Source organism: Camelus bactrianus, chromosome 19, assembly GCF_048773025.1.
Source record: "Camelus bactrianus isolate YW-2024 breed Bactrian camel chromosome 19, ASM4877302v1, whole genome shotgun sequence".
Lineage (NCBI taxonomy): Eukaryota > Metazoa > Chordata > Mammalia > Artiodactyla > Camelidae > Camelus > Camelus bactrianus.
Genome location: NC_133557.1, coordinates 47,042,479 through 47,176,870, shown reverse-complemented (window position 1 = coordinate 47,176,870; position 134,392 = coordinate 47,042,479). Strand labels below are relative to the sequence as shown.

General features: G+C 42.3%; 1 protein-coding gene across 4 annotated transcripts; it reads left to right on the top strand.

The window, feature by feature from the left end:
• The first annotated feature begins 31,559 nt into the window (after positions 1-31,559).
• LOC141574110 (trafficking protein particle complex subunit 9-like) lies at positions 31,560-99,538 on the top strand. 4 transcript variants are annotated; one of them, XR_012500810.1, is made up of 8 exons: positions 31,629-38,775; positions 46,951-47,145; positions 61,889-62,074; positions 64,536-64,656; positions 70,960-71,068; positions 71,463-71,589; positions 82,490-82,544; positions 95,324-99,538. XR_012500810.1 is itself a non-coding variant. In XM_074347884.1 (7 exons), the coding sequence occupies exons 1-2, from the start codon at positions 38,579-38,581 to the stop codon at positions 61,929-61,931; spliced, it is 240 nt and encodes a 79-aa protein (XP_074203985.1). In that variant the 5' UTR covers positions 31,560-38,578; the 3' UTR covers positions 61,932-62,074; positions 64,536-64,656; positions 70,960-71,068; positions 71,463-71,589; positions 82,490-82,544; positions 90,640-99,538. The 4 variants fall into 4 exon arrangements, 1 of the variants encoding a protein (XP_074203985.1); XR_012500809.1 differs by having other exon boundaries at positions 95,294-99,538; XR_012500808.1 differs by having other exon boundaries at positions 90,640-99,538.
• Positions 99,539-134,392: the final 34,854 nt, after the last annotated feature.

The window sequence follows — 134,392 nt, the reverse complement described above, 5'->3', positions numbered from 1 at the left end:
CTTGTCTCATTTTAAGAAACAGAGAACTCAAATCTCTGCTCCAACCCTAATTCTTCAGATTTTGATACATCGTCCAAGGGGGTGACACAGCTCTTTGTGGAAAGTTAATGTGACTTTGGTTCTTTCCAGGTAGCACAGAAAAGACTTAAGAGATTTATTGCAGGAAGGGGGCAGGAGGGTGGCAGTATGTCACACTTTCTAGTGTGAGAACTGGAGCAGGGGCTTGGATTTAAATACAACCTCTGACGTGGCCTCTCTATAATCTTGCACAATTTGATAAACCTCTCTTTTCCTCCGTTTCTTCATGTGTCAATTTCGAGTGATATTATTTTAGGTTTTTGTGAAACAATATACACATAAGCCAATTGTGTCTCAGTAGAAACCTGACCTGTTAGAGAATCAGGGGTTTCTTAAAAAAAAAAAAAAATCTTGTCCATAGCACTCTATGTGTATGTGTAATTTGAATTTCCTGGAGTGTGTGGGTTGAGACTAAGTTCTATCATGGGACAGGTGGCCCCTGGGTGTGGGGGCCCCAGTTTCCTCCTCCTCCCCAGGTCTCTTCCTCTCAGTCCAGGATGAAGTTCCTACCATTAGAATTACACAGAGTTCTTGTGGATATGGCTTTTAATTTTATTGTTTCACTGGGGAGGGCTGCTGTCATATTTTCCGTGGTCAGGATTTGGTGACCTGAAGGCTATGCAATTGGGTATTCCTATTTAAGTATAAGAAAAGAAAGTTACAAACACAAAATTAGACCTAGGGTGGAGGCAGGGGCTCTTGGAAGTGGGGACCATTACCTTTGTTAGCTTCAGGTGCAGTGGCCTCTGGCCATGAGGACCCATCCTTGTGCTCTGGAGTTGGAGGGAACAGTGGGCTCCGTGGGAATATTTACTGAGTGTATCTCATGGGCTGTGCATTGTCCTATTTGTACTGTGTGTTCCTTATTTAAGACAGTGAGCTCATTTAATCTCAATAGCCTCTTTAATAAAATTGGAGTTTTTAGTTTGAGATGTAAAGTAGATTCCCATGCAGTTGTAAGAGATAATATAGAGAGAGTCTATGGACTCTTTGCCCAATTTTCTTTCATGATTCCATCTTGCAAAATTGTAGTACGATTTGTTATTGACTCACTAAACCTTTGAGGTTTGTGTTATTACTCCCATTTCTATTCATGAATAAACTGGGGTTTAGAGAAGCACACAGGCCTGCCCAGGTCACCCACGTGTTTAGTGTAGAGTCGGGTGGAACGTGGGCTAAGGATTTCCAGGCAGTACCATTGTGATTGTCTGTGGCAGGGGCAGAATTCACTTGCGTGTTTATTCATTCACTCAACAAACATTTATTGAGTAACTTCTGTGGGTCAGATGCTTTCATAGGGTTATCGAATTCTTCAGCAGTACTGAGAATCAGGTAATGTTTTCTTTTTTTTAATCTGAGAAATTTAGCTCTGAGAGGTTATAACCCCCCGCAAAGGAAATATAGCTCATAAAGGAGGAATAGTAAATGTGTACAGTCCCCCATTTTTTATGCAGATTGTACCCAAAGCATTTTACAATTGCAAACTTCCATAATCCAGATATATTCTTGTAAGGCAAGGATTTTTTTTTTTTAATTTAGGTGTAGTCAAGTTTACAATGTTGTGTCAATTGCAAGGCCTTTTTTAGAATTTTGAATTAAAAAAAATTAATATTTGATGTGGGCAATTGGGTATATTTATTTGTTTCATTTTTTTTAATGGAGGTACCAGAGATTGAACCCAGGACCACATAAATGCTAAGCATGGGCTCTGCCGCAGAACTGTACCCTCCTCCTCAAGGAAAGTTTTCTTATCCATTATTCTGCAGCTTAGAAGTTCAAATAAATTGGAGTTGAAATCCAGATCTTTTGATCCCACTGTGGTTCTTTTCTTTATATTCTGCTGAAGGGGGTTGGGGAAAGCAGTTCCTTTTTTCATTCCTTTATTCAGCATTTTTGAGCACTGACTTTGCATCAAGGCCTGGCTAGGTGTTGGAAACTGAAAACAAGAAATGACCCTTTTCTGCAGGGGCTGGAAGCCTAGACCAAAGGCTGGGTAATGTGATCCGAGCTATGGTAACCATGTGCAGACGCTGAGGACAAACTGTACCGCTGGCTTTGCTTGGGCTTCCCTGCCTTACGGCTGCTACACACCAGGTCACCACATCCCAGAAGGGCCTGCAGCCCACAGCAGAGTGTGTACCTCAGTCTCCTCTCCCCTCTCAGCAGGGCCTGCAAAATGAGCATCCCTACTATGTGCAGTGTGCTGAGGACAACCAGAACCTCCATGTGGTGGTCCAACCTGTTGGGGATCATCTCAGAGGAGAATTTCTATTGCATCTATAAGTGAATCTCCTCGGTGAGCCAGATCGGACCATGTGACTCCCAGTGGGCACTCTTTATCCACTACAGGCACCACTGCAGGCCCAAGGATGGGTGGAGCAACTTCCAGACCCACTGCAAGGTTTGGGCCTTGTCACCATCACCGACTGCCTCTTGGACAAGACATTCGAGAAGCTCCACGTGCAGAGGAGCTGTATGGCACCAGGCTCTAAGACCCTCAGCTCTTTGCCTTTGGACTGCATGGGGAGGTGGTCAAGCAGCCGCCCACTGATGTGGCCTTCAACCTACAAGGCCTGCAGAGTGGTGGAGAAGAGTGTCGAGGACATCATCAAGTCACTTTTCATCGTGCTCGTGTCCAAGAGCCTGGACGGGGCCCCCGACAATTCTAGGGACAAGATCCCCCTCCCCTGCATCCTGTTTGAGCAGGAGGACTTGGTGGGACTGGACACAGACAGCAGATAAGACTACCTGGAGGCCGACTGCCCTGGCTGTGTGCCGGGTTGCTTCCCTACATCCAGAAAGGGATTGGCAAGGAGGAGGGCTGTCTTGAAGCCAAGGGGGGAGGGAGGGGCATCCCGCCAGTTTTCAGGCGTTTAAAAGTGAATCCGCCTTTGTTTCACAGAGATCCTTTTAGGGTTAGTGTGGACACTGACTCTCCCTTTTCAGCCAGGACCCCTGGTGGGACCCCTGGAGTTGCTGTCCAATAGAGAAGCTACAGCCACTTATGTTAGGAGCACTGTGGGTTTCTAAGGTTTGTTTGTTCCTCTTTTTCTGCTTTTTCCGTTTTCTCTCGGAACTCCCTGTGAGCATGTTGTTGGGTCTGAAAATGTAGGCTGTGCACACCCTGCGTTGGAAATAGCGAGATTGCCCTCCGTGCTTCCTCCATCGCTTTAAAAAGCAGAAATGTAATGGTAGCCTTGATTCATGTATTATCTCAGTCATGTTTTTATTTTCTAATTTTTTGGAATTTTTGCTTTCTTAGCATGTCACCTGCTGGTGTTTGATACCTGGTAGAATCCTTGCTTTGAGAAACATGTTTGGTCCTCCTTACATTTGGTGACAAATTAGCCCTTTTTAATTTTGTTTGTTTTGAGGAGGTGAGATGCTAATTGACTTAGGCGGCTTCTGAGGGATGTTTTTCACTTGTATTTTCACTTGGAAAGTCAAAGTCTGCAGCACCTTGGTTGATTCTGGCTTTTACACAAACGTGCTCAGCACGCGGTTCCTGGCTGTCACTGTGTGACGTGCATGACGGCGCTTCCTGGCCGGCGGTCACTGGTGAGGAAGTGGCCAGTTCGGGGGTGAGCAGCTTCAGGGGGCGCTATTGGAGGAAGTAGTCACGGGGTTTTCTTTTGCTTTTCCCTTCCCCATGCCATTTACTTTACTTTGTCCTCGTAAAGGCGCAGAAGCGGGTCTAAAATCCATCTCACACTTTTACTCCCTTTACGAGGCTGGTTTCTCTGAGTATCAGGATAACATGGCCTTCTGCTAAGTAGCTGGCTCACCTGGATCTGGTGGACACAGGGACCTCTAAAAGGGACCGTAGCTTCCTCTTTGCTTCAGCCAGTGGGCATTCAGAGCCGGGTCTGTGGTTTGCCTCAGCAGTCGTGCAGGCCTCCCTGCACCAGCCTTTACTTTTAACTCATTTTGGCAGTAAATAGCTGACTCTGTGTCTGTTGCAGCTGATGTCCACCACTGACGGCCATGTCGTTAGTTTGAGGTAGTGAGACTTCAACACCCAAGTCAGCCGTGGAGGTAGATGATTTGGCAGACCTAGGACGTTGCATTTTCACCCCCCCCAAGCTGCTTCATCTCACCCGAGTGAAGGGTTTGGCCACCACCTTCATGCTGAACATGAGACCTTGTTTCTCCTTTCATGCTGTGGTCCAAATGTGGACACTTCATGCTTCACTGACTCGGTCTCACTTGAGACAGGCTAGACTTTCTGAAAGAGTCCATCACATTCTCGGGGGGAACAGCATAGAAGTAAGTGTCAAAATAGAAGGAGTCTAGGCTGTCCGGGTTGGCAAATTCAAGCTGGGATTGTGATGGCTGGGCTGTGCCCTGGACACAGGCCTTTCCCGTGGCTCCCGAGAGCCCAGGGGTTGGAGTGAGGACAGCCTTGCCTGGGTTCCTCCATCCTCACCTGCTCAATGACATGTGTGTCTGCTAACCAGGAGCTCCCCCAGACCTCAGGCCCTTCGAAGTTCAGACCACGGGAGAACATTGAATACCATCTCCTGGGCCTCCTTTGTGAGAATCCAGTGCCTTCTGAGGTGACCTGTGCCAGGAGATGCCTCCCCCTCCAGGGAGTACCCTTCAGAGGACTGTGACTCACTGTACCGTGCTGTGAGCTTGCAGAGTTCTGGCCGCAGTCTCTGCAGAACCAGACATGAGATGAGCTTAGCGACGGAAATAACAGGACCAAATCCAGGGCAGGGCTGGTATTAGGGAACAGGGGAAATTGAATTTGACCTCAAACACCTATGTGGGTGCTGGGGCTGTTAATAAATGGGAACCCGGGAGTCACCTGCAAAGGGCTGAATTACATAGTAAATGGTGGACATGAGGCATTTTAAGATGCCATTTGTCATCCGAGTTATGAATTCAAAGAGGCATTCCAGTCTATGAGGCTGGGGCTCAGGTGAAGGAGCCAGACTAGAGTTACACGTTGGGAGTCGTCATTCTTAGCTGGTGTTCACAGCCGTGCATGTGGATTAGCTCATATCGAGATGTACAGACTGAGGCTGAGGGAGGGCAGGGCTGTGCCTGGTCTGGAGGAAAGCCCAGACCATGCTGCCTTAGTGTGTCAGTCAACAGCATTTGCGATTTTCAGAGCAATGCCATTTAGCCTCAAGGGGCCTGGGAAGGGGGCACTGCCGCCCAGGAAGAAATCAGAAGGGAGGGTCCTGGCCACATGTGCATCTCAGGAAGAAGCGGAAGCCGCAAGATCTGGGTGGGACACATCCTCAGAAGATGGAATTGCAGTGGGGAGTGGGGAGAAGGTAGTCACACTAACTTGTGAGGGAGGGAGGGATGCCTGGGTAGCCCCCACCACAGCGGAATCGCTTTCCACTTTCCACAAACAAAAGGTGATCAAACAGAGAATCTGAGGTGAGAGTGGATGGGGGTTGGGAGGGGAGCCAACCTGGAGAATGGTGGTTGGACAGTTCTGGAATATTCTCCCTGCCAAGTAGACTTAAAAAAAAAATCTCTTAAAAACACGGATAGTGACTATGGAGGAGGCAGTTTTTTTTCTGGCCTCTTAAGGGTAAGGCATGTATCCAGGGATACACAGAAGAATCGGGCAGTTTGTCCTGGGGGCTTGACCCTTACCAGGGGGAACAGTGCAAGTTTAAAGGGGGAGAAGGGCAGCAGAGGGAAACTAGCCAGGCCCAGTGTCAAGTACCAGGCGGCTGCCCTACTTGCGTGTTGCATTCACATCCATGCCTCCCAGGTGGGCTGTGGCAGCCGCCTTTTGCAGATTGGGAAGACTTCTCAGAGGGGTTAAAGATTTGTTCCGTTTAGAGGCTAGTAAATGCTGTAGCAGGATTCAAGCAGGGCCTTGTCAGAGTTCAAGGGCATGTTTTCTCTACTAATTCCGTTAACTCCCTGTTGTACGTGGAATGGTGAAGTGGGTCAGTTTTGGGGTCTTTCAGAAAAAGTGCGATTTAAGTGCCTCAGGACTGTTTCACAAAGCTCAGTGTTCTTTGATGATTCGGAAGCAACGCAGTGCTTTACGCCCCACAGATGTAAGGTCTTACTCCTTTGAGGATGACATGGTTGCAAATGACGTACAGGTGCAAAACCAGACTTAGCAGCTTCTGAAGGGAAACTCTCCAGTTCTCCCTTGATCGGCTTTCTTCCGCGGGATGTAACTGCTGCAGCGTAGGCCTGAGCTTTCCGTATGGAGTGAGCGTTTGGTATCCAATATTAGCATAAAATGATCAGATGGAGAAAATCGACGTTGACAGTTTATTTTTGGGTTTCATTAGACAAGATGCGCTATCAGTTAATGGCCCAAATATATTAAATTGAGTACAGAACTTTGCATTTCTTACTTTCTACTTAGAGCTGTCTTCGTATTTAACATTGTCTGCTTTGGAACATCAGCTCCACCACCAGGGCACCTGTCAGTTTGTTGGTGTGATTGCATTTACACAGGGCATGTAATCTGGGCTTCCGTGGTCCCAAATGCTCCAGTGCAAAATCAAGGGCTGTAGTCATCACTTTGTCATGCAAATACTTCTAAAACTATATGATGCCAAAAAAAAAAAAAAAAAAAAAAAGGAGACAGAGAGAAATTACCTTTATCAAAGTTCCTTTGGATTCTAACTGCAAACTGTTGTTGAGCAGCTGCGGTTTCCTTTGCATATGAGTACATATATTTCTTTGCATGTCACTTGGTTTTTGGACTAGAACACCAAGCTCTTGCTTTCCACAAGCCACAAAAATAGAAGCCAAATTGCACACATATGAAATATTTTATTCTTTTTTTCTGAGAAAGACTCCTTGAATTTGGGACTTGGGCTGTGATTTTGCTTTTTGCTTCTCCCACCCCTCTGATCATCTCTCACTCCTTCTTCTCACGTGGCCTTCAAGAGTTCGTGTTCTCAAAGGAGCAGGTGGACAAACACCCAGTTGGTCATTATGCAGTGCTGCTGTAGAGGGAGCCCAGCCAAGAGCTACAGGACATTATCAGAGAGGACTTCCTAGAGGAAATGGACTCTACATTCCGTTGTGAGGACAGAGTAAGAACCAGCAAGGAGAAGGGGTCAAGAGGGTGGCTCAGGTGGCAGAAGCAGCCCGGGTAGAAGCCTGGAGGCTTGTGGGTGGGGACTCGGGGAGACTGCCTTGTGCAGTCCAGGGTGGAGGGTGCACCTGCTGGGGAGGACACTGGAGAGGGCCTGGGGTGGAGGGCTTTGGAGGAGCTTGTTTTTTTTACTAGAACTAACAGAGGAGGCAGTGAAGTGTGTCAGCAGGAAATGACCCTCAGGAGAGGTATTACTGGCTTTGCTTCTGATGTTCCACAGAAAGAAGGGGTCGGGACCGGTGAGAGCAGATCTGTCTGTCCCTTTGAGACCCACCCCTTCATTCATTTATTCATAACACGCGCACTTCTAAGTGTCTAGGGGAGAGGGGTGAACTGGCAGTAGTAAGCAAAATGTATTTGCTTCTTGCGAGCGTAGCAGTATCTGAAGTTGATTTAGCTTGGAATATTCTAGGAACACAGCAGGGAAACCTAAACCAAAGTGCGGGGATTGGAGGCAGGGAAGGTTTCCTTGAGAAACCATCAGAATGAGCCTGGAGGCAGGTGGGAAGTAGCTAGGCATCAGGTCAGGGGGCCCCTGAGATCACTGGGGACCTGGGTACTGCGGTGAGGCTGGGAGATGAGAGGCAGAGGCGGTGGTGGGGCTAGAATTGTACCAGCGAACCTCTGGAGTGATGTAATCAAATCTTGCTTTGGGAAAGCTGCCCCTGCTCGCTCTCTCTCTCTCTTGCTCGCTTTCTCGCTCTCTCACTCTCTGGCTGTCTCACTCTCGCTCTTGCTGTGTATGTGTGTGTGTGTGTGTGTGTGTGTGTGTGTGTGGTGAGGAGGAGGGGGTGGGTGCCACTGAGTGGGAGGGTCATTAGAAGACCATTCACAGGCTGGGAGGCGACCAATAGGAGAGGGGCGTCAGGGCTGCGTGGGGACAACAGGGACAGTGTGGATGTAGTATTTCCTTATGGGGAGGGCTTGTTAGCGGGGCCGCCCTCGCGGTGCCTTGTGGCTTGAAGAAAGCAGATGGTGGCAGCCAGGCTGACTTTCCTCTTCTGTCCTTCCCTGCTTTGTGTGATGGTCTTAGCTCAGTCAATATTTGAAACAGAAGAGCTTAATTCCAGGGTAGCCCAGGACTTTGTTGAGCTTGTTCAAGTGATAGGATTTAGGTTTGTGTTGAGATCTGCACGTTCACTTAGCTAGAAATTCACCGTCTTTTGCATTTCCATAGGGGTTTTTATTCTTGATAAAGATTGCTTTCTTGGTGAAGGAAATTGAATGTAGCTGCTCTTTTTCTCAAAAATATCTTATCTTTAAAGAAATTTAATATTCAAAAGAATAGGAATATTCTGAAATGATAAAGTAAGGCTTCGGTGTAGTTTCTTTGGTTTCAGAGTTGACATGGAATTAGAGCCTTTGCATTACTTAATAGCACATATTTGTCAGTATTTAAAGAGCTGTTAGTGAGCGCCCCAGGCCCCAGCTCTCAAAGCATCATTAGATCTTGCTCTGAAATTGTGAATTTGTAAAGATCTTGTTTGCAGAATCCAAGCAGTTATTTTATATTATGCAGCATAGCTCTTTTTATAAAATAATAGTTTAAAAGTTAAGAAAGTAGAAGATAGATATTAAAGCTGAAACATAAACATTCTTGTGCTAATGTTGCGACTGGAAATTTTGAAAAGAAAAATCCTGTAATGTCATCTACATGAAATACTTATATGTCTATCACATTTGAAAAATAACTACACAGTGTTTTTCTAAATTAGAACCATTGCAGCTCAGATACTGGCAGTGATGGTTGCTGGTTTTCAATTGTAGAGTCTAAATTTGCATTCTTTGCCCTTTTTTTTTTTTTTTTTTTTTTTTTGTAGTGAGAGGGTTGAGTAGTGCTTTGCCAGCATGCTTTCGGGGCAATTTTGGGGCAGACGTTGTGCACCAGCAGTGAGACATTTCTGTGCATTTTTCTTTCTGGACATCCCCAGGGCGCATGCAGAAACACGAGGGGGTTTGTGCCTGCAGGCCGGAATGCTTCAGGACTCCCTGGTCCATCACCATTTGTTCTGGAGCTGCTCCGGTCAGTGAATGACTTTCTGTGGCTTGGAGGTAAGGTGGTCTGATGCAGATGATCAGATGTGTAGTTAAAGTGGTATTACTAGAAATAAGAGAAAACCTTGAAACACAGCTCTAAAAATACAGGATGAGGGAGGAGAATTGGATGAGCTGCTTGCAGTAGGGGGTCTTCTCAGGTGACTCCCTCACAGTGATTTCTGCCAATATCCGCCCCAGCCCTGCACGTTAGTCCTGCCGAAGCAAGCATGCCCTTTGCTCAGAAACGCGCTGAATTTCCTTGTGTCTCTGTGTGTTGGCTTTTTTAAAGCACATCTTGCCCTTTGCTTTGAATGAAATTCTTGTTAGGAATCTCTTAAACTCATTCTTCCAGACCTCGTCCATATGTAGCTGCTGAGTGGATGAACAGAATACAATATCTCCATGTAGTGGAATATTATTCAGACATAAGAATGAATAAAAAAGAAAAAAAAAGGGGGGGGTGAAAAAGGCCACCTGCTCTGGGAAGTCCACCCTGACGGCTCAGCCCGCCCTTTTCCCTTTGAAACCCCACCCCTTATACTCCTCTCTATTTGATAGTACTTACAACCTTCTAATAAACTATAACCTTTAAAAAAAATAAGATGCTAATACCACTTTGAAATGGATGACCGTTAATAACAGCATGTTAAGTAAAAGAAGCCAGACACAAAAGGCCACATATTGTTGATTTCAGTGATCTGAAATGTCCAGAATTGGCACATGCAGAGGCAGAGGGCAGATGATGCTTGCGAGGGGCTGACTGGACAGGAGGATGGGGAGTGACTGCTAATGGACAGGGAATTTCTTTTGGGGTGATGGAGTGTTCTGGAAATGGATGATGGTAAGGGCTGCACAACTGTGAATATACAGAAATCTGCTGAATTGTACCCCTTTAAGTGGGTAAGTTTTAATATATGTGAATTATATCTCAATTATAAAACACCGGAAAAAAAAAAAAAAACTCAGTCAAAGGACAGTCTCTTCAGGGCCTGCCCCGCAGTGGGTTCTGTCAGTCTCCCTCTGTGCTTGACATGCTTGTGACATGGTTTTCTCCTGCAGGGACTGTCTCCTGGAGGTGGGAGCGGGAGGCACAGTCCATGTGTCTCCATCATCTAGCATGTTGTAGATGTTCCCTAAATGCTTGTTAATAAATGCTCTGGGGGTAAGGACTAAAATGGGGCTCTTTCCTGGAAGAAGCTGTCAGCTCAGAGGGGCTGCCAGACACTTAGGATAAATACGGGTCAGAGTGAAGTAACAAAATTCTCTGATAGAAGTTTAACAAGGAGCTGCAGTACACACTAAGTAGAAGAGATTCTTGAATGGACTTACAATTCCTAATTTGGCTATTTAAAGAGTAGAGAGAAATAAAAGTGGGAAAGAGAAGAAATCAATGCAAGAGAAAAGAGAAAACATGTAAAAATAATTAAACTGAATGAGAAAAGGAAATGATGGGAGCTTGAGTACGTTGTATTGAAAGAGAAGTCTAAATCCTCGTGACTGATGGCTGGAGGGTAGCTGTGAGATTGTTCACTTCTCCAGGATGAGAACCCACCCGGGACCCTGACCCACATGGTGGTGACGGGCTGTCAGCTTCCTGCAGAGAACGGTGTCCTGTGTTCTTGGCCTCTCACCTTCAGTCCATTGGAAAGGTACAGTGGAGCTTCCCGGGGGCTCCACGACGTGCGACACCACAGCAGTCAGAGGGCAGAAGTGCTTGTGGGAACCCGGCTCACTTGTGTTGAGCCAGACGGTAAGGAAATTTGTAAAACTGTAAAACGATGCCACTCTTCTGGCGTTTTGTTTTTGAAAATAGTTATCCTTCATAAAAACTTAACATTTAATGGGCTTATTATTTTAATAGGAATGAATACACAAAGTTTTAAATCCTTCTCTATTTTCCTTCATTTTTTTTTTAATGGAGGTACTGGGGATTGAACCCAGGACCTCTTGCATGCTAAGCATGTACTCTAACCCTGAGCCATATCCCTCTCCCCTAGTTTTACTTTTGAATATGATAAGTATCTGCAGGTGTAACCTGCACACACACACACACAAAAGCACTCTTTGAGATCCTCAGTGATTTTTCAGAGTGTCAGGGAGATCTAAGACAGAAAAGTTGGTGGCCCGCAGAGCTAAAGAATATAGATGAAGACTGTAGCCCAGCTTGTCAGGCATGTGGCTGCATAAGGTTCTCAGGGTGGAACTGCCAGAGAGAGGAGGGCAAAAAGTTGTAGCTAGTAACTGTGGCCGCGTTTGAGAAGGAGGCAGGCCAGTTAGATATTTATTCCAGGTGGGGCAGATGAATTTAGGGTGCAGGAGGTGGAAAGGTATTCTGGTCCTGCTTCAGGTGGTATTATTTTAAAACACTTTCATTTCGGGGTCCTTCCTGCTCAATCCATCTCTCTGCAGTGCCAGCATCTGGCCCAGAGCCTGCCACAGAGCGCACATTAGATTCTTGGTTAAATGAAGGACTGGATGGCCTGTTTCACGTGTGGGCTCAGTCCCTCAGTGGAACCCTGAGCATCGTGAGATTCTTCCATGTTGCCAGCCTTGACACGGGCGTGCAGAGCAGAAAAAGTGGCGTGTTCCTGTTTGTAACAAAACCAGAGATCTGTGGGTTTGATCTTTGGGGGGAAAATTGGCATTTCCACGTAATCAGACTGTCCAAATCATTCTTAGTCACTTCAGTCTGAGATGAGGATGGGCCGTAATTTTGTTCATTGTACTTTCATTTTAACGCCCAGCTGACCCTGAGGGGCTGTGTTCAGCCTCTGTCATCTGTCACTATCCTGCTGGGACTGATGGCCAAGCTGGGGCTCAGAGGTTCCAGGGCAGCTTACTTCCTGCCGAGGCAGCCAACAGACACCGCCCAGGTAAACTTTGACCGTACCTCTCTCCTGGGCTCGTTGTCAGTCCTTCAGCAAGCAGGAGTAATTTGTTATTGTCCCCTCAGTTAAGCTTGACTAAAGTTTAAATAAAGTATAAAATCCGTTGCGTCAAGAATCCTGCACAAGAGATATTCTCTTCTGATTTTACTGAATATGCATCGATCTTATTGAGTCTTATTGAATGATAATAATGGATTACAGTCATTGGTTGATTTCTGGAACAGATACATAACATTTCATGGTAGATCGACCTTGAACTTCTGGGTTCTTTTCATCCTGTGTATTTGCTGATGTTAATCCCAGATGTCAGTTTTAACAGCTGATTCAGGGCCTGGGGGCTGCTGCCTTTTTTCCTGGTTGAAGAATTTCTCTTACTGAGTGAAGTTAGATTTGGTTATGTTCATGAGCAGCTGCAGACAGCAAAGAATTTTTTTCAGGAGATGACCTGCAAATGATCGCTGAATGACTTTGACCCTTTGGGCCCCTAATGAATGAAATTGCCTCTAAAGGTTCAGGACATAGCTGTCATATCGCACAGGTTGCAAAGGTAATAACAGAATGCGGAGATCCAGGTGGGACACCGAGCTGCCAGGTGATTTTTCATCCATGAGTTGTTATTTATTTTTTTTTTATGGATTATTCCTTCCAAGGAGAAAGCCTCTGGTAGTAGATGCGTATTAGATGAGGAAATGCCTTAAATTTCCTTTTCCCTGATTTATTCCATCCCCCACCACCAACAAGTGGTACAGAGAATATTTATAAACCACCACTGAAGCTGCGCGGTCTGAACCTGGGTGCACCCTTTGTACGCAGTGAATCTGATGGTTCTTGAAGATAGGTTCATCATTCTTCCTCAGACCGTTCTTGTGGTTTCAGTGGGGTCTCAGCTACTGGAGAGGGAAGAGGCAGCCTGAGATGTGATAGAGGAGATCAGGTCTAGATGTCTCTGTTCCCCCTTTCCTGGGCTTGATTCTGACCTGAGGTCCCTCCCGTCAGTGTTGCTTCCACTGTGTTTATCCCTTGCCGTCGTCTCTGCTGTCTCTGGGAGGAGGTTCCAGCTTTCTAAGCCCCCGGTCCTCTGCTCCCTCTCTCTGGGAGTGCCTGTTGTTGTGGGTGGCTTTGTTTTGTTGTCACCCTGCAATGTGAAGACTCCTCATGTGCTGAGGCCGTTCTACTCATGTGAGCAGTGAGGCTCAGAGACTTTGCAGAGTCGTGTTTCTTTTTCCCCCTTGCTGAGTGTACGTGAAAAAGGTTTAAGCCTGAGAAAGGGCTCTGTCTGCAGAAATGTCTTTATTTAGTTTTGCATGGTGTAAAAACCTTGAGAGATTTTTAATCACTGAAGACAGTCTGTGGGGAAACAGTCAGTGAAGCCCAGATGAGACCTGGAAGAGCAGCACTTCCCTCACTACCACGGGTGGTGACTTCACCCCCGTTCAGGCAGTAAAGGGCCCAGTCCTGTGAAGAGAGGTGACATCATGAATACATATGTGTATCTGCTGCTTCACCTTGGGTGTTAATTTCAAGCTGAGGCAGTTTGTGGCGGCAGCCTCATCCTACATCAGGAATTTATGTGGAAGACCAGACAGACTTGATTAGTGCAGTATGAAGTTTCCATGAAATTAATGTCATTCTAGTAAGATAGGGAGTAGTTAAAGTGCCTTAAGCAGACAACCTTGAAGATTGTTTACATAGAATGTGTATTTTTACAACTCAGAATTCATATTGCCATGTAACCATCCACTAGAACTTTTAAATTTGAAGGAATCTGACCAGAACCATAAATTTAGAAAAACCAACATTAAATATTTTCAGGGAATAACCTTATATATTTTGTGATTGAAGAAAATTTTGATTTTTTTCTGTACTCTTAATAGGTTTTAAAATATCAAAACATTGATTTGACATGTCACTTTTTAAATAGAGAGAATAAACTTCAAGCTGTTTTAATATGTAACTAAATATTTTTGTATTTCGGCAAACTGGTGTGATTTCCTGACTCTTTGGGATGTATTTTGCAAGACACTTAGATTACCTACTGTTGGAAAAATGCAGAAGTGACTTTTATGAATATAGGATTAATGCAGATCTGTTGGCATTTGACATAGTGCAAGACATGAGGACTAGGAGAGCTTTGCTGCTGATTGCCTGAAGGACAGATGCCGGGTCTCAGTCTCTCCTCCTGTAAAATGAAGAGGCTGGACTGGATTCTTTCCACTACTAGGATGAGTTTCCATGAGCCTATGTCTTTTGTTTATATTCAGGAGTATATACAATTTCAGATTAAATGCTGAATACCACTCCCTACCCTGAAGCAGAATTCAGTGTGTGCTAGATAAGCATTTAATTATCTGATTCTTCTTTCTTTTTTTTAATTTTATTTTACCTAGTTATAGTCATTTACAATGTTGTGTCAATTTCCAGTGTAGAGCACAATTTTTCAGTTATACATGAACATGCCTATATTCATTGTCACATTCTCTTTCACTGTAAGCTACCACAAGATCTTGTATATACTTCCCTGTTCAATACAGTATGTTCTTGTTTATCTATTCTATATATACCTGTCAGTATCTACAAATTTCAAACTCCCCGTCTATCCCTTCCCACCCCCCTCCTCCCTGGCAACCAAAAATTTGCATTCTTTCTTTATGAGACTGTTTCTCTTTTGTATTTACATTCATTTGTCCTTTTCTTTTCTTTTTAGATTCCACATATGAGTGATCTCATATGGTATTTTTCTCTCTCTTTCTGGATTACTTCGCTTAGAATCACCTTCTCCAGGAACATCCATATTGCTGCAAATGACATTATGTTGTCATATTTATGGCTGAATAGTTATCCATTGTATAAATATACCACAACCTCTTTATCCACTCGTATGTTGATGGGCATTTAGGCTGCTTCCCTGTCTGGGCTATTGTAAATTGTGCTGCTATGAACATCGGGGTGCAAGTGTCTTTTCAAAGTAGGGTTCCTTCCAGATATATGCCTAGGAGTGGGATTCCTGGGTCATATGGTAAGTCAATTCCTAGTCTTTTGAGGAATCTCAATACTGTTTTCCACACTGGCCGCACAAATCTGCATTCCCCTCAGCAGTGTAGGAGGATTCCCTTTCCTCCACAGCCTCTCCAAAATTTGTCATTTGTGGATTTTTGAATGATGGACATTCTGGCTGGTGTGAGGTGATACCTCATTGTAGTTTTGATTTACATTTCTCTGATAATTAGTGAAATTGAGCATTTTTTCATGTGTCTATTGATCATTTGTATTTCTTCCTTGGAGAATTGGTTGTTTATGTCTTCTGCCGATTTTTGGATTTTTTTTTATATTAAACAGTATGAGCTGCTTATATATTCTGAAGATCAAGCCTTTGTCGGTTTCATCATTGCAAAAAGTTTCTCCCATTCCATAGACTTTCATTTTGTTTTGCTTATGCTTTCCTTGCCTGTGCAGAAGCTTGTAAGTTTCATTAGGTCCCATTTGTTTATTCTTGCTTTTATTTCTACTGCTTGGGTAGACTGCCCTAGGAGAACATTTTTGAGATGTATATCAGACAATGCATTGCCTAGGTTTTCTTCTAGGAGGTTTATTGTATCTTGTCTTACGTTTAAGTCTTTGATCCATTTTGAGATTATTTTTGTGTATGGTGTAAGGGAGTGTTCTAGCTTCATTGCTTTACATGCTGTTGTCCAGTATTCCCAACACCATTTGCTGAAGAGACTGTCTTTGTTCCATTGTACGTTCTTGCCTCCGTTGTCGAAGATTAGTTAATAAAAGTGTGTGGGTTCATTTCTGGGCTCTCTATTCTGTTCCATTGGTCCATATGTCTGTTTTTGTACCAATACCATGCTGTTTTGAATACTGTAGCTCTATAGTATTGTCTGAAGTCTGGGAGAGTTGTTCCTCCAGCTTCTTTCTTTTTCTTCAGTGATGCTTTGTCAATTCTAGGTCTTTTATGGTTCCATATAAATTTTATTAAGATTTGTTGCAGTTCTCTGAAATATGTCCTAATTAATTTGATAGGGATTGCATTAAATCTGTAGATTGCCTTTGGCAGTGTGACCATTTTAACAATATTGATTCTTCCAATCCAGGAAAATAGGATATCTTTTGTTTTTAATTTATTTTAAGCTCTATTTGGCTTAACATTCCTTGATTGTTTTTCCCCAATCGTATAGCAGGCAGGTAGCCTTGATGTGCCAACATTGCTTGGCTTATTTGACTAGATTGGGAGAGGAATGTAAATTTTAGCTTTCCATTGTTTTAATAAGATTTTCCCCCATAGATTTATCAGCAAGTCAGCAATATAAAGTTGTATCTTAGCTATCTGACCATCAGGGCCTCAACAATCAAGGATCAGACTGCTACATTTTAATCCCTGGGTTCTCCCTAGACCCACAACATCAATATTTGCTGGCTGTGTTGGCTATCGACTCGGCAGAGAGTAGAATTAATCATAGAAATGTCCGCTCCAGAATCAATTAAGCCTCTGAAAGATTTTTCTTGTATATAGACAGGATGTGAATCCAGAATCTTTTTGGTTAAAAACACCCCCACCTTTCCTGTCCTTCCAAACCCTTCGTTTCCTCGCACACTGTTGCTGACTCCTGCAGGGTAGTGTGGCAGCAGCGGCAGCTGAGCAGTTTTATTTTCTTTTTCTGCTTTTCATGGCTTTGTAGATGACATCATAACCTTAATTTCTCCTGTATAGTCACTATCTGTCACCCCAGTATGAACCCGGACACCTTGAGAAGTTAAACTCGATCTTCCTAATAACAGGTCTACTGTCCCAGGAGGAAGAGTTCCATACATTTCTGTTTCTATTAATGATGGCTCCTTTCCTGGCATAAGAATAAGAGAATTTAAACAGGGGATATCGATGGAGGCACTCCCTGCGGTTGCTGGGGATAATTCCATGACATTGTGCTGTAATCTTTGTTCGTGCTGTCATGTACAGGGAACGCTACCTTTTGTCACAGGGCTGGGAGCAAGCCCCTCGAAGATTTCCTGAAGCATTGTCCCATCCTTATGCAACACAAACCTACATTGATTTGCCCAGTGATTTCCTTTTTCACATCTTGGACAGACTCCAGGAGATTTTTCCTTTTTATTTCACATAAAATTTTCTGGTGCAGCCTTTTGTTTTGCATTTCTTCATTCCTTTTTTGTATGACCAATTTTTCCACAAAACATTTGCCTTGAAAAGTTTTTCCTAATTTCAATCCTGCCATGGCTTGCAACATCATATTGGCCTTAAAACTTTCTGTTCCCAATCCCTGGTACAATTTTATATATTCAGTCAATGGAGCCTTCCCTTTAAAGGGACTGATAAACTTTTTGCTGTCCTCCTTAGCATTTTCATAATCAAGAAGTTGAAGAATTGTGTTTGCAGACTCCAGGCTTGTCTGAGTGGGAGATGGGATCAAGATGACCAGAGCAGAGTATACTGGGCAGGTCCCATACACCTGCCTCTGTCACTGCCATACCCCCAGACCCCTGACCTCACCACGCAAGCTTCCTGGGAGCAATTTAACCAGGAGAATTGCATCCCTTGAACCTGGGGAAGCAGAAGCTGCCCCCAAGACAGGCCTCACGCGAGATGGAAACCAATCCAGTAGCTCACACCCCACTTCTTATGCACATACTGAGAGTCCCTGCTGTGATAATGATGACAGTGGGGGTTGGAGGTGCCCAAGACCATACTGGGCACAATACTCAGTAATTAATTCATTTACTTTAACCCTCACAAGCCCTTTATGAAGTTGGTGCATTTACTGTTTCCCTATTTGACAGATAAGGATGCTGAGGTTGGAAGAGGAGTGACTTTTCTAATACTAATTACCAATGATGGAGGTGGGGCCCAGGTCATCCATCTCCAAAGCACAAAAATCTTAAAACACAGAGGATCCAGGAAAATGGGCATAGAATCTGATGGGAGACCCTTTTCCACTTGGTTACTTCTTCATCTGGTTTACCAAAGTGTTTTCACGTTCTTACTTGAAATGTTAAGACTATATTGACCTCTTTGCAAATTACAAACTGGATAGAAGAAGGTCAGACACCAGATGGCCCCGAGGTCCCTCTGACTCAGTGACATTGTGAACTGCTATAAATAACAGCCAGATACCCTTCAGTCTTCCACTTCAAAAAGATAAGCCTGCACGTTATGTCCAGTCATTGACTCCTGAAACTACAGGCTGTTTTCTCCCAGCTGACCTCCCCTTTGGTGGATATGTACAAAAATGATGTACATCCAAAACCAGGAGCTTGGGCTCCAATAATGACATACCTTATATGAATATTATTTACATATTTTACATGCATTTTAGTAAACTCATGAGTTTCCTAAACACCAGGTGGTAGAAATGAAAACTTGCAAAATAATGGAAAACTTTGGCACTGAAAAGTTGACTCACACTCCCCGTCCTACATAAAATTCTGTGCTGCTCAGGAGACGATGAGGAAAACTGATGATGCAATACGTGTAGTTCCTTCCCTAAAATCACTTGTGACTTCATCGATGAGATCACATATATAGAAGAAAGCAAAAAGCCAGCGTTAATACGTGAGTGCTGTGATAAGATCTGTATGGATTGTCAAGGCTGAGCTCCCCAGGAAGCAGATCCTCAGACAAAAATATTTGTGCGAGTCTGTTTCGGGTATGTTCTTAGGAAGCTCCTGTGGGCAGGCAAAGTGAAAAGTGCTATTTCAAGTGAAAACAAAAAAATTCACCATCCCCCAATTAAACCATGTGGTTGGCAGAAAAAGCCACCTTTCATATGGTTTCATTCATAGGGAATAACCAGGAGAGGTAAAAACAGGCAGAGAGGAAGAGGACTTGTGGTTGTCAGGGACTGGGGAGGAAGGAAGCAGAGTGTGTGCTTTGGATCCAGGGTTTTACTTTGAGGAAAGAAATAGTGAAAAACTAGGTAGTAGTGATGGTCGCACAGCGTTGTGAATGCACCTAATTCTCCTGAATTGCACAATTCAAAAGGGAAAAAGTCTATATTTTATTGCAAGAAACTAAAAACATAAAAATAAAGATATCATAGAAGATGTGAAAGAAACCAAGGAAACTAAAGAAAAACCAAATGAAAACAACACCAGGGGAAGGGAAGTCAACTTTGGGTGGGGGAGGGGATTGACCGTGGGAATTTGGAGAAGAAGGTGTGGCTGGGGGCAGAGGGTGCTCAGCCCTAGGGGGTGGTGATGTCTGAACTGGTTCTCCGTTACCCAGCATTCCAGGTTTAGGTTCTGGAGGAGCAGTAGGAGCTGCAAGCCGGAGCTTGGGGTCTCCTGGTGGGCACAGATCGTCCTTCGTTGATCACTGGCATCTTCCCCTACCCCACCTGCTCTGGATCTGTAACTTTTAGACTTGGAGAGAGCTTTGAGTCTTGTGGAAATGCTCAAGCTGTGACAGAAAAACAATTTACCCATGTGCCTCCCTTTCCATGTGACTTTTCAAGAACAGAAATCTTCCCAGAGCTTTTCAGACACGTCTCACCCAGGAAGAGCCCACAGGATGTGTTCTGTGACTGAATTCTTCCAGACAGGTTGTCTGAGGCCAGTCTTTGCTCTGGTCCCAACAGCAGCCTCTGGGGATGCCTCCCTGTGTGGCCCAGCCCTCGGCCCTCCCTCACCTACACACATGCACCCAGCCCTGCCCTTCTCACTTTCGGGCTAGGCCTCTGTGGGCTCCTGGTCCTCCACCTGACTCATAGGGAGGAGGGCACGGTGCTCCAGGTCGAAGCCGGGTGTGCTGAGCTGCCCGTCAGCCCCGGGCCTGACCCTGGTGAGAGGCCTGGGTGTTGTCTTGGCAGGAGGCCTGCCCTGTTCACCTATGGGCCGTGGTAGTGGGGACACCTCCATGTCCAGATCCACCCGGAGCCTGTGCTGGCCCTCAGAAGTGTGGTGCACCAGCCCCTCACTTGGGGATGTGGAATGGGTGTCCTTGTCCACCAGCTCCTGTGGTGTCTGGCTCTGCAATGACAGTGACCAGCAGCCACCCTGGCCTGGAGCTCTCAGAGCCCTGCCCGGGCAGGACCACCCTTACTTCTGCCCACTCGACCCTCTGCTGCCACATCAGACTGGACCTTGGTCAGCTCAGACAGTCACCTGGGAGGGAAGAGACACACCCAGAGGGCATGGGCTCCACCTCAGGCAGCAGGGCCCTGCCCTGGCTCTCCACATCCCAGCCAGCCATCTTGGACCCGGGTTGTGGACGTGACAGGCCTCACAGGCCTCTGACTCTTCCTCAGCCTGCTCTTGCTTGAGGCAGTACCCTCCCACACAAACATGACGGCCCCATCTGCACCAGCCAGGAAAGGGCTGTGGGGCTACCCAGGTGGGATCTGAGTGGTCGCACAGCCACGGTAAGCCTGCCCTGGGGCTCCCTGTGTTACCTTTGTGTCCCTCTGGCCAAAATGCCAGAGGCGCCTGGGGTGAAGATTCACCCAGTGTCAGCACCGATGATAACAGTCCCTTGTTGCAAGCATTCCACAGGCCGCGCCTCGGGTGTTGGGATGCGGCAGAACATCTCTGAGTTGCGCTGAGTTGACCAAACAAGTGAGCTAAGTAGGGGGCTCCTCTACAAAGTCGGTGTCTTGGAACTTGGAACTAGGTTCCGAATTCTGTTGAGCTCTATTGTGAGGTCACTTCCTGGGGTCCCCTTCCCCAAGCTTCCTCCTTACACAAAGCTCCCCAAGGGCATTTCTGGGCTGCCGATGGCTCACTTCCCACCCCATGCCATGTCCACACACAGTGACACCAACTCAGCTCAGCACTTAGCCCTGGGGAGACCTGGATACATCCAGGGCACCAGCTCTGGACACACCTCTCAGCACACAGCTGGGTTCAGACCCGGCTCTCCCGTCAGCAGTGCTGTCACCCTGGACAAGCCACATGCCTTTCAGTGTCTCCCCAGTCCCCCATCAGTGCAGAGGGCATCATTCAGGCCCCTGATTCCTAGGTAAGCCATAAGTCTATAGACACATAAGTGTCCACTGCATATGTCACCCCCATGGGCTTGGATCACAGGGAGCTCGTGCACAGACCTATCAAATGAAGGACACCACACAGGGCTGGCAGAGGGCAGAGCACAGCCTACACAGGCTGGGGTCTGCCCTGAGGAAAGGGGAAAGTCACCCTTCTTGCGGCCTGCTTCCCAGCTCCCTGTCCCCAGGTTGAAATTAAATACAATTCTGAAATTGTCCACTCTGGCATACAACCTCCTAAGTCATTCTGTCATGTTCAGATTCAGGCTCAGTGTCTCCCTGCTTGTTTGCCTTCTGGTCACACGTCCTTGTGTGATACCCACACCCTCCCCTGAAGGGTGGATGGACATTAGGACCAGGTTCTGACATGTAGACTGACTTGTGAAAACGTGCATGAATTCCACATATTCCCAGCTTCAGTGTTCATTCTTCCCCTGTCTCTCAGTTCTTCTCTGTCTGTTTTGTCTCTCTCTGTTTCTCTCTCTCCCTCTGCCTCTCTGTGTTTCAGCCTGTCTGCCTCTTTCCTCTATGTATGTGTGCATATGTTTACGTGTATATGTGTGTATTCATGTGTGTGTATTGTTAGGACCCAGGGCAGATCACTTCTGAAAATGCCTTGATGACATATTATGTGGTATTCATGTTACTGAAGAAAAAAAATCTTTGAAAGTTGTGCAAACACTTTGGTGGGATCAGCTCTAAGGATCAGTACCCCTGGGGAAGGGATGCACCTGTGGCCCTTTGATGCGTCCTGCACACTGTTCCCCTGGAGAGGAGTTTCTGTTCTCTGTTCCCTCCAGGGTAGCTGCTGGGGCCTCTGCCTCCTCACGTTGTCACCAGGCTAAAGACCTGCCAGTGCGATGGTGACAGTGCTATCTCCACAGTGTGTCCATCTGCCTGTGTCCTCACCTGAGAGGTTAAGCATCTCGAGCACACTGGCCACCTGCATTGCCTCTCATTGGAACTGCATGTGTGTGTTCTGTTTCTTTTTAGAACACTGGGTTTTATGAGGTTTTTGGCCCACAGGGATATGAAATCTTTCTCTGACCTTGGGTCATGAGGAAAGCTTTTTCCACGTTGTGGTTTGGCTTTCCAACTGTCTTTCTTGGCCTTTGTTTGTTTTTTGGTTATGTTTGATTTGTTTTGCCACAGGAAGATCTAAGCATCTCCTTTTTGGCTCTGGTTTCATAATTAGAACAGCAGTGCCTACCCCCAGATGATGCACAGAGTTATTAAAAAGGCTTTATTTTGTACATATCATCTTTAATTCATCTGGATTTTTCCTTTCAAAATACAAACATGCTAATTCATGTAAACACACACACAAAAATCACCAGTACCCTCTTAAGGTATGTGGGCATACACAAAAAGCCACCTTTTATACGATTTCATTAACAGGGAACCTCTAGGATAGGTAAAGACACAGAAAGAGAAAGGGGATAGGGGTTTTTCACAGGCTAGGGGAGGGAGGAAGTGGGCTGTGCTTTGAATACAAGTTTTTACTTTGAGGAAGGAAATAGTCTGAAACCAAATGTGGTGTTGGTCTCACAGCATTATGAGTGCACTTAATGCCCCTGAATTGTAGAATTTTAAATGGGAAAAGGCTAAACTTTATTCTTGTAAACTTAAAACATATTACTAGATGTTACTCTAATAGAAAAGAACAAACCTGACTCCACATTAGATCTGTTCTTTGGCTTTAACCCTGTACACTCTTTTCCAGGCTTAGCCTTGCTGGCTCTGCACCTTTTGTAAAACAATGTTGCCTTTATCCTGTCTGGTAAATGAAACAGCTTGTTCTCAAGGCCATGACCTTTAAGCATATTAACACTTTTGCACTGATATAAAGACAATAAGTTGCCGAATAGAAAATACCTTGTTTTGTTAGAGGTTTTGCAGGGGCACCATGACCTGACCCACGTGGACAGCTATAGACCAAGAAAATGGTAGACTGCGTCCTGGAGAACCATCTTCCCCATGTCAGACTTCAGGTTCCTTTTCTATTGAAAAAGGGGGGGGGGCTGTGGTTCGTTGCGGCAAACTTCTTGGTGTAGGATTTCTTTGTTCTTGGAATCCTTTGCAGTGGTCCAATTGGGTCGGATCATGGTATCCCTGTAAAACCTCGAAGAAAGCAAAGGTTATGTTCTATCCTGCAACTTGTTATCTTTATAGGAGGGCAAAAGTGTTAATATCCTTAAAGGTCAGAGCCTTGATAATAGGCTGTCATGCATATTTCAGGCTAAAGGCAACATTGTTTTACAAAAGGTGCAGAGCTGGCAAGAATAAGCCTAGATAACAGAAGACAGGTTTAAAGGAAAAGGAACAGATCTAATATGGATTCAGATCTGTTCTTTTCTATTACAGTGCCTTTTCGTGAGAGGTAAGAGGATGTTTACAGGTGGGTCCTCCTCTGCCTCAGGCTGGGGTTCGGGCAGGAGTCCTTCCAGGTTCACCATGACTGTGGACTTGATCCCCTGCAGAGAAAGTAACAGTTATTGGTGATTAAAATTGCAGTCAAAGTCCCTTCAATTTCCTGTAAACCATACCATGTCAAGGGACATCTCATAGGCCAGTCAACGGTTAGTCTCCCCTGATGCAAGGGACCAGAATCATGGTGGGTTCCAAGGTGGCCTTGCCAGCGAAGCTGCCTGCTTTGTTCTCCAGCCTTGGCTTCCTAACATGAACACTTTAAAAGCTCCCATCCCTCTTCCCTTTGGTCCAGTGTGAATGAACAAGGTCCCTGCACCGACATGGGCTGAGCCCACGCCATGCACACAGCCCTGTGCACACAGCCAACTGCTGGCTCTCCATCTCTGGGCTTAGCTTCACCCTCAATACACCCCAATCCCTGCAGGTCCACGTTCCCAGTGCTTCTGCCCTAGGGGTCTGGATCACCATCAGGACCATCAATCACCCCAGGTCCACAGGCCAGTTGCGGGCAGCCAGAGGTCACCCTGACACTCAGACTCAGATGAGGCACAGCACGCAGGTTCAGGACACCAGGGCGGGAATTTTATCTGCTTCCAGCTCGGCCCGCCTCGCCCTGTAGCCACAGACACTAGGTATGCAGATGCACACTAGGCCAGAACCATCGCTGGTGGCAGTCACCATGGGGACTGGAGTCCGGACTACCAAACCCCAAACACTGTGTGAGTGGTGAGATAGTCATCCCCAGGTAGGGGTGCACTAGGTGTGAGGGGGGAACCTGTGGTGAAGAGGGTACAGGCTGAGAGGTGATGGGCCGCTCAGAAGGAGCTGACCCAGTTGAGGCGTGAGGGGGACCACTTCGGGATGTTGGAGGTGCTGTGGTGAGGCATGAGTGGTGAAGCTGGGGTGTAGGGGCCATAAGTTAGGACCTAGCAGGATGGAGTATGTGGCAAGGATCTCGGTGTGAGGAGAAGAAGCCCCATCTTCGGGGTCTGGTGGGAGACTTGGTCTGTCCAGAATGGGAGGGTAGTATCGGGAAGGGAGAGGCTAGCAAGGGGAGTGGGGCTGGGGGTGTGGTCCGGCCCAGGCGGTCGTGGCTTTGAGTTCCAGGACCCCATTGGTGGCGGCATGGGGGCACTGGGGATGGAGATCTCGGGAATGGCGGGCAGCGGTGTGGCGGGCAGGAGGGTAGGCCCTCAGGAGAGTTGGCCTACAGAAGGGTGGGGTCCCAGCCCACCGCCCCAACGCAGGGCCCCACCCAGGTCCTCCTGGACCCAGGCCCACTTCCGGTACAGAAGGAGCCCCAGCCGAAAGTCCCCGATGCCAGTAGGATGGGGAGGGGCGCGCATGCACAAACTCACAGACGCGCGGACAGCGGAACCCACGAAGAGCGTGTGGCAGCCAAGTGGGAGCCAGGTGTCCCTGGAGCAGCTCCCTGAAAAGGAAAACGGCCTGGATTGTGGGCCGACACTTACAGTCTCCTCCGCTGCCGGCACCTGGGCGGTGAAGGGGCGCTGGATGGGGCACGGAGCCGGCGAGTGCGGTCTGAGCTGCCCAGTTGGGGAGGCGCATGGGTAGGGGTGCTTAGCTGAGTCCCGGGCCACGAGGCCCATTAGGACCCTGAGGAGGGTCTGAGGCCGCCGCCTGGTTCGTGGTGCTGTCCCCTCTCCGTAATAGTCCCTGAACCCCGCGTCTTCCCTGACTCTTATTCCCGGGTTTGGGAAAGCGGGTGTGGCCCCGGAACATCTCCATCCGGCCCTCAGACCATGGCCTGCTCCCTGGAGGCTGGTGCGGTGCAGTCAGTGGGCGGCGGCTGAGAGGTGGGATGCCTGTCCTCAGGGGGAGCAGGTGGACTTGCTCCCATCTCCTCCAGGGCCTGTTCTCGGGGCGACCTCTGCTGCCTCAGGTTCGGAGACACATATTCATGACAGCCCGCTCCTGGGAAGAGGGTGCAGTGCTGTCTAGGGCAGCGTCCACAGCAGGCAAGGACTTGTGGAGGACCAGGCTGTAGCCCAGGGTAACTCACTCTCCTTTCTTCTCTTGCTTCCTCAGATGGTGGCAGTTGCAGCTTTTCCAGTATAGGTTATTACCAGATACTGAATGTAATTTTCTGTGCTATAGAGAAGAAATATTTTTTTAAATCTATTTTCATATATACTGGCTAACATTTGTAAGTCTCAAACCCCCAAATTTATCCCTTCCCACCCCCTTTCCCTGGTAACCATGAGATTGTTAACTATGTGTACGAGTCTGTTTCTGTATTGTAGATGAATTCATAGTGACCTTGTTTCTTTCTTCTTTTTCTTTAAGATTCCACATATCATGTGGTATTTTTCTTTCCCTTTTGGCTTGCTTCACTTAGAATGATATTCTCTGGGTCCATCCACCTTGCTGCAAATAGCATTATTTCATCCTTTTTAATGGCAGAGTAGTATTCCAATGCATAAATATACCACAATTTCTTTATCTTGTCATCTATTGCTACATTATAGGATGCTTCTATGTCTTGCCTGTTGTATATAGTGGTGCTGTGAATATTAGGGTACAGGTCCCTTTTTGAATTGGAGTTCTCTCTGGATATTTACCCAGAAGTGGTGTTGCTGATTCATAGGGTAAGTCTATTTTTAGTTTTTTGAGGCATTTCCATACTGTTTTCCATAATGGCTGTACCAAACTACATTTCCCAGTGACAGTGTAGGAGGCTTCCTTTTTCTCCACAACCTCTCCAGCATTTCTCATTCATGATGGCCATTCTGACTGGTGTGAGGTTATACCTCATTGTACGGTTGATTTGCATTTCTCTGATAATGAGAAGTATTGAGCATTATTTCATGTGCCCATTGGCCTTATGTCTTCATTGGAGAAATGCTTGTTTATATCTTCTGCCCATTTTTGGATTGGGTTGCTTGTTTTGTGTTATGAAATTGTGTGAGCTGTGTATATACTCAGGAAATTAGGCCTTTGTCAGTCACATAATTGGCAGATATTTTCTCTCATCCCATAGGTTGCCATTTTGTTTCCTTAAGGATTCATTTGCTGTGCAAAAGCCTGTAAGTTCAGTTGGGTCCCATTTGTTTATTTTTTGATTTTATTTGCATTGCTTGAGTAGACTGCCCTAGGAGAACATTGCTGAGAAGTATGTGAGAGAATGGTTTGCTTATGTTTTCTTCTAAGAGGCTTGTAGTGTCTTGTCTTATATTTAAATCTTTAAGCCATTTTGAATTTGTTTTTGTGTGTGGTGTGGGGGAGTGTCCTTACATCTTTGATTTGCATGCAGATGTCCAGTTTTCCCTGCAACATTTGCAGAAGAGACTGTATTTACTGCAGTGTGTGTGCTTGCCTCCTGTGCTGAAGACAAATTGACTGTCAGTCTGTGTTTATTTCTGGGATCTGTGTTCTGTTACATTGATCAATATGTCTGGTTTCATGCCAGTACCACACTGTTTTGGTTATTGTATCTCTGTAGATTCATCTGAAGTTGTGGAAGGTCATTCCTCCAGCTTTATTCTTTTTCTTCAATATTGATTTGGCAATTTTGGGTCTTTATGAGTCCATAGGAATTTTAGGATTATTTGTTCTAGTTCTGTGAAAAATGTCCTGGGTAACTTGATAGGGATTTCATTAAATCCGTCGATTGCCTTGAACAGTATGGCCATTTTAACAATATTGATTCTTCCAATCCAAGAGCATAGTATTTCTTTCCATTTCTTTAAGTCATCTTTAATTTCTTTAATCAGGGTTTTGTAGTTCTCCAAGTATAAGTCTTTCACCTGCTTGGTCAGAATTATTCGTAAGTATTTTATCATTTATTGGTTGTGATTTTAAAGGGGATTGTTTCTTTATTTTCCTTTCTTACTATTTCATTGTTAGTGTAAAAAAGGCAACTGATTTGTGCATGTTAATGTTGTATCCTGCCACCTTGCTACATGTTTTTAGTTCTTCTCTGTCCTTTTTTCATACCCTTCCCTTATGGGTAGTTGATTTTCTTTATTGTTACATTTGTGCTTCTCAATTGTTTTTGCATATCTAATGTAGGTTTTTGATTTATGGACACCATGAGTTTCATATAAGTTGCTTTGTTACAATATCTGATTGTTTTAAAGTGATTGTCATTTAAGGTTATATGAGTTCAAAAATGATCTGCTCTTTTACTCCCTATCCACTCCTTTTTTGATTGTATTTTTTACATCTTCATATGCATCCTATAAGTGTTTATTGTAAGTATAGTTTTTACAAATTTTGTCTTTTAGCCTTTGTAGTAGCTTCTTTAATTGTTTGATTCAAAGCCATTGCTCCATTTTTGCCTTTAAAGTGGGATTTCCCCCTTCACATAAGTTCTTACTTCTTGTTCTTTTTCACATAATGAAAACTTTTTAATACTTCTTGTAACGTCAGTTTAGGAATGATGAACTCTTAGTTTTTGCTCATCTGAGATGCTTTTTAATTCTCTTTCAATTCTGATTAATAACTTTGCTGAGTAGGTGGCCTAGATTCCAGGTTTTTTCCTTTGAGTACTTTAAATATATCATGGCTGTTCCTTCTGGCCTGCCGTGATTCTGCTGAAAGCCAGCTGATAGGCTTCCACTATTTGCCTCTCCTCATGACTACAGTGAAACCACAACTGACTGCTAAACAAGCATCAAAAAAAAAAAAAAAAAAGACTGGATCCTAGCAAAAGAACACCTTCAGTGGAATCACAGAGACGGAACCACAGCAGGATGGTAGGAGGGGCATTCTCATGATATAGGTGGACCCAATACCCCTCACTGTGGGCAACTCACAAGGTGAAGAATAAGTCACAACGAACCTCCAACAGGAATGGGAATTATAAGCCCAGCATCAGGCTCCCCAGCCTTGGGTTCTGGCATTGGGAGGAGTAGGGGACCCCAGGACAACTGTTTTATTTTTTTAATATTCTTTTTATTTTTCTTATTGATTTATACTCAGTTTACAACGTTGTGTCAATTTCAAGTGTAGAGCACAATTTTTCAATCATACGCTATTCATTGTCACATCCTATTCCACCATGAGCTACCACGAGATCTTGTATATATTTCCCTGTGGTATGCAGTGTAAACTTGTTTATCTATTCTTTATATACCTGTCAGTATGTACAAAATTTGAACTCCCAGTCTGCCCCTTCCCACCCTCCTCTCCCCTAGCAATGACAAGTTTGTATTCTATGTCTGTGAGTCTATTTCTGTTTTACATTTAAGTTTATTTGTTTTTAGTTTTTTGGTTTTTGTTTTTTTAAGATTCCACATATGAGCAACATATGGTATTTTTCTTTCTCTTTCTGGCTTACTTCATTTAGGATGACATTATCCAGGGACATCCATGTTGCTGCAAATGGCATTATATTGTCATGTTCATGTATGAATAGTACTCCATTGTATAGGTATTTCACATCTTCTTTGTCCAGTCAACTTCCTATGGACATTTATGCTGTTCCCATGTCTTGGCTATTGTAAAGAGTGCTGCTGTGAACATTGCGGTGTAGGTGTTTTTTGATGTCAGGTTCCTTCTGGATGTATACCCAAGAATGGGATTCCTGGGTCGTATGGTAAGTCAGTTCCTAGTCTTTTGAAAAATCTCCATACTGTTTTCCACAGTGGCTGCAGCAAACTGTATTCCCACCAGCAGTTTAAGAGGGTTCCTTTTTCTCTACAGCCTCTGCAGCATTTGTCATTTGTGAACTTTTGAATGATGGCCATTCTGGCTGGTGTGAGGTGATACCTCATCATAGTTTTGATTTGCATTCCTCTGATAATTAGTGATATTGAGCATTTTTTCATGTGCCTATTGATCATTTGTATTTCTTCTTCGGAGAATTGCTTGTTTAGGTCTTCTGCCCATTTCTGGATGGGATTGTTTGTTTTTTCCATATTAAGTCGTATGAGCTGCTTATATGATCTGGAGATCAAGCCTTTGTCAGTTTCATCTTTTGCAAAACTTTTCTCCCATTCTGTAGGTTGTTGTTGTGTTTTACTTATGGTTTCCCTCGCTGTGCAAGAGCTTGTAAGTTTACATAGGTCCCACTTGTTTATTATTGTTTTATTTCTATTGCTTGGGTAGACTGCCGTAGGAGAACATTTTGAGATGTATGAGAGACAATGCTTTGCCTAGGTTTTCTTCTAGGAGATTTACTGTATCTTTTCTTATGTTTGCCTTTGATCCATTTTGAGTTTACTTTTGTGTATGGTGTAAGGGAGTGTTCTAGTTTCAGTGATTTACATGCTGCTGTCCAGTTTTCCCAACACCACTTGCGGAAAGCCTGTCTTTGTTTCATTATATGTTCTTGCCTCCTTTGTCAAAGATTAGTTAATGAAAAGTTTGTGGGTTCATTTCTGGGCTCTCTATTCTGTTCCATTGGTTCATATGTCTGTTTTTGTACCAATATCATGCTATATTGATTACTGTAACTCTATAGTATTGTCTGAAATCTGGGAGGGTTATTTCTCCAGCTCCTTTCTTTTTCTTCAGTAATGCCTTGTCAATTCTAGGTCTTTTGTGCTTCCATATAAATTTTATTATGATTTGTTGTAGTTCTGTGAAATATGTCCTGGGTAATTTGATAGGGATTACATTAAATCTGTAGATTGCTTTGAGCAGGGTGACCATTTTAACAATATTGATTCTTCTACTCCACGAGCATGGATATTTTTTCCATATTTTTAAGTCTTCTTTAATTTCCTTAATCAGTGTTTGTATAGTTTTCCATGTATAAGTCTTTCACCTCCTTAGTTACATTTACTCCTGATAGTTTATTACTTTTGGTGCCATTTTAAAGGGAATTGTTTCCTTACTTTCTTTTTCTGTTGATTCACCATTAGTGTAAAGAAATGCAACTGATTTTTGAATGTTAATCTTGTAACCTGCTACCTTGCTGAATTCTTCGATTATTTCGAGTCATTTTTGTGTGGACGTTTTAGGGTTTTCTATATGTGGTATCATGTCATATGCGTATAGTGACAATTTTACCTCTTCTTTTCCAATCTGGGTCCCTTTTTTTTTCTCTCTTGCCTGATTGCTGTGGCTAGGACTTCCAAGACTATATTGACTAGGAGTGGTGATAGTGGCCAGCCTTGTCTTGTCCCAGATTTTAGAGGGAAGATTTTGGGCTTTTCACCGTTGAGTACTATGGTGGCTGTAGCTTTTATTATGTTGAGATATGTTCCCTCTATACCCACAATGGTGAGAGTTTTTATCATAAATAGGTGTTGAATTTTATCAAAAGCTTTTTCTGCATCTATTGAGAAGATCATTTTTTTCCTTTCTTTTGTTGATGTGATGTATTACATTGATTGATTTGCATATGCTGAACCATATTTGTGTCCCTGGGATGAACCCCACTTGATCATGATGTCTACTCTTTTTAATGTGCTGTTGGATTCTATTTGCTAGTATTTTGGTATGGACTTTTGCATCTATGTTAATCAGTGATAATGGTCTGTAATTCTATATTTTTGGTGGTGGCATTGCCTGGTTTTGGTATCAGTGTGATGGTGGCTTTATAGAATGAGTTTGGGAATATTCCCTCTTTTTCAGTCTTCTGAAAGAGTTTGAGAAGGACTGGTATTATTTCCTCTTTGTATGTGTGGTAGAATTCCATTGTGAAGCTGTCCGGTCCTGGACATTTATTCGTAGGGAAGTATTTTATTGCTAATTCAATTTCATTTCTAGTGATAAGTTTGTTCAAGTTGTTAGTCTCTTCTGGATTCAATCTTGGTGGACTGTGTGTTTCCAGAAACTTCTCCATCTCCTGTAGGTTGTCCATTTTGGTTCCATACAATTTTTCATAATATTCTCATATGATATTCTATATTTCCATTTTTATTGGTTGTAATTTCTCCATTTTCCTTTCTTATTTTGCTTATTTGTGCTCTCTCATTTTTCTTCTTTGTGAGTTTGGCCAAAGGTTTGTCAACTTTATTTACTCTTTCAAAAAACCAGCCTTTGGTTTGATTGATTTTTTTTGTATTTTTTTAATCTCTATTTTATTTCTTTCCTCCCTAAGTTTTTATTATTTCCTTCCTTCTGCTGACCTTTGGTTGTTTTTGGTCTTCTTTTTCTAGTTCTTTTAGATGGTGGATTATATTGTTTATTTGAGATTGTTCTTCTTTTTTAAGGAAGGCCTGTATTGGTGTAAATTTTCGTCTTAGCATTGACATTGCTGCATCCCATATGTTTTGTGTGGTTGTGTTTTCATTTTCATTTGTCTCTAGGTATTTTTTAATTTCAACTTTGATTTCCTCATTGACCCATTGGTTTTTTAATAGCATGTTGTTTCATTTCCATACTTTCCTTTTTTTCTTCTTTGTTTCTCTGTAGTTGATTTATAGTTTCATGGCATTGTGGTCAGTGAAGATGCTTGAGATACTTTCTATCTTCTTAAAATTGTTGAGGCTTCTTTTGTGCCCAAGTACATGACGAATCCTAGGAAATGTTCCATGTGAACTTGAAAAGAATGTGTATCCTATTTTTAGAGAGTGCAATGCTCTGAAAATACCCACCAAATCTAATTTTTCTATTGTATCATTTAATTTCTCTGTTGCCTTGTTTATTTTCTGTCAGGAAGATCTGTCTAGTGATGTTAATGTGGTGTTAAAATATTCCAACAATGATTGTATTCCCATCAATTTCCTCCTTTATCTCTGTTAGTAGTTGTTTTACGTACTTAGGTTCTCCTATTTTGGGTGCATATATATTAATGATTGTAATATCCTCATCTTGTATTACTCCTTTAATCATCATAATATGTCCTTTTTATCTTTCTTTATGGCCTTTGTTTTAAAGTCTATTTTGTCTGAAATTAGTACTGCAACACCTGCTTTTTTTGGCTTTTCCATTTGCATGGAATATCCTTTCTATCATTTCACTCTCAATCTATATGTGTCCTTCTCCCAAAAGTGTGTCTCTTATATGCAGCATATTGAAGGTTTTTGCTTTATTATCCAGTCTGCCACTCTACGCCTTTTGACTGGAGCATTTAGTCCATTAACATTTACAGTAATTAATGATAGATGAGTATTTATTGCCATTTTCAACTTATTTTTGCATTTGATTTGGCATTTTCTCTTTGTTCCTTTATTCTTCCTTTTGTGATTTGGTAAGTTTCCTGTGTATTATTTTGGATTTCATTTAGTTTGTTTGACTCACTTGTAAGCTTTTGGCTTGTGGTTACCCTTTTTTGTAAGTCTATTAACCTATTACTGTAAATGTTTGTACTAAACAGATAATAATATTAGCTCAAACCCATCCTACCGAGAACACATTTTTGTTTTTAAAGAAGAAAGGAAAACAAAATACTGTATGTTTTCTTGCTTCCCTCTCCCACTCTTAATGATTTAGATGTCTTCTTTTACAATTTTGTATTTATTCTATTTGTAATTCATGGCAGTCAACTCCTTTCCAGTTCTGAGTTTCTCATTTTTGTAGCATCCTGCTTCTTTTCTATTTAGAGTAGACCTGTCAATATTTCTTTTAGCATGGGTTTATTGTTGTTAAACTCTTAGTGTTTGCTCGTCAGTGAAGTTCTTTGTCTCTCCTTCTATTCTAAAGGATAACCTTGCTGGATAGAGTATCCTAGGCTGCATATTTTTTCATTCAGATCTTTGAATATATATTGCCACTCCCTTCTGGCCTGTAGTGTTTGTGTGGAGAAATCAGCTGAGATCCTTATGGGGGTTGCCTTATAACCCACTTTTGTTTTTTCTCTTGCTGCCTTTAGGATCATTTCTTTATCCTTGACTCTGGCCATCTTGATTAGGATGTGTCTTGGTGTGAGTCTGTTTGGGTTCTTCCTGTTTGGGACCCTCTGAGCCTCCTGTACTTGGATATCTTATTCCTTCTTTATGTTTGGGAAGTTTTCAGTCATGATTTCTTCAAATACCTTTTCAATCCTGTTTGTTCTTTCTTACCCTTCTGGAAACTCTATTAGGCATAGATTAGCATGTTTTGTATTATGCTATATGTCCCTTTATTGTTTTCATTGTTTTTTATTTGTTTTTCTCTCAGCTGTTCTGATTGGGTGGTTTCTGTTGTCCTGTCTTCTAGGTCACTTATTCATTCCTCTGCATTATCTAGCCTGCTATGTACAGCTTTTAGATCACTTCTCATTTCAGCCAATGAGTTTACCAATTCTACTTGGTTCTTCTTTATAGCTTCTATTACGTTTTTGACATATTTTATATCTCTAAACACTATCTCTTTTAGTTCCTTCAGTACTTTGATCACTCCTTTCTTTGAAATCTTGATCTAGTATGTCATCAATGTCTATTTCCTTGATTGTGCTTTCAGGGGAATTCTCTTGCTCTTTTAATTGGGGGTGGTTCTTCTGCTTCTTCATATTGCTCATATCTCTCTGGCACTGTGACTTAAGGATTATCAGTTTTCTATTATGGTCCTTAAGGAGTGTATTTATTTATCTACCTAAAGCCTATGCAGGAATAAAACAGATTTTTTCACTTCTTTGTCTTTCAAAGAAGGTGATGTTCTGTCTGCATTCAGCAGGTGCTCTGGTTGGCTGAGTGGGTCCGTAGATGTGAGTTTTGGTGTATTCATTGGAGAGAGTGCGCTATGAGCATTCTTCAACTCCTCCATCTTGCTTCTAAACTCCAATATCATGTGTTTTTATAGCGAGAGGTATTACAGTATTGAAAGCAGGGCTTGGTTCAGTTAAAAATGAGCTGAGGGCATGAGGGATGAGACATCCTCCAACCTCTCCCCTCCTAGGGTGAAACATATGACAGTAAATTTTAAAAAGATTGCCACAGTCCCTAACTAGCCCAGCTCAACTAGTGTATGTTAACAGAAGCAGCACCACCAGAGGCATTGGAGACCCAAGAATATTGCAGTCTTAAAGGCCTGTTAGAAAATTTTTGTTTGGTTTTGGTTTTTTGTTTGTCTTAAAATGTGGGGCATACTACTAGTATAGAGGGATAAATAGTTGTCAGGATATGTTTTTTTCATATAACAGTTTCATTGCAATTTTGTTCACACACCATGAAGTCCACCCTTTTAAATGGTATAATTTGGCGGCTTTTAGCATATTCACAGTGGTGCGACCATCATTATTCCATAATGTTTTCATTGCTTCAAAAAGAGCTGTGGAAATGAATGACCCATCCAACCTTCCACAGTTCTAAAGAAGTTTCTCGGCTGTTCCTGAGCATAAATTAACTTGTTACATTCCATGAAAAATCTGGGGGAAATTCTAATCAGAATTACATTGCATCTATATATTAGAATGGGGAGAATTAATGTCTTTATGACATAAACTTTTTCTATCCATGAGTATATCTGGGACCCTATCTTTTTATCTCTGTAGAGCATGGCCCATGGGAAGTCCTTACTAATTGTTGGATCTGTGAATGATGAGATTATATGCATCATTAGTTGTGACTGTAGTCTTTCACAGAAGAGAAAACTAACCTCAGTGAAGCCAAGTGCCTCCCTGATGGTCAGAAAGAGTGACAGCCAATGCTGGAGTGATCCAGTGGACTTGGTGCTTGCAACTAGTGTTCTCTCCCTCCTACAGCTAAGGAGATTACAGAGTTTTTTTAATTTTTTTAATGGTGTTGCTTTTATTTTTATTTATTTATTTATTTCTTAATTTCTTATTTTTTATTGAAGTGTAGTCAATTTACAATGTTAGTTTCAGGAGTCCAGCAGTGATTCAGTAATATTTATGCAAATGTACACATATAAATTTCAGAGTGTTTTTTGTACAACTCATTACAAGAAATTGAATATATTTCCCTGTGTTATACAGTAGGTCCTTGTCATTTATTTATTTTATATATATTTATGTGTATCTGTTAATCCTAAACTCCTAATATGTCCCTCCCCCTTTCCCACCTGCTGACCACGGTTTGCTATGTCCATGAGTATTTATAGCAGCATCCTTTTTGCTAGTAATATATGCTGGTTGGCTGCCTTCACTTTCATTAATTCCATCTTATCTGTAGGTGTTTTTCTTCTGGTGGGCCTGCATGTGGTTTGCACACGTGTTCATAGAGATCTGTATTTGGGAGAACTCCAGGCATCGTGTAGTGCCTGGCACGGAGCTCCCGCTGAGCTCATGCTTGAACTGGGAAAAAACATAGTAAAAGTTGGAATTTCCAGTACAATTTAGACTTCTGGGTTTCTGTAACCGACGTTTAGCCCACCTTAATGTAGGCTGCACCTGTAGTGGATCATTTGATGGAACTTCACGGTATGGCGGTGTAGAGACAGGGCTTTATATACTTTTTCTCCTTCCTTTTCTCTAACACTCATTCTCCTGAGCCTCCCAGATCCTCCCACAGCAGTGCTCAGGGCTGGCTTGGTGCTGCACTGAGGCAATATTTGTTAATATGTCCCTTTCCTCATCTCTTCTGAGACTCCATTTCCTTCTCTGCACAGTGAGAGCTTGGACTAGATAAATGCTTTTTGGTTTCTTTTAAACCCTTGTCTCCTTTCGAGAAACAGAGAACTCAAATCTCTCCTCCCACCCTAACTCTTCAGATTTTGATACGTCCTCCAAGGGGTGACGCAGATCTTTGTGGAAAGTTGATGTGATTTTAGTTCTTTCCAAGTGGTGCAGAAAAGACTTCAGAGGTTTATTACAGGGAGGGGCTGGAGGGGGACAATATGTCAAAGTATTTGTATAAGCGCTGGAGCAGGGGCTTTGGTTTAATTACAGCATCTGACATGGCCTCTCTCTAATCTTGCACAATGTGATAAACCTCTCTTTTCCTCCGTTTCTTCATGTGTCAATTTGGAGTGATATTATTTTAGGTTTTCGTGAAACAATATACACATAAGCCAATTGTGTCTCAGTAGAAACCTGACCTGTTAGAGAATCAGGGGTTTCTTTAAAAAAAAAAAAAAATCTTGTCCATAGCACTCTATGTGTAATTTGAATTTCCTGGAGTGTGTGGGTTGAGACTAAGTTCTATCATGGGACAGGTGGCCCCTGGGTGTGGGGGCCCCAGTTTCCTCCTCCTCCCCAGGTCTCTTCCTCTCAGTCCAGGATGAAGTTCCTACCATTAGAATTACACAGAGTTCTTGTGGATATGGCTTTTAATTTTATTGTTTCACTGGGGAGGGCTGCTGTCATATTTTCCGTGGTCAGGATTTGGTGACCTGAAGGCTATGCAATTGGGTATTCCTATTTAAGTATAAGAAAAGAAAGTTACAAACACAAAATTAGACCTAGGGTGGAGGCAGGGGCTCTTGGAAGTGGGGACCATTACCTTTGTTAGCTTCAGGTGCAGTGGCCTCTGGCCATGAGGACCCATCCTTGTGCTCTGGAGTTGGAGGGAACAGTGGGCTCGGTGGGAATATTTACTGAGTGTATCTCATGGGCTGTGCATTGTCCTATTTGTACTGTGTGTTCCTTATTTAAGACAGTGAGCTCATTTAATCTCAATAGCCTCTTTAAAAAATTAGACTTTTTATTTTGAGATGTAATGAAGTTTCCCATGCAGTTGTAAGAACTGATACAGAGACAGCCTGTGTACTCTTTGCCCAATTTTCCTTAATGGTTCCATCTTGCAAGTTTGAGGTACAATTCATTATTGACTCACTAACCCTTTTAGGCTTGTGTTATTACCCTCATTTCTATTTGTGATTAAACTGGGGTTTAGAGATGCACACAGGCTTTCCCAGGTCACCCACATGGTTAGTGTAGCGTCAGGTGGGACATGGGCTTGGGATTTCCGGACAGTACCATTATGATTGTGGCAGGGAGCAGCATTCACTTGCTTGTTTATTCATTCATTCAACAAACATTTATTGAGTACACTCTGTGGGTCAGTTGCTTTCATACGTTTATATAATTCTTCAGCAGTCCTGAGAATCAGCTAATGTTTTCTTTTTTCATCTGTGAAAATTAACTCTCAGAGGTCATGAAACCTCCCAAAGGAAATACAGCTCATAAACAATGGATTAGTAAATTTGTACAGTCACCCTATTTTATGCAGGTGGTAACCTAGGCATTTTGCATTTGCAATCTGCCTTGATCTACATATATTCTTGTAAGGCAAGGTTTGTTTTTTTGTTGTTGTTTGTTTTGTTTTGTTTTTAATTGAAGTATAGTCAAGTTTACAATGTTGTGTTAATTGCAATGTTTTTTCTTTTTAGTTTTTAATTAATTTTTATGGGGTAATTAAGTTTATTTTTTGTTTCATTTTTTTATTGGAGATATTTGGGATTGAACCCAGGACATCGTGCATGCTAAGTATGTGCTCTACCACTGAACTGTACGCTCCTCCCCAGGGCGAGTTTTCTTTTCCATTACTTTGCAGCGTAGGAGTTCAAGCAAATTGGAGTTGAAATCCTGATCTTTGGATCCCACTGTTTTTCTTTTCATTATATTCTGCTGAGGGGTGGGGAAGCAGTTCCTTTGTTCATTCATTTATTCAGCATTTTTGAGCATCATGGCCTGGGTAGATGTTGGAAACAAAAAAGAAGAAATGACCCTTTTCTGCAGGGGCTGGAAGCCTAGACCAAGAGCAGGATAATGTTATCCTTTCTATGGCAGCCATGTGCAGACTCTGAGGACAGACTGTACCCCCAAGTTTGCTTGGGCTTCCCTTGCCTTCTGGCTGGTACACACAGGTCACTGCATCCCAGAGGGGCCTGCAGCCCACAGCACAGCGTGTACCTCAGTTTCCTCTACCCTCTTGGCAGGGCCTGCAACATGAGCATTGCTGAGTATGTACAGTGTGCTGAGGACCACCAGACTTTCCCCATGGTTGTCCAGCACGTGGGGAATATCTTGGAGGAGAATCTCTTAGGCATCTATAAACAGATATCCTCAGTGAGCCAGGTCAGGCTGTGTGGCTTCCAGCAGTCATTCTGTATCCCCTACAGGTACCACTACCCACACAAAGCGAGTGGGGAGACTTCCAGACCCACCGAAGTGTCATGGGCCTCGTCACCATCACTGACCACTTGGCCAAGGACTGGCTGCAGGTCAAGGAGCTCCCTGTGCAGAAGAGCTGTGTGGCAAATCGCAGGACGATTCGTGGCCCTTCGTCTTTGTTCTGAAGGGCGAGCTCGCTGAGCAGCTGCGCATGGATATGGCCTTGTACTCCAGCTACGAGGACTGTGGGACGGTGGAGAAGAAGATAGAGGACTTCATCGAGTCGCTCTTCATCGTGCTCGAGTCCGAGCACATGGAGAGGGCCACCAACAATTTTGGGGACAAGATCCCCCTCCTCTGCATCTCATTTGAGAAGAAGGACATGGTGGGACAGGGCACAGACAGCAGGTAAGCCTATGTGGCATCCCAGCTGACCTGGCTGTGTGCCTGGTTTGCTTTCCTACATCCAGAAAGGGGTCAGAAAGAAGGGGAGCTGTCTTGAAGCCAAGGAGGGAGGGAGATGCAGCCTGATGGTTTTCAAAGATTTAAAAATGAATTAATCTTTAGTTCAGAGAGATCCATTTAGGGTTAGTTTGGATACTTACTCCCCCTTTCCAACCAAGACCACTGGTGGGACCACTGGAGTTGCTGTCCAATAGGGTAGCCACAGCCAAAGAGGCTGGGAGTGCTGGGGAGGAGGCTGGTATAAGGTGAGATGTGCAGAAGTTCAAACGGATATCAGACACTGAGACTTGTCTAGAAAAAAGAATGTAAACTATCTTGATAATTTCTATACTTATTACATGTCAAAATGATAGTATAATTCATATTACATTAAATTAGATCTGTTCTTAGAATCACTTTAAAGTATTTGTTTTACTACTTTTTTAAATATGGCAACTGGAAAACTACCTTTGTGTGACTCTCATTGCATTCCCGTTGTCCTGGGACAGTCTCATCCATCTGATGTATAGGTGAGGGGTTGAATCCCGAGATGCAGCAGATCGAGGCACTAGCTGAGCTGGGGATGGAGCCCGTGTCTCCTGCCTCCCAGGCTGTTCTTCCTGCCCGACAGCCACCATGCCAGGTTAGGAAATCAGAAACACCGCCAGGGATTTCAGAAGGAGCTCCTTATGCAGGGGAAGGCTTGTCACGGAGTGTGGGACAGAGTATGGAAAGGTTCGTCCTCACTTTGTCCCTGTGATTAGGTCAGTGGCCCCACTTTGCCCCAGAATTGCAGACGAGCTCTTCTGGGCCATCTGCCCCCTCCGCCACCCTCTGCTCTGCTTCCCTGTGTGGCCATAGTGCCTTCCCTTGGACAGAAGAGGGCGAGATGCCTTTGCTGAGAGGTGGTCCCCTTTTGCTGGGGAGAGCGAGGGAAGCTGTGTCCCCCGGGCTTGGGCCTCGGGCCCTGAGTCTGCCCTCCCCACAATGGAAAGCACGCAATGAGATCCCATAGGTGACGGTTGGTGGTCCTGGCACATGCTACCAGGCCCGCTGTGGAGTCGAGGCTCCGTAATTCTTGGACTTATCTAAGGTCAGACCATACTTTCTGTGTTTTGGTAAGTTGGAGGAGAAGACACCAGAGAATTGACAAAAAGAAAGTCCCGGCCAGCCCTGCGAGTGAAAGGCACAGGGGACCCGAGTCCCACCTGCGTGTGGTGCCTGGCGGGCTCTGGATGAATTTTCAGTTCCTCCCTGGAAATGCCTCTATGGCTTAAGGAAATGGCGAGACATGATGTGGCCATGATGTGTACTTGTCCACGCAGGGTTCTGTGATCTACACACCTAAGCTCCTTTCTGCTCCTTGGAGATGAGGTGTCACTTTTAGGGTCCTGGGCACTGCTGAGGGCACAGCTGCCAGCACCAGGCCACTACCAGGTTGGCTCTGTTTACCTCACCTGTCACCTCCTGCTGAGCCCCCAGGCGTTAGGCGAGAGAGGTACATCGGTGATGCACTAAGGTGGGGCTGCACGTGCGCACAGATCTGCAGCATCAGCAGGGACCACCTTCTCCCCCTGGACAGACTGGTGGGTGAACGGTGGAAGCCTGGAGCCTAGCTCCAGCCCCCTGGCCAGTGCCTCCTCTTTTGTCATAGGAGGCACTGGTGAAATTTTTGCTCAGCAACTGCTTGGCTCTGAGTCTGCGGACCCACCGGAGATTGACAGCTTGTTTTTGCCTTTTGTAGTCTGTCCTCGGGATTTGGCGGAGGAGCTAGTTTCAGAACATTGTGCTTAGTGCATAGTGTTTGACACTGCCACCATTGTTTACCCAGACCTCGTCTACCAGGCACAGCTCTGGGCATCAAAATACAGCAGCGCATTTAACTTCCCTCTTGTTGGATATGTCTGTTCTGGTACCAGAAGCGCTCGGCCAGCATCTGAACGTCAGTGAGATAACGCAGCCAGTGAGCTCCAGTCAAACACGTTCTCCTCCCATCACTTTTACTCCATTGTTGCTTTTATTCCATAGTCACCCAACTTTTAAAGCAATTATTTGTTGCAGGAGCAGAGCCTAATTCTCTCCTGCTACTCTTTGTGGGAGTGAGTAAAACTGTCAAGCCTGAAATGCGACCAAGTATTGTAGATCAAAAGCTGTCTAGGCGCATGTAGGTGGAGTTTTGGTTTGGGGCACTGACGACGGTGGGGTCCCCATGGCAGTGACGCTCCCCTCAGGCCCCTGGCTTCCCCAGAACAGGAGGTGAGGGTGGGAATCACTCTCCCAGCGTTTCTGGCATCATCACACTCACATAAATTCTTATATTCATGCTGTCAAAATTATTTTGGTTGCTGTGTATTTCTAACTTTTGCTTGTTCCTCTCTTCCTTTTTCCCTCGTACTGCCCTGTGAGCATGCTCTTGGGTCTGAAAAGGTGGGTTGTGTACACCCTGCATCTGAAATACTTACATTTCACTTCGTGCTACCTCCATCGATTTAAAAAGCAAAAACTTAACAGCTGCCTGAATCCATTTATTATCCTAATCATCTTATTATTTTGTAATGTTTTGGAATTTTTGGTTTGTTAACACATCACACAATGGTGTTTGATACCTGTTAAAATCCTTGCTTGGAGGAGCCGCTTGGTCCTCCTTATATTGGTGACAAATGAGCCATTATTAATTTTGCTTGTTTGTTTGTTTTGAGGAAGTGAGATGCGAATTGATTTAGGTGGCTTCTGAGGGAAGATTTCATGGGTATTTTCACTTGGAAAGTCAAAGTCTGCAGTACCTTGCTTCATTCTGACTTTTACCTGCATGCGGTTCCTTGGCCGTCGCTGTGTAACGAACCTGATGGCGCTTCCGGGCCGGCGGTCACTGGGAAGGACATGCCCGGCTTGGGGGGGGTGAGCAGCCCACAAGGGGTGCTGTTGGAGAAAGCGGTTTTCTTTTGTTTTGCCTTCCCCATGCCATTTACTTTACTTTGCCTTCATAAAGGGGCAGCAGTGGGTCTAAAATCCATGTCACTCTTTTGTTCCCTTTATGAAGCTGGTTTCTCTGAGAATCAGGAAAATGTGGCCTTCTGCTACGTAGCTGGCTCACTTGGATCTGGTGGACACAGGGACCAATAACGGGGACCGTAGCTTCCTCTCTGCTTCAGCCAGTGGGCATTCAGAGCTGGGTCTGTGGTTTGCTTAAGCAGCTGTGCAGGCCTCCCTGAATTAGCCTTTATTTTTAACCCATGTTGGCAGTAATAGCTGACTCTGAGTCTGTTGCAGCTGACTTCCACCACTGACGGCCGTGTTGTTAGTTTGCGGTAGTTAGACTTCAACACCCCAGTCACCCGTGAAGGAAGATGCTTTGGCCGACCTAGGACCTTGGATTCTCACCCCCAGCCTGGTTCATCTCATCCGGGGTAAGGGTTTGGCCACCACCATCATGCTGATCATGAGGCCTTGTTTCTCCTTTCATGCTCTGGTCCAAATGTGGACACTTCATCCTTCACTGACTTGGTCTCGCTTGAGACAGGCCAGACATTCTGAAAGACTCCATCACATTCTCGGGGGGAACAGCACAGAAGTAAGTGTCGCAGGTAGAAGGGGTCTAGGCTGTCTGGGTTGGCAAATGCAGGCTGGGATCTGTGATGGCTGGGCTGTGCCCTGGACACAGGCATTTCCCGTGGCTCCCGAGAGACCAGGGGTCGGAGTGAGAACAGCCTTGCCTGGGATCCTCCATCCTCATCTGCTCACTGGCAAGTGTGTCTGCTAATTAGGAGCTCTCCCAGACCTCGGTCCCTTCAAATTTCAGACCACGGGAGAAACTTGAGTCCCTTCACCTGGTCCTCCTTTGTGAGAATCCAGTGCCTTCTGTGGTGACCCTTGCCAGGAGATGCCTCCCCCTCCAGGAAGCACCCTTCGGAGGACTGTGACACACTGCACCTTGCTGTGAGCTTGTGGGTTTACGGCCGTGGTCCCTGCAGAACCAGACTTGAGATGGGCTTAGCGACGGAAATGACAGGACTGAATCCAGGGCAGGGCTATGGGGAGGAACAGGGGAAGTTGAATGTGACCTCAAACATGTATGTGGGTGCTGGGGCTGTTACTAAAATGGGGAGCCTGTGAGATATATGCCAGGAATCGAATTCCAGAGTAAATGGTGGATATGAGGCATCTTTAAGATGCCATTTTCATCCAAGTTAGGACTTCTAAGAGGCACTCGGGTCTATGAGCCTGGGGCTCAGGTGAAGGAGCCAGACTAGAGTTACACGTTGGGAGTCATCATTCTTAGCTGGTATTCACAGCCGTGCATGTGGATGAGCTCATCTCGAGAGGTGCAGACTGAGGCTGAGGGGGGCAGGTCTGTGCCTGGGTTGGAGGAAAGCCCAGACCATGCAACTATGGTGTGTCAGGCAGCGACGTTTGCGATTTTCAGAGCAATGCCATTTATCCTTAAGGGGCCGGGGGGTTGGCAGGGCCACCGAGGAAGAAATCTGAAGGGAGGGTTGTGGCCACGTGTTCGCGACTTGGGACGATGCAGAGGCTGCAGATTCCTGGAGGGGAGACTCCTCAGAAGCTAGAGTTGGAGTGGGGAGTGGGGAGAAGGTAGTCACACTCACATCTGAGGGAGAGAGGGAGGCCTTGGGAGCCCCACCCTACCAGACTCAATTTCCCATGAACAAAAGGCAATCAGACAGAGGATCTGAGGTGAGAAGTGATGGGCACTGGGAGAGGAGCCAACCTGGAGAATGGTGCTTGGACAGTTCTGAAATAGTCTCCCTGCAAAATAGAGTTAAAAAAAACTCAGACTCTTAAGAACATTGATAGTGACTGGGGAGGAGACTGTTGTTTTTCTGGCCTCCTAAGTGTAATACATGTTTCCGGGGATACACAGGAGAATCGGGCAGTCTGCTCGGGGCCTTGACCCTTACCAGGGGGAACAGTGCAAGTTTAAAGGGGGAGAAGGGCAGCAGAGGGAAACTAGCCAGGCCCCGTGTCAGGTACAAGGCGGCCGCCCTACTTGCGTGTTGCATTCACATCCATGCCTCCCAGGAGGGTGGTGGCAGCCCCCTTTTGCAGATTGGGAAGCCTTCTCAGAGGGGTTAAGGAATTGGTCCGTTTAGCGGCTAGTAAATGCTGTAGCAGGATTCAAGCAGGGCCTTGTCAGACATCAAGGGCATGTTTTCTCTACTAATTCCGGTACATCCCTCTATTACTTGGAATGGTGAAGTGGGTCGGTTTTTGAGCCTTTCAGAAAAAGTGCGATTTAAGTGCCTCAGGACTGTTTCACAAAGCTCAGTGTTCTTTGATAGTTCAGAAGCACCGCAGTGCTTTACGCCCCACAGATGTAAGGTCTTACTCCTTTGACGATGACGTGGTTGCAAATGATGTAAAGGTGCAAAACAAGACTTAGCAGCTTCTGAAGGGAAACTCTCCAGTTCTTCCTTAATAGACTTTCTTCCACGGGATGTAATTGTGCTGCAGCGTAGGCCTGAGCTTTCTGTATGGAGTGAGGGTTTGATATCCAAAGTTAGCATAAAAAGGTCAGATGAGGAAAATCCACGTTGACAATTTATTTTTGGGTTTCATTAGACAAGATATACTATCAGTTAATGGCCCATATAGCGAATGAATTTGAGTACAGAACATTGAATTTCTTCCTTTCTATTTAGAGTTCTCTTATAGCATAAGGTTGCCTGCTTTGGAACATCAGCTCCACCACCAGGGCACCTGTCATTGTGTTGGTGTGATTGCATTTACACAGTGAATATAATCTGGGCTTCCTCAGCCCCAAACATTCCAGTGCAGAATCACGGGCTGTAGCCATCTCTTAGTCACGCAAATACTTCTAAAATTATATGATGCCAGAAAAGAAAGAAGAGAGAGAGAGATTGCCTTTATCAAAGTTCCTTTCAATTCTAACTGCAAGCTGTTATTATGCAGCTCTGGTTTCCTTTGGATATGAATATATACATTTCTTTGCATGTAACCTGGGTTTTGGACTAGAACACCAAGCTTTTGCTGTCCACCAGCCACAAAAATGGTAGCCAAATTGAACACGTGGGAAATATTTTATTCTTTTTTCTGAGAAAGAATCCTTGAATTTGGGACTTGGGCTGCGATTTTTGCTTTTTGCTTCCCTCACCCCTCTTGTAATCTCTCACTCCTTCCCAAGTGGCCCCTAAGAGGTCATGGTCTCAAAGGAGCGGGCAAACACCCCGTTGGTCACCTTGCAGTGCTGCTGTAAAGGGAGCCCAGCCAAGACCTAAAGGACATTATCAGAGAGGACTTCCTAGAAGAAATGGGCTCTACATTCATTTCTGAGAACAGAGTAAGAGCCAGCCAGGAGAAGGAATCAAGAGGGTGGCTCAGGTGGGTGGAGCAGCCGGGCAGAGGCCTGGAGGCTTGTGGGTGGGGACTCGGTGAGAGTGCCCTGTGTGGCCTAGGGTGGAGGGTGCCCTGCTGGGGAGGACACTGGAGATGGCCTGGGGTGGAGGGCTTTGGAAGAGCTTGTGTTTTACTAGAACTGACCCAGGAGTCAGTGAAGGGTGTCAGTAGGAAGTTACCCTCAGTACAGGTACTCCTGGTTTTGCTTCTGATGTTCTACAGAAAGAAGGGTTCGGGACGGGCAATAGCAGCTCTGTCTGTACCTTTGAGACCCACCCCTTCATTAATTTATTCATAACATACGCACTTCTGAGTGTGTAGGGGAGAGGGATGGACCCAATGTAGTAAGGGAATCGTACTTGCCTCTTGCGAGCTTAGCAGTTTCAGAAGTTGACCCTGGGTAGAATGTTCTAGGAACACAGCAGGGGCACCTAACTAAAATTGCGGGGGTTGGAGGCAGGGAAGGCTTCATTTAGATATATTGAAAATGAGCCTGGAGGCGAGTGGGAAGTAGCAGGTGATCAGGGAGCCCCTGAGGTCACTGGGGACCTGGGTACTGCAGTGAGGCTGGGCAAATAGGGGTAGGGGTAGGGGTCGGGGTGGGGCTAGAACTGTACTAGGGAACCCCTGAAGGGCTTGAAGCAGGGGAGTGATGTAATCAAATTTGGGTTTTGGGAGGGCTTCTCTGGCTGTGTGTGTGTGTGTGTAGTTGGGAACAAGGGTAGGGTGCCACCAAGTGAGAGGGTCATTAGAATAGATTTCACAGGCTGGTAGATGACCAGTGGGAGAGGGGCATCGGGGCTGCCTGGGGACGGCAGGGGCAGTGCAGATGCAGTATCTCCTTATGGGGAAGGCTTGTTAGTGGGGCCGCCCTAGCGGCGCCTTGTGGCTGGAAGAAAACAGATGGAGGCCGCCAGGTGGACTTTCCTCTTCTCTCCTTCCCTGCCTTCTGTGATGATCTTTGCTCAGCCAACATTTGGAAGAGAAGAGCTAAGTACCAGGGTAGCCCAGGAGTTTGTTGAGCTCGTTTGAGTGAGATCTGATAGGATTTATGTGTGTGTTGAGATCTGCACGTTCACTTAGATAGAAATGCCCTGTCTTTTGGATTTCTATAGGTGTTTTTATTCTTGATAAAAATTGTTTTCTTGGTGAGAGGAAATTGAATACAGCTACAGTTTTTCTCTAAACAAAATCTTATTTTTAAAGAAATTTAATATTCAAAAGAATAGGAATATTTAAAAATGATAAAGTAAGGCTTAGGACTAATTTTTTTGGTTTCTGAGTTAATGTGGAGTTAGAGCCTTTGCATTACTTAATAGCACATCCTTGTCAGTATTTAAAGAGCTGTTAGTGAGTGCCCCAGGCCCCACCTCTCAAAGCATCACTAAAGCTTGCTCTGAAATAGTGAGGTCATAATGGACTTGTTTGCAGAATACAAACAGTTGGTTTATAATATTCAGCATAGCTCTGTTTATAAAATAACAAAAGGCTCAATATTAAGAAATTGGAACATAATTGATTTTTTTTTAAAGCTGAAACATAAACATTCTTGTGCTAATGTTGCGACTGCAAATTTTGGAAAGAAAAATCCTACAGTAATATTATGTATGTGAAATACATATATGCCTTTCATGTTTGAAAAATAACTACGCAGTGTTTTTTGAAGTCAGGACCATTGCAGCTCAGATATTGGCAGTGATGTTTGCTGGTTTTCAAAGGCAGAGCCTAAATTTGCCTTCTTTTTTTTTTTTTTTTTTTTTGTAGTGAGAGTGTTGAATAGTGCTTTGCCAGCATCCTTTCGGGGCAATTTTGGGGCAGACGTCATGCACAAGCAATGAGACGTTTCTGTGCATTTTACTTTCTGGACATCACCTGGGCGGGATGCTGTAGGACTCCCTGGTCCATCACCATTTGTCCTGGAGCTGTTCCAGACAGTGAATGACTTTCTGTGGCTTGGAGGTAAGGTGATCTGATGTAGATGATGAGATGTGTAGTTAAAGTGCTGTAACTTGAAATAAGAGGAAACCTAGAAAAATGGCTCTAAAATACTGGATGAGGGAGGAGAATTGTCTGAGCTGCCTGCAGTGGGGAAACTTCTCAGATGACTCCCTCACTGTGTATTCTGTCACATTCCCTCACAGCCCTGCACAGCACTCCTGAAGCAAGCATGCACTTTCTCAGAAACGCGCTGAATTTCCTTGGGCCTATGTTTGTTGGCCTTTTTTAAAAGCACATCTTGCCCTTTGCTTAAATGCCATCCCTGTGAGTCACCTCTGACACATATTGTTCTGGACCTCATCCATATATAGCTTCTAAATTGATGAACAGAATGTAGTATCTCCACATAGTGGAATATTATTCAGATTTATGAATGAAAAAAATGAAAAAGAAGATGAAAACGGCCACCTGCTCTTGGAACTCCACCTGACTGCTCAACCCGCCCTTTTCCCTTTGAACTCCAACCCTTAAACTCCACACTACTCTTCTTGATAGTACTTACCACCTTCTGATAAACTTGAACTTTTTCAAAAAATAAAAAGTAAAAGATGCTGATACCACTTCAACATGTACAAGCCTTGATAACAGCATGTTAAGTGAAAGGAACCAGACACAAACGGCCACATATTGTTGATTTCAGTGATCTGACATGCCCAGAATAGGCACATGCAGAGGTAGAGAGCAGGTGATGGTTGCAAGGGGCTGGGTGGAGGGATGATAGGGAGTGACTGCTAGTGGACAGGGGGTTTCTTTTGGGATGATGGACTGTTCTGGAAATAGATGATGGTGAGGGCTGCACAGCCGTGAGTGTGCAGAAGACTGCTGAGCTCTGTCTCTGGGAGTGACTGTTGTTGGGGCGGCTTTATTTTGTTCTCACCCTGCAATGTGAAGAGTCATCTTGTGCTGAGGCCGTTCTACTCGTGTGAGTGTTGAGGCTCAGAGACTTTGCAGAGTCATGTTTCTTTTTCCCCCTTGCTAAGTGTAGGCAAAAATGGTTTAAGCCTGAGAAAGTGCTCCATCTGCAGAAACGCCTTTTAGTTTTGCATGGTGTAAAAATCTTGAGAGCTTTTTAATCGTTGAGGACAGTCTGTGAGGGGAAATAGCCCGTGAATCCTGGGTGAGACCTGGAAGAGCCGCGCTTCCCACCCTGACACGGGTGGGGATTTCACCCCCGTTCATGCAGTGAAGGGCCCAGACCCGTGAGTGGAGTTGACAATCGTGAATATTTATGTGTATCCGCTGCTTCCTCTTGGATATTAATTACAAGCTGAGTCAGTTTGTGGCAGCAGCCTCATCCTACATCAGGAATTTTAAGATCTGCTCTTTGAGGTGAAGACCAGACAGACTTGATTATTTAACAGTCTCTCTTGAATTGATATCTCAGATTCCTTTGTCAATAGCAAAACAGCAGAAATACAGACATCCTTTAATGCCGATGTGACCTGGAGCAGGTTTAGTCTCTGTGCCTCAGTGGCCTTATCTGAGGGTGAGGAAGATGATAACAGTGCTTCCCTCAGAGGGGCTGGTGAGGGGGGAGTGAGAAGCACAAATGGAGGACTTACACAGATGCTCATGAATGACTGGATTTAATGATCTCAGCCTGGTGAAGCCTCAGGGGCAGAGATGTCAGAACAGAGCAGTCCTAGACAGAACTCGATCCGTGTTGGCAGCTGTGATTATGATCAGTATCACCACTGTGGGTTATCAGGTAGTTTTAAGACTTGGTGATATGAATTCATGAATAATGTTAAAAGACTAGACATCTCAGATCTGGTTTACATAGTTCTCAAGATTTCCTCTGAGAAAAGGGTGTCTTTTTTCCCCAACTTATATCTGAGGTGAGTCTGCAAAAAAATGCTGTGGTCCTCCATCTTTCTGCTTTAATTCTCCATTTCTTAAAAAAAAATTTTTTTTAAATGGAGTTACTGGGAAGTGAACTGAGGGTCTAATGCATGCTGAGCACATACTCTCCCAACTGAGGTATAATCTCCCCCATAATTTTTATTTAAACTTTACTTTCTTAGTATTCAGAGGTTAGAGGGCTCTAATTCTTTTTCTGGAGACTTGTCCATGAACCTGTAAATCCATAATTATGGACAAAATTTGGTTTATTAGAAAAATCAATAGAACATTCTCCAATCCATTGAAAAGGAAATGCTCATTGACTTAAAATGTTTCTCCTTTATGGTGATTTCTACTTTTTAGTCCAGCTTAATTTATTAAAAGTAATCCTCATCATCATAATGACCAAATTCGCCCTGAATGGGCACCGAACAAAGACTAAAATGCTTTCCTCATGTTTTACTTCATAGCAGGTGTTTGAGGGTAGGTATCAGTGTCTCCTTTTTTGCAGCTGAAGGATTGAGACATGGGGCAGCTTGTCCCAAATCACACGCAGCTGGCGGCGGCTGGCTCAGGGCTGGAACCCAGGCTGCACAGAATGCATTCTCAATTGCTCCTCTAATCAGCCTCCAGTTGAGTGGTTTTCTGGACACCTGTGAGTCCGTAAATGACCGATTTTAGTGATCTCAGCCTGATGAGGCCTTCAAAGGAGAGACACTAGTGAGAATGTGAGACAGAGTGGCATAAATTAAAGTTGTACATTTTCACAAATGTTTTATTCTCGGCTAATGACTTAAAAAGTTAGTGTTATTTATTCTAGTGTTCTGCAAGCACTAAAAACAAAATATTAAAAATGATTATAATGCAAATGAAAAGTCAGCTTTGAAAGTCTAACAACTGCTAATGACTCATTGCTTGTTTTTCTCTAGGGGTGCTTATTGACAGAAAAATTTACAAAGTCTGAATTGGTTTTATGTAGTTTTAGTATGGAAGAAAAGATTGTCAGTGAATATTGAAAGTAAAATCTTGACTCTTTTCTTTCCTGATGATGAATATGTAAGTTGTTTTTATGGCTTAAGTACATTTCCTCATTTGTGAAATTTGAGTAGTGCTGTTTAACTTGTCTTGACTGTGAGAGTTCGACGCCTTGTATACAAAGCACCAAAGAGGTGCTCAATAAAAAAATGTGCTGTCACAATGACAGTTTAGAAGAATCAGCTCTGAATACTAAAGAGGATGGCTTATTTCTGATACATATTCGATATGTATATATATATATGATACATATAAATTTGATTTACAGTAATAAGGATTCAGTTGTTTTTTAGTGCAGTATGAAGTTTTGATGAAATCAATGTCATTCTTGTAGGATAGGGACTAGTTAAATTGCCTTAAGCAGACGACCTTGAAGGTTATTTACACAGAATGTGTATTTTTACAACTCACAATTCATATTGCCATGTAACCATCCACTAGAATTTTAAATTTGTAGGAATCTGACCAGAACCATTAATTTAGAAAAATCAACATTAAATATTTTCAGGAAATAAGCTTATCTCTGTTGTGATTGAAGAAAATTTTGATTTTTTTCTGTACTCTTTATAGGTTTTAAAATATCAAAACATTGATTTGACATGTCACTTTTTAAATGGAGAGAATAAACTCACGCTGTTTTAATACATAAATTAATCTTTTTGCATTTCAACAAAATGATATGATTTCCTGACTCTTTGGGAAGACTATTTTGCAAGACACTTAGATTACCTACTGTTGGAAAAATGCAGAAGTGACTTTTATGAATATAGGCCTAGTACAGATCTGTTGGCATTTGACATAGTGCAAGACATGAGGACTAGGAGAGCTTTGCTGCTGATTGCCAGGAGGACAGATCCCAGGTATCAGTCTCCCCTCCTGTAAAATGAAGAGGCTGGACTGGATTCTTTCCTCTTTTAAGATGAGTTTCCTTATGCCTATGTCTTTTGTTTATATTCAGGAGTATTATCAATTTCAGATTAAATGCTGTATACCACTCTCTTCCCCGAAGCAGAATTCAGTGTGTGCTAGATAAGCATTCAGTTATCTGATTCTTCTTTCTTTCTTTTTTTAAATTTTGTTTTATTGAGTTATAGTCAGTTTACAATGTTGTATCAATTTCCAGTGTAGAGCACAATTTTTCAGTTATACATGAGCATGCATATATTCGTTGTCACATTGTTCTTCACTGTGAGCTACCACAAGATCTTGTATATATTTTCCTATGCTATACAGTATAATCTTGTTTATCTATTCTATATATACCTGTCAGCATCTACAAATTTCAAACTCCCCGTCGGTCCCTTCCCGCCCCCTTCCTCCCTGGCAACCACAAGTATGTATTCTATGTCTATGACTCTGTTTCTCTCTTGTATTTATGTTCATTTTTCCCTTTGTTTTCTTTTTAGGATTCCACATATAAGTGATCTCATATGATATTTTTCTTTCTTTTTCTGGCTTACTTCACTTAGAATGACATACTCCAGGGACATACATGTTGCTGCAAATGGCATTATGTTTTCATTTTTATGGCTGAATAGTATTCCATTGTATAAATATACCACCTCTTCTTTATCAAGTCATCTGTCAATGGATATTTAGACTGTTTCCAAGTCTTGGTTATTGTAAATAGTGCTGCTATGAACTTTGGGGTGCAGGTGTCATTTTGAAGGAGGATTCTCCCTGGATATATGCCCATGAGTGGGATTCCTGGGCCATAGGATGTGTATTCCTAGTCTTTTCAGGAGTCTCAATACTGTTTTCCACAGTGGCTGCACCAAACAGCATTCCCACCACAGTGTAGGAGGAACCCTTTCCTCCACAGCCTCTCCAGCATTTGTCATTTGTGGACATTTGAATGATGCCCATTCTGACAGGTGTGAGGTGATACCTCATTGTAGTTTTGATTTGCATTTCTCTGATAATTACTTATACTGAGCATTTTTTTCCTATGCTTATTGATCATTCATATGTCTTCATTGGAGAATTGCTTGTTTAGGTCTTCTGCCCATTTTTGGATTGGGTTGTTGTTTTTTTCTTACTAAGTCATATTAGCTGCTTGTATATTCTGGAGATCAAGCCTTTGTCAATTTCATCTTTTGCAAAAATTTTTTCCCATTCTGTAGGTTGTCATTTTGTTTTACGTAGGTTTCCTTTGCTGTGCAAAGCCTGTAAAATTAACTAGGTCCCACTTGTTTATTCTTGCTTTTATTTGTATTGCTTTGGTACTGCCCTAGGAGAACATTTTTGAGATGTATATGAGATAATATTTTGCCTATGTTTTCTTCTACGAGGTTTATTGAATCTCCTCTTATGTTGAAGTCTTTAATCCATTTTGAGTTTATTTGATTCTCGTTTCTGATCCTACAGGCAATTTTCGTCTTGCATCTTTCCCGGCAACCTGGAATGACTTTTTAGCCATAGGTGGCGCTGTTGCACGTTCTTACAGTCTTAATTTTCCTGTTTGTAAAAGAAGGCTTAAACAACGTTATTTTATTTTGATTTCTTTGCTTAATGCTTCAGGATAGCACAATGTCCATTGTGTCTGTCTACCTGGAAAAATTATTCTACTTAGATCTTACTTTTATTCTGTCATCTCACTGTGAACATTTCAGACTTGCTGTGCAAACAATGGCAAAATAGGACTTTTCTTCCAGTGTTAGAAACCAGGGAGCCAGGATTTTATTAAACAGCTAGAAGCGGCCTCTGGAGCACCTTAAAGCTGAAAAGTGTACTGAGTTCCCTGAGTATTGACCCCGCCGCTGTGTGTTAATTGGTGGGAGGTGATTTGGTATATATAGGAAGGGGTGTAGTGTTTTGACTTGGGATTGCATGCACGCGCTGCCACTGAGACACGTGAACCCGAGTCACTTCGTTCTGAGATTTTCCCTCAACTGTGAGATGGGGATGCTCATATCTGCTTTGTAGAATTGTGAGAATTTGAAATTATGTAAAGTGTTTAGCACAGTCGTTATCTCAAAGGGCCCATAAACTTTAGCTGCTGTTTTGTATGAAGCCATCATTTTATAGTCTTTGGCAATTTCTAAGAAATAGCAAAATAAGAAAGCTGGTTTTATGATTGAAGACATTTGAAGAGGTTCCATAGTTCCTATACGCATAATTTAGCATCAGCAGAGTCAGGGCCATTACACAGTCACCCTAAACCAACGTTAAGCCACAGAATTTTTTGTTAATTAGTATACGTTGGGGCTTAAGGGGACCCAATACTTATACGCATGTTTTCTCCAGCAGCCAACTGAGAGATGACACAGAAAAGCAGGCAGGCGATTAACATCTCCTTTATTACTGAGGAAGACATGTTCTCCGTGAACTCCAGGGTTGTGGGAAAACGGCTGTCATGGTACTGTGTCCAAGAAATAGAGACTCATCCAGTCCCAGGTAGCTCTGGGCCACAGCGAACCTTCCCTTGAGAGGATCTGCCCCATCATGCATAGGGCTGTCCTGCCATGGAGCTGAGCATCCCGGGTGCTTCCCGAGGGTGGCCAACAAAGGAGAGAAAAAAAGGTTTTCACATGTTCTGCTTGTCTCAAGGATTCACAGCTCACTTTGTAAGTGTGTCAAGGGCTAGCTTTGGGTCAGGTGTCAGGGGTGTGAAGGGAGAAGCACTCTTCGTGGCCCAGAGGAATGGGGAGGAGGCATCCACTCCCGCAGTTTAAACAGGTGGTGGGATGGAAGAGAAGGGTGCTCTCCAAAAGTTTATAAAAGGAGAAATGAGGATTTCCTTTGGGACTTAGTCGAGCCTGGAAACACTGACGATGATTAGAAGGAAGACTTGTAAATCACTTTAATATTAAGTTAACATTTGTTGAGCACAAAAAAAAAAAAATGCTATGTTCTTTTCTGAGCATTTTATAAAAATGAAACCTTCAATCTTCAAAACAAGCGGGTAAAAAAGTTTGATTGTTATCCCAGTTTTACAGTGTGGAAATTGAGGCACACAGAGGGTAAGTAAGTTGGCCAAGGTCACAGAGCTAGTAAGTGGCAGAGCTGGGATTTAATCCCTGGCTGTCTGGTTTCCAGGCTCCCAGAGATGGGCTGTGAGTGTTTAGAAGTATCTGCATGCCTGGGTCTCTGTAACTCTGTATATCAGTTACCCCAGAAAAGATAGGGGAAGGAGAGTTACACAGTGCTCACAGTTGTGTGTCAGCCACTGTCCAGGAGAGTGCACCGTGATTAACATTGTTTTCCAGGCAGCATGTCTATTCGTATAACATTGAGTTAACCTAGAAGCCCTCCCTGCATTGCTTCTGTCCATGCTTGCCATATGACCAACTGCCCGTGATTGAGCTGTTGAGGAGAAAATGTACTGATGGTTGAACTCTGATATTTCAGTCTGGTTCATAGTTTTATGTCTCCTGTTACATTAATAATTTAAACATCTGGTTTTCTTGCATCAGTTTGATTAATGTGACACCAGTCCATTGGAGCCCAGGGATGCTGATGGTATAATTTCTGAGCACGTTGTGGCTCTTCTACCCATGCAGACCTGGCTGGAGTGTGACCCCATTCCTCTCTGATTTCTCCCGACAGCAGCGTCCTCTCCCAGCCCTGCACGTGAGGCTTGGAGCTCTCTGAGTAGGCCAGACAGTCAGAGGCAAACTCTACAAATCAGAAAATGATGAAGTACCTGGAAGTGGGTTTAATAGATGAAAAGGGCTTCCAGGTCGTCCGATGTAGTCTTCGAGGCCATTTCTTGAAAAGCTGTCCACTGTTTGTGGTTAAGCTATTTCTTTGCTGTTGAAAAGCCTGGATTAGATGAAAGGATTTTAAAAAGCAGAAAGGAGTGATTTCAGGTGGTCCATCCACACTGGTGAGAAGTGATGGGTGACCGCCTGTGTGAGGCATAGACAGAGTCTTACAAGCTTCGTTAAACAGCTTTAAAAGCTCTGCCATCTGAGTGCACTTCTTTTGGGGTCTAGTTCATCACTGGTCACGCTGAGAAGGCAAATAATTGATGATGGCAGAAAGGACACGGAGGCATCAAAAAGGTCTCAGAAATGTTCCCTGTTTAAAGGATGTGGCACAATGTAATGTATTTGAGCTGGTTATTCACTGAACAGTTTTGAGTGTTTTCTGGTTCATAGTTTCATGTCTCCTGTTTCATGTCTCCCCAGTCCCCCAAGGTTCCATGCAGCTCGATGTCCCCTCAGTGCAGCTCTGTCAGCGCTTGTCCTGAGCTGACGTGGTGTCACGGGGAGCAGGACATTCAGTGTCCCCAGCTCCTCCGAACTCCGTCTCCTCATCCACAGTGCCGGGTTTCTCATCCCTGTCTACTTTGTAGAGTTGCTGAGAATCACACGTGATGGTTGTCAGGTGTGATTTGTGGTTGTCCCTATGTTTGGCATATAGTCAATATTTGATAGAAAAAGTTGTTTTTTTAATTATACTTGTGGCTCCTAGATTGCAGTGGTTTGTAGTCTGCATTTATTTTTTTATAGCTTTATTCTTTTTTTAAATATGCACTTATTTTTATTTATTTTTTTGGAGGTACTGGGGAGTGAAGCCAGCACATTGTGCATGCTAAGCAGGTGCTCTACAACTGAGTAATACCCACCCTCCTTGTCTGCACTTAAAAATAAACATTGCAGTACACAAAATAGCTCTTAAACACCATCATGGGACCTAGTCTCTGTATAGACAATAGAACACGTATTCTATTTCAATAAGAATAAATGTTGGGGCATAATTTTCTTAATCTGTAAATGTGCTTAAAAACGATCATAGCTAGAGATAAACACGAGTCTTGGATTCAGTACTTCTTAGGGTCTGTTATGCCATCATGGGAAATTACATTTTACAGAGAAGGCTAATTGGGTCTCTTTGATATTTGGATGGTTTAGCAGATGATCAAGGCATTCAAAATCTGACTGTTTTGTATTTTAAACTAACTACAAAGTTATCTTCTAGAAGTTGGAAGTCCTAAGCTTGTGAAATGCCCAGTAATTCAGTGTGTATGTGTCTGTGTCAGTGTCTGAGTGAATGTGTGTGTATGATTTCAGAAAGGTAGAAATAAGTATCATATAGCCTTCTGGTACATTTCTCCTCCAGTGTAAGGTGTAGGTATATATTTACACAAATATACTGTTCTTCATTTGTCATTTGGCATATTGGTGGGAATAAGACGTTCTCATACTTGTTTCAGAAGGGTTGGGGAGTATGGGCATAGAAAATGGGAGGAGAAAGCGGCAGGGAGGCCCTTCACACTTTGTGCAGGATATGAGAAACAGTAGCTTTTCTTTTTTCTTCACAAGCAAATTGGCACTGAATTGTAACATGCTATTAGTCAGAATTGATTTTCTGATCAGATACAAGTGCCTCAGATTTTTCAAGGCAACATGAATGATGAAATGAGTTTTAGCAGTTTTCTTTAAAAGTAGTTTTATTTTTCAAGTAAAAGGCTACAGCCTGTTCTTTCTTCCAGCGGTACAAGTTCTCATTGATCTATGTACATCATCTATGTGCTTAGATTCTTTGTTTTTTTTTTTTTTTTAAGTGCTTGTTTCATTGTGGTCTGAATGAATGCTTAAAATTTCTGGATTTTCATCTTTAGAACATTGTGATTTATCAGAACTGTTAAAAATCTGATTGTTCTTTCCTCCTGGTTTGCGGGGGCACCCTATTGCTTTCTGTTGTCTGTTAAAGAGGGAAATCCTTCCTCTAGCCTGCAGATCATTAAGTGAATGGTTTGCAGTGTGCCTTAAAAATTCTTTGAATGCAATGAACATGTCTGTCCAGTGAATTTTTAATTGTCTCATAGTAATGACTTTCTTTTGATTCTTTGGCTTTTCCTTCTCTCCACAAGTATTTGAATTCTCTGTTGCATTTTGCATACGTGTTCTTCACAGGGGAAGAAATTTTGCTTTTTTTAAGAGGTGGATTTTCCCATCCCCTCTGAATGCCTCCTGTAATTGATACAAAAAATTACGTTATTGCAGTGCTTAATTATTTCATGAACTATTTTGTGGCTTAATCAGAAACAATGACAAAGAGTGATAATAAAAAATATGAAAACATTCCTTCTTTCAAGAATAGAAATCAGGTGGTCAGGCTCACGCATGCTTTCTGCCTGACACACTCTCATGTCATTGTGTATCATGATTCGGACATGGAGTTGCTTCAGGTGTGTAGATTTTTGTTTGAACATTTTTGTTGAATTCTTTCTCCAGGCTGATGTTTCCTTGTGGGTTTGTGGAATGTGTAGGAGAAGGGAAACAAATGCTTTGTTTTGTTTTCAGGAGGCCTGAGTTGCTGATGTGAAAAGAGTTGAGGGTGGGCTGAGGAACACAGTGACACTCAATCCTCCCAGCTGAAATCGATGAACAATGAAACCAATTAGGTGAATCGGTATTTGACCAATAGTATTCAGCAAGCCCAAACTGGCTAGTTATGCCCAATGGAAAGTACTGAATACACCTGCAGAGTTAGGTGTTTACCAAGTAGAAGCAGCTTAGAGCAATCAGAAAAATCAGTCCTATGATGAGATATAAAAGTATATAATATCTTTTATTTCTGAAACTTTTCTACGTTAAGTTGTGTAGAGCTAAAGTTAAGTTTCAATCACCAGGATTTAAGAGTGTGAGTGGTTCTGTGGGATTGTTATTCAGGGAGGTGTCTAGACCCTGCTAGATTGGCTGAAGCTGGCAGGAAAAGACCCAGAGCCAGGATTTGTCATTCCAGGATGTTCTCCATAATGGTTCCATGTGGGAGCCCATGATTGGGTTAACAACTTATAAGAGACTCCAGCCGCCTGTCAACTTTAAGAAGAAAATATGTGCTTAGTAACTGCTTTGCAAGCAGGGGCCTGTTCATCCTCACTCCAGTCTCCTTGCCGTAAAATCGAGAGACAATTCTTTGCTTGCATAGTTGAGGTTTTAGATAGCACTCTGCTGGTTGCAAAGCAAGGACCCAGGCCCTCAGCTATAAAAGTTGGGCTTGTGTGTTGTTAGATAGTCTATTATCCCCAAAACAAGGACCTGGCTGGTCTGGTGATCTGCATTTTAATTCACATATCTAAAGAATATATCTTGTTCCCCTCACCCCATGAATTCCCTGAAGATAAACTAAGCCTTTGTACTCATTTTGGATTCTAAAATCTCTATCTCATTCTGCCTTTCCCCAAGTTCCTGCTTACTATCAAACAACTTTTAATGACTTTTTCCTTTGATTATACACAATAAATATGACAGCATTTGAGAGGCTCATGGAGTTGGCACCCTACTCCCTCTAGCTCTGTTAACTTTTTCCACAGAGTCTTGAGTAATTTATTCCGTGTCAGTAAGAGTTCTGCCAGCTAGAACCCACAGTTCCAGGTTAGAAGGATGCAGACTTTATATCTGCTACCCGAGGGAGAGATAGAAGAGAATTGAGATCTGCTCCTCCGTGGTCCCTTTCTGCCCTAGAGCCACCCCAGTTTACCTGCAGCATTCTGGCCTCTGCTCACAGGGCCTCTGTCCCAGGAATAACTGCAGAATTTTCTTCCCTTGTCAACATTTCCTGTCCCTTCCAGAAGTTGGTCTCTTCTCTGCATTTCATCCCTGGCAGATGTGATGGTAGTCAGCGTGCTGGTGGGCAGTCACCTGGGGACCCCAAGGAGCCATGCTGATTCTCCTGAGTCTCTCATTCGTGGTTACAGAACTGTCGAGCACCGGAGGAAGCCCATTCACGTGAGGCCAGCACTCACGTGAATCATCACTTTCATTTTATTTTTGAATTTTCAGTGGAGAAATTATTTGTAGCAAAGTGTTCCAGATTTTCGGCCACCTGCTTTCCCCACCACATTCTCATTGTTGGCTCTGGTGCTTGTTTTAAGAACCAGGTTTCTTCTCTGGTCTTTTGTAGCAGCTGGGCTTGCCAAATCCTTTATCTGCATTTGAAGCAGGATTCTTCTTGATGTCAAACTGATTTCCCTTGTCATTTCTGAATATTTCGTGTACACTCAGCAACTGTTTCAAGTGAAATACTCTTGTCCAATTTCGGTTAACTCACATTTGCTGATCTGCTGCTTTCATGCTGAGGGCAGTTTCTTCTTCTTGTAATAAAAGTAAGCAATTTGCATTTACTATTGGAAGGTACAGGCCTAAGGTGCTTTTGTTCTTAACAGTTTTAATACAACTCACCGATTAAAATGTACTGCAGTTTTTAATCTATGCCGAGAATTGTGCATCCCAGACAATCTTAGAACATTTTCATCCCCCCAATAGGAAGCCCCGTACCCATAAGCAGTCATTCCCATCTTCCCCATCATCCCCCAGCCCCAGGCAGCCACTCTTCTCTCTCTGTGGATTTGCCTGTGCTGGAGATTTCATGTAAATCGAGTCACTTCATGTAAATGGAACCGTCTATTGTGACTGAATTCTTTCACACTGATTAACGTTTTCAATGTTTGTCCACGTTTGTCCACGTTGCGGCCTGTGTCAGTACTCCTTGCTTTGCTATTGCTGAATAATATTACACTGTATGGCTGGGTCCCTCTGTTTACCCATTCATCACGTGATAGACATTTGGGTTGTTTCTGTATTTGGCTGTGATTAATAATCGTGTCATAAAAATTCCTGTAGGAGTTTTTATGGGGACATTTGCTTTCAGTTCTCTTACGTGTGTCCCCAGGAAGCAGAATTGCTGGGTCATTCAGAAACCAAATGTTCAACTCTCTGACGACCTGCCAGGCTGTTTTCCAAAGTTGCCACACTATGTTACATTCTAACCAGCAATGGCTGTGTGCTCCGCTTCCTCTTTGTCATTAGTTATTGTTAAACTTTTTTATTATAACCTATTGCAGTGAGTTTGAAGCAGTTTCTCCCAGTGGTTTTGACTTGGTTTCCTTTACAGCTAATGATATTGAACATCTTTTATTGTGCTTATTGGCCATTTCTACATTTTCCTTTAAAAATATCTTTTCAGAACCTTTATTCATTTTTTAATTGAGTTGCCTTTTTATTGTTGAGTTGTTGGAGATTTTTTTATCTTGGGAATACAAATTCCTTATCAGATAAATGATTTAATAAAATTTTCTCCTGTGTGTTGTTTTTCCACTTTCTGGATGGTGTCCTTTGAAGCAAAGTTTTAAATTTTGATGAACTCCAGTTTACCTGTTTTGTTTGTTCCTTGTGCTTTTGGGGTCAATATTTAAGATATGAGGTATTTTATTTAAATTTTATATATAAAATATTGAATTCTTAGGACCGTTCTAGGGATGGGTGCTGTTGTTGTCCCGTGTCTATGGATGAGGAGACTGAGATGCATAAAATTTCCCTGAATATCAATGTTCCAGCTACCCAGTTGTGCTGTGGGATTTCAGACCCTCTTGTTTGTCCCCAGCATCTGTGCTCTTCACCACCATGCTCTACTCCTTCCTGGAATCATTAATGAAAGTATTTCCTTCTTTGATTTCTCGTTAGTTTTTTTCTCATTGGGGAACTCATCTTCTCATTTTCCTTGCAGAGCTCAGTGTAGGTTTATTTTATGTCTCATGTTGGCAGAAGCATTGCTATCAGTTAACATTTTTACTAATCACTCTGCAGTGATGGCTGTTGCTAATTGACCCAATCAAATCATGCTTAAGTCTTTCCTGCTCATGACACTAAAAACAGAGTCATGACTTACAGACTGCTCAAAGAAGAATGTACTTGATTGATTTTATTTTGCTAACCAATCAAATAAAATCCCCAGGGTTGACACAGATTATAAGCCCTCCAGTATAGGGTCATTGCCTTCCTTGTGTTTCATTTGTTTGGTAACAGTGTTTGGATAGTGCCTTGCTGTCCAGCAGTGTTTTTAGGATACGGCGCTCGTGAATCATTGTAAGGACAGAATTTTGATAACAGACTGTGTTGTTCATTTCACAAGGTAAAAGATAATATAAAAATACTGCTGAGATCTATTTTAAAATTAAGCTTGGAAATTTGAGAAGAGTTCGAGAAACCATACAAAGACATTTTTCACTAATTACAGATCTATCTTCGACACATTATGGTTACATAGCAGAGTAACTTATCAACTAGATTTGACAAGAGGGGTGTATTATTGATTATTTGTTTTAGTCGAAATATTCTACCTGGGATAAAGTAATCAGTGCCCATAAATGAACAAATGTAACTTTGTATTTCTAAGCAACATGGGAGAAGACTTCATACATTTATATATAATATATATGGGTGTGTGTTTTAAACTGTCTTTCAGTGTTTTTATACTTTTTCAGCAATGATCTACCTTTAGAATTCTTCTAAGAAAATCACCCCCGTATCTAGTGCAGTTTGTACTGTGTATCCTGTCTTATGCATGGAAACCCACTGTCCCATCAGTGAGGAATTTCCTCTCCTACTGAGTTAGTAGCAGAGCTACAGAGACTGGGATTTCTTGGCCTTTGCTCTCCATGTGTTTGAAGTTGTGTGTCAATCAAGATTTTCCCTTTCTTGGGTTTTCATTGTTCAATTAGTATATTTGAAAATAACTCTTAATATGTTGCAGCAGTCTCCCTAGAAACTTGATGTGTTTGTGCTTTCCAGTTTTCAATTTATAAAAAGTGCAAATGCACTCTTGTTTTTAAGTAGTCCTTTTTCACTAGATATTTATTTACCTCCTTATAGTTAATTTTTTTCCCAATGAATGAATCGGTGTGCATGTTTTAAAAGATAAATTACTTTTTATTTTTCTTATTGTAACAGTTATATTCATTGTAGAGAATTTACAAAATAAGAATAAACACAGTAAATAAGTTAAAAATGGCCTGTAATCTCCTGACCTGGAGATACAGTTGTAAGTTTTGAAATTGAGAATTACAAGTCCTCTCTCGTTGTTCTACATTTTCAAGATCTCTTTGGTTACTGAGACCCTCGAATTCCCATATGATTTGAAGCAGCAGCTAGTCAGTTTCTGCAGAGGATCCTGCAAGAATTGTGATCGAGACCACGTTGAATACACGGATCATTCTTGGGAGCACTGCCATTCCAACAGCGCTGTCTTCTGATCCAGGAATGTGCGTGGTGTGTCTCTCCAGGTATTTAGGTCTACTTTAACTTTTTTCAACAATGCTTTGAGTTTACAGAGTATTATTTTACTTTTTTTTCCATTAAACTGAGGACAAGTGTGTAAGGCACTGGGATCAGAAGTGTATTTGAGTCCCTCCCCTTTCTACCACCATGGTCTCTGCGCTCTTGCTTCACCCTCTGTAAAATCTTGCACAAAATAGGACCTCAGTAACTCTCTCGAATGAATGATTATATGATTGTTGGATGATATTTGAGAGTCCTTGTGATGATTTTTTTTCCGAGCCTTTCCCCAGGTCTTAACTTTGCCCTTTCCTTTTCTTAAACTCCAGCCTTTGTTTCAGCCTGCCTGTGGCATTGATTTTCCCTGTCTGTAGACTCTTCCTTTCACTGGTTCACGATAATGTTACATGTGGGCTGTGGAAACTTGCTAGATGTCAAGAAAGAGCAAATCCATTGCATACTAGTATTTTTAGAGTGTGGTATTATTTTATCGTTTGAAATAAAATCAGGCTGACCCCTTGAGCTTTCCCGTGAGCTCTTTTCGCCTTCCTATAGGTGATACTGCTCTGGTTGCTGCATGTGCCCTTACCCAGCCTTGGCTTTGGAGCTGAGTAAGTCACCATCAGTGGAGCACTGTCTTTAAAAGATAAAGAGAATATTTTCTCCTTCTCCCTGGTTGGGGATTTGGATGAGATGAGATACCAGATAAAAATGGAGCCCCACCTCATTCTGACCCCCGCTGTTTCCGTTCCTTTCTCCAGGGGAAAAGAGTACAATTCAACAGTATAAAGATTGATTGTGAGCTAATGAGATAGACAAGACAACTGATTAGTTATTAAATATACTTTCATGACAGAAACAAATGTATTATACACACAAAAAGCACACAAAGCAAGGTAATACCGTGGTTACAAACGTGGGTCCGAGTTCGATTCCTACTCTGAAGTGACCAGTCCTTTGGGATGGGGAACTGGTAGGTCGGCTTAGCCTGTCCTGGTCTTGTTTTCTGTCCTGCAGAGATGGGGCTCGCTAGGCGTCCCCCCACCGTAGAGGTGCTTTGGGGTGTAAATAATGCGCATGGGAAGCCTGAGCACAGCTGCTTGTTAATCGTAAATGCAGGAAAGCATAGCTTTTGCGGTGACGGCTTTATGACTGCCCGGTGTAGACTCTCAGTGCTCCAAAGGGATGGCTTGTGGTTTGGAGGTGGGATTTTCACCTCTGTAACAACCAAGGACTGTGTTATTGGGCCTTGCTGATTTGAATCTATTCTTTAGAAAGTACATATTGTAGATTTTTTTTCAAGCATGCATGATGTTTTCTTTTAATATTTATAGTTCTACCCTCTCATCACTTGTGTGATTTTTCATGGAATGTAGGAAATAATCCTAAGCCACCTGCCTCTTCACACTTCTCCGTGGTGATTTTCCTCCCTGACTGGAAGAGGGTTTTGCATACGAAGTTTACTTTGTTCCCCTTTTCTTGAAGTCTCTCTGTCTGCCCATCTCTCACCTGTCCATCTGTCCATTTATCTACCCACTCATTCTTCTGACTTGTTCCAACAATCATTTCAGGCAGCTTACAGAATAACAGATACCAAATGAGGAGGTGAGAAAATGGAGCCAAGTTCAGACAGTGAGGCTAGGAGGTGAGCCTGTGTGAGGGTTGCAGGGTGAGACCACACCACTGCCCTGTGACTTATATGATCGACAGCAAGAGTTTGCCTGAGGCTCCCAGCAGACAGAGGGAAGCAGGGTTTGTGGGAGATGCTCACTGGCTGTGAAATAAATAAGTGGCTTAGGAGAAGCCCAGCATTTCCAGCTACTAAGGCTTAGGAGAATATTTTGAGTGTCTTCCGAAATCACAGTATTTCATCGTTTTGTTCGTCACAGTTCTCCGTGTTACATTCTATACCTGGAAATTTCTCCCAAACTCCTTCCCACATGAGTCCCATGGCTCGGGAATGGGGTGTTTCTTCTCATTGACGGGGTTGCCCAGAAACAGAAAATGAGAGCCTCAAAGGTGACTCGTACTTTTCAGTTATGTTTTGTCAGTGCTGTTGACTTCAGAAAATGCTTTCACTGTTTCTCTCCATCTGAGGTGGCAGCGTGCTCTCTTACCAGCATCAGGAACTCAGGGCCACGGGATGGTGGGGGTGACTGCACTGCCTTCAAGACAGCTGAACTGGTCACTGCAGGCGTGGTGCTTTCACGTAGTGCATTTCATGTTCTTTAATAGAAGGTTTCAACAGGAAGTTAAATAACTGACTTAACATTTAATAAATATGATGCTTTGTTGAAAAGACAGTTATAGGCACATTATAAGTTGTGAAGGCTTTAAAAACCGTTTCATTACTGAAGTTTCAGTAGGGAAGTTGCACAGTCTATCTTATTTGTGCCTCTCTTTTAAAGTGAAAAGGAAACAAGAGAGAAAAGGCAAAGGAAGCTTTCTGTTCTTCCTGTCTGTTTGCAGGCGCCCTCACCTCAAGTGGCATCCACCCAGACACCAGCACTGACACTGGCCATGCTCAGAACTGACTCAGCCCTGAAGACACAACTGACAAATAGAAGGGGGCAACGCCCTGTTACAGCAGGTGAGCTCACTTTGTGGGTCCTTATGCAACTGTGCGGTGTTATTCAGGATCGCCCGTTCTACATTGTGTGGCGCTGCTGCGGTGCCTCCTAGTTACTTGTTTCTGTAAATACTCGCTTATTATTCTCCAATGTGCTGTACTACACATCTAAAAATGCTTTTTTTCAGATGAAAAATAACGTGTATTTAATAAAATAAGTCTGAAAAAAGAGGCAAAAGAGGCTATCTTGGTCCTACTACTCAGAGATAATAATTAAGACTTTAACATAGTTTCTGTTATTTTCGTCAGTGTGTATCACCTCTGTCATAAAAACCAGCGGGCACTCTGTGCCTGTTTACTGTGTGGAGACCTCCATTTTCCATTCGGCTTATTACATGTTTTTCTACAATATTCTATCTCCCCTGGCATGATTTTTAATGACCAGTATAGCATTCTGTCTTGTGGAGGCATCGTCCATTTTACTTCGGACTTAAATAAACTTTTAAATTCCAAGTATATTTAACTGAAATACTGAAAAGAGAACAGCGGTGGTACAGGAAGGCCCCTACCTCCCTTCCACTTATTTGCTGAGAGTAAAAGCTGGTGACAATGTGGTGTATATATTTCATGACATTTTTGCCTATGACATATATATATATACACACACACACACACAGAAACACACACACGTATATGAGAAATCTGTATATGTGTGTGTATATATGCTTTATTGAAAAATGAGACCATACTGTATGTTTTTCTGCTGCTTGCTTTTTTTACTCAGGGGTGTATCATAGACTTCCTCCCACTACAGACTTACCCGGAAATTTCAGGTAAAGTGGAGGGGTCTCCTGATGTGCAGGTGTGGTCTCTTGTGCAAGGACACCTTTGGTGGGAGAGTGTTGTGGACAAGGCCCTGGACCACGCTGAAACACAGGCTCCCTCATGGCCCAAAGCTCACCGTGATTTACCGCATCATTTTCTTGATGGTGGACACTTAGGTTTTCTCCATTTTCCACTGTCAGAAAAGATGTTTGACTGGCATCCTTCTTGTACAGACATTCCTGTGATCTTGTATGAGTATTCCTTTAGTTAAGGCTTCTGGAAATTTAGTCCCTGGATGTGACATTTACATTCATCACAGGTTCCTTTCAAGTGACTCTAGGAATTCCTTCTCCAGTGGGGAATGAAAAGGTGTAGAATTACTTATGTAACCAATTCTCTATCACTGGATATGATTTCACTTCTGCTTTTCTTCCCACCCTTGTTAACAGTGCTGTGTAAATTCCTTGATGACTACATCTTTTTGAGCTGATTTCTTTTTTTCTAAACGAAACGATTCCTAGAAGTGGAGTTGAGTCATTGTGTACTCACGTTATTTAGAGTTTACATATTCATTGACTTGTCGTCCTCCAAAAAGTTCGCTCACAGTTTGTTCTCCCACAGATGGACACTAGGTAGAATACCTTTTACAAATATTTGCCAATATGATGAGCAAAAGTGCTTTTTCAATGTTTTAGTTTGCATTTGATGACCAGTGAGGTACTGAGAATTTTTCACTCATTAGCCATTTTACTTCTTAAAAATGAATGATCCCTTTTGTTCTTTGCACACAGTTAAGTGAGGGATCTTCTTGCTGCTTTGTGACAGCTCTTTGTATGTTATGAACATTAACTTCTTGTCTTCATCAACAAGTGTCACAGAGCTTTTTCTTGTCATTTCTTGCCTTTCATTTTGTTCAGTAGGTTTTTTATTTTCGTTGTGGCCCAAAATAATCTTAAGGTAGTAAATGACTTCCTTATGGGTTTTATCTTTGGCATTATTCTTAGAAATATTTTCTTATAATGGAATAAATCTCTTCTGTAGGTTTTTTAATCTCTAAGATGGAGATGATAATAGTATTTGTTATAGTGAGGGTAAGTTGAGTTAATATGAGCAAAGTGTCATATTTACACTTATTCTTAGTTTTAAATATTTACATCACTATCTGTAATTTTTCTTGTGGTCATTATGACAGGAATAGAATTTATTTTTCCGGGTGATTCTCTGATTTTCCCAGGACAATTATTGAATTCATATTTTTCTCTTTGATTTGAAATCCCACGTGTACACAATACTTATGTACACTAGAGTTTCTTTTTGAGATCATGGTTCTTTCTATCAATCTTCCTTTCTTATTCCAGCACCATATCTTACATATTGTAAAAATTTATTTAATATTTGACAGCATGATTTGTTTTTAATCCTTTTCTTGCATCCCAAATTTTCTTGGCCATTATTATCACTTTATTGTTCCGGAAGGATTCAAAAATATTTTGCTCAAGTTAAAATAAAATCAGATAAGAGTTTTCGTGGCATTTTTTAGGAAGTTTTGAATTAGATTTAGAAAAACATATATCTTTACAAAACTGCTTTCCTCCATGCAATATGTTGATGTCTCTACATTTACACCTCTTATTTTACCCTTCAGTACAGTCCTGTAGTTTTCTTCATTTACAACATGGGCATAATTTTTGAGTTTATTCCAGATTATTGTTTATGATTTGTTAATTTTCTAAGTGATAATTGTTTGCTATTGTATTTTCTGACTGCTTAAAACTGACACCTAGAAAGGCATAAATTCAGTTTGTAAATACTCACTTTGTAAATTGTCATTCAAAATTGGAAGTATTAAGTACTTATTCCAGAATCCTTTCTATTCTGTTTTTAAAAATTTGTCTCCAAGATTATCAAAAAGGTCATAGCTAAGTAGTATAGGCGGGGAGACAGATGGAGAGAGGTTGTGTGGCTCATGTACAAACTGTGAGCCATTTCATGGCTGCCTTTAGGCTGGAGAAGCCCCAGAAGAACCCAGGTTAGAGCAGGGGTGGCTTTGTATGCACTTGAAAGCCAGCTTTCCTGCCTTTATGGTGAAGCCTGGTGGGCGTGGCAGATAGATGATCAAGGTCCGCTGAAGGTCATTGGCTGCACAGAGCACTGTGTCTGTGAGAACTGGAGACCACTGTCATGGGAAATGCTTGGTGTCAGGAACACTGCAGGGAAGCTGGGGAGCCTGTGTGTTAAGGATTTTCCAGTCCTGGGAGTGGGAAGATCAGACTCTGCATTCAGATCTGAGTTTGAATTCATCCTCTCTTTTTTACTGGTCCTCAGGCTTTTGTCAAGTTATATATCCTCTTTGAACTCCTGTTTTCTTGTCTCTTAAAACAGAATTACAGCCTGCTGCTAGAGTGTTTGTTCAGGGTAAATGATTTGTGTCTTTAAGATGCCACGTACAGTAACAAGCTCAGTGAGAATTAGGCTGTCGCTTCTTCTGCAACTCAGTGCTCGACAAGACATCGGGGGAAAGCCAGTCCCTAATTTGTATGTGATGCAAGTAGGAAAAAAATTAATGTCATGCCTTTCCCTTGCATTATTCTTAGTTCTTTCTTCATTTACCTGTTTCCTCCTTTCCTTTCCCTTCCCTTCTTCCACCAAGGAGCCTGAGACTCTCTCAGAACAGTAGATTTAAATTACTTTAAAGGTTGGATCATCCCCTTGAAATGACAGTGACATAATAAAATATGTTCACATCCCAGACTTGACTGTACTTGATTTACACACACACACACACACACACACACAAACACACACACACACACACACACACACACACACACATCAGGCTACCTGTCACTTTCTGAGAGAGAAGGACCACTTTTTCTGAGTTTTCATTCACTGAGCATGAGAGCAAAGTCTGTTAAGCAGACTTTCTCCTGGCTTCATGCATGGTATTTTAGTGGATTTCTCTGTGGTCATAGAATCATTCTCCTATTAGAAGAGAGGAAGTGGAGATATAGAGATTCTGCTGAGATATCGATGTCATCATATTTGAGTTGAAATGACTTAAGACAGCATAGATTCATAAATTTTGATGGGTGAGAATCCATGATGGTGTAACTTGGACAAGAACCTGGGTCTTCTGTCAACGTGCCCACGCGGATGAAGAGGAAAATGTGTGCGGGATAGCAGGGAAACTTTTGCTTGAGTTCCAGAGTCTTGCTAGTTTTCATTGCTCAGCTGCCTTTAGTTTATGTCCATGTGGCCTCTCATGGGAAGGTCACTCTGTCCTGATAGATTGAGTTTCTTATCAGCAAAAAGCTCTGGACCCACTCACATTTCCCAGAGTTTATCTGCTTTCCTGCTGACACTTTATGTAAATGAGACCTAAGAAAACTACTGGATATAAACTCCTTATGTTTATCATTTGACCTCGAGTTCCATAGGAATGGGGTGCTGTCTCAGGCTGTCTAAGGCTAGATCTGAACAAAGATAGGGTGATAGGCTCTGCTGCTGGACCATCACAGTTGAATGGGATTTCCACCTTATTTTTTAGAGTCAGGCAGACGAGTTCAAATCTTGCCTTTACAAGTTAGTAGCTTTGTGACCTTGAGGAAGTAAGTTTACTTTTTTCTGTCCAATTTTCTTTATCTGTAAATAAGTTCAGTATTTATTTTAGGGTTTTTGTTTTAGAATTGAATGAGTTAATTCCCTCATTTATACCTAAAATACTGATCAAGTGGTTATATGCTGGTTCCTTGGTAGTTGATTACTAAGGGAATTGGCAATGAGAATGGGTGTGGGGGACCCCTGGTTCATAGAGCTTATATTCCAAGTTATGCTTATAAAAGACTGGATGTACAGTGCATTTTTAGTAAATGTCCATTCTTTTCCTAATCCCCATTGATTGTATACATATATTTATACTAATATATGAACTTTTTTGTTGCAATTTAAATCTCTTTGTAGTATTTAAAATACTTAGGTATAACAAAAATTCTTGAAATAAAATGATTTGATTTTTATTTTCCTTTCAATAAGCAAAACAAAAGAAAATAGAAAGAAAGAAAGTTTTGAAGGACTAGAAATAATTTAATTTCCATGGAATAAAGTCTCTATATTAAGTTTTTTGGTTTTGTTGTTAAACGGCATGTAAAATTAATAGGTTGTGACTTCAGTGTTTATAGCTAGGTGAGTTTCTTGTTATTGTTGTCTTTGATGAATTATTTGCACTAGATCATAAATGATGTGCATGCTATATATTGGAAATGAGGAAACAGTGGAGACATACTACCTCCAATGTATATTGTTACTGAGTCCAAAGTCATTCTGCTTGCCACATGACAGGCCAATAGTTTGGGAGATGATGTGTTGGGGTAAGGAATAAGTGACTTTATTTGAAAAGCTGGCAGACCCAGAAGATGTCAGAATGATGTCCGGGAGAACACTCTTCCCCAAGTCAGAATTCAGGCTCCTTTTATACTGAAAAGGGGAGGGGGTGTGGGTGGTTGTTGCAAACTTTTTGCTGTATGAATTGTTTGTCCTTGGAATCCTTTATTCTTGCAGCTGTCCATATGGGTCAAATCATGGTGCCCCTATAAAACCTCCAACAAAACAAAGGTTATTCTCTATTTTGCAACATGAAACTCTCTACATAATTGCAGAAGAACTAACATCCTTAAAGATCAGAGCCCAGAGAATAGGCTCTTCTGTACATTTGAAGCTAAAGGCAACTTTCTTTCACAAAAGGTGCAGAGCTAGCAAGTCTGAGCCTAGAAAACAGGGCACAGGTTTAAAGCCAAAGGAACAGATGTAACAGTGAGTCAGATCTCTTCTTTCGTATTAAAATTTCTTTTTCCATCTCATAAATAATTTTAGTAAGAATCATAAGCAATATTGTATTTTTGCTTCTTAATTACCGATAAGTGGGCAGACTATATTTTTGCGAGCAGGGATGCTGTGCGGGCCTTGGGGTCTCAGCAAACTCCTGTTGAGGGTGGTTGACCCTGCAACATGTCTAATGCCCCCAGGAGTGTTGGTGAGGGTCACCCCAGCCTGGGGCTCTATTTAGGAACCAGCCTATGGTCATTTACCTCTGGAGACTTCTTTTTGGGCTGCAGGAAATTTTTTCAAATACTGTGATTGAAAAAATCACTACAGCTGGGGATAATTAGGGAATAAAGGAAGAGGAAAAGGGCTTGGAGTAGAGAAGAAGAGAAATGCAGAAGATCAGGGAGCCTAGGGGCTTGGCAGCGGGGCCTAGGGGGAGAGGGGAGCAGAGTTGGGGAGGGACCCGGCTTCGGAAACAGCTCCTGCACCTGTCCCCGTGACCAAGCCACATAGCTTTTAATTGGCCTGGGCCACTCTCCTGGCTGGTTGTCACCCTGGGCAGAACCTTGAGAAATGAATTTGAGGGGTGGGCAGAACTCACCTAGGGGTCACAGAGGACTTTGGTCAAGTCCACAGTGCCTTTTCTGTTCATGTGTCTTCACTTGCCGTTTATCTCAGGATCTGAGGAGCAGGAGCAAGGAACTCAGGGAGAGATCCAGGAAGACTTCCGACTGTGTTAAGAGAGGACAGACACAGTGACACGGGGAGCGAGGACTATCGCAGCAAGGTAAAATGACTTCACAACTATTGCCCAGAGCTGCAGGTGTGAGAGAGCCTAAGCCTGTCTCAGAGTGCAGGGGACAAGCGGAAAGGAATGGTAACATTTCCACTGACAATTGAAATTTTGTTAAATAGCCTGCTACTGTTGGTTGTATCACTTGAATGGATGCAGGTGTATTTCTGTGGGCATTTATAGGTCCACTCAACCTCACCAGCCCTTCTTGCCCCCAATCAGGGGTGGGTTTTCTCAAGCACAGTGCCCCTCCTGCTTGGGTGGGCCATGCTGCTGGTCCTCGCCTGGGGCCGGATAGCTACAGGACAATGAGTCCCCGAGGCACGGCCTGGGAGACATGGCAGGAACACCTCTGCTCTTGACTGGGGGCCTCCTTTTCCCCCTGCAGTGTAAGAATGCCGGTGACTCAGATAGAAGCATGCATCCAAGCCGTCATTCCGTGTCATCACCATCTAGAAGCGGAGCCTGAATCTTCTGAATTTCTCCAGAATGTGGTTTACAATCACTTTCGAGAAGTGAGTGTGTGTTCTCTTACAAGTGGAGGAATTACTGCCGTTTTCCTGGAACTTACTCACCACTAGTCCATCTGATGTTTCTGTGCTAGGATTCAGTATGTCCTGCTAAAATTTCTGGAGTCAGATCATGAAACCCTGATGAACAGGATTATTTTATTTCTTTATATGATAGTCTTTTACTTTCAAAATTCAGAATTTTTGGTTCTTTCAGGATTTTAGGGGGGTTTGGAGAAACAACTTTGCTCTTACCTTCCTTGGGACCTGTTGCTTTATGCCTCTAACCCGTCTTCTGTCACTTTTTAGGCGGTTCCATTTGTGACCCTGTCCAGGTTGTTCATATTATAAAACATAAAGTCTGTGAAAGTACAATTCCTCTTATTCCGAAGGTATTCCACAGACACTACTTAAATCTGGGTGTGGTTTTAAGAAGGCAGAACTATTAGAACATGTACTTGCAGGTTGCTAGTGCAAAATCCCCAAATCAAAACTCTCGCTAAATATCTAAAATCTTCCTAATCTAACTTGGATTTGTATGGATAAATGAAGCAATTTGCTAAGAACTCAAGACCAGGGTTAGAATATAGGCTGGTGTAGCTCAGCAGGTCCTCCCGAGGTGGCGATGTGCCAGAGGGTGGGGATGAGAGGAAAGAGCAGGGCCGGGGGGGGGAGAGGGGGGAACCGAGGGGAGAGGGCGGGTCCTGCCCTCCCTGAGCTGATAGTTTCATGGCAAAGAACTTCACCAGGTGAGGAACTTGGAGTTTCTTCTAAGAACAGTGGGTTTGAAAAGAGTCTTAAAAGCATGGGAGTGACACAATCCCTTTTGTCTCAAGTAGGGAAGAGTGGCTGGGGGGGCCACTGGGAGACTCATGAGTCCAAGTGGGCAGTATTGGTGGCTTCCACCTGAGCGGTGGGACGGTCAGTGGGAAAAAGCGAACAGATGGATGAAATGTTAGATGGTAAAATGAAAAGATGAATGATGTCTGTGAGGGTAGGATGGAGTAAGGCCTGGGTTTCTGGGTGGATTAATGAGGTAAATGAGGGTCCTGCTGTGCTCTGAGGAGGGAAAGCTGCAGAGGGAGTCCTGGGGGAAAACTGATGATTTCAGCTGTGGGTAAAATGAAAGGCTGTTAGATGTGTGGTCTGGGAGCTCAGGTGAGAGCCAGTAGTGAGTAGGGGGGAGGGGAGAGAGACCTTCAAATCATTTTGTCTTGTGAATTTACAAAAAAGTGTGAGTAATACACTTAAGCCTCTATATTCTGGATTTAAAACCCATTAACATTTTGCTATATTGACTGCAGAGGTTCTTAATTTTTTTAATAGAAATAAAAGAAATAGAAACAAAATAGTGGAGTTAATGAACATCTTACAGTGGATCTGTGTCCTTGTATGTATTTTGATACCTCATCTGTTTATAACTAAAATCTATTAAAAGTTAACTAGTTTAGCATAAGTGTTAAACAGAGGGACGAGACACACACTGTTGGGGGTTGAAGTTGATCTCCTTGGGCAAATTATGTAGCCTCTCTGTGCCTTAGCTCCATCTTCTGTGATTGCCCACCGGGCCCTCGTCACAGCTGATTTCCTAGATTAGACGTTGGGAGAGAGGCTGCTGTAGGGAGTGTGAAGTGGCAACTGCCAGGGACACTGAAGAGAAAGACAAAAACAGATTAAAGCCGATAAACTGAGTACAACAAATACCCTCAAAAGAGAAGGAATCCCACAGTCTATTGAGCCACTTAGAGTAAGGGAAACAAAGCCACGTGGACCCAAACTTCTTGAGCATGTGAGTATTGTGGGTGGAAATATGTCATCAGAAAAGGGTTGAGAAAAGGCCTTTTGGTTTCCCTTGATGTTTCCGGTAAGGATGGACAGCAGAAGGGAAAACACCCCGCTTCAAAGTGAAAGCTGCTGTTTTGTGTGAAACTGATCAAAGGTTGGAAACCAGTCATCAGCGGTGCTGGCAGGTGAACAGCCTTCTGGATTGGGTGGGGCATCTACCGTGACTTCCTGGTGACCTGCTGGGTAGGGTCTGGGAGATGGGCAGTAGGTCTGCTGGGTGACCCGGGCATAACCCCGGGCTCTGAAGCTGCTGATCTGACTAGCAGAACTGGGCACAAGCAGTCTTAATGGGGCAGCTCTGGATGTGGCCTGGGACAACTGCCATGCTGTGGGGGAGAAGAGGGCTCCCCTGAGGGGGTGTCCCTGCGGAGAGTGGAAAAATCCACATGCAGGGACGGAAGAGCCTCTGAGCAGGGGGCCGGATGCACAGGCATGACTGGCCTGAGCACGGAGGGTTCGGGGAGCCGGAAGTCATACAGTGGCCGGAGCAGCCTTGTTCCTGAGAAACTGGAGGGAAAACATGTTGAAAAGGCAGGCTGCGGACAGACCCTGTGGTGGGTCATGAGTGACAGGAAAAGACTGGTCAGGCAGGCACGAGAAAACCCTGTGGGCGTCCCAGCTGGGGCGTCACGCCGGAGGGAGGAGCAGAGTTATAGACTTTGCCACTTATTAGCTGTGTGACTTTGAGCAATATCACCCCACCTCTCTCTATATATATGTTCATCTGTAAAGTGACACAGTGGAAGCTCGTGTCATCAGAAGGCTTAGTTTAGCTCTGATCCTCTGTGTCCAGTCCTGTCAGTGCTGCCCTGCAAGCTTCTGCAGCAGCTGTTCTTACCCTGAGATGGGAGGGCGTAGAGGGACATTGTAGCTCCCGAGGGCAGGAAGGGGTTGCTTTAAAAACAGACATGTAGCCGCCTGCAGCTGCAGACCCGCAGGCAGTTTGGTTGACGGTCGTCGTGGAGAGGACTTTGGAGGCCTTAGCATCATCTTAAGACTTGCTTTCCCTTGGGGACCGGAATTGCCTTTGCAGATTAATGTTGAAGATTTGGGCTTCTGCCAAAGCTGTTTTCAGAGATGGGTTTATACGTAACATATCGTATAAAATAAAATGCTTTTACTTAATGTGTGGGTCTTTGCAGCTGTTGGGAACAGCTCTGTTGGCCTGGTCTCCACGGACGACACTAGGGGTCAGCAGAGCGTGCGGGAGGGCAGGCAGCCCGTAGTGCTGCTGCGGGGTGTTCTCCCCAGTAGGGCACTCTGCTGAGTTGACTCTTCTCTGGGTTTGGTTGCCAGATGAGCAGACAGCAATGTAATGAGTTATGGTGGGATTGTATAATGACAGGAAGAAAGAGGGACCCATATTTTTCTGGACTAGGACACGCATTTTGTTCTTGATCCAGTGTGTTTCACTGCGGATTTGATGAGTTATGTCTGTTCTGGATCTGATTTGGGCTAATCTGTTTATTTGGAAAGGAACCGAGATGGAATTATTGCAGGCACCTTGTTCTTTAATAAGTCCTGTGCAAACATAAACACGGATGAAGCGTACGTTTGAATTTAGTGGCGTGGGAAAGGGTTTCTGCACATTTCAGGGAAAGTTAAGGCAGAATTCCTCTTCTTTGTGGGCAGGGAATTGGGTCCACCTGTTTTTTCTGTAACGGTTTCTGAGAGCAGTTTATGGTAATTAACCAGAATTGACAAATGGTGGCACACATTGCATTTAAGAGCTGGCCTGTGCAAACTTGTATATTGGACAGGTGGATTTCACAGATAGATGGGAGAGAGAAGAAGCACAGGCATGGGCACCCCAGCTTCAGGTTTAAATCGCCATTTCCGCACCACAGGAACTTGGACTAGAATGTAACCTCACTTAGCCTGTTGGTGAATCAGTAAAAGGGCATGATAATATTCACTTCTTCCTGGGTTTGTTGTAAGTTGTGTCGACTGAAATAAATGTGCAGCCTAAAAGTTAAGAGTTAAGTTTTATTTGGCGGGAGGACTAGAGCTGGGATGACAGCCTCTCAGATTGCTCTGAGGGATTGCTCCAAAGTTTTAGGGAAGGAGCAAGGATATATAGGAGCTTTACAACAAAGACCAGGTAGTTGGAACAATAAAAGATTGCTTGTTATCTAAAGAAAACCAGATATCTCAAGTTTAAGAATTTAGTACTTTTCTGTGTATGGCAGGAAGCAAACATTTGGGCTCACTGAATTCATTCCTTTGACAAGCACCTAGCTATCTAGGGCCAGTATCCTCTCCTTTCTTATTCTGAGTCCCCTCAGAAGGCACCATTGTGAGTGGCTGCAGAGGCGGGGCTGAAGGCCTGTCCTCGCTGGGGGGTGGCAGCAGCTGCTGATGACTTGGTTTCAGCATTCTTTGTTTACTGACATGGTTGCAGTATTTTCCTTCGCATTGTAGTACTTTCATTCACAGTGCTCCCCCTTGGTCCTAAATTCGACCAATATTTTGAGACATTCCATGACCAATTTTGTCCCATGGTGCTAGGATGGCCCATTCGTAGTTCAGGTGAAGAATCTTCTGAGCTGCCATTCAAGGTGTTAGGTGTTTTATCAGGCCCTGTTGATACTAAAAGTTCTCTGGATCGCCTGTCTTACTAGTCTATTATAATCCAGGAAATGTAAACCCTTCATTGCTCTTTCCCATATCTAGAATCACACTATTAAAAATTTTTTATGCCGGGTTATAAATTTTATCTATTTCTTCAAGATGTTTAGCCATCATCAATCTTGTTGTAGGCCTATTTACACATTGGGAAATGTAAGATAACAATTTTATAAAATAGGATATAAGTAATACAGCTAGTAACGTTAATAAAGTCACGAGTAAGAATTTAACAGTCGATAAGTTATATTTCTGGGTTAAAATTTTGCTTGTGTTTCTGATTGAGTTTGGGTGATCTTATGAGAAAGTTCATATTTATGGTCAGGCTCAGAGTAGTTACTATTTGGCCAGGTGAAGTCTCACACCTTGTAAGATCAAAAGTGGCCTAAACAAAACTATAATTTCTTTTAAGAATAACGTTTCTGAGGGCTATCTAGTTAGAGCCTTGGAGTAGGGAAACCCACCAAGGCAACACAGAAGTACTAGACATAGGTAATTTACCATAAACTTAACAATTGGAGTGGTTCATAATCAAAGGTAGGAGAAATTATCAATGTAATTAGTATACAGGCCTGGTCCGGTGTCTTGGGTCAGCTATCTACCTAAGATGTCGTCTTCTTCTCATCCTGCCCTGTTAGCTTTTTCTCCATTTGGGCATTGTTTTAAGGTGAGCAGTGCTCTATAGGCCAGTGCATTGCAGGGGCTGTTTCTCATTGGAAATGAGTCCGAAAGTCCGTTTCCTTCAGCTTTCCTGTGTATGCTCTAGTTAATAGTACCTGATAAAGGGTCCTTCCATTCAGGTTGGAGACAGTTCTTTAAGTCATGCCTGTTCAGTATGTATAATCCCCTGGCTGCAGGTCATGGGACATTGGAACTTTACCCAAGGATAGATGACTGAGCTTCAGAAACAAACCTCGAGTATCCTTTTAATAATTCCATTAAACTCTACAGCAATGTGACATAACAGCAAGGAATGATCTGGGAAGTGTCTTAGTAAATATAGACCTCAATTAACAAAACTAGAATTTAGTATCCACTAAAATATAATCTTTTTCTCTCTAAAGTTACCCTCATTTTTCTCAAATATAGCCAAATCAAGATTAATTTTTTTGCAAGTTAAGTCTGATTATTTGATCATATAGGCTTTTTTAAATTGGCTGTGTTGGAAGTTTTAATAAGGAGTCTCAGGGTAGAAAGTTAATAAGGTTTTCTAAGGTCAGGAAAGCCATGTCAAGGGCTTGTCATAGATTTCTGCCTTACAGATTTAGGTAAATTCTTTTCTCTTTAACATCCTTAAAATACCTTGAGATTCATTTATCTGTTAGGAGATGATCTTCCTAATTTATCTGATGGAGCCACTGGGGACCTAAGAGTTTTTAGTCTCTTGAGGGATCAGATGGAGAGAAAAGGTAACTCTTCCAAGTCTGCTTACATAGGTATAATTTATCAAATTGCCGTGAATCACAGCTAGCTTAAGGAGAAGAGTTTCTTTATGTCTGGGAAACAGGTTAAAGCCAGTAGTATTTCAAACAAAATCGAAAATTATAAGCATATTCATCAGTTTACTCAGTCCCATGTAACTAATTCTTTTAATCAGAGTTTTCATTAGAACTTTAAAATTTCTTACCCAGTTTAGTTCAGTGCTCTAGTTTGAAATTTATTAGAAACCAGTAAATCTCCTTGAAGAGAAAGCATTTTGCAAAATCATCAGAAGAAAACAATTACCTGTCTATTAATGACAAAAGATTTAACAGCATGGTTAAACACAGTTACACTATAATCGATAAAGAAACCTGGTCACAATAACCAGAATTATGACTGGTAACATTTCAGATATACCAGAATTTTAGAGAGTCCATATAATTTCTAGAATATCTATATTAATAATACTTTCTCATACAATATAAACTAGGAAGGTTTACCATTCATTTGAGAATACTTCTCATGTTACTTAACATGCCAAATGAAAATTACTATTTTAAAATCTCTCTTTGGGATGTTTCAGGGGCCCTCAGTAGCATCCCAAAATTAACTGGAGATTAAAAGAACTTTAATTAGAAATTGATATTTGGGGAACTTGTTAAAAGATTTCAAAACACTTCATCAGATAAACGTATAGATCACTGTAAAGTACTTATTCATTAACAAGAAAATATTTCAAAGGTAAAGGCAGAACAGATCAGTTAAGTGGTATAAGAAGCTTTACAATCTTTTACTGAAGGTGGTTTAACATTTTAAGAAAATTTTTCCTCTTAATATAGAGAAAACCAAATCTAGTCTTGTACCAGCTTACTTCTAAGATTCAGTTACTTTGCCCAAATTGATTCTAAACTTAGCCAATTCCGACTACGTACAAAAGTCTTTCCTCAGGGTTCCTCTTCCACAAGACTTCCACAGCTTTCTATTCTCGTATTAGTGTGTCCCTTATTTTCCTTTCCATTCAGAATTAACCGGCTTCAGGACAAAGTCACTATTTTCATTAACGAAATATAAATCCATTCCTTATATATTCCTTTACACATTCATTTTACTTTCCTAGGATACTGAGATCTTTCCCTTAATAATAGAGACTATTTCAGGGTGGCACCAACTATTTATTAATATTTCTAAACACCTTTAGTTTCTCTGTAAGAAGTTAAATGTTAAGAAATTCATATTTCAATCTTATTTTATCTCAAAATGGCATAGTTATTTAATCAACTCCTCTCATTTAACTTTATTTAGCACAACTCTAGAATTAAAAGATACCAAATATTTAGAGATTAACTTAAGCATACATTTTAAAAATATATTTTAAAGAATTTACCCAAAGCTCTCCTCATTTGCATTTAATTTACTTAAAGTTTTATCACACCACATTACTATTATTTTTTTTGACAAATCTGCAACACATATAACATGATCTTATTTGACTTTCATTAAACCTATGTACAGTAAGTGTATTGTACTTAATATTGATGACTTTAAAGGTGTCTATATTAATTAGGACATACTTAAACTAAACTTAATACCAAGTGTTATCTTAATATTGAATATTTTCCAGTTCACCTGACGATGAAGGTCAATTTGGTCAGTTTTTATTTTAAAAATACTTAATTTGTAAGCTCTTAATTTTTACGTCAATTAAGCAGAACTCTTTGACATTGAATTTGTTTTTTGGTTTTTTTTTAGCCGTAGATATACCTCATATGTGTAATGTGTACACAGGCTTATAAAAATACAAAAGCTAAAGATTTCATAGATTCACTTTAATACTTACCTATGAGGTAGGTATAATAATAGTTGGAGTAAGCTGAATTTGCTTGTTCAAATCACTAAGGCTTACTATTTTTGAAAAAGGCATTTAAGATTTCTTGACAAAGTCTGAAGGACCCGTCAGAGTTCTGAGTTCTAAAATGCCAAAAATTTCTTTGGCCTTAAGTTTTATCTCGTTGAGCTAATTAGGCTCAGCCCTAGGTCACTGTTTGCTGTATTTACATTTCTGATCTGGAAGACAAAGACAGACACTTCCAGTTCCCCCAGAGAACTGCTCTGTCACCCAGGCCCAATTGTATCTCCATAATTTGCTTTTTTGTATCAGTGACAAGAACTGTAAACAAAGAATTCCATGTTTTAAAACTTTAAGGTTTACGTTATCAACTCTTCCAAAGCTTGAGTTATAAGAAAGGTCTCTTTTCCTTGAGTTATAAGTTGAACCCAGGGTAAACCTCTTATTATATTTTTTTATTAGCCACTGAATATTAGTTTTTAGTTTTACATTATATTTGCGGCTCATGTAACTGTATTCGTTTCCATTAGTTTATTCAGTTACTATTTTCTGAGAGACAGATATGTGCCCAGCCTTATAATACCAAGAAGGGAAGCGTTTACCCATTGAAACTTCTGTATCCCACAATGTAATTAAGCAAAAGTTTTATATAAAGCCCATTTAAATATACCAATTTTACAAACTTTTATCTCAATTTTATTAACTCATATCTTTAATTTTAGTATTTATTAGGTTTAATCAATAATTTTAATTTCTAGAAGGAGTGCCAGAAGCCTTTTTCTTATTCTTTTCTTTTTTTTTTTTCTTGTGTGTGTTTAATGTATCTAATTTTATAGAAAAGTCTCTGGGATCGCCATGTTTAAATAAAGCGGGCTTGTTTGAACTTTAATGTTGAGGGGGCAGTTGTGGAACTCTTTGGTCTTTTTTTTTTTTTTTGTATTTTAACTTTACGTAGTGTAGCATCAAAACCTTGTATTTAAATCCAAAATTGTCCATTTTATTTATCTCATTCAAAATAACCATTTAAAAGTATTTGCACATTTGGGATAAACCCATTATCTTTTTTTTTTTTCATTAAGAAAAAATCTTTCGACATTTTTACATTCCTTTTTCCAGTTACTCAACCTAATTAACATTAATTATTCTAAGTTTTTATTAGCATCTCTAAAACCATTGATGGGAAAGTAAAAACACAAATGTAGCTTTTCAAACCAGTTTTTTTTAACTAAGTTCTTAGGTTAACCATTAGATATGTTTTTCTACCTTTAAACTTGATTTAAATAGGTACCGATAAAACAGCTGTTTATAATGAGAGCTCTTTCAAATTTCACCAATTTAAGTTTTTCCAAATTAAAGGATCCATCATATGGCCATCATAATATATATATAGTGATTTTAAAAGAATAAGATGAAGAGGCTTTTCCACATGAGAGTGGGGGTGTTGCCTAAATAAAATTCAAAAGTTTACTCTCCAAAAGGTAAAGGCATTTGTGGTCCAGCCTGATGCAACAAAGCTTAAGATGGCAAAATATCTGAAAATTGGTACTATAAAAGGATTGTTGAGAATCCCAATTTATTTGCGTTGCCACCTTATGTACACAATACTTGTACCTTTTGCATGGCAGAGTCCAAGTTTTACTTTAAAAAAAGGAAACACATATATACTTACATACACAAACATAAAATACCCAGAGAAAGATAAAACATTTACATTTCAAGGACATAGGAAGAGAAATACAAGTTCCTCGTAAAGGGGTTTTTGTTTTTATAAGTTCAGAATTCCAAAAAATGTTTTTATCAGGCCTGGTTAGTTACTTTCATAGTGAGAGTTTTTTTTTCTTTTTTTTTTTTTTGTTGTTGTTGTTGGTTTTTTTTTTTTTTAATACCCAATTAATGTTGGAAGTTTTGTACGTATATAAACCTGGCTGTGCTATTAGTTGGAGACTGGCAATCTGTCATTTCTTTTTCTTTTCTTTTCTTTCCTTTTTTTTTTTTTTTGAAAGTTCTATTACCCATTCTAAGTTCGGGTTGTCAGAATAAAATTGCTAGTAAGTTTTCCCGCAGGGACAACTCTATAGCATGAAGTCTTTGCCTCTACCATTCATGCAAGTTTCTCAGTCACCCGAGAAATCAGTTACAGGCTTGGGAGAGGGTCCCATTTTTGGAGTTGAAAGGTTCCTCCTTATAGTTTTACTTTTATTCCGAAAAATTCAATGGAGGTAACCAAATTGAGGAAACCATTAGACCAGCCTCTTATGTAACCACTCAGTCCTGAACCCAGTGTCTTCCAACTTGGACCCACTCGGAACGTCTCCATTGGGTGAGTGTTTTCCTGGTATCTTTCCACCAGCCCCACCTCGGACGTCTCCTCAAGGTGGGTATTTCCCGTTATCTTTCAACCAGGCCCCACTCAGTATGTCTCCACTGGGTGGGTAACTCACCCCCATATCTTTCAACTGGAGGCCCAGGTACCTGGATACACCGCCAAATAAAACTCAGGATCATCAACCAATATGGGAGATCCGAGAACTAGGAGAGACTCAACCAAATTCATCTGGACTCCCCAAGGAGGCGGGTGCGCACAAAGGACCACTGCTGGTAACAAGGCTCCGGTTACTCGGAGAGTTCAGGTGGAGAGAAGTCTGCTCTGGGTCCCTTCATGGTGTCCAAAACTGTTGACAGAAATATATGTGCAGCCTAAAATTTAAGAGTTATGTTTTATTTGGCGGGAGGACTCGAGCCGGGATGACAAGCTCTCAGATCGCTCTGATGGGCTGCTCGGAAGAGGTTGTGGAGGAGCTAGGATATATAGGAGCTTTACAACAAAGACCAGGTAGTTGGAACAATAAAAGATTGCTTGTTATCTAAAGAAAGCCAGGTATCTCAAGTTAAAGAATTTAATGCTTATCTATGTATGGGAGGAAGCAATCATTTGGACTCAATGAATTCATTCTTTGGACAAGCACCTAGCTACCTAGGGCAAGTATCCTGTCTTTTCTTATTGTGAGTCCGCTCAGAGGGCACCATTGTGAGTGGCTGTAGAGTCTGGGCTGCAGGCCTGTCCTAGCTGGGGGATGGCGGCAGCCTCTGATGACTTGGTTTCAGCATTCTTTGTTTACTGACATGGTTGCAGTATTTTCATTCACATTGTATTATTTTCATTCACAGACTGAATATGGATATTCTGGAAACTTGGAAAGCAACCGAGATGGAATTACTGCAGGTAACTTACACTTTAATATGCCGTGTGCAAACATAAACACGGATGAAGCATACATTTGAATTTAGTGGTGTAGGGAAGGGGTTCTGCACATTACAGGAGAAGGCAAGGCAGAATTCCTCTTCTTTGTGGGCAGGGATGTGGGTCCACCTGTCTTTTCTGTAGCGGTTTCTGAAAGCAGTTTATGGTAATTAACCCACATTGACAAACACTGGCACACATTGCATTTAAGAGCTGGCCTGTGCAAACTTGTGTATTGGACAGGTGGATTGGAGAGAGACATAGCCCAGGCCTGGGCTCAGATTCACGTTTAAATCGCCATTTCCTCACCAAAGGGCCTTGGACTAGAATGTAACTTCCCTTAACCTGTTGGTGAATCTGTGAAATGGGCATGATAATATTCATTTCTTCCTGGGTCTGTTGTAAGTTGTTAACAGTACTATAACACACATGAAGCACTTAACACACTGGCACTTAGCAGTGTTCACTATGTCCGCCCGCACCGCTTGGCGTGTGTCACAGCCATAAAGGCAGCAAGTGTCTGTTGAGGATGCACTGGTAGCCCCTTGAATAGGTTGTGAATTTGGTGATTTCCTTTAATCCTTGTAACTCTATGTGCCATGGGCAGTTATTTTCATGGGCAGATGAGGAATCTCAGGGTAAAGAAGACTGTGTAATTTGCTCAAAGTCAGACCATAATTTTGGGTGCAGGGGCCTCGGTTCAGCATGGGTCCCTGGTGTTTCTGCCCTCTCCGTTCAGCACCAGAGCCAGAAGTAGGGTCGCCTGTCTCCCAGCCCAGAATATCCAGCAGGCAGCAAGACACACCTGGACCTGTGCTGCTTAAGCAAAAGCTCCAAAGGGGAGGCAGGTACTAAAGGGATAAACATAAAAACAGACGACTGCAAACTGTGATCAGCTCTGAGAAGGAAAGGAACACGTCTCGCCGCGCAGAGCTGGGAGCTTTCCCTTCGGGGCTGTTCTGGGGGCGTTCATCTCAGCTAAACAAGCTCTGCTGCTGCACTAAGACAGGAAGGCAGGGCACGTGTGACCAGGTAGACTGGGCCTCGTTGATCATACACATTCCCCATTAAGCGGCAGCTGTCATGGGCACTTACATAGTAAACAGATGTCGGCCATAATCATCACGCACTTTGCTCGGTAGTTTTATTGGTCTCACCTTTGAGATGACGTAATAGAACCTGGGAAGATTGTTGCATGCCAGTCATTACCATGGAAATACCCCCACTTGTCTTTCAACCTAGACTGGTGTGGCTGTCATGTCCCAGCCCTGTGAATGGCATCGTGTAGCTTCTTCCAAGAGGCCCAAATGACTGACATTGATTTTCTTAATTCGTAGGAAATGGTATGTGACAATAAGGGAAAAAGGTAGTAAGAAATTGTTTGGAAAACTAGAACAAAATACAATACTTCCTCAGATGAGAAAGCGTACCCAGTGTCACTCATCCCACTCACTGCCTGGCACCTCCTCCCTGCCGACTATATGTTCAGAAGCCACTCTGAGCCTTTGAAGGGCATTTTGGCTCATGACACTGTTGACTAGGACCTGTGACATCTCTGTCCCTGGTTAGCTCTCCCTTCAAAGCCATTTAAATTTTATGCAGGCCCCTCCACTCAGATGTAAGAATAGCCTCTTTAAAATTCTTGATGCAGCTCCTTAATGAAGATCTTGTGAAGGAAACCTAGCCAAAACCTGGGATGTATGCACATAGTGACTGTAACCTCAGCATTTCTTGAAGTTCAGAATCAGAGGGGTGGGAAACACAGGAAAAGCTTTTTAAGGTAGAAAGGGGAAAGCGAAAGGACGCAGGCTGTGTGAGACTGAAACATCTCAGTCCCAGCCAGCAAAGCACCAGCTTCCAGGATGTTGTGTTGGGAGTGCAGATTTCTCACAAAAAAGAAGTGGTGGGATGGGAGGTAGGACAGTTAGGTTCTTTACTGGGGAAGGAAAAAGTGGGCTGAAAATTTCCTGGTTGAACAAGAGGACTGTGACATGATGTGCTTGTATTTTGGAGTGAAGGGTTTTGTGCGGACAGGCCTAGGGAGAACGCTGTTTGGTTGGGGAGTCAGCACAACAGAGAAACACAGCGAACCGGGGCGACCCCAGGGCCCCTGCTGGGGAGGGGCTGCCCTCCATTTTGAGCCCTGGAGGCTGTTTCTGACCCTTAGATGGGGCCTCAGTGCTCCCTTCAAAACCCAGTCTGTTGATACAAGAAAACAGATGTGGGGCATGAGAAGGGCTGTGTCCCAGGCTTTGTTTGAGCCCCTGGGATGTGCCCCACCAGATGTGGGTCCTTGGCTTCGTGCAGGAAAGAATTCAAGAGCAAGCCACTGTTGAGTAAAGGTAGATTTATTCAAAGAGACACATTGAAAGGCAAGAGAAAGGCCACGAGTTGTGGGGGTTGGATGCTCAGATTAAAAGTAGATGCACACCCCTCAGACCGAGTGTGGGCCTTCTCCGAAGAGGGAGAGAGAGGGGTGACCTCTAGGCGGCATTGTGGTGCTGGTTTTCAAGGGCTTGGTGGTTTCATATTCTAATAAGTAGAAGGACAAGCCTAAGGGCAAGGGGCTGGGATTCCCAGGGAGTTGGCCATTTCCCACCCTTTGACCTTTTGTGGCTAGCCTTGTGACTGCCATGGTGCCTGGGGGCGGGTTATTCACCATGTTACTAGTACAATGGATGTATAATGAATCTCAAGCTCTGCTAGAAGTTAAATCCCTGCATCCTGAGCCTCAAGGCCTATTGGGGTTTGAATCCTTCACCATTTTGATGTTAATTGCTGTGGCCTTCCTTGAATGGCTGTGCTCTGCCCCTGTCTCTCTGTGATGACACAGAGAGAGCTAAGGCCGGGCCCTGCCTGTGCTCCTGTATTTAACATTGGTTGGGGTGGGGTGGGCTGAGGATGACTCTGAATGGTGAGAAGGATGTTTCAGATTCTTGCAAGTGGGACATGGGGACCTGCCAGCAGCCTCCGCAGATTTATCACAAGGCCATTAGTCGCTTGTGTCCCTCATCTTTTACTATTTTTCTTTTTTCTTTTTAGGTATTTAATCTAAATTTAATATCAGGGTTTTTTAGGAAAGAAATTTCTCTTTTTCTTTTCTTTGGGGTTCTTTGGGGGGGGTAGGTAATTAGCTGTATTTATCTGTTAGTGGAGTCCCTGGGGCTTGAACCCAGGACCCCGTGCACGCTAAGCACACGCTCTACCACTGAGCTCTACCACCCGCCCCATCATCTTTTTCTTTTCGCTTTAGCTGCCAAGAATCTTACAGCTGAATTTCTAGTCGACCTTTAACACTTGTCCTGATTTCATGGCGTCCAGTTTTATGACTTTACCTCCCCCTGGTTTCATTTAAGTATTGAATCTCCATTTTCTCTTCACTCTCACTTTTGTCTTTTTGTTGTTATGGTTGTTAAGCTGTGTTTAAAAAATTGTTTAATTTCTCTTTTAGCAGGAGGCTGAAAGTAAATAAATATGTAAACAAACTTATCACACTTAAGTGATTTTATACATTCTAAGCTGTTTCGTAGTTACTTAAAAACTGAATTGAATATTAAATTGATAACATTTTTAAATTATTTTTTAATTTTTTCTAAAGCTATATCTGATTTAAAATGTGATATAAGTTCCAGGTGTAAAATAGTTGCTCCATTTATAGTTATTGTAAAACATTGGCTGTATTTCCTGTGTTGTAAGATACATCCCTCTAGCGTGTTTATGTTACATGTAGCAGTTTGTATAAGAAAGTTGTGTAATGCAGAGTCTGGGGCGTGGCTGTGTCTGGCCGAGGTTCACAGTCACCCTGCCTGTCAGAGCCAAGGACTTCACTCCTGTCTGCAGGGGAGCGAGTGGAGACAGCTCTCATCAGCGCTGGCACCACCCTCTGAGTGGCAGTGACAGCAGTGACTGTCTGTGGCCGTGCAAAGTGTTGTTCCAGGAGATTTACATGCATTTCTTCATTTAATAGCTAAAGCCCTCCTGTGAGGAATCGTTTTATGTTTTTAATGAGTAATTCAATTTATGTTTATTTTGATAGAATTCAAACTTACGGAAAATTTACAGGAGTAGTACAATGAACACTCAGATACACTTCACCTAACAGGGCAGTATTTGTCCTTTTGTGTCTGGCTTATTTTAGCATACTGTTTAAAGGTTCATCCAGTTTGTAGCCTGAAACAATAATTTATTCTTTTGGTTTAATAATATCTTTTTTCTTTTTTTGTTGTTTTTTTTTGTTTGTTTGTTTGTTTTTGGTCTATTTAAAAATAGTTTCATTGAAGTCTAGTCAGTTTATAATGTTGCGTCAGTTTCTTGTTTACAGCACGACACTTCAGTTATATAGGAATATACATGTATTCATTTTCATATTCTTTTTCAACATAAGTTACTATAAGACATTAAATATATTTCCCTGTACTATACAGTATAAACTTGCTGTTTATTCTATAGTCAGTATCTGCAAATCTTGAAATCCCAATTTATCCCTTCCCACACCCTCTCCACTCTGATAACCATAGTTTGCTTTCTATGTCTCTGTGCCTGTTTCTGTTCTGTAGATAAGTTTGTCTTGTTTTGTTTTGTTTTTGATTCCACATATGAGCGATCTCATATGGTATTTTCCTTTCTCTTTCTGGCTTACATCTCTTAGAATGACATTCTCCAGATCCATTCATGTTGCTGCAAATGGCATTATTTTATTATTTTTTTATGGCTGAGTAGTAGTCTATGGTATAAATATACTGCAACCTCTTTATCCATTCATCTGTCAGTGGACATTTAGGTTGTTTCCATGTCTTGGCTATTGAAAACAGTGCTGCTGTGAACAATGGGGTGAAGGTGTCTTTTTGAATTAGGGTTCCTTCTGGATATATGCCCAGGAGAGGGATTGCTGGGTCATATGGGAAGTCAATTTTTTGTCTTTTGGGGAATCTCCATACTGTTTTCCACAATGGCTCCACAAAACTGCATTCCCAGCACAGTGTAAGAGGGTTCCATTTTCTCCACAGCCTCTCCAGCATTTATTGTTTGTGAACTTTTGAATGATGGCTATTCAGACTGCTGTGAGGTGATACTTGATTGTAGTTTTGATTTGTATTTCTCTGATAATGATATTGAGCATTTTTTCATGTGCCTATTGGCCATTTCTAGGTGTTCATTGGAGAAATGTTTGTTTAGGTCTTCTGTCCATTTTTGGATTGAATTGTTTGTTTTTCTTTCTTATCAAGTGTAAAAGCTGTTTATATATTATGGGAATTAAGCCCTTTTCAGTCTCATTTATTGCAAATATTTTCTCCCATTCCATAAGTTGTCTTTTTGTTTTGCTTATTGTTTGCTTTGCTGTGCAAAATCTTGTAAGTTTAATTAGATCCCACTTGTATATTTTTGCTTGTATTTCTATTGCTTGAGTAGACTGCTCTGGGAGAACATTGCTGAGATGTATGTCAGATGTTTTGCCTATGTTTTCTTCTAAGAGGTTTATAGTGTCTTGTCTACATGTTGAAGTCTTTAAGCCATTTTGAATTTATTTTTGTGTATGCTGTGAGGGAGTAGTCTAACTTCATTGATTTACATGCAGCTGTCCAGTTTTCCCTACACCATTTTCTGAAGAGGCTGTCTTTACTCCATTGTATGTTCTCACCTCCTTTGTCAAAGATTCAATGACCAAAAGTTTGTGGGACTATTTTTGATAATTTTGTTTACCCATTCATTGATGGATGGATATTCTTTGTAACTTCTGGCTACTCTGAATGATACTGCTATGAATATTGATGTGCAGGTTTTTGTGAGAATATATTTTCATTCTGTTGGCTGTACAGTTGGCCCACCATATCTGTAGTTTCCACTTCATGGATCCAGATGGCTGATTGTAAAGGGACTCGAACATCCTTGGATTATGGTATCCAGGGTGGGGGTTTCCTGAAACCAACCCCCTGAGGATACTGAGGGATGACACTATATGTACGAGAAGAATTGCTGAGCCATATGATAACTCTAACATTTTGAGGAAACAGCAGACTTTTCCAAAGAAGCTGCACAATTGCCCCTTTCCAACTGCTGTGTATTGAGGGTTCCCATTTCTCTGCTCCCTGACTGACACTTGTTATTGTCCATGTTATGTTTATAACCATCCTATTTTGTGTAAAATGAGATCTCATTTTGATTTTGATTTGGCTAGTGATGCTGAGCATCTTTTGATATGCTTATTGGCCAAAGGTGTATCTATTTAAATTCTTGGCAAATTTAAAAATTGGCTCAATTTTCTTTGTATTGGTAAGTTGTAAGCATTTGTTATATATCCTGGATACTAGTCTCTTATTAGATATATGCTTTGCAAAATTTTTCTCCTAATCTGCAGATTGTCGTTTCACTTTAATTTTTTTAAACATTAAAACAATTTCTTTATAGGGGTGGTAATTACATTTATTCACTTATTATTATTAATATTATTCTTTGTAAAGCACACTATCTATCACTTGAGCTACCCTCTTCCCCTTTCATTTCAATTTCTTGATGATGTCCTTTGCAACAAATGGTTTTAATTTTGATGAAGTCCAGCTTACTTTTTTTTTTTTTTATCACTTGTGCTCTTGGTATTGTATCTAGGAAACCATAGCCTATCCTAGGACCACAAAGATTTATACTATGTCTTCTTTTAGAAAGTTTATAGGTTTGGTTTTTACATTTCTGTATGTGATCCATTTTGAATTAATTTTTATTTGTTATATACAATAGGGGGGGTCCAGATTCCAGATTCATTATTTTGCATGCAGATACCCAGGTGTCTCTGCACCATTTGTTGAATAGACTATTCTTTCAATGGAGTGTTGTTGGCACACTTGTGGAAAACTGACTGTAAATGTAAGTTTCCCCCCACTGGATATTTTATTGTGTCTCATAGACTTATATATCCAAACTTATGCCAGTACCATACTGACTTGAGTACTATAGATTTGTAGTAAACTTTAAAGTGAGTCCTCCTACTTTGCTCTTGTTTTTCAAGTTTGTTTTGGCTGACCTGGGTCCCTTGCATTTCCATATGAATTTTGGGATCAGTTTTTCAATTTTTCCAAAGAAGTCAGCTGGAATTTTGATAGGGATTCCATTGAATTTGTAGATCACTTTGGGGATTCTTAAGATTTTGAACAATATTGTCTACCATTCCATGAACACGGGATGTCTTCCATATATGTAGATCTTTTAAATTTATTTGGTGATACTTCAAAATGTTCAATGTACAAATCTTGTAAATTTTTGTTAAATGTATCTCTCAATTTATTTTTAATGCTGTTGTAAATGGAAAGGCTGAGCTTCTTAAGGGTGGGGCTATATATCAATTTGTTTATTTCTAGGATTCCTACACAGCAAATACCCTAGGTTTATATTTGCTACATACATCTATCCACAACTCTTCCCAACCCCGTGTTATAAGAAACCAAGACCCTGGTAAAGCTACCAGAACACCTTTGTGGAAGTGAGTAATCAGACCCTTGGGTGGGGCTTTGTGCAGATGATAATGAGAGCTTATTCAGGATGGCTTCATCTTAATTTCTTTTAAACAATCCTTTCAGTGTATATAGTCAGATACATTAAGAACATGCCCTTTTGATGTACAGAGGAGCTAAGACTATCATTTTCAAATAATTTGTAGTGAGAGAACTATACTTGAAACCTAATTTGCATCAATCTTTGAAGATTTATGTTTCAGGAGCTTTGACTAAATAATACCTGTCTTTATTCAATAACTACAACTAAATGCTCAAACAACGTGTAAGAGTTTGAGCAAACTGCCCCCGCCCCGAAGTGCTGGTTGGCTGCAGCTGTAACTGGAGTCAGCGCTTACCTCTCCCAGTACGCTTGTGCTGATCTGCTCAAAGGGGTTCGTCCAACAGTTTGTCTGTAGTCTGTTGGACAAAGCCATAAAGCATTGATTTAAAGTTGCTGGAATGGAATCTATTCTTATTAATCTTAAGTAAGCACATATTGATTGCTTACTGTAAGTTGGGAAATGTCCCTCAGCCTCACATGAATATTATTTCTCTTAAACCTCACATATTTCCTTGTTATTCCCACTTTACAGATAAGGAGACTGAGGATTAGGTCTTCTCTCTTTTGGTGGGAGCTCATTATCAATGAGTGGAAGCTGTAAGGAAAAAGATTGATTCATCCTGAGAAAACATTTTCTGAGAGTCAGCAATGAAGAGGGTGATCATTGTTCGAGTGAGACGAGCCCCGGTTTGTACGGAGTCAGCATCCCTGTCCTGGGCACGGCACGTGTAGAGTTGCGTGGTGGGTGAGGCGGCACGGCCGCGCAGGGAACGAGGATGCCGGGCCATTGGGCTGTGCTCAGGCCTGGTGGGGCTTTCTCCTAAGGGCAGTGGACCATCATTGACAGATTTTAAGCAGGGGAGTGGGGTGCTCTCGTAGATCACTTTTGTCTTGTAGAATGCTTGGAAACATTTAGAAGGCTCGGCAGGAGGTGATGTGATATGTCAGAGTAGGGTGGCTGTGAGGTGTAGCAGTGTTCAATCTTCAAGTGATTTTCAGTCCCGTGTTTGTGGCTCAGTAGCCGTGTCACTTTGGATGACGCACTCAAGGAAGTGAAACAATTTATCTAATCAATTAATGCAGTAATGTACCGACTTCCCAGGACTGCTGTGGAGATCCAGTGAGATAACGTGTGCACAGTGTGCAGCGTGGTCGCCAGCACAGAGTCAGTGCTGAGTGAGTGCCAGTGAGTACCTGGTAGGGCAGGTGTGGGTGGTGGGACTCGGAGACTGAGGAAATCTGGGCCCTGAAGGGAGGGTCCAGTCACATCTGTGAATGATGATCCTGAGCTGGGAGAAGCAGGGAGACCTTGCCCCCCACCAGAGGCTTTGGGCAGGACGGCTATGGGAGGAGAACTGTGAAGTCAGCTCTTTGCAGGTGGAGTTGGAGTTGCCCTTGGGACAACTAAGTGCAGTGTCACGAGCTCACAGAGGAGGTCTGGGCCCGGGCTGTGCATTTTCCTATAATCTCAATCCCTGAGGACCCCGAGGTATTGATCACTGAATGTGAAGACATACTTTATGGACAAGTGAATAGTAGTATCATCTCTGTCATCAAAGCTCACGTCTCTTAATTCATCACTCACTTTGCTAATTGGGTACTTACAGGGCTCACTTCAACGCCCTCCCCTGGGCTCAGGCTTCACAGTAAAGAGCTGGTGAGCCTCCCTCTTTTCTAGAAGAAGACACATTTAGCTGGTATCCTTCTATACCTTGCCAGACTTAGAATTTTAGTTCGTTGTTTTAATTCTATTTTCGGTTGGCCATCTCCTGACAGGAGAGATGTATTACCTCATGGTCATGCTTCAGTTAGCTGTTACTGAGAATTGCTGATCTGATCCATAGTGTATATATTCTATTATCTTTGTAGAGTACTTATCATTTTTCTATCTGTGCCTTTTAATTTTGTTTGTCCCTAAAATGTTCTATACTATTTGGGGCCTTATATTTTTTTTTAATTAAAAAATGTCTGTTAGCAGTTAGGAAAATTAAAGAAAAGAAAAAATGCACATGATACCTAAATTTAGAAAATATCTAGTGTGTTTTCTGTCTCGGCAATGGAGGGTTCTAGAAACTATTGAAAACCTTCTTTACATAAGTTCCTTAAAATGCTGATCAAGAAATAAAACCTTCCTTCCTCATCTTTCAAGCTGCACAGCTAATTGTCAAGAAAGTGAGGGGAAATCCTCAGAAGCCAAGGCAAACCAGAAAGCAGGGATTCTGGGAGATTTGTGAGCCTTAGAAACCCTGGGGTGCCGGTTGGCTCCTGAAGTAAGTTTCAGTTGCCCTGACAGGAGGGCAGGAGGTGAGCTCCAGGCCTCTCACACTGGGAGTTGGATGGCTGATCTTATGTAAGGCCAAGCACATCCTGAGAAGCCTGCTTTACTAAAGTGTGAATTAGAAAGAAAGGAAAAAAAAAACATTCCTCAAGGCAAGAAAGTAAAGAAAGTCAATTTTGTTGGAAGCAGGGAAAAATAACAAATCCAAAGTAAGGATTTAGTTTAAAGCTGTTCTGGCATGAGAGTGACCACAAACTCCTGGCAGAAAATCACAGCTCCTCCCGGAATGAGAAGTTGTGTTTTGAATGAATCAGTGGACTGCCATTCCGAAAAAAGCCTCCAGGGTCTTCTGGATCAAGATAATGGACCCAAACACCTCTCTTCCAAGGTCTCATTTAAATAACCAGAAAGGTTTTAAAGGAAAGAAGCCATAATCATAGTTCTATTTATTGGCATTACTATATGCTAAGAATTCAGAGGTGACTATGGAGTTGTCTCCTCTTTTTTGGACCTTACTTTCTATTTGACATAGTTGGGGAGCTGGGTGGAGGGGGGTGTTAGTCTGTTGCAATTAGCCAGGAGAGGAGATTAAGAAAGCACTGAAGCGTGGGTGACATTTTTAGCTGAGGACAGTCCTGCTCAGTTGGCTTTTAATTGCAGGCTCAATGAGTTGTCACTGGAGGGAATGGATCTTAAGGAGGATGGACTTAGCTCAGGCCTCTTCGGAATGGACAAGTGAACCTGGAGAAAGACAGTCAAATCTGTGCAGACATTTAAGTCCACGTGAACGTGCTCCATCCCTGAGCCAAAGATCGGACATTTAGGCAGCACTTCTTGAGGACAGAGGAGTAGTTTTTAACGTTCTCCTAGAATGAATCCCAGGGAACCGAGATGGCCAGTTGTCAAACTGTGACTTTGCTCTTTGGACGGTGTACCCACCAAGGGTATTGGCTGTTTATAGGTTTTTATTTCTCTTTAATACATGTCAGGTGATGAGGACGTGGGCACAAGCATTTGACACCTTGTCGAGGTGACTTTGGGTACCTGCCTAGAAGAGCGGGCACAGCTGCGGCTGCGTCATACATCTTGCCGCCATTCCCGTTCTCCGGCTCCGTGATCACGGCAGAGTGGTGCCTTGTTGACCTGTCCGTCTCCTCTGTGACATTGTAACCCAACAAAAGACCGGAGCGTATTAGCTTGGCTTTGTTCTTTTCCATCCTTCTTTTTGAAAGATGATGACTGATAGTGGACCCAGTTACGTTAGCAGATGTTTTACAAGTAGGGCTGTCAGTACAAACCTTGTAATCACTGCTGTGTGATCTAGAGAAGAACGTTACGTTCTTTCCAAATTGTTTTGATGCACTTATGTGGGAAATTGGTGTACTTTTGAATATGTATTTCCTCTCTGAATCATCATGGCTAGAGATGAATGTTTGTACACATGGAGTGTGTTTTCTGTACTTGAAATGTATGGTCCCGTAAATTCTCCCCTGCTTTTTAAAGTCATCACTGGAATACTACCTCCAGAGTGTCCCAAAGCATCCGCCACTGCCTGTTCTCCAGACACTGTGAGTTTCCAAGTTGGAGAAGTCTCCTGGCTGTTGAGGCATTCTCTGGCACATCTCTGGCAGGCTGATGTGGGCTTAGCACCCAAGACTTGGCAGACAGTATCTAACCACGATCACGTCCATTTCTGGAACACTCAGGGAGGATATTAGACCTATGCTAGTGGCATACGTTATTTCATTTAGTTTTCCCAACAATCATAATTAGACTTTATCACCTGTATTATTAAGCAAACTGTCAAAGCGAGTGACCTGCAGACTTTGGACTGGAACACGTGTCTTTCTGATTCCTGTCTCTGTATCCTCCACGGCCTATCCTTCCAAATGGCCGGGAGACTCTTCCTCTATCTTTAGTTTCCTGCTGATTTTACCACTCTCTTTATTTCTAGGAGAGGAAAACAAGTCTAAACTTAATTTCCAGTTGGAAAAGGGATGGAGAGTTAACGTTGGAAAACGGGAAAGTCTGTCCTGTGATTAGGCGGTCTCCGAGCCACTTCCACTGGGACGTCACGTCACTGTCTGGGCCCCTTGCACAGCCTGTGCACAGGTGACAGTGCAGATGTGCCGAGCAGTCCTCCCGGACAGGGCAGTGGGTTGGAAATTAGTTTGGGGATTTGATTTAATTTCATAGGTTCCTGAGGGTCTTGGCCTGGCACTTCGAGTGGGAGCACTCCCACAGGCTCGTGCTCTGGGCCCAGGCAGACCTGACGTGGCCTCAGCCTGAGGCTCAGGGCCCGTGGTGATGAGGAACATTTTAGTCCAGGGTCTGCCGGAGGCTCTGACACTTCTTGGCTGCGGGACATTGTCCAGGATGATAATAATTCCTCCCCGAGTTTCAGATTTCCTTGCCTGTGAGCCGGGGTAGTAATAGTTTCTGAGATGATTGTAATGATTCAGTGAGGGGCGCAGCATGTGCTGGCAGGTAGCTGGTGCTTAAGGAGCAGAAGTCGCAGTCACTCTGTCAGCCTCTCACTGTGTGCTCTGTACTTTGAGAAGTTGTGTGTTTGCTGAAAGTCCCGCCCAAACCCTAGGGTCTAGATGAACTGTTGTTCCTTTAATTTCCCTTCCTTTTCCTCTTTCCCTTCTCTGTGTCTCATGTTTAGATAGCAGATTCCTCTGTTTCAGGGAATAGGGGTCTTTCTATTAGAAGGACAGGCTGAACGTGGAGAGGTGGGGCCCAGAGGGGGTCTGGAGACTCTGCACAGCGCTGCTTCCCTGCGTTTCTGTATGCGGTCCCGTCAGTACACTAAGTCAGCCTTCCTCTTCCTTCCTCTGTCATCAGGACTCTGTTTTATGGGAAAACATTTTTTACGTGTCTTTTTTCATTTACATGTTTCGTTCAGACGCTTGCTGCTTTTCTCCCTGTGCTTCAGCGTTCTGAGGAGAGAATTCAGCGGTGCAGCATCCTCTCCGACTTCTATGAGTTAATCGGCTGCCACTGCAAGTCCGCCTTCTTCAGGCGGGTGGCCCCCGTGCAGCGCTCGGCCCACCGGAATCTCGGAGCCTGGCGGGAAGGCCTGCTCCCGACTCCTTCTGCAGACGCTTCCTGGCTACTGTCTGTCGCTGGATCTGCAGGAATTCAGCAATGGTGTTGGAACTAAAACATTGCTTCAGTCAAATTAACCATGCCTGTTTTGGTCCCTGCTCTCCTGTCTCATCAGGGTGAATTCTGATTCGTGTAGAACAGGGCTCAGCAGACTTTTTCTGTCAAGGGCTTGGGAGTAAATATTTCAGGGTCTGCAAGCATCCTGATCTCTGGTGCAGCTGCTCAGCTCTGCTGTTCAGACGCCAGAGCAGCCGGACAATCCACACACCCACAGAGCTTTATTCACAGGGGTGGCTGAGGCCGGATTGGGTCTATGAACTGCAGTTTGTCCCCACAGCCTCCTCACTATTGACACCTGCACCAGAGCGTGCATTTGTGACAATGGGTGAACCTACCCTGGCACGTCATCATCACCCAGAGCCCAGACTTGACACTAGGATTCACACTTGGTGGTGTGCACTCTGTGGGTTTGGACAAATGTACAATGACACGTATCCACCATCAAAGCATCGTACAGAGTAGTCTGTCTTAGTGACCCTAAAAATGCTCCGTGCTGCACCTCATTCATTGCTCCTTCCACTCTAGCCTCTGACAGCCACTGATCTTTTAGTCTCTGTGGTTTTCCCTTTCCAGAACACCATACAGTTGGAATCACACAGATGCAGAACCTTCCCAGATTGGCTTCTTTCACTTAGTAATATGAATTTAAGGTTCCTCCATGTCTTTCCATGCCTTGATAGCTCATTTCACTTTAGGACAAAATAATAGTCCATTTTCTGGCTGGACCACAGTTTATTTATCCATTCGCCTACTGAAGAACAGCTTAGTTGTTTCTGAGTTCTGGTGATTATGAATAAAGCTGCTATTAACAACTGTATGCAGATTTGTGTGTGGACATGTTTCCATTTCTTCGAGTAAACACCAAGGAGCACGGTTGCCGGATCATATATTAGGAGTACGTTTAGTTTTGTAAAAAATTGCCAGACCGACTTCCAAAGTATCTGGACCATTTTACATTCCCTCCAGCAATGCCTGAGAATTCCTGTCACTCCACATCCTCACCAGCATTCGGTGCTGTCAGTGTTCCTTGTTTTGGCAGTTCTGACAGGTGTGCAGTGGTACCTCACTGTATCAGTCTGCAGCCCCTTGATGACAGATGCTGTGGAGCATCTTTCCATAGACTTCTTTGGCATCTAGATTTCTTCTTTGATGAGGTGTGTGTTCAGGCATTTTGCTCAATTTTTAATCAGGATATTCATCCTTCTTGTTGAGTTTAAAGATATTTTCGTATATTCTGGATATCAGCCCTTTATCAGTGTGTCCCTGCCCTTCAACTGCAGCACCGAAGTTGTCCTTTGGGTCTCAGTGGAGTGTCAGCTCTTCAAAGAGGTTCCCTGTCTTCCCTCAGCCTAAATACTGTCCTTGTATTTTTCACTTTCATTGACTCATTTTGTTCTTTTTAAATAGCATTTCCCATAATTTGTAAGTATATTAAAAAATAAAAGTGCAATGTCTGAACACCGCCTCCCCCACCAGGCTGTGTGCCCTGTGAGAGCAGAGGCCCTGTCCCCACTCACCATTTCCCATGACAGCACATGGCACATGTCCATGTAAAATTTTGTAACGTGGGGAAAAACCTGATGAGCAGCTATGACGACATCTGTTGACTACCATTTATTGATTAGAGCTTGTTTCTGATTTAATTATTAAATCACATGAATGAAACTAGTTTCTTTTGAAAAATACAACAACAAAGCACACCTCCATGTGATTGGTACTTTCTACTTAGCCTACTGACCAAGGAGGGGACGTTCACCATCATTTTGCGGAGGAGGTTGGGGAGGTAAATTAAGAGAGTGAGATCAAATAAGGTAAAAATGATAGCTATCAGCTGGCTTTATTTTCACCAAGACATAAAAGTTTCTTTAAACCGTATCTCAGCTGTTGTTCTGTTGTTTTAAACATTTCTCATAGAATTAAATGGAAGCCCACTAAACCCTGAAAGGGAAATTGTGCGCTCAGGTCCTGAAAAGTGTTTTTCTATTTGTTGAAATGCACATTTTCCCTGCTGGTAATAGAAAGTCGAGGCTGGAACACAGCTGTGCGCTGTGTGTGTCTGCCGGCTTCACGGGCTGCTCACAGTCATTTTCATTTTTTGTGTTGCAGTTTATGATGGTTTTCCATGAGATATATTGCTCAGCCTTTTCCTGAATGAATGATTGAATTTTCCACAGGAAACCTTATGAAAGAGTGACAAGGCACATGGGTTTCCCAAAAAGCAATAGTTGATGTAATAAACCCTCATATTTGTGAACTTTTTTAATACAACTGAGTTGAAAATTTTATCACTAGGTCATATGCCACAAATCTGTCTTAAGAATAAAAAGATTCAAATTTTATAGAAGAAGCAGTTTAAATCAAGTAGAAATTATGATTTGCACACTAGTTGGTGTTAGAACTTATACTCAGTCATATCATATTTGCCTGTGGTAGGAACTGGATCATTATTTATGTATTTAAAAAACAAATCCACTAGGTGCTATTTGCCCCATTCTTGATGCGGCAGTGCTGAGGTTAGTTAAGTTGGGCCATTTAGAATCCTTGGCTAGGTTTTGAGGACATTGATTTCAGCCTCTTTATCTCTTTTACCATCTCTTCTTTTGTGTCGGCCTTTGGTCTTCTGACAACGTGGAAATACTGTACGGATCTGTCTTTCCCTTTTTTCCTGTCTTTGTGAGAAAAGATTTCTGTAAGACAGACTACTAGGATATGAAGGATTTTGTGTGGGGTAAGTTTGGTCAGTTCTAAGGATTTCAATTAATACGTATTAATACTTGCTAGTCAGCTAATGACAGTAAAATTATAAAATAACTTAAGTATACATCAATAAGTATAGTACAATAAGCCCATCACCCAGATTACGGAATTCACAATCTTTTCCATATTTCGTTTATTGAGACCTTTTTTCTTTTATTTGTCCTTTGTTGAAGTATTTGACAGCAAATCCCAGAAAACATGTCATTTTACCCTATGTACTCAAGTAGGCATGTCTGAAAAATGAGGGCTTTACTTTGATCAGATTTCTCCATTTGACCCATGTGCTCATTAAGTACCAGCTCTATCAGGCATCTCACTAGGCAATAGGGATCCTTGGAGCAATGAGACAGTCCTGGCTCCCAAGGAAGTTAAGGGCTGATGGAAGAAACCAACACAGGAGCTTGGGTGCCTCAACTAAGTTACCTGCTGGATGACACCAATTGGACAAAATTAGTGCACAATACAGTAGGATTCACAGAAGGGACTGATCAGACTTGTAGGGCAGGCTGCGAGAGAGGCGGTCAGAAGGGCTACAAGAGGAGGAATCTTTTGACCAGAATCTGAAATCCTTTCTGCCAACCTTTCTACCAAGCCCCCAGGGCCCATCACACAAAACCCTGTGCTGTAACTGTTTTAGATTCCTGTTACCACATCTCCTTCAGGAAGAATTTCAAGGTGGAAAATATTGAAAATCAGTAATTGTTGCCAGAAGGGGCATAGACCAAGGAACATGGAAACAACACAAATGTCCATCAGCACATGACTAGATAAATATGAGGTAATACATATATACAATGGAATACTCCTCAGCCATAAAGGATGCAATTTGCAGCAGCATGGGTGGACCTAAAGACTGTCATTCTAAGTGAAGTGTGGTGGAAAGAGAAAGAAATTGCCATATGACTTCATTTATGGGGAATCTAAAATTAATAGCAATAATAATAAGACCACATATGAGCTAATTATTATTTTGATTTCTTGAATACGTGTAAGCACATCTGACTGTCCTTTGTGATTGGATTATCATATTCTGTTTATTATTCTTTTGTACATGTCTTTATTCCTCTGGTAACTGTAAGTTTAAAAATCTAAAGCTCTAATCTGTTCTTAGAAACAATAATTAGTACATATATATAAACTAAAAAAATGCAGTATACTCTATACATGTATTTACATGCAATATGTATATGTGGAGTTGAACTGTAATAATTCTACCTAATAAAACTGAGAAAGGAAAAAAAATAAAAAATTTATTTTAAAAAATTACCCCTCTTTAGATATTAAAACGTTCAGTTCTGAGATTCTGTGAAAGAAAACAAGGAAGTAAGTTTATAAGATTTTCTCCTTGCTCCTCAGTGAGCAGCCTGGGCTGAAGAGCTTGGCTGCCACAGGCACCCAGGACTTGCCTGCTTGATTCTCACTTGTTGGGAGGAAGATTAGCTGCTTCAGGAATATTTATGCTCTTAGAAGTTGCTGAAAACCCCACAGAGCTTATGTTTACATGTAGTGTATCTATCAATATACTCCATTTTAGAAATTAGAACAGAAAATTTTAAACCCAAGAATTGACAAGCACTCGCTGTCCCAGCACGTGGTCAAAGCAGTGCTGCCACGGTGGCTTGTGTTGGTTCTAGAAAAAATGCACCGTACACTCAAGAATGAGTGTAAACCCACAGATCTCATCTCAACAATGCTATGAAGAGGTGGGATCCAAAGCCCCTAAATCAGTGCTGAAGTCCCCAGATATACCAGAACACACAGAGCCATGGGATCAAGAATCAAGTGTCTCATGGTTCATCAGCCGTGGAGACCGCGTCCTGGGTCAGGAGAAGCAGAAGTAGGGATACCAGGCACACAGTCTTATTGACAGCAAAGTTTAAAGGTGTTGAATTGACTGAAAGTTTGGCAAAGATTTGCATTTAGAATGCTACGTTTCCTCTCCTGGAGACGTTAGAAGGATAACACTGATTAACAGAGGATGATTGTAATGGATTAATTATGATACTGATGACATGAGCTGCTAACACTAACCCTGCACTCAGTGTAGACTAAGCCTTTTATGTACACACATCATTAGGTCTCCACACCCCTGCAAGGTGGCATTAAGCACTCATACAACCATGAAACCAGTGACTATAAAACAGTCACAAGGCTTCCTCTCCTGCATGAGGTAGCAAAACCAGCAATGATTTTCAATGACAAAAGCCAAAATCCTATATTTGTGGGAAAGAAAGCAAATGAAACACTGAAGAACAATAAACCAAAATAGTAGATGGAATGGAAACTTTTATTGACGAAAGCAATGATTGATTCAAATAAAACAGCTAATGTCCCTGGTATAATTGAACCATCAATCCAAATTTTTGGAACAGTGGGTTGTGAAAATACTGTCTCATTTAATATTGGAATTCCTATTTGGACCAATTTGATATGCATCACTGGTGCGAGTTTAGCTATTTAGGTAAATAACAATATTCCTATTTTTTAAGTTAACAGGAAACATAACACAGGTCTCCAGATTTAGGGAGAGAATGCAAACAACTACTATCATACCCCATCCAGTAAGGACACGTGTCCCTGTGTCACCAAAGCAATGAGAATTTGCACAAAGAAAACGCAGTTCTCCAGTTGTGACAAATGCTAGACCGTGAGCCATGAATTACGAGAACAAGCAACTGTTTAAATTCCATGGGCACATTTTTTTTTTTTAACATCTTGAAAACATCTCTGATGCGCTAGGTAAGAAAAAGAATTGTTTAACTAACAAATCCAACTGACACACGGGGTTTTTTCCAAGTGAGAATGTGATTCCAAAAAGTGCAGTAAAATGAGTAAAGATGATCTGCGCAGTGACGGAGATGGCCTTAGACTGACCAGCATCACGATTCCGGGTTTTACACTTGCTCTCTTCTCGTCACCTCTGACACAAGAACTCATCAAATGATTATTTTTTTCTTTAGGGAAAAAAAAAATGATAAATAAATTCTAACTACAAGATGTGGTATGTAAAGCGGTAATGAAGTTGTCTAACCTAATAATGCAGCCAGTGTAATGTAGCACTTATTCGGGCACTAGAATTTTTTAATTCATGATTTATCTTATATCCTATTTCTATCCTAAAGGAGACACTTAAAGTTTTCTACTTTATTCAACATATCTTGTGAGGGTTGTTATATATACAGTGGTTTGGCAGTTTTCAGAGATTCAAAATCGCCTCTGTAGTTGTGGTCAGGAAAGGCAAGGCTCCCTCACAGCGGCGACGGAGAAGGAATCCCCGGAGTCAGCCCCACCCCGGGCAGCTTCCGAACCGCATCTGCTTGCACTTGGCACAGGACACCCTCAGCAAGTGTAACTCTGACAAGGAGTTTTTCCTCGGGGACTTGGGAGGTGATCTAACATTGTGAAGCCACTTGTTTCCCAGTTAGATAAGGCTTGGAAAAATAGTTTATTAGAACTGACTTCCTTTGTATGTGCCTTTTGTCCTGAGAGGTCACTAATTAGCATAGAATATAAAATACCCCAAAATATAAGAATTTAGGTACTCCATCTTTCCATCTACCTATTTGTTTATCATATTTATAGTTAGGTTACATTTTCTATGACGTTCACTTCCGGACAACAATAAAGAAAGGTTACAAAATATTTACTATAAACAGGGGGGACTGGGTCTAAGGGTGAATAACCACTCCTGCTAACAATAAAAACCATACATTATTTTTAATCTCAGTTGTATCAGACCTTCCCGAATTCCTCCCTCAAGTTCACTGTTACAACAGTAATGGGATCTCTGTTCTTCCAAGACTCGGGCCTGATCGCCACTCATTCAGACATCTGTCTGTGAGTCCCTACTTGTCCTCGAGGCCCCCGAACACACCTTGCGGGGTGAAATTTCTTCAGTGTCACTACTGTAGGGGAAACCTGGAAGTCCCAGGCACTGTCCAGGATTCACACCTACCTGCAAAAATCAAAGTCATGTGACTGAAACGGGACAACCCAGGTGGTGTGATAGGGCTGAAAGCTCACCAAAAACAGGTTTGGGGGGCTAACCAAAGCCCTAAGGCTCCACAAATGAAGAAGGGCAGGGAGGCCCAATTAGCCACGAGACTGGGGGGCTTCATTACTCCATGAATGAAGGATTTGTTCCAGTGCCACCTTTAGACAGGGAACCCCAGAACCCAGACATGGAAGCACCCCGTCCCCTCCCCTCTGAACAAATATTCTCTCAAGAAACGTAGTGAGAGATGGGAGCCCCGGTGAGCTTTGGAATAAGATGCAATCTGAAAGACTGCTGGTAACAAATGGTGTGGAGCTCGGGCAGCCCCAAGGGCCACCAGCCCTTCTGGTACCACTGATGCCCACAATTCCATCCACAACACTTTCTTCAGGACACTTAAGCACACATAACCATCACACAAAAATGATTGCTTAGACATATTTTAAGAGAAGTAACATTATGAGAATGCCAAATTCATCACATGTCAGAGTCAAGACCCCAGAGTATTTACTGGATGAGATCTCACGTGTGCTCCCCAGTGATCTTTAAACCCTTAAGACACAGTCATGGAACAGTAGGCATTTTCTTTACTTCCTCCAAGTTGGCTTTACTAGAGAACTCCGTAGACAAAGGAAGACTCTGGATCCCACTTCTACTACTTACACAAAGGGCTCACCACGTGGAGCGGGATCAGCGCTGGTGCGACCGGCTCCAATGTGCGCACTCCCGTGCCCAGCTCCCCGCGGAGCAGAGCTCCCCCCACAGGAGCAGAGACCCCCCCCAGGAGCAGAGCGCCCCCCAAGGGCACTGCAGTGCCTGCACGAATCAGGTGCCTGATGAGTGAGCCTGGGGCAGGCAAGACAGGAAGCAAGCACCGCTCCCTCAAGCTCTGCAGGTGATCTCTGTGTCATCTTGAGTAAATACAGTCAGCATTAAAGATGTTTGACAAGAGGGTAAAAGGTAAGGCCTCCCCAAATCTCCATGCATTCCACAAGTGGGAGTCCTGGTAGAACACAAGGTGACAAGAGACGCTGGCATCACATGCACACGTTGCTCTCAGGGCTGCAGGGGAGGCCACGGTGCTGCCTCCGCCCCACCTTCTGCCCTCATCCCCCAGACCTCACAGGGGCCGCTGACTCGTTTCTCTGACTTTCTCTCCTTGGTTGTGCTGCTCTTCCAGCTTTTAAGAGCTCATAAGAACCTCACCAGAAAATCTTGAAAAATGAACCCAAGTCAAATGAAATCAACCACAGAAACACACTGCCTTCATCATTACTTTACATTTTAGGAAGAAATTCTTGAAGACGACTCCCTGACCTGAAGGGATGGATGGAGGGGAAAAGAAAACCAGACAAGCATTTTTGACCCATAAAAAATGAGATGTAACCAGACGGTGGCTAGTTTTCTTTGCACCTCTCTGCCCGCACCAATTGCACATGCCCCTCCCAACTGAACTCATCAGAACTCAACTGAAGGAGACGGCTGTGCAAGTTTATTGGAAACCAAAGAAATCGCGACAGAAACAATCTCCCAAACCCAGCGAGAACACTGTAAGCTGACCAGTGCCAGGATCTGAATACTAAAACACACAGATCCAAACTACTACCCCCTCCCTGGTAGGTGTACTTACAGTGGGGGTGTCGCCATGCAGTTTGCCCGCATCCAACATATAAAAATGCAAGGGACTCCAGTTTTCAACATCACAGTCCCTCTGAAACAACTGGTGGTCAATTAGCTTTTGTTGGCAGCAAAACTCGATTTTCTCCCCTGCACGTGGAGGTGAACAAAGAGAAGAGACTGATAATCCCCGCTGCGAGTGTAGCTAAGTGTTTCTAAGCAAGCTGGCTCCATCATCCTCCTGATGAGCAGGGGAGGGTGTGAGCCGCGGGGATGTGCACACTAACAGCCAGGCAAGGAGGGCGCTTCTTTAATTTGGGGAGAAAAACGTGGGAGCAGCACTCGCTGGAAATAAATTCTAATTAAAATTTCAGGCGCGGTTCCTGCAGCGGAACCCACGCCAATAGATGAGGCTCCCTCCGTGCTTCCAGTCATGTGAGCCAGACTCATTAATATACCTATGTGTTTGGTTTAGCAAGTGAATCATATCGGTTTTCTGGAAATTACATGAGGGTGGAAAACCTTCCAAACATAATCATTTACTTGCTGTGGAATTTGTTTAATCCTCTTAAGAGCATTTATAATGAGAACCTTCTTAATTTACCATCTTTGCCCGAGAGACCTTTCCAGTCACATGCGCCGAAACCTAGGAAACCCAGAAGCAAAATAAACACCCTTTCAGCTGCACAGCACCGCAGAATGTGTCCAGTTTGAGAATCAAGTATTTTTTCTCCACAACCTTTTCCTCCTCTGCCCAAGCTAATCAGACTCTGCTGCTCTTGTATAATGAGTATCGTATGACCCATTTTCTCTGCCTGTAAAATGGAAATGGGAAAAACTTCTACTCAATTAAGTGTCATAGAAATTACTCCCAAAATTATATATATTAAAAAAAAAACAAAACAGCCAAGGCTTTATGCTGTCCAGGGCTATGAATCATTTATTTAATGTATCAATTGTTACCAGAATAAAATTTTAAAAACATAAACCCTCCTCAGAATACTTCAACTATTATTCAATAAAAATATCACACAAAATTTCTGAAAAAAATTTAAAGGAAAATCATTTTTAACTGAATCATATTCTAGGCACACTGTATAAGTTCTATTTAGAGAACTCCTAAATTTTTTAAAATAAATGACCTATAAAAACACACCCAGCATTAATCAGTAAATCTTCATTCCTTATTTTTAAAATTCTTAAGGCATGCTATTTTTCTTAAATCAAATGAGGACGTATTCGCAAGCCAATGGACAACGGAATAACATAAGAGGACATTATAAAGCAGCAAGAACAACTAAAACTTTGCCAAGCATTCTGCCTGAGAGTCACTCGTACCATCTCATTTTGACCTGACCGCTTGGAGGTGAGCTCCTTTAGCCCATTTAACACATGAAGAAACTGAAGCTGTCCGTGGTCATGTTTCCAGTACTTGCTGGAGCCAGGATCCAAACCCGGATCACTGTCTATAGAGCCTGTGCCTTTACCAGATCACACTTACTTTTCTCACTCTTCAAATGCACCCAGTCCCCGAGGTAACACAACTTCCTTGCGTTTCTGAGAGTCTTAGGAAGTACTGAATTACAAGGACTAATCAGACATTTGTGTGGGCTAATTTATATTTTCTGATTTTCCTGAATCAGTTCAGGCTGAATTCATACTACTTACGAGGAGAAGTCCTGATGGAGAGGAGAGACTGGAAGATAAGCCAGACATAAACAATTTCAAGAGATCCACTTCATCGAGGAAGCAAAGTATTAAATAAACCACTTCAGCAACACGCTTGTCAATAAACCTTGGTGTCTCTGTCTCAGCCTGAAAGAGGGTAAGCCCTCCAGCCCATCTGCCTTCCTGCCACTTACCCTGGATGATCTTGGTTCCCTCACCTGTGACACGTGGGTTCTCCTGGGACTCTTTGTAGAGATTAAAAGATAAAACTATATGCAAAGGGGCTACTTATTTCCTAGACAGTAGGCACTAAACAAATAATAAAATTATTTTATTTCATGAAAATGGAAGGTAAGTCTCCCAATTAAACATTCCTGATAGAATCCCAAGAAGCACTTTAATTTATCTGCCAGAAATTGTAAAATAACTTTTCTTTTTTAAAGGCTGTATCCATTCTCCCTACTTTTTACCAATCCTGGCTGTTATCCTGAAAATCTATTCCCAGAACTAGGCATCCATCTCCCATATTTAAATCCTTTGAATTGAAGTTATGATAAAGCTTGGGCACATAAAGATTCACACCATAATTCACAGAATAAACAAAGACCACAGGAACAGGGCCACCTCCAGAACCCACATCCTCAGGAAACGTTCCAAACTTCATAAAATCAGATTCATGCTGTTTGAACAGAAAGAAAATTGAATGTGATCAAGGAGGTTAACATAGAGCACTGGCCGGCTAACGAGATGACTCCTTCGCTCCCTCGTCTTACCTAAGTCAACTAACAGTTATCAGTTGATCTCTAACTAAAACTAAAACAGGGGTAGTGTTGGAAAGTAACATTTTTTCCTATAATATTTACATATTGTCAACTAAAATTTGGCACTTGTCATCTGCCTCTGATTTGATTAAGTCATGAGCCACTGCAGCTACTGACCTTCAACACCCTCTGAAAGTAGTTCAGGGTGGAGATCAGGAATGGGGCGCTCTGTGCTCTGGGAAAATGGGCAGAAAAGCATTCAGATAGTTTGACATTTTCAGGAAATTTTATGAGCCCAATTTCTTGCATCTCCTCCTATGTAGAAAAGCACTAAATTCATTAACAGGGACACCTGTTCCTCGACTAGCAGAAGCCTCTGCCTAAACGTATACTGGACTACACGTCCCCCTTCACTGAAATCTCATATAATTCTGATCTCCCCCTCCTCTTTAGAGCAGTTTCTCCGAGCTCTCTGAGATGCTGTCTCCTGGGATCTGGTCCTCATTTTGCCCCAGATAAAACTCAACCCACAACTCTCACGTTGTGTGCTTTATTGACAGTAACCCAAAAATTAAGCTTACATACTTGAACTCATAGTAAACATTCGGTATCAAATAATTCTTGACTTAAATTCCTTTTCAAAAGTAAATAATTATTCCATTTCTTAAATATAGCATCTTTAAATAAAAATTAACATATTTTTGAAACTTAGGAAAATATATTCTAGAAAAAATTTTAGCTAATTAAAAAAAAGCTATTGTGTGGAGTTATAGAAATTCAGAAGTCAAAAAGAATAGTATTATATCTCAAGTTCTTGTTTTAAATGCAGAGATGCTGCGGCCTCAAAAGACATATCAATTTGCCTGATTTTATACACTGTCCTGCAACAGAAAACCTAGAACTAAGATCCTGGTCTTTGAGAAACCAAGACTTGCTCTGCTGGTGCAGGGCTGAACCTGATGGAAATGGGTCATGAGAAAGAACCAGAATGCGGGGGACTGGGCGAGGCAGCAGAGGAAAGGGGGGTCTCATCTGGTCGTGGGTGAGAAATAGGCTCCCAAAGTGCTGGTGTGATGGGCATCCCTCAAGTGCCTGAAAACTACTATTTAGCACAACTGCCACCGAAATGCACACAAGCTGTTTAACTAGAAGGCTGACCAGGAGGCTTTCTCAGTGACATAACAAGCTATATTCACGTTAAGTATACAACTACAGGAAGAGAAAAATAGAAAGCTGATATTAATTATTAAAAATTTACACCAAGAACCAAGGAATTTCCAGGAGAAATATAAAGACTTGTTGGAAGTTTCATTATGTGAACTTACTGCCAATTCAGTTGTCTTAAAAGACGTGCTATAAAAGATATTGTCCTTTGCTGTTTCAAATCACATATGAAAGAAATAATAAGTTTCTTAAGGGTGTTTCTGGAATTTTCTTCTATTTAACACCAAATCTCAGACATTTAAAGAAATGGGGAGTTGGCATTTCGTCCACTGTTCTGTAGACAATTTGTAGTTCCTTCAAAGAACAAGGGGGGAATCACACAGAAAAGCATTTGAGCATCAGGCTGCTTAAATTTCCTCCGGAAGTCTTGGAAAATAACGTGGAAATGAACAGCAGGACAGAAACCTGGCGGAAGGGTCACTGGCTAGAAGGTGAGAACAAATATGTTCTCCAACGTGCTCTGGCAGCCACTAGTTTAAATGAACCGAGCAATTGTTCCAGCATACACGCATCTATACGTGAAAATCTCAACTGTTACCAACTGCTCAGTGCAGCCTGAAGCAATGGACGTACTGCAGAGGCCCCCGGTGGCTCATCGTGGTCTTACAATCTGTGCAGGATGAGAGGTGCCTACACGCCCCCTCCCTCCCCTCCCCTCGAGGGAGATGGCTGGACTTGAGCTGAGCTTACCTCATAGCAAGCTGTCTCTCAGCCCTCTGTCTAAAGCAAGATAAAACCAGGAAAGCTACCTGGGACTTCACAGAACCATCCCAAAAGGGAACTGAAGCACTTTTCTTCCCTCCTGTCTGCTGCCTGGAATGTGGACCTGATGGTTGACACTTAGGCAGCCACTTTGGGCCATTATGTTGATGGGCTGAAGATAACAGGCATCTGGTTCTCTGACCCTGGGGCCATCGTGCACACCAGCCCTGGGCTACCGATTGCTTGACTTCTTTATGTAACAGGGAAATACAATTTTAGCATGTTTAAGCCACTGCTGTTATCTGGGGAACTAGGTGTTGTATATTGCCATGGTAAGTCCTAATATTAAAGTTAAATATTAACCAAAAACTATTTATCAAATAGTTAATAAATGATAAAGAGATCTTGATTTTTGTTTTAATGCTATGAAATGTAAATCAAGTTTCAGCATACGCCAGTAAAACAAGACACTGTAGAGAAAAAGCAAAACAGAGTTTGTAGAACAGAGACCCAAAGCATCCTCCTCTCCAAGGCACAGGAGGACAGCTGTGACTCTACGTGCCAAGGCTGGAGTCACATGGGCTCCCTGTTTTCCTTGTCTTGGGTTGTGTTTTGTTTCCAGCCTTGGGAAAAATGGATAAGACTGCTGGTCAAATCATTTCAGGAGCGGCTTCCATCATGTAGAACCCCAGTCTTTTCCTTTCCTCTGCCTCCTGAAGTGTTCTGACACAATTAATCACTCCAGCCTTCTAAATTGAGGAAATGGAGCTCAATCAATCTGCTTTCAGACAGAGTTAAGAAATAGACATTAAAAAGCATAACTAGAAAATCTTATCTTCCAGAGGTCATTGCACAGATGAAATAGGAGAATAGCTGTGAATCACTCTGTAAACGCTAAGTACAATACAAACAATATTAGTACTGATTCTATGTTACACTCATCGAAAAAGGAAAACAGAACCCTTTTCTACCAGAAGGAGAAGGTGCTTTGCAATTTTCTGTCACTGTAATTCTTCAAAAGTATCTATAAAATTGATGTCTTTAAAAAAAGTCAATGCACATTAGGGACTAATTTTAATTCCTTCATCTCCCCCAGTTTAACAGATGTCAAGAATGGTACCATTTCTAAATATTTTATTTAGGAAACCCTTTGGTATACATGAGGCACAGAGCAAGGCAAATTGTCAGTATCACTCAAAATAGGAAACCCATATTTGATACCCTAACTTGAAGACGTGAAGTGGATGCCTGACATGTCCCACTGACCTTTCAAGCTATTCTTTTTCAAACACTTGTTTCTTCTTGGTCCAGAACAGACACGCATTTGTTGATGTGATACTATTTAAGTGAAAAGGTCAACCCATCATTACCACTTTAGAGACTGAAATCTTGCCCTCCTCATCCATGTGGACATAGCATCCTTACTGATTCCTAACGTGAAAAATGACCACCGATAACATCTAAGGATGCTCCAATGAAGAGGTTCTCTGCTGCAGTGAGGAGGAAAGAGCCGTTTGTTTCAAGACGCACTTACTGTCTGTAGCTCACTTGGCAAGACGCTGCAACTTGTCTAAGCTAAAGCGTAAGGGTGGAAAATAGAGACAACATCCATGGCAAATGGCATTCGGAGGCTAATTCCTTGGCCCCACTTCATTCCTTCTGAAGAGCCGTGGGCAATATGTTGAGTAAGGCAGCAACGTGGTAACCAACTGATAAAAATTCTGTGCCTCCTAATAATTGACAGTAAAGCAAGTGTCATCTGGTTCAACAGATCTCCCTGTGTCTCTAAAGTATACATCAACATTTTCTTTATTTTCTCGGTTGGGGGACACTCCATTTTTGAAAACCCCCTCCCTGCAGTAGAAGTTCTTAGTTTCCCAATCACAATGCAGGCTTGCAGGGGGGATAACAGAGCTGATAAAACATAGGTCACTATTTATTACTTGATATATTTTGGCACATGGGCTAAAAATATTTTGGGTCAGTTGGACATCAAGATCATATCTAATTTACACAATTGTCAACTGTCATTTTACTACCAGCTCCTGAAATAGTCACGTGGTCACTAGGTTTTATTTTTCATTCACTTGTCCAATGGATTTGATGATATCTCCCCAGACACAATAGCTTTTTGAAAAGAAATCTGTTTCACGATTTGCTTTTAAACTAAACTTTTGTACCTGACCCTGACTTCACTCTAACATTCACAAAGATTTACCCAAGGACACCCCCTATTGACATCATCTCTAGATGTCTTGAATACACTGCTGAGCTGATTCTTCCAGATCATTAAAATATATATGCATATTATGCTGTGGTCCTCTTCAACTTGTGGTGTTTTCACTAATCATTACCTCTTTGGATACTTTATTACACATTTACCATTTCTTTATCCAATTCAATTACATTAGTGTATAAGATTTCAAAAGAACTGGTTTCTCAAAATGATGATATTTAACATCTATGGCCTTTTCTTAATCAAGTAATTCTATAAGGCTGTCAAGGACAGCAGTGAAGATTATGTGTGGTGATTGCTGCTTCAGAGTCTCCGGTCCTGCCCCATGATCTTGCAGGTGTTTACGCATCCTTGTCAACGTCATCACATCAGTCTATTAGCAGCTGAAATTAAACTACCTGGATGATAATTTTTCTTTTTAAAAACAATACACTCAATTTCCCCTACTAATTCTTTATTATTTCTCATACTGATTCTCACCACTTTTCCTAATATACATATTTGGTGGGGAGGGGTGGCACAGCCCTGAAAGGCTGCAGACAGCACCAAATCTATAAGAGTAACCAGAGGTGGCCGTGGATGTTGTGTGACTTCAGCCACTGAGCACGAGCACCTGCTGTCCCTCCAACTGTTCTGCCTCCGTTACTGACAGTCCTGCAGGTCACTGCCTCTTGTAAAATTCTACAACATTGCAGTTCATATATTTTTAAAAGGTATAAAATTGTGAAAGCCGTCTGTTTTTTGTGTAAAATGGTAGGTACTTGCCTTTGCTCATTTCAGGCTAAACTAACTCTAGAAGGACACACACACGCACACACAAACACACACACACGCAGTTCTGAGTGCCCCCAAGCAAAATTTGAAAGGCTTCGGGACAGTGGTGACACTCAAACCTTTGGAATTTTGAGCTCTATGAAAGTATCTCTTATTCAGAAATTAAGCATTATAATTCTAGGCCAAGAGAATCAGAATCCCCCACAAGATACTTACCAGAATATTTTTAAAGAAACATTGTTCCCTAAAGTCCAATGATAAATCAAATATCCATGGAAAGAATATAGATCAGTAATATCAAGCAACAATTTCTACACTAATGCTGATTAGCCATCAGCCCCAACCAAAGGACATAGAAATAAGACACCTGGAGATAAAGAGATGGAAGAGAGGTATTAAAAAGCAAGAATATAAAAGACGTAATGGCCCTATGGAAACCTGCTCATTTTCTTTGAAATAATTACTTGGTTAAAGGAACTCACTCGTGAGGATTGGAAATGCACCAAGAGGAATTCTAGCAGGGAAAAGAAGCAGAAGCAGGCCTCAGTTTTCTCCGAGGCTGATCCCAAATAAAAAAAATTTCCTTGTCTTCCATAATACACAACCTGCATTGATGCCTAAGTAGAAGAGTGAGGAGGAGAGAAAACCGAATGTGTGTGGAAGCCATCCTTCAACAGCACTGCTGGAAACACAGAATTGTGGTGTTGGGGCACTGCCCGACCGATATATATAAAAGCAGGAATAAGCTCTAACTAGGTTTCTGAGCGAAAAATGTTTTTAGCTTGAAACGTACTCAAGTAAACATGCAGAGAAATCATGGTAAGTGTTTGAGATGTAGCCCTGCTGTTTAGGTGAGATAAAGGAATGTTTCTACACTTGTTCCATTTTGGAAACATATGTGAGTGGAAGCCAAACTTCACCTAGGTTTTTGAGAACCCAGAGTTTCTGGCCTCGGGGAATTACGGTACTTACATATATAAGGGGAGGCACAAGCGCCAGGTCGCTTTTCCATTCCAAACAGCTTTTGCTTGAAAGCAGCTTTCAAAATCATGCTGAGAAATCAATTAGTGTTTCTGCATGCCATTCCACCTTTTATGCTGTATGAAAGAACTCCACACCACATCCTCAATTTTCAGATCTGTATGAGTTTGGAAGTCTTCCTTCAACTAGCTAGTTGGGAACCCACAGTATCTGGGGTAGGGAAACTACGCTACATGCGTAAGTATGGGGATGCACGAGTCCCAAAACTGGTTTTTCACTGCAAACCGCGTTTACTTGCAACCGGCTCTGAAAAACATACTGAGAAATCAGGGTAAGTGTTTCTGTATGTCACTTAACCTTCAATGCTGGATGAAAGAACGCCTCTCCACATGCTAACTTCTGACATTTGAATGTGTGTTGGAGCCGTCCTTCACCTAACTTTTTGGAAACCCAGAGTTTCTGGTCTAGGGGAACTACGCTACTTACATATCTATCCGGAGACAGTCGCTCCAACACAGTTTTCCTAAGCAAACGGCTTTTACTTTGAAACGGCGTTAGTAAACACGCTGAGAAATCAGAGAATATGTTTCTACATGTCACTCTGGCTTTTTTGCTGGATGAAAGAACGCTATTCCACATGCTCTATTTTCAAATCTGTATATGTGTGGAAGCCATCCTTCACCTAACTTGTTGGGAACCATAGTTTCTGGACTAGGGAAACTACACTGCTTTCTTATATTTGGGGACGTCCTAGCACCAACTCACATTTCCACTGCAAACCGCTTTAGTTGAAACCGGCTTTGAGAAACATGCTGATAAATCATAGTAAGTGTTTCAGTATGTCACTTAAACTTCAATGCTGGATGAAAGAACGCCTCTCTACAAGCTCACATCTGATTTCTGAATTTGTGTTGGAGCCGTCCTTCACCAAACTTGTTGGAAACCCAGAGTTTCTGGTCCTGGGGAACTTCGCTACTTACATATCTAACTGGAGGCAATCCCTCAAACGCGGTTTTCCACAGCAAACCACTTTTACTTTCAATCCGGCCTTAGGAAACATGCTGAGAAATCAGAGAATGTGTTTCTACATGTCACTCTGCCTTTTATGCTGGAAGAAAGAACGCCTCTACACATGCTCTATTTTTAGATCTGTGTATGTGTGGAAGCCGTCCTTCACCTAGCTTGTTGGGAACCCAGACTTTCTGGAATATGGAAGCTACGCTGCTTTCATATATATGGAGTTGTACTAGCACCAACTCGCATGTCCACTGCAAAACGTTTTTACTTGAAACAGTTTTGAGAAACATGCTAAGAAATCAGAGTGAGTGTTTCAGTATGTCACTTAACTTTCAATGGTGGAAGAAGGAACGCCTCTCCACATGCTGATTTCTGACATCTAAATGTGAGTTGGGGCCATTCTTCACATAACTTCTTCGAAAACAAGGGTTTCTGGTCTAGCGGATTACGCTGCTTACATATCTAAGCAGAGGCTCTCGCTCCAAAGTGGCTTTCCACAGCAAACCGCTCTTCCTTAGAAACTGGTGTGAGGAAACATGCTGAGAATTCAGAGTGAGTATTTCTGTATGTCACTTAATTTTCAATGCTGGATGAAAGAACACCTCTCCACAAGATCACTTCTGACATTTGTATTTGTGTTGGAGACGTCCTTCTCCTAACATGTTGGAAACGCAGGGTTTCTAGCTGAGGGGAACTACACTACTTACAAATCTATTTGGAGGCACTCGCTCCAAAGAGTTTTTCCACAGCAAACAGCTTTACATTGAAAACGGCGTTAGGAAACACGCTGAGAAGTCAGAGAATATGGGTCTAGAAGTCCCTCTGTGTTTAATGCTAGATGAAAGAACGCCTCTACACATACTCAATTTCACACTTGTATGTGTTTGGATGCCGTCCTTCAACTATCTTGTTGGGAACCCAGAGTTTGAGTACAAGGGAACCTATGCTGCTTTCATATATATGGGGATGTACTAGCCTTAACACGGTTTTTCACAGCAAACCGCTTTTACTTAAAACCGGCTTTGAGAAACATGCTGAGAAATCAGAATATATATTTCTGAATGTCACTTTGTGTTCAATTCTGGGTGAAAGAAAGCCTCTCCACAGCCTCACTTAGGACATCTGATTGTGCGTTGGAGCCATCCTTCACCTAACTTGTAGGAAAAGCTGGTTTTGTGGCTTAGGGTAACTATGCTACTTACAAATCTAAGGCGAGGCACTCGCTCCAACGTGTTATCCAAAGCAAACAGCTTTTACACTGAAACCGGCGTTACAAAACATGCTGAGAAATTAGGGAATGTGTGTCTAGAAGTCTCTCTGCCTTTCCAGCTGGATGAAAGAACGTCTCTCCGCATGCTCAATTTTCAGAACTGTATGAGTCTGGAAGACTTCCTTCACCTAGCTTGATGGAAGCCCAGAGTTTCAGTCTATGATAAGCGATGCTCCTTTGATATTTATGGGGTCGTGCAGGCACGAACTCCGTTTTTCACTGCAAACCCCTTTTATTCGAAACCGGCTTTGAGAAACCTGCTCACAAACCAGAGTAAGTGTTTCTGTAGGTCACTTAAACTTCAATGTTTAATGAAAGAAGGCCTCTCCTCAAGCTCACTTCTGACATCTGAATTTGCATTGCAGACGTCCTTCCCCTGACTTATTGGATACCCAGAGTTTCTTGTATAGGGTAACTACACTACTTACATATCTATGTGGAGGCCCTCGCTCTAACGCTGTTTTCCACAGCACACCGCTTTTAGGTTGAAAACGGCGTTAGCAAACATGCTGAGAACTCAGAGAATGTGTCTCTAGAATAAGTCTGCCTTTTTTGCTGGATGAAGGATCGCCTCTCCACATTCTCATTTTTCAGAACTCTATGAGTGTGGAAGGCGTCCTTCACCTAGCTTGTTGGAAACCCAGAGTTTCAGTCTATGGTAAGCTACTCTGATTTCATATTTATGGCTACGTACTAGTTCGAATTCGGTTTTTCACTGTAAAACGCTTTACTTGAAACCGACTTTGAGAAACATGCTGAGAAATCAGAGTGTTTCCGTATGTCACTTAACCTTGAATGCTGGATGAAAGAACGCCTCTCCACCAGCTCAATTCTTTCATCAGAATTTCTCCTGAAGACGTCCTTCACCTAACTTGTTTGAAACACATGGGTTGAGGCTGAGGGGAACTGCGCTACTTACAAATCTAAGTGGAGGCACTCGCTCCAACGCGGTTTTCCACAGCAAACCGCTTTTACATTGAAAACGGTGTTAGGAAATATGCTGAGAAATCAGAGAATCTGTATCGAGAATACCTCTGCCTTTTATGCTGCATGAAGTAACGCCTCTCCACATGCTCAATTTTCAGAACTGTATTAGTGTGGAAGCCTTCCTTCACCTAGCTTGTTGGAAAACCAGAGTTTTAGTCTAGAGTAAGCTATGCAGCTTTCATATATATGGGGATGTTCTAGCACGAACTCGGTTTTTCACTGCAATCCACTTTTACTTGGAACCGGCTTTGAGAAACATGCTGAGTAATCAGAGGAAATGTTTCTGTATATAACATAACCTTCAATGCTGGATGAAAGAATGCCTCTCCACAACTCACTTCTCACTTCTGTTATCTGAATTTGTGTTGGAGACGTCCTTCACCTAAGTTGTTGGAAACCCAGAGTTTCTGCTATAGGGGAACTACGCTACTTACATATCTAAGGGTAGGCACTCGGTCCAACTCAGTTTTCCACACCAAACAGCTTTTGCGTTGAAAACAGCGTTAGGAAACATGCTGAGAAATCAGAGAATGTGTGTCTAGAATAATTCTGCCTTTTATGCTGGATGAAGTGTCTACTCTCCACTTGCTCATTTTTCAGAAGTGTATGAGTGTGGATACCTTCCTTCACCTAGCTTGTTGGAAACCCAAAGTTTCATTCCAAGGTAAACTACTCTGCTTTCATATATAAGGGTATGTACTAGCACGAACTCCGTTTTTCACTGCTTACAGCTTTTGCTTGACACTGTCTTTGAGAAACATGCTGAGAATTCTGAGTGTTTCTTTATGTCACTTAACCTTGAATCCTGGATGAAAGAACACCTCTCCACCAGCTCAATTCTTTCATCAGAATTTCTCTTGGAGCCGTCCTTCATCTAACTTGTTGGAAATGCACGGTTTGTGGCTGAGGGGATCTAAGGTTTTTACAAATTTATGTGGAGGCACTCGCTCCAACGCAATATTTACAGCAAACCGCTTTTACATTGAAAACGATTTTAGGAAACTTGCTTATAAATCAGAGAATGTGTGTCAGGAATAACTCTGCTTTTTATGCTGCATGAAGGGATGCCTCTCCACATGCTCAATTTTCAGAACTATATGAGTGTGGAAGCCGTCCTTCACCAAACTTGTTGCAAACCCAGTGTTACTGGTATGGGGGAACTATGCTACTTACATATCTAAGGGGAGGCACTCGCTCCAACGCGGTTTTCCACAGGAAACCGCTTTTACATTGAAAACAGCGTTAGGAAACTTGCTTATCAATCAGAGAATGTGTGTCGAGAATAACTCTTCCTTTTATGCTGGATGAAGGAACGCCCATCCTCATGCTCATTTTTCAGAACTGTATGAGTTTGGAAGCCGTCCTTCACCTAGGTTGTTGGAATACCAGAGTTTCATACCAAAGTAAACTACGCTGCTTTCATATATATGGGAACGGACTAGTTCAAACTCGGTTTTTCTCTGCAAAACGCTTTTTCTTGAAACGGGCTTTGAAAAACATGCTGAGAAATCAGAGTGTTTCTGTAGGTCACCTAACCTTCAATGCTGGATGAAGAACGCCTCTCCACAAGCTCAATTCTGACATCTGAATTTCCCTTGGAGCCGTCCTTCACCTAACTTGTTGGAAACGCACGGTTTGTGGCTGAGGGGAACTACGTTACTTACAAATCAAAGTGGTGTCCCTGGCTCCAACGCAGTTTTCCACAGCAAACTCCTTTTACATTGATAACGGTGTTAGAAAACATGCTGAGAAATCAGAGAATGTGAGTCTAGAATAACTCTGCCTTTTATGCTTCATAAAAGAACGCCTTTCCACATCCTCAATTTTCAGAACTGTAGGAGTGTGGAAGCCGTACTTCACCTAGCTTGTTGGAAACCCAGATTTTCGGTCAAAGGTAAAGTACTCTGCTTTCATATATATGGGGACGTACTAGCACGAACTCCGTTTTTCACTGCAAACCAATTTTACTTGAAACCGGGTTTAAGAAACATACTGAGAAATCAGAGAAAGTGTTCGTACATCTCACTATGCCTTTTATGTTTACTATGAAACGCTGGTTTCAAAGAAAAATCACTTTTCTGTTTTAAACTGCTTTGAATCAAGTGCCTCCGTTTTGGTATATAAATTGGGTAGTTCCTGTATTCCAGAAACTCTGGTTTTCCAACATGTTAGGAGAAGGACGTCTCCAACACAAATACAAATGTCAGAAGTGATCTTGTGGAGAGGTGTTCTTTCATCCAGCATTGAAAATTAAGTGACATACAGAAATACTCACTCTGAATTCTCAGCATGTTTCCTCACACCAGTTTCTAAGGAAGAGCGGTTTGCTGTGGAAAGCCACTTTGGAGCGAGAGCCTCTGCTTAGATATGTAAGCAGCGTAATCCGCTAGACCAGAAACCCTTGTTTTCGAAGAAGTTATGTGAAGAATGGCCCCAACTCACATTTAGATGTCAGAAATCAGCATGTGGAGAGGCGTTCCTTCTTCCACCATTGAAAGTTAAGTGACATACTGAAACACTCACTCTGATTTCTTAGCATGTTTCTCAAAACTGTTTCAAGTAAAAACGTTTTGCAGTGGACATGCGAGTTGGTGCTAGTACAACTCCATATATATGAAAGCAGCGTAGCTTCCATATTCCAGAAAGTCTGGGTTCCCAACAAGCTAGGTGAAGGACGGCTTCCACACATACACAGATCTAAAAATAGAGCATGTGTAGAGGCGTTCTTTCTTCCAGCATAAAAGGCAGAGTGACATGTAGAAACACATTCTCTGATTTCTCAGCATGTTTCCTAAGGCCGGATTGAAAGTAAAAGTGGTTTGCTGTGGAAAACCGCGTTTGAGGGATTGCCTCCAGTTAGATATGTAAGTAGCGAAGTTCCCCAGGACCAGAAACTCTGGGTTTCCAACAAGTTTGGTGAAGGACGGCTCCAACACAAATTCAGAAATCAGATGTGAGCTTGTAGAGAGGCGTTCTTTCATCCAGCATTGAAGTTTAAGTGACATACTGAAACACTTACTATGATTTATCAGCATGTTTCTCAAAGCCGGTTTCAACTAAAGCGGTTTGCAGTGGAAATGTGAGTTGGTGCTAGGACGTCCCCAAATATAAGAAAGCAGTGTAGTTTCCCTAGTCCAGAAACTATGGTTCCCAACAAGTTAGGTGAAGGATGGCTTCCACACATATACAGATTTGAAAATAGAGCATGTGGAATAGCGTTCTTTCATCCAGCAAAAAAGCCAGAGTGACATGTAGAAACATATTCTCTGATTTCTCAGCGTGTTTACTAACGCCGTTTCAAAGTAAAAGCCGTTTGCTTAGGAAAACTGTGTTGGAGCGACTGTCTCCGGATAGATATGTAAGTAGCGTAGTTCCCCTAGACCAGAAACTCTGGGTTTCCAAAAAGTTAGGTGAAGGACGGCTCCAACACACATTCAAATGTCAGAAGTTAGCATGTGGAGAGGCGTTCTTTCATCCAGCATTGAAGGTTAAGTGACATACAGAAACACTTACCCTGATTTCTCAGTATGTTTTTCAGAGCCGGTTGCAAGTAAACGCGGTTTGCAGTGAAAAACCAGTTTTGGGACTCGTGCATCCCCATACTTACGCATGTAGCGTAGTTTCCCTACCCCAGATACTGTGGGTTCCCAACTAGCTAGTTGAAGGAAGACTTCCAAACTCATACAGATCTGAAAATTGAGGATGTGGTGTGGAGTTCTTTCATACAGCATAAAAGGTGGAATGGCATGCAGAAACACTAATTGATTTCTCAGCATGATTTTGAAAGCTGCTTTCAAGCAAAAGCTGTTTGGAATGGAAAAGCGACCTGGCGCTTGTGCCTCCCCTTATATATGTAAGTACCGTAATTCCCCGAGGCCAGAAACTCTGGGTTCTCAAAAACCTAGGTGAAGTTTGGCTTCCACTCACATATGTTTCCAAAATGGAACAAGTGTAGAAACATTCCTTTATCTCACCTAAACAGCAGGGCTACATCTCAAACACTTACCATGATTTCTCTGCATGTTTACTTGAGTACGTTTCAAGCTAAAAACATTTTTCGCTCAGAAACCTAGTTAGAGCTTATTCCTGCTTTTATATATATCGGTCGGGCAGTGCCCCAACACCACAATTCTGTGTTTCCAGCAGTGCTGTTGAAGGATGGCTTCCACACACATTCGGTTTTCTCTCCTCCTCACTCTTCTACTTAGGCATCAATGCAGGTTGTGTATTATGGAAGACAAGGAAATTTTTTTTATTTGGGATCAGCCTCGGAGAAAACTGAGGCCTGCTTCTGCTTCTTTTCCCTGCTAGAATTCCTCTTGGTGCATTTCCAATCCTCACGAGTGAGTTCCTTTAACCAAGTAATTATTTCAAAGAAAATGAGCAGGTTTCCATAGGGCCATTACGTCTTTTATATTCTTGCTTTTTAATACCTCTCTTCCATCTCTTTATCTCCAGGTGTCTTATTTCTATGTCCTTTGGTTGGGGCTGATGGCTAATCAGCATTAGTGTAGAAATTGTTGCTTGATATTACTGATCTATATTCTTTCCATGGATATTTGATTTATCATTGGACTTTAGGGAACAATGTTTCTTTAAAAATATTCTGGTAAGTATCTTGTGGGGGATTCTGATTCTCTTGGCCTAGAATTATAATGCTTAATTTCTGAATAAGAGATACTTTCATAGAGCTCAAAATTCCAAAGGTTTGAGTGTCACCACTGTCCCGAAGCCTTTCAAATTTTGCTTGGGGGCACTCAGAACTGCGTGTGTGTGTGTTTGTGTGTGCGTGTGTGTGTCCTTCTAGAGTTAGTTTAGCCTGAAATGAGCAAAGGCAAGTACCTACCATTTTACACAAAAAACAGACGGCTTTCACAATTTTATACCTTTTAAAAATATATGAACTGCAATGTTGTAGAATTTTACAAGAGGCAGTGACCTGCAGGACTGTCAGTAACGGAGGCAGAACAGTTGGAGGGACAGCAGGTGCTCGTGCTCAGTGGCTGAAGTCACACAACATCCACGGCCACCTCTGGTTACTCTTATAGATTTGGTGCTGTCTGCAGCCTTTCAGGGCTGTGCCACCCCTCCCCACCAAATATGTATATTAGGAAAAGTGGTGAGAATCAGTATGAGAAATAATAAAGAATTAGTAGGGGAAATTGAGTGTATTGTTTTTAAAAAGAAAAATTATCATCCAGGTAGTTTAATTTCAGCTGCTAATAGACTGATGTGATGACGTTGACAAGGATGCGTAAACACCTGCAAGATCATGGGGCAGGACCGGAGACTCTGAAGCAGCAATCACCACACATAATCTTCACTGCTGTCCTTGACAGCCTTATAGAATTACTTGATTAAGAAAAGGCCATAGATGTTAAATATCATCATTTTGAGAAACCAGTTCTTTTGAAATCTTATACACTAATGTAATTGAATTGGATAAAGAAATGGTAAATGTGTAATAAAGTATCCAAAGAGGTAATGATTAGTGAAAACACCACAAGTTGAAGAGGACCACAGCATAATATGCATATATATTTTAATGATCTGGAAGAATCAGCTCAGCAGTGTATTCAAGACATCTAGAGATGATGTCAATAGGGGGTGTCCTTGGGTAAATCTTTGTGAATGTTAGAGTGAAGTCAGGGTCAGGTACAAAAGTTTAGTTTAAAAGCAAATCGTGAAACAGATTTCTTTTCAAAAAGCTATTGTGTCTGGGGAGATATCATCAAATCCATTGGACAAGTGAATGAAAAATAAAACCTAGTGACCACGTGACTATTTCAGGAGCTGGTAGTAAAATGACAGTTGACAATTGTGTAAATTAGATATGATCTTGATGTCCAACTGACCCAAAATATTTTTAGCCCATGTGCCAAAATATATCAAGTAATAAATAGTGACCTATGTTTTATCAGCTCTGTTATCCCCCCTGCAAGCCTGCATTGTGATTGGGAAACTAAGAACTTCTACTGCAGGGAGGGGGTTTTCAAAAATGGAGTGTCCCCCAACCGAGAAAATAAAGAAAATGTTGATGTATACTTTAGAGACACAGGGAGATCTGTTGAACCAGATGACACTTGCTTTACTGTCAATTATTAGGAGGCACAGAATTTTTATCAGTTGGTTACCACGTTGCTGCCTTACTCAACATATTGCCCACGGCTCTTCAGAAGGAATGAAGTGGGGCCAAGGAATTAGCCTCCGAATGCCATTTGCCATGGATGTTGTCTCTATTTTCCACCCTTACGCTTTAGCTTAGACAAGTTGCAGCGTCTTGCCAAGTGAGCTACAGACAGTAAGTGCGTCTTGAAACAAACGGCTCTTTCCTCCTCACTGCAGCAGAGAACCTCTTCATTGGAGCATCCTTAGATGTTATCGGTGGTCATTTTTCACGTTAGGAATCAGTAAGGATGCTATGTCCACATGGATGAGGAGGGCAAGATTTCAGTCTCTAAAGTGGTAATGATGGGTTGACCTTTTCACTTAAATAGTATCACATCAACAAATGCGTGTCTGTTCTGGACCAAGAAGAAACAAGTGTTTGAAAAAGAATAGCTTGAAAGGTCAGTGGGACATGTCAGGCATCCACTTCACGTCTTCAAGTTAGGGTATCAAATATGGGTTTCCTATTTTGAGTGATACTGACAATTTGCCTTGCTCTGTGCCTCATGTATACCAAAGGGTTTCCTAAATAAAATATTTAGAAATGGTACCATTCTTGACATCTGTTAAACTGGGGGAGATGAAGGAATTAAAATTAGTCCCTAATGTGCATTGACTTTTTTTAAAGACATCAATTTTATAGATACTTTTGAAGAATTACAGTGACAGAAAATTGCAAAGCACCTTCTCCTTCTGGTAGAAAAGGGTTCTGTTTTCCTTTTTCGATGAGTGTAACATAGAATCAGTACTAATATTGTTTGTATTGTACTTAGCGTTTACAGAGTGATTCACAGCTATTCTCCTATTTCATCTGTGCAATGACCTCTGGAAGATAAGATTTTCTAGTTATGCTTTTTAATGTCTATTTCTTAACTCTGTCTGAAAGCAGATTGATTGAGCTCCATTTCCTCAATTTAGAAGGCTGGAGTGATTAATTGTGTCAGAACACTTCAGGAGGCAGAGGAAAGGAAAAGACTGGGGTTCTACATGATGGAAGCCGCTCCTGAAATGATTTGACCAGCAGTCTTATCCATTTTTCCCAAGGCTGGAAACAAAACACAACCCAAGACAAGGAAAACAGGGAGCCCATGTGACTCCAGCCTTGGCACGTAGAGTCACAGCTGTCCTCCTGTGCCTTGGAGAGGAGGATGCTTTGGGTCTCTGTTCTACAAACTCTGTTTTGCTTTTTCTCTACAGTGTCTTGTTTTACTGGCGTATGCTGAAACTTGATTTACATTTCATAGCATTAAAACAAAAATCAAGATCTCTTTATCATTTATTAACTATTTGATAAATAGTTTTTGGTTAATATTTAACTTTAATATTAGGACTTACCATGGCAATATACAACACCTAGTTCCCCAGATAACAGCAGTGGCTTAAACATGCTAAAATTGTATTTCCCTGTTACATAAAGAAGTCAAGCAATCGGTAGCCCAGGGCTGGTGTGCACGATGGCCCCAGGGTCAGAGAACCAGATGCCTGTTATCTTCAGCCCATCAACATAATGGCCCAAAGTGGCTGCCTAAGTGTCAACCATCAGGTCCACATTCCAGGCAGCAGACAGGAGGGAAGAAAAGTGCTTCAGTTCCCTTTTGGGATGGTTCTGTGAAGTCCCAGGTAGCTTTCCTGGTTTTATCTTGCTTTAGACAGAGGGCTGAGAGACAGCTTGCTATGAGGTAAGCTCAGCTCAAGTCCAGCCATCTCCCTCGAGGGGAGGGGAGGGAGGGGGCGTGTAGGCACCTCTCATCCTGCACAGATTGTAAGACCACGATGAGCCACCGGGGGCCTCTGCAGTACGTCCATTGCTTCAGGCTGCACTGAGCAGTTGGTAACAGTTGAGATTTTCACGTATAGATGCGTGTATGCTGGAACAATTGCTCGGTTCATTTAAACTAGTGGCTGCCAGAGCACGTTGGAGAACATATTTGTTCTCACCTTCTAGCCAGTGACCCTTCCGCCAGGTTTCTGTCCTGCTGTTCATTTCCACGTTATTTTCCAAGACTTCCGGAGGAAATTTAAGCAGCCTGATGCTCAAATGCTTTTCTGTGTGATTCCCCCCTTGTTCTTTGAAGGAACTACAAATTGTCTACAGAACAGTGGACGAAATGCCAACTCCCCATTTCTTTAAATGTCTGAGATTTGGTGTTAAATAGAAGAAAATTCCAGAAACACCCTTAAGAAACTTATTATTTCTTTCATATGTGATTTGAAACAGCAAAGGACAATATCTTTTATAGCACGTCTTTTAAGACAACTGAATTGGCAGTAAGTTCACATAATGAAACTTCCAACAAGTCTTTATATTTCTCCTGGAAATTCCTTGGTTCTTGGTGTAAATTTTTAATAATTAATATCAGCTTTCTATTTTTCTCTTCCTGTAGTTGTATACTTAACGTGAATATAGCTTGTTATGTCACTGAGAAAGCCTCCTGGTCAGCCTTCTAGTTAAACAGCTTGTGTGCATTTCGGTGGCAGTTGTGCTAAATAGTAGTTTTCAGGCACTTGAGGGATGCCCATCACACCAGCACTTTGGGAGCCTATTTCTCACCCACGACCAGATGAGACCCCCCTTTCCTCTGCTGCCTCGCCCAGTCCCCCGCATTCTGGTTCTTTCTCATGACCCATTTCCATCAGGTTCAGCCCTGCACCAGCAGAGCAAGTCTTGGTTTCTCAAAGACCAGGATCTTAGTTCTAGGTTTTCTGTTGCAGGACAGTGTATAAAATCAGGCAAATTGATATGTCTTTTGAGGCCGCAGCATCTCTGCATTTAAAACAAGAACTTGAGATATAATACTATTCTTTTTGACTTCTGAATTTCTATAACTCCACACAATAGCTTTTTTTTAATTAGCTAAAATTTTTTCTAGAATATATTTTCCTAAGTTTCAAAAATATGTTAATTTTTATTTAAAGATGCTATATTTAAGAAATGGAATAATTATTTACTTTTGAAAAGGAATTTAAGTCAAGAATTATTTGATACCGAATGTTTACTATGAGTTCAAGTATGTAAGCTTAATTTTTGGGTTACTGTCAATAAAGCACACAACGTGAGAGTTGTGGGTTGAGTTTTATCTGGGGCAAAATGAGGACCAGATCCCAGGAGACAGCATCTCAGAGAGCTCGGAGAAACTGCTCTAAAGAGGAGGGGGAGATCAGAATTATATGAGATTTCAGTGAAGGGGGACGTGTAGTCCAGTATACGTTTAGGCAGAGGCTTCTGCTAGTCGAGGAACAGGTGTCCCTGTTAATGAATTTAGTGCTTTTCTACATAGGAGGAGATGCAAGAAATTGGGCTCATAAAATTTCCTGAAAATGTCAAACTATCTGAATGCTTTTCTGCCCATTTTCCCAGAGCACAGAGCGCCCCATTCCTGATCTCCACCCTGAACTACTTTCAGAGGGTGTTGAAGGTCAGTAGCTGCAGTGGCTCATGACTTAATCAAATCAGAGGCAGATGACAAGTGCCAAATTTTAGTTGACAATATGTAAATATTATAGGAAAAAATGTTACTTTCCAACACTACCCCTGTTTTAGTTTTAGTTAGAGATCAACTGATAACTGTTAGTTGACTTAGGTAAGACGAGGGAGCGAAGGAGTCATCTCGTTAGCCGGCCAGTGCTCTATGTTAACCTCCTTGATCACATTCAATTTTCTTTCTGTTCAAACAGCATGAATCTGATTTTATGAAGTTTGGAACGTTTCCTGAGGATGTGGGTTCTGGAGGTGGCCCTGTTCCTGTGGTCTTTGTTTATTCTGTGAATTATGGTGTGAATCTTTATGTGCCCAAGCTTTATCATAACTTCAATTCAAAGGATTTAAATATGGGAGATGGATGCCTAGTTCTGGGAATAGATTTTCAGGATAACAGCCAGGATTGGTAAAAAGTAGGGAGAATGGATACAGCCTTTAAAAAAGAAAAGTTATTTTACAATTTCTGGCAGATAAATTAAAGTGCTTCTTGGGATTCTATCAGGAATGTTTAATTGGGAGACTTACCTTCCATTTTCATGAAATAAAATAATTTTATTATTTGTTTAGTGCCTACTGTCTAGGAAATAAGTAGCCCCTTTGCATATAGTTTTATCTTTTAATCTCTACAAAGAGTCCCAGGAGAACCCACGTGTCACAGGTGAGGGAACCAAGATCATCCAGGGTAAGTGGCAGGAAGGCAGATGGGCTGGAGGGCTTACCCTCTTTCAGGCTGAGACAGAGACACCAAGGTTTATTGACAAGCGTGTTGCTGAAGTGGTTTATTTAATACTTTGCTTCCTCGATGAAGTGGATCTCTTGAAATTGTTTATGTCTGGCTTATCTTCCAGTCTCTCCTCTCCATCAGGACTTCTCCTCGTAAGTAGTATGAATTCAGCCTGAACTGATTCAGGAAAATCAGAAAATATAAATTAGCCCACACAAATGTCTGATTAGTCCTTGTAATTCAGTACTTCCTAAGACTCTCAGAAACGCAAGGAAGTTGTGTTACCTCGGGGACTGGGTGCATTTGAAGAGTGAGAAAAGTAAGTGTGATCTGGTAAAGGCACAGGCTCTATAGACAGTGATCCGGGTTTGGATCCTGGCTCCAGCAAGTACTGGAAACATGACCACGGACAGCTTCAGTTTCTTCATGTGTTAAATGGGCTAAAGGAGCTCACCTCCAAGCGGTCAGGTCAAAATGAGATGGTACGAGTGACTCTCAGGCAGAATGCTTGGCAAAGTTTTAGTTGTTCTTGCTGCTTTATAATGTCCTCTTATGTTATTCCGTTGTCCATTGGCTTGCGAATACGTCCTCATTTGATTTAAGAAAAATAGCATGCCTTAAGAATTTTAAAAATAAGGAATGAAGATTTACTGATTAATGCTGGGTGTGTTTTTATAGGTCATTTATTTTAAAAAATTTAGGAGTTCTCTAAATAGAACTTATACAGTGTGCCTAGAATATGATTCAGTTAAAAATGATTTTCCTTTAAATTTTTTTCAGAAATTTTGTGTGATATTTTTATTGAATAATAGTTGAAGTATTCTGAGGAGGGTTTATGTTTTTAAAATTTTATTCTGGTAACAATTGATACATTAAATAAATGATTCATAGCCCTGGACAGCATAAAGCCTTGGCTGTTTTGTTTTTTTTTTAATATATATAATTTTGGGAGTAATTTCTATGACACTTAATTGAGTAGAAGTTTTTCCCATTTCCATTTTACAGGCAGAGAAAATGGGTCATACGATACTCATTATACAAGAGCAGCAGAGTCTGATTAGCTTGGGCAGAGGAGGAAAAGGTTGTGGAGAAAAAATACTTGATTCTCAAACTGGACACATTCTGCGGTGCTGTGCAGCTGAAAGGGTGTTTATTTTGCTTCTGGGTTTCCTAGGTTTCGGCGCATGTGACTGGAAAGGTCTCTCGGGCAAAGATGGTAAATTAAGAAGGTTCTCATTATAAATGCTCTTAAGAGGATTAAACAAATTCCACAGCAAGTAAATGATTATGTTTGGAAGGTTTTCCACCCTCATGTAATTTCCAGAAAACCGATATGATTCACTTGCTAAACCAAACACATAGGTATATTAATGAGTCTGGCTCACATGACTGGAAGCACGGAGGGAGCCTCATCTATTGGCGTGGGTTCCGCTGCAGGAACCGCGCCTGAAATTTTAATTAGAATTTATTTCCAGCGAGTGCTGCTCCCACGTTTTTCTCCCCAAATTAAAGAAGCGCCCTCCTTGCCTGGCTGTTAGTGTGCACATCCCCGCGGCTCACACCCTCCCCTGCTCATCAGGAGGATGATGGAGCCAGCTTGCTTAGAAACACTTAGCTACACTCGCAGCGGGGATTATCAGTCTCTTCTCTTTGTTCACCTCCACGTGCAGGGGAGAAAATCGAGTTTTGCTGCCAACAAAAGCTAATTGACCACCAGTTGTTTCAGAGGGACTGTGATGTTGAAAACTGGAGTCCCTTGCATTTTTATATGTTGGATGCGGGCAAACTGCATGGCGACACCCCCACTGTAAGTACATCCACCACGGAGGGGGTCGTAGTTTGGATCTGTGTGTTTTAGTATTCAGATCCTGGCACTGGTCAGCTTACAGTGTTCTCGCTGGGTTTGGGAGATTGTTTCTGTCGCGATTTCTTTGGTTTCCAATAAACTTGCACAGCCGTCTCCTTCAGTCGAGTTCTGATGAGTTCAGTTGGGAGGGGCATGTGCAATTGGTGCGGGCAGAAAGGTGCAATGAAAACTAGCCACCGTCTGGTTACCTCTCATTTATTATGGGCCAAAAGTGCTTGTCTTGTTTTCTTTTCCCCTCCATCCATCCCTTCAGGTCAGGGAGACGTCTTCAAGAATTTCTTCCTAAAATGTAAAGTAATGATGAAGGCAGTGTGTTTCTGTGGTTGATTTCATTTGACTTGGGTTCATTTTTCAAGATTTTCTGGTGAGGTTCTTATGAGCTCTTAAAAGCTGGAAGAGCAGCACAACCAAGGAGAGAAAGTCAGAGAAACGAGTCAGTGGCCCCTTTGATGTCTGGGGGACGAGGGCAGAAGGTGGGGCAGAGGCAGCACCGTGGCCTTCCCTGCAGCCCTTAGGGCAATGTGTGCATGTAAAGCCAGCGTCTCTTGTCACCTTGTGTTCTACCAGGACTCCCACTTGTGGAATGCATGGAGATTTGGGGAGGCCTTACCTTTTACCCTCTTGTCAAACATCTTTAATGCTGACTGTATTTACTCAAGATGACACAGAGATCACCTGCAGAGCTTGAGGGAGCGGTGCTTGCTTCCTGTCTTGCCTGCCCCAGGCTCACTCATCAGGCACCTGATTCGTGCAGGCACTGCAGTGCCCGTGAGGTGAGCTCTGCTCCTGGGGGGGTCTCTGCTCCTGTGGGGGGAGCTCTGCTCCGCGGGGAGCTGGGCATGGGAGTGCGCACATTGGAGCCGGTCGCACCAGCGCTGATCCCGCTCCACGTGGTGAGCCCTTTGTGTAAGTAGTAGAAGTGGGATCCAGAGTCTTCCTGTGTCTACGGAGTTCTCCAGTAAAGCCAACTTGGAGGAAGGAAAGAAAATGCCTACTGTTCCATGACTGTGTCCTAAGGGTTTAAAGCTCACTGGGGAGCACACGTGAGATCTCATCCAGTAAATACTCTGGGGCCTTGACTCTGACATGTGATGAATTTGGCATTCACATAATGTTACTTCTCTTAAAATATGTCTAAGCAATCATTTTTGTGTGATGGTTATGTGTGCGTAAGTGTCCTGAAGAAACTGTTGTGGATGGAAGTGTGGGCATCAGTGGTACCAGAAGGGCTGGTGGCCCTGGGGGCTGCCCGAGCTCCACACCATTTGTTACCAGCAGTCTTTCAGATTGCATCTTATTCCAAATCTCACCGGGGCTCCCATCTCTCACTACGTTTCTTGAGAGAATATTTGTTCAGAGGGGAGGGGATGGGGTGCTTCCATGTCTGGGTTCTGGGGTTCCCTGTCTAAAGGTCGCACTGGAACAAATCCTTTATTCATGGGGTAATGAAGCCCCGCAGTCTCCTGGCTAATTGGGCCTCCCTGTCCTTCTTTATGTGAGGAGCCGGAGGGCCTTGGTAAGGCCCCCAAACCTGTTTTCAATGAGCTTTCAGCCCTATCACACCACCTGTGTTGTCCCGTTTCAGTCACATGACTTTGATCTTCGCAGGTAGGTGTGAATCCTGGACAGTGACTGTGACTTCCAGGTTTCCACTACAGTAGGGACACTGAAGAAGATTCACCCCGCAAGGTGTGTTCGGGGGCCTCGAGGACAAGTAGGGACTCACAGACAGATGTCTGGACGGGTGGCGATCAGGCCCGAGTCTTGGAAGAACAGAGATCCCATTACTGTTGTAACAGTCAACTTGAGGGAGGAATTCGGGAAGGTCTGATGCAACTGAGATTTAAAATATTGTATGGTTTTTATTGTTATCAGTACTGGTTATTCACCCTTAGACCCAGTCCCCCCTGTTTATAGTAAATATTTTGTAAACTTTCTTTATTGTTGTCCGGAAGTGAACGTCATAGAAAATGTAACCTAACTATAAATATGATAAACAAATAGTTAGATGGAAAGATGGAGTACCTAAATTCTTATATTATGGGGTATTTTGTATTGTATGCTGCTTAGTGACCTCTCAGGACAAAAGGCACATACAAAGGAAGTCAGTTCTAATAAACTATTTTTCCAAGCCTTATCTAACTGGGAAACAAGTGGCTTCACAATGTTAGAGCACCTCCCAGGTCCCCGGGGAAAACTCCTTGTCAGAGTTACACTTGCTGAGGTTGTCCTTTGCCAAGTGCAAGCAAAAGCTGTTCGGAAGCTGCCCGGGGCGGGGGCTGACTCCGGGTATTCCTTCTGCGTCGCAGCTGTGAGGGAGCCTTGCCTTTCCTGACCACAACCACAGAGGCGATTTTAAATCTCTGAAAACTGCCAAACCACTGTATATAACAACCCCCACAAGATATGTTGAATAAAGTAGAAAACTTTAAGTGTCTCCTTTAGGATAGAAATAGGATGTAAGACAAATCATGATTTAAAAAATTCTAGTGCCCGAATAAGTGCTACATTACACTGGCTGCATTATTAGGTTAGACAACTTCATTACCGCTTTACATACCACATCTTGTAGTTAGATTTTATTTATCTTTTTTTCCCTAAAGAAAAAACATAATCATTTGATGAGTACTTGTGTCAGAGGTGACGAGCAGAGAGCAAGTGTAAAACCAGGAATCGTGATGCTGGTTAGTCTAAGACCATCTCCGTCACTGCGCAGATCATCTTTACTCATTTTACTGCACTTTTTGGAATCACATTCTCACTTGGAAAAACCCCCTGTGTCAGTTGGATTTGTTAGTTAAACAATTCTTTTTCTTACCTAGCGCATCAGAGATGTTTTCAAGATGTTAAAAAAAAATGTGCCCATGGAATTTAAACAGTTGCTTGTTCTCGTAATTCATGGCTCACGGTCTCGTATTTGTCACAATTGGAGAACTGTGATTTCTTTGTGCAAATTCTCATTGCTTTAGTGACGCAGGGCACGTGTCCTTACTGGATGGAGTATGATAGTAGTTGTTTGCATTCTCTCCCTAAATCTGGAGACCTGTGTTATGTTTCCTGTTAACTTAAAAAATAGGAATATTGTTATTTACCTAAATAGCTAAACTCGCACCAGTGATGCATATCAAATTGGTCCAAATAGGAATTCCAATATTAAATGAGACAGTGATTTCACAACCCACTGTTCCAAAAATTTGGATTGATGGTTCAATTATACCAGGGGCATTAGCTGTTTTGATTGAATCAATCATTGCTTTCTTCAATAAAAGTTTCCATTCCATCTACTCTTTTGGTTTATTGTTCTTCAGTGTTTCATTTGCTTTCTTTCCCACAAATATAGGATTTTGGCTTTTGTCATTGAAAATCATTGCTGGTTTTGCTACCTCATGCAGGAGAGGAAGCCTTGTGACTGTTTTATAGTCACTGGTTTCATGGTTGTATGAGTGCTTAATGCCACCTTGCAGGGGTGTGGAGACCTAATGATGTGTGTACATAAAAGGCTTAGTCTACACTGAGTGCAGGGTTAGTGTTAGCAGCTCATGTCATCAGTATCATAATTAATCCATTACAATCATCCTCTGTTAATCAGTGTTATCTTTCTAACGTCTCCAGGAGAGGAAACCTAGTATTCTAAATGCAAATCTTTGCCAAACTTTCAGTCAATTCAACACCTTTAAAGCTTTGCTGTCAATAAGACTTTGTTCCTGGTATCCCTACTTCTGCTTCTCCTGACCCAGGACGCGGTCTCCCCGGCTGATGAACCATGAGACACTGGATTCTTGATCCCATGTCTCTGTGTGTTCTGGGACATCTGGGGACTTCAGCACTGTTTTAGGGGCTTTGGATCCCACCTCTTTATAGCATTGTTGAGATGAGATCTGTGGGTTCACACTCATTCTTGAGTGTAGGGTGCATTTTTTCTAGAACCAACACAAGCCACCGTGGCAGCACTGCTTTGACCACGTGTTGGGACAGCGAGTGCTTGTCAATTCTTGGGTTTAAAATTTTCTGTTCTAATTTCTAAAATGGAGTATATTGATAGATACACTACATGTAAACATAAGCTCTGTGGGGTTTTCAGCAACTTCTAAGAGCATAAATATTCCTGAAGCAGCTAATCTTCCTCCCAACAAGTGAGAAGCATGCAGGCAAGCCCTCGGTGCCTGTGGCGGCCAAGCTCTGCAGCCCAGGCTGCTCACTGAGGAGCAAGGAGAAAATCTTAAAAACCTACTTCCATGTTGTCTTTCACAGATTCTCAGGACTGAACGTTTTAATATATAAAGAGGGGTAATTTTTTAAAATAAATTTTTTATTTTTTTTCCTTTCTCAGTTTTATAAGGTAGAATTATTACAGTTCAACTCCACATATACATATTGCATGTAAATACATGTATAGAGTATACTGCATTTTTTAATTTTATATATATGTACTAATTATTGTTTCTAAGAACAGATTAGAGCTTTAGATTTTTAAACTTACAGTTACCAGAGGAATAAAGACATGTACAAAGAATGATAAACAGAATATGGTAATCAAATCACAAAGGACAGTCAGATGTGCTTACACGTATTCAAGTAATCAAAATAATAATAAGCTCATTTGTGGTCTTATTATTACTGCTATTAATTTTAGATTCCCCATAAATGAAGTCATATGGCATTTTTCTTTCTTTTTCCACCACACTTCACTTAGAATGACAGTCTTCAGGTCCACCCATGCTGCTGCAAATGGCATCCTTTATGGCTGAGGAGTATTCCATTGTATATATGTATCACCTCATCTTTATCCAGTCATGCGTTGATGGACATTTGTGTTGTTTCCATGTTCCTTGGTCTATGTCCCTTCTGGCAACAATTACTGATTTTCAATATTTTCCACCTTGATATCCTTCCTGAAGGAGATGTGGTAACAGAAATCAAAAACAGTTACAGCACAGGGTTGTGTGTGATGGGCCCTGGGGGCTTGGTAGAAAGGTTGGCAGAAAGGAATTCAGATTCTGATCAAAAGATTCCTCCTCTTGTAGCCCTGCTGACCGCCTCTCTCGCAGCCTGCCCTACAAGTCTGACCAGTCTCTTGTGTGAATCCTACTGTATTGTGCACAAATTTTGTCCAATTGGTGTCATCCAGCAGGTAACTTAGTTGAGGCATCCAAGCTCCTGTGTTGGTTTCTTCCATCAGCCCTTAAATTCCTTGGGAGCCAGGACTGTCTCATTGCCCCAAGGATCCCTATTGCCTAGTGAGATGCCTGATACAGCTGGTACTTAACGAGCACATGGGTCAAATGGAGAAATCTGATCAAAGAAAAGGCCCTCATTTTTCAGACATGCCTACTTGAGTACATAGGGTAAAATGACATGTCTTCTGGGATTTGCTGTCAAATACTTCAACAAAGGACAAATAAAAGAAAAAAGGTCTCAATAAATGAAATATGGAAAAGTTTGTGAATTCTGTAATCTGGGTGATGGGCTTATTGTACTATACTTATTGATGTATACTTAAGTTATTTTATAATTTTACTGTCATTAGCTGACTAGCAAGTATTAATACGTATTAATTGAAATCCTTAGAACTGACCAAACTTACCCCACACAAAATCCTTCATATCCTTGTAGTCTGTCTTACAGAAATCTTTTCCCACAAAGACAGGAAAAAAGGGAAAGGCAGATCTGTGCAGTATTTCCACGTTGTCAGAAGACCAAAGGCCGACATAAAAGAAGAGATGGTAAAAGAGATAAAGAGGCTGAAATCAATGTCCTCAAAACCTAGCCAAGGATTCTAAATGGCCCAAATTAACTAACCTCAGCACTGCCGCATCAAGAATGGGGCAAATAGCACCTAGTGGATTTGTTTTTTAAATACATAAATAATGATCCAGTTCTTACCAAAGGCAATTATGATAAGACTGAGTATAAGTTCTAACACCAACTAGTGTGCAAATCATAATTTCTACTTGATTTAAACTGCTTCTTCTATAAAATTTGAATCTTTTTATTCTTAAGACAGATTTGTTGCATATGACCTAGTGATAAAATTTTCAACACACTTGTATTAAAAAAGTTCACCAATGTGAGAGTTTATTACATCAACTATTGCTTTTTGGGAAACCCATGTTCCTTGTCACTCTTTCATAAGATTTCCTGTGGAAAATTCAATCCTTCATTCAGGAAAAGGCTGAGCAATATATCTCATGGAAAACCTTCATAAACTGCAACATAAGAAATTGAAAATGACTGTGAGCAGCCCGTGAAGCCGGCAGACACACACAGCGCACAGCTGTGTTCCAGCCTCGACTTTCTATAACCAGCAGGGAAAATGTGCATTTCAACAAATAGACAAACACTTTTCAGGAACTTAGCACACAATTTCACTTTCAGAGTTTAGTGGGCTTCCATTTAATTCTATGAGAAATGTTTAAAACAACAGAACAACAGCTGAGATAGGGTTTAAAGTAACTTTTATGTCTTAGTGAAAATAAAGCCAGCTGATAGCTATCATTTTTACCTTATTTGATCTCACTCTCTTAATTTACCTCCCCAACCTCCTCCGCAAAATGATGGTGAATTTCCCCTCCTGAGTCAGAAGGCTAAGTAGAAAGTACCAATCACATGAA

Bases quoted from the DNA above. Each gene is read 5' to 3' on its own strand.
- LOC141574110 (XM_074347884.1), top strand. From the start codon at position 38,579: ATGGATATGGCCTTGTACTCCAGCTACGAGGACTGTGGGACGGTGGAG. The intron at 38,776-61,888 runs GTAAGCCTATGT...TACATTTTCAAG, and splicing joins GGACAGGGCACAGACAGCAG to ATCTCTTTGGTTACTGAGAC.